General features: G+C 38.0%; 5 protein-coding genes and 1 pseudogene across 11 annotated transcripts; 3 read left to right on the forward strand and 3 right to left on the reverse strand.

The window, feature by feature from the left end:
* Window positions 1–3737: 3737 nt before the first annotated feature.
* Window positions 3738–7237, forward strand: LOC110797590 (uncharacterized). The gene is made up of 4 exons (XM_022002706.2): window positions 3738–4181; window positions 5332–5561; window positions 6181–6459; window positions 6689–7237. The coding sequence occupies exons 1-3, from the start codon at window positions 3788–3790 to the stop codon at window positions 6457–6459; spliced, it is 903 nt and encodes a 300-aa protein (XP_021858398.1). The 5' UTR covers window positions 3738–3787; the 3' UTR covers window positions 6689–7237.
* A 15080-nt stretch (window positions 7238–22317) lies between these two features.
* Window positions 22318–27344, reverse strand: LOC130465797 (zinc finger CCCH domain-containing protein 18-like). The gene is made up of 5 exons (XM_056834647.1): window positions 27102–27344; window positions 25445–25816; window positions 25071–25164; window positions 24923–24982; window positions 22318–22506 (listed from the first exon to the last, which is right to left on the reverse strand). The coding sequence occupies exons 1-3, from the start codon at window positions 27102–27104 to the stop codon at window positions 25147–25149; spliced, it is 393 nt and encodes a 130-aa protein (XP_056690625.1). The 5' UTR covers window positions 27105–27344; the 3' UTR covers window positions 22318–22506; window positions 24923–24982; window positions 25071–25146.
* Window positions 27345–39681: 12337 nt separating this feature from the next.
* Window positions 39682–62283, forward strand: LOC110797587 (uncharacterized). Of its 7 annotated transcripts, XM_056835241.1 has the most exons (9): window positions 39689–40046; window positions 40209–40239; window positions 40715–40815; window positions 42984–43034; window positions 44304–44400; window positions 60206–60328; window positions 61037–61174; window positions 61270–61461; window positions 61602–62283. In XM_056835241.1, exons 4-9 carry the CDS (start codon window positions 42991–42993, stop codon window positions 62070–62072), a joined length of 1065 nt encoding a protein of 354 aa, XP_056691219.1. In that variant the 5' UTR covers window positions 39689–40046; window positions 40209–40239; window positions 40715–40815; window positions 42984–42990; the 3' UTR covers window positions 62073–62283. The 7 variants fall into 7 exon arrangements, with proteins under 7 accessions (XP_056691220.1, XP_056691219.1, XP_056691221.1 ...); XM_056835242.1 differs by lacking the exon at window positions 40715–40815 and having other exon boundaries at window positions 39682–40046; XM_056835240.1 differs by having other exon boundaries at window positions 39702–40239.
* Window positions 57690–57789, forward strand: LOC130466545 (uncharacterized; annotated as a pseudogene).
* A 12499-nt stretch (window positions 62284–74782) lies between the features above and the next one.
* Window positions 74783–80538, reverse strand: LOC130463720 (uncharacterized). The gene is made up of 6 exons (XM_056832947.1): window positions 80392–80538; window positions 78751–79145; window positions 78530–78655; window positions 77810–77874; window positions 75967–76482; window positions 74783–75041 (listed from the first exon to the last, which is right to left on the reverse strand). The coding sequence occupies exons 1-5, from the start codon at window positions 80536–80538 to the stop codon at window positions 76319–76321; spliced, it is 897 nt and encodes a 298-aa protein (XP_056688925.1). The 3' UTR covers window positions 74783–75041; window positions 75967–76318.
* A 665-nt stretch (window positions 80539–81203) lies between these two features.
* LOC110797591 (trafficking protein particle complex II-specific subunit 130 homolog) lies at window positions 81204–116247 on the reverse strand. Its single transcript, XM_022002707.2, has 21 exons — window positions 116010–116247; window positions 114523–114752; window positions 110319–110500; window positions 108569–108752; window positions 108260–108350; window positions 106497–106657; window positions 104021–104110; window positions 103769–103930; window positions 103399–103460; window positions 103206–103296; window positions 101929–102092; window positions 101570–101777; window positions 98507–99052; window positions 98213–98425; window positions 97709–98084; window positions 97431–97521; window positions 97278–97362; window positions 90085–90274; window positions 83068–83363; window positions 81863–81953; window positions 81204–81742 (listed from the first exon to the last, which is right to left on the reverse strand). Exons 1-21 carry the CDS (start codon window positions 116071–116073, stop codon window positions 81567–81569), a joined length of 3753 nt encoding a protein of 1250 aa, XP_021858399.1. The 5' UTR covers window positions 116074–116247; the 3' UTR covers window positions 81204–81566.
* Window positions 116248–144179: the final 27932 nt, after the last annotated feature.

The raw sequence follows: 144179 nt of genomic DNA on the forward strand, positions 1-144179 counted from the left end.
CTTAATTAATACTTCGTGCTTCGTATAACATTGTTGTAATTCAGTAAATTAAAAATACTCGTAGAAACGTATATCAATAGCTTATTAATTAGAAATAGAATGATAAAATAAATCGATGACGATTTGAAAGCTGAATTCGAACCAAAACGAGACCTAACTGAAATGAACCTGGTACTGAATTTTTCCCGACTTGAATATTTTCGAACTGAAAGACCCGATTCAAAGTCTACCCGACCCGAGTTCGACCCGACAAAACCCGTTTAGAACCCGACACGGTTTCACCTGGTCCGTTATACCCGACCCGAAATTGACCCGAATCCGACATCAATTGACCTGAAATTGACCCGAGCTGAATAGACCCGACCCAAACCCGATTTGGTCCCGGAAGCTGTTGGCCTGAATTTGACCCGAACCCGATAGACCCGAACTGTCATGGGCCAACCCATAATCCATCCGGTGACCCCATTTGAAACCTATAGGTTTATAAGGATATAAATGGTACTTTGTCATTTTATAATGGATGATTTAAGTTTATACGGAGTATTATGTTGGCGAAAAATAGGTGTGTTGTTATTCGACGCCCGCGTACGTTAAAATTGCCCGCATTTTTAACCTGAAAGGCCACATTTACCCTTATAAAAATATTACCCCTTCATTTTTTTTCACCACATATCTCACCCCTTCCCCTCTCCCTCCGGCAGGATGTTCTATCTTCCCGGCGGAAGCCATAACTTCAGACGAACTTTTTTTTACAATTTTGTTGTAAAACCCCTTCACTCCTTTGACTACAACCAATTATCGACGAAAAACGCAAGTACACTAACATTTCTCGCCGGAACATAATCCTACAACGTGACCAACAGCCCCTTCATCGACGGAGGTTGATAATTTCTCGACGGAAAATTATGAGTTCATTGCAAATTGAAACAAAAAAAACATAATAAAACAGAAATTTTTTTAAAAAAAAATTCGAAACCTGCTCTTTGAAATCCCGCGCACAGCCTTTGCAGGGAAAGTCATGGACGCCGCGCACAGGCTATGCGCCGGCGACACAGAGCTCGTGTACCAGATCTGCACGGTTGTCATGTCGCTAGCGCACAACATATGCGCGGCGGCCATGACTTCCCCCGCAAAGGCTGTGCGCAGCCTCCCCAAATTCAAAAAAGATATAAAAATAAAAATAAATTCAAATTCATACCTTCAGGCAGAATGAAACATAAAGGGGAGGAGCAGTGAGGGAGGCCGAGCAGTGAGGGAAGGGAAGATGGTAGATTATAGACATAGAAATCTGAATTAGATATCATTTGAATTAAATCATTCAGCTTCAACCAAGTCAAAAGAATGAAGAATGGTTTATTTATAAATCAGTTTTCAGATTTGTATGTTTAAACAGATCATAAGATCTTAACTTTTGCCGGCTCATTTTGTCGATCGGGGTCAAGACTCGCGAGGTTCAAGCATGTAAGTTTCTAAAGTGATCTACAAAGTATATGTTGGAGTCATGTCCCGGTTAAAGAAACGGTGCTCAATGCCGTGAATTAAGAATTCGCAGAGATTGAATCATCTCTAGCATCTGCAAAGATTTTCTAGATGCCCAGAGTTTTTATGGGTGGCCGGAGTTCTTAACAGAGAGGGGATGGGTGGTCGGAGTTCTTAACAAAGGGGGGAGCATAGGTGACTAGGTGAGGAAGGGTGAAGAGGGAGGGGTGAATTTGTTTGTAAAGGCTAAACTCATACTTTAACGTAATAAATGAGGGTGTTTTTAGCTAATGAGGCTGACGTTTAAAAACCCCCGAAAATAGCGTCACATGCACTTTACAACACATTTGGTATTCGTATTCTCGTGGTAGTACATTTCCTCCTTTTGAAGGTAGACCTGTACCATCCTCGTTAGGGTGTGTTTATCTCTCCAATTGAAGGTGGACTTTGTACAATCTTGTTCTTTTGTTTCTTTATTATTTTTATGATATTAGTAGTCCCATTTCTCAACAATTGCTTTCTTACTTCAACATCTCTTTGCGCCAATATCCTCTTCTAATTATTTAATGTCAATCAATTTATATTTCTCCTTATTATTCTATATGTTTTTGAGACTATCTTATATGTTGGGTTACTTTTGGACCATTATTATTTTTCCATAAAATGATTCAAATTTGAGAACAAAAAACAAAATAATACTGTATAAGGGACACATGTAGTCGTAGATGAAATATATTGGCTAATGAAAATCCGGTTTGAATTTTGTCTATATACGTTTGTACATTAAGCAAATCTTGAATACTTCACTGTCTAATCTTGGAAGGAGATGTGATGTAAGACTTTTGTGAGTCTTGTGCATTAATGTGATGCAAGATTATCAAGAGTCTTGAAGTTGGTTTTGAAAATACAAACCCATTCAAACACTCTTGCTAGTTCTTGATAAATCACACTAATTGGCAAGAAGATAAAAAAAGTGGCATGCAATTATTTTATCAATCAATGACATAATGACAGTCATCTTACATTTTTAACATTTTCATTCTTTAGGAGCTGAGCTTAAGAGAGTACTCCGTATTAAGTGAGTCTATATATAAAGCACAAAGTAAAGATTGTTTCATATACATCTGATTAATGAAAAAAGTAGGTAAAAGTTTATGGAAATTGATGTGGCATAGTTTAAGTATGGTACTAAGTACGAGGGATAGATTCGCCCTTAGTAGATATGGAATAAAAAAAAAAGTCTGGTGTTGATCGGGGCCACTAACCAAAATTATTCTAATGTGTTTTTTGGTGCGAAAAAGTCATACGAGCAAAAAAAATTACAAATGAAAGGAGAAAGATTCGAATTGGAGATTTATTATCACACACAAATCCTCAATCTTTGTCATAACCTCATCGCTAATTTACGCTTTGTATTGATGGGAAAATTTAATGCCAGAAACCCTTTTCTTTCTCGGAAAATAAAGAGGAATTTACTAGTAGTCAAAGTCAACTAATTACCTTTAAGCATTAATAAGGACTTTTTATTGTTTCATTCTTTGGGTAGATAGTCTCGTTAATTTAAACTTTAAGCTATCGCACATGATGCAAACAACATAGATAAGTACCGACTATATTTTTGTATTGTTAATTTTTGTTTATAAGTAAGCAGAATACATTAGGAGAAAATTGATTCCAAGATTCGAGAAAAGATGCGATCTATTACATCATGTAAGAGTTGATAACTTAATATACCGAATACATAATGAAAAACATGTCCTACATTTGGTATTCGATCTGTTATATTTTGTGTGCGACGACTTTTTAATTTCGAACTTAGTGTGAACAAACAATTTTAATGGCATCGTCGTGGTCATCATCTTATTTACAATGGTTGTACAATAAATATTGTACACCGGATTAAAAGTTGACTAAAAATGCTTAAAAGTTAATGTCATATATGTAAAAGTTATCTTTTTTTTAGTGATAAATTTTTTCATTTTAATAAAACTTATTTCTTCAAAATCACTAATAATGTATAAAATTAATCATTTAACCCTTTAAAATGTTTATATATCAACTTTTTATTTTTACTAATATAAACGTTAATCAAAACTAAGTTAAAGTTACAAAAAAAAAGGTAAAAGTTATATTGGTGTACAATAAATAATTTATTGTACACATTGTGCGCGAACAAGACCTTTTAATTTTTTATTATTATTATTTTAACAATTCACGCCAAACAACCCCCCTCTGTCTCTCTCTTCAATCTTTCCTATTTAAACCACAAAACCCCTCAATCTATCCAATACAACTTTTCCAAACAACAATGGCGGAAATTGAGAACAAACCCCAAAACTCAATCTCTCAGCAATGGCGGAAAAATCCAGAGTTGGAAGGCAAAGTAGTGATGGTTACTGGAGCATCATCAGGTCTCGGGAGAGAATTCTGCCTTGATCTCGCCAAATCTGGTTGCAAAATCATTGCCGCTGCTCGCCGCATTGATCGCCTCCAATCTCTTTGCGATCATATCAATTCTCTCTCCTCTTCTTCATCTTCTTCTTCTTCCTCCGTGAGTGATGGTGGTAACGGTGGTGGTGTGAGAGCGGTGGCGGTTGAGCTTGATGTTACTGCCGACGGAAAGTCGATTGATGCGTCGGTTCATAAGGCTTGGGAGGCTTTTGGTTGTATTAATGCTCTTATTAACAACGCCGGCATTCGCGGTAATCTTCTCTCTCCTTACTCTCTCGCTTAGTCTCTTACAAAAATGATTTGAGCTTGTCGAGGCCATTAAGCATTGTTTATTGGTTGGTTCAAGTGAAGAGTTGATCTAACTGATGAAATTATTGCGTCGTAATATTGTTGAATCTGTGTGCTTATATGAAGTTTGATGTATGATGTAATGTGCTTATTGTGGATTAACATGTACTCCGTTGTTGTTACTCGTAGTTAAGTAGTTGGAGTTGTACAACTTTAAGTGTGTGAGGTTTTTGTATGATCCTATGTTCCTCTATGCATTAAAAGATCAATAATTATAGGTTTCTGTCTTTCTGGTCATCTTGAGCCTGTATAGCATTCTTTTACTTATCTCGTTGATGAACTGTCTTGTTTATATCATTATGGGCATGTTTGGTATAACTTTAGGAAAGGAAATGGAAAGGAAATAAATAAGAAGGGGAAGGGTAATGTTAACTACTATCATTATAAGTTGTTTATATACCTTAGACAAAGAATCATTTGTAACAAGTAGGGATTCCTGAGAGTAATAATTTTGTTACCATGGGGTTGAGAGAGATAACAAATGGTGGTAATGGTTACACTTAGGGCATGCTTGGATTGAGGGTAATGTATTAAAGGGGTAATAAAAGTCAAACTAAGGTAATTGAAGGTGATGATGAGGGGATGAAGTGGTGGCAAAGGGAACAAGCTAGTGTTGGCAAGAAGAAAATAAAAGGGAATGGGGAACAAATACTCTCATCATGGGGGGAATAGTTACCCACCATCCCACTAGGGTGATTATTACCCTCATTTCGGGGGTAATTACTTCCTCCCTTCCTCCCTTCTTCTCACAACACCACCACTACCACAACTTCTCATCACAATACCACCACACCACCCTCCTTGCAACCACCTCAATTCACCTTCATTGTCCTTTTATTATGGTGGTTTGACTTTTATTACCCCATAATCCATTACACCCAATCCAAGCGTGCCCTTAGGAAAGAAATTGTGTTACCACACCTCTTATATCAAACATTAGGTAATGAAAATAGTTACTTGATTCCATATGACAAGAAGAAATATGTTTGTGTCAGATGTCACTATGTTTAAAAGGCTTCATGGATGATAATCAATTTTTAATTTGTGTTGTAGGTAATGTGAAAACTTCATTAGATGTGTCTGAGGAAGAATGGGATAACACCTTCAAAACTAATTTGACGGGAGCCTGGTTAGTTTCGAAGTCCGTATGTATTCGCATGCGTGATGCAAAGATAGGAGGGTCAATTATCAATATATCTTCAATTGCCGGTCTCAACAGAGGCCATTTACCTGGCTCCGCCGCCTACTCTGCATCAAAGACAGGCCTAAATACATTGACCAAGGTATTGGTATTTTACATGAGCCAGTGAGCCACCTAATGATATTACCAGACAATTGATGCTTATATGCTAGTGTCCTTCTAACTACTTTCAAATAGGATTGCCCCAATATTGGATTCTAAATAATATTGATATCTTGTTCAATTTATGGAAACATAGAACATAAAAGCATTTACCTTGAGTATCCATGACCATTGTTAGATTGTATATTTAACTGGGAATCATTTATTGCTCAGAAAATTTAGACTAGGAGGTTGGTCACTGATAAATAAGTTCTTGTCACAGGTATATTGTGCGAATTTTTATTAAGTATTTCAGAAATGATTATCCTTTTTGAGCACTGAGTGTAATGGTGATGCAAGCAGTCATAACCTCGATAAAATGTTTTAAGTTTTATGTTAGATAGACACTTCTCCTCCACACAACACCTTACAGAAGAATCAGCAGTAGTGAGCTGAAGTCACTCAGAGTAATTTGTAGGATATCAACAAGAAAAATTAATCGTTGAGGACAAGGGATTATTTTTTGGGTGGCGGGGGGAGATTAACAAGAAAAATTAATCGTTGAGGACAAGGGGTTATTTTTTTTACGTGTGATTATCTAATGATGTGTGATGTTGCAGATGATGGCCCTGGAATTGGGTATGTATAAGATTCGAATTAACTCAATATCACCTGGACTATTCAAATCAGAGATCACTGAGAATCTTATGGAAAAGGACTGGCTTAACAAGGTTTCCATGAAAACCGTTCCTCTGCAGACATTTGGCACATCTGATCCAGCCTTAACATCTCTTGTCCGATACTTGATCTATGACTCCTCAGAGTACGTAACAGGCAATATGTTCATCGTAGATGCTGGTGCCACTCTACCTGGTGTCCCTATTTTTTCTTCCCTCTAGGTATGTCCTTGAAATTTGAGAATTTGTGCAGTATATCTGTTACTAGGCTGACTTTACATGGTATAAACAAGTTTTGCTGTCAAATTGTAATGTTGTTCAACTGAAAAGTTCCATCCTAAGATTGAAAAGCAAAACACTTTACGGCTCTGTTTGATTGGTCTGAAAATAGAATTTATCTAACCTCAATTTTTTTAAATTTTGGATAAAATGAATTAATTTTTGGTGGCAGTACCCCAGAGGCGTTAGCTCTCAAAGAAGGTGTTTACTGTTTAGGATGCAAGCCGGCTTTCTTAATATCAACAAGCTGGTCATCGAAGGAGAAAACAGCGTGTCGATAAATTTATCAAGCATACATGGAATCCCTTGGAAGATTGTTAATATCATCATGATCAATGCAATGCTGACCTTACTAAGATGGATTGCCACAAATTCATCCGTTGTTTTCAAGGTGGTGGCAAAATAGATTACTCGCGTTTCATGGCATCATTGTCCCTCCTCATTTGGTCAAGTGGTTCAATCACTCGAGTGTGGCTAGCCTAGTTTTCTCTCGTGACAAATGGAGAAGATAATTTTGATCACCATTGTATTTTCTTGTATTGTACTCGTATGTTGTTTCACCATGACACCATGACACCATGGAATTAGAATGGGAGATTTTAGGGGTACTTGTATATGTTACTAGGGCATGTTTGTACAGAGTATTTCGCAGGTCATGTTTTGTGTTGCACCCAACGTTTATAACTATTGAGAAATTAATTTGTCCCAGTGTTTGGTATTATTCTCAGTCTCATTAATCGTGTGATGGAGATCGAGTTTATGAGTTATCAAAAGAGTGCTATTTGAATTCTTCGTTGTTGATAATAATACTAGTAGGGTGAAAGTGCTATTTTAACAAAATAAAAATCTGCGTATGTGCGTGGCTATTTTTGTTCGCGCTTTATATAATCTAACAATAAATTACGATTAGTGAAATTTTCACTCAAGCATAAGCACTGAATATACGTACGTATTCTTTACGTTGTTCTTGTTTGGAATATTGATTACATATGCATTATAAAAGAAGTGGAAGAAGGGCATAGATTGCCAATGAGGTCAGCTTAACAATCAAATGCCACTTAAATCCAATTAACACCACCAATTTTCATTCAACGTAATATCAAGTTAACCTCTTTGAAAGACGTAATCTAAAACATCCTTATAATTAGAGGTGAGCAGAAATATTGGGTATCCAGTCTCAGACCCGGAATCGCAAAGGATTCGGCGGGTTTGGAGCTAGAGCCAGTACCGGCGGGATCGGTTCCAGTTCCAAATTTTAGGAACCGTTCATAACCTGTTTCGGTTCCGTATCTAGATATTTAGGACCCGGTACCTAGTGGGTACCCATTGGTATTCGGTTTCGGGACCAAGTACCCAGTGGGGCCGGTTCTGAGACCAGGTACCCGATATCAAACGAACACATGTAGTTCAATAAGTATGATAATTAATGGTTATTTTCGGGTTAAGAAGTCTAGAAAAAAGCAACTTAAAAATTGTCAAGCTAATAGTTTATTAGAAAAAAGCAGAAATATATATTCATCTTTAACTTAATTGTTAATTAAAGTAAGCTTTGAAAAAGTGAAGGCTAACCGGATACCCGGTACCAGAATCGGTTCCACTGGTTCGTACTGGTTCCAAACGTTTTGGACCATGTTTGACCGATTTTGGGACCGGTTTCCAAAATTGGAAATCGGGCCTGATCGGTTCTAGTACCGGTTCCTTAGGTTTTGACTGATTACCTGATCCCGCTCACCCCTACTTATAATAATAAAAAAGGGAAAAGGAGGGATCAAATAACGATACATATAAATGTTATCTACTTAGCCCAATCTATTAGTAGAAAATTGACATGTTCCTTGGCAACTTGAAACCTTAATTGAACATTGTCCTCCAAAAAAATGCCTCCAATACAGCCGAATCTATTAGTAGAAAATTGGCATGTTCATTTACAAGTGGTGCACTATTGTATACTGTAGTAAAAGTTAACTCAAAATATTTAAAAGTTATCCCGATATGTAAAAGTTATCTACTTTTAATGATAAAAAATTTCAATTACTCTTTCAAAGTCACTATAATGTACTTCCTCCGTTTCTGAAAGTTCTTTACGCTTTGGAATACGTGTCCAAAATATGAAAACTTTGACCGTAAATTCTCACTATTATATACATCAAAACGTTACATGTAATATCTTGTTAGATCGGTCTCGGTATGTATTTTCAGAATATCAACTTTTTATAATTTTTCCACATACGAAATAAGATATATTAGCAGTTACATATTGCATTGGAGTCCGTGCAAATAGTAACTGTAAAGAACTTTTTGAAACGGAGGTAGTATATAAAGATAACCATTTAACCCTTTAAAATGTTTATTCATCAACTTTTTTTTCATAATACAAAATTAATAAAAATTGGGTAAAAGTTATCACGATGTACAATAAATTTATTATACATCTTGACCGTGCAATACCGTTTGAACCATGATTGAACATTGTCTACAAATGATGCACATTTCTACGCATTGATAGCCGATATTTGAATCACCACCGGAAAAACAAAAAATGTTTGCAGGGCAACATCATACTTAGCTCATGATATTATGCGCATGCACAATACTTATTGTGTACCAACATGAAAATATATCATGATATTATGGACATGTACAATATAAAGAGAAGACTATCCTAATAACTTTTGTGTATCTTCCCTTTTCAAAAAAAAAAAAAAAAAAAAAACTTATTGTGTACCAACATGAAAATTATCATGATATTATGGACATGCACAACACTTATTGTGTACCAAAATTATGCACATTGCATGATGATTTTTTATAACAATATAAATTATGATAATGAACATGAAAATATGTTCTTTTACCCATGAGTTGTTATTCTTTTGATGCACACTGAGTATTGTAATCACGTGTTCATATTTCGTTTTATAAATAGAATAGTATAGATAGATGAGGGAATCTTTAACTTAACTAAAGTAGCATGTAGTTTCACAAAACTATTAACTTAAACATCAGATGTCTATTTTACTCGATCTAACCAAATAACATACGAATAGGGATGTCAATGAGCTGATACGTCAGTCAACAACTCGTAAAGAAGCTCGATCAAAATTCGTTCTATAGTAAATAAACGAGTCCAAATAAAATTTTGAAGCTCATTTTGTTAGGTTATGATACATATGAGTAAACATAAATCATGCGGAAAAACCATAATGTCAGGAAACATATTATTTACACATAATCATTTAGCATAATTCAGATGCATACACTTTGTAGCGTGCCCTCCCTAGCTGCGCCCGGACCGAACAAGAACAAGTCTTTAGGACTCCAAGTGTCGTCCCTCCGTAGATAGTCCACAGCACGTCCGGATCCGCCTTAAGCTTGACCAACTAGAATCGCCCTTAAGGTTACTAGGAATTTCGGCTATTTGGGTTGCAAGTGTTTGGCTGATTTTTGCTTGAAAATCTTACCTTTTAAATACTTCAAATCTCGATGTAAATATGTGACCCTAGGCACCTATTTATAAAGTTTATGGAAAGGAATTATAATCCTACTAGGATATGGATTTATTAATTAGAATCCTATTAGAACTCTAAATAATAAATTTAATCTTTTAGGATTAGGATTTAATCAATGCACGAATTCCGATAGGATTAGGATTCGTTACGAACACGAGCGTCGCACGACCACGAGGGAAGCACGCACCGCAGGCCTTGCGGCCCACACGCATGAGCGCTGCCTCGCAGCCCACGAGCACGCTCAGCGCGCGCGCCAGCAGCCTTGCTGGGCCTGGCCTTGCGCTGGGCCTGGCGAGGCTTGTGGCCTTCGTGTTGGGCGCTCGGCTTGCTGGGCGTGGGCCTGGCTTCGTGCTGGGCCTTCGTCTAGCAAGCCTTGTCCGATGCTAATTCGTACGATGCGCTTCCGATTAAATTCCCGGTTCGGGAATTCATTTCCGATACGAACAATATTTAATATTTCCGATTCCGGAATTAATTTTCGTTTCGAACAAATATTTAATATTTCCGTTTCCGGAATTATTTTCCGATTCCGATAATATTTCCGATTCTGACAATATTTCCGTTTCCGGCAATATTTCCGATTCCGGCAATATTTCCATTTCCGATAATATTTTCCGATACGTACCATGTTTCCGTTTCCGGCAACATCTACGACTTGGATAATATTTATATTTCCGATACGATCCATATTTCCGTTTCCGGCAATATCATCGTTTCTAGAGTATTCATTTCTTGCTTGTGACGATCTCAGCTCCCACTGAAACCAAGATCCGTCGATTCCGAATATCCATAGATGGAGTATTTAATTCCATTAAATACTTGATCCGTTTACGTACTATTTGTGTGATCCTACGGGTTCAGTCAAGAGTAAGCTGTGGATTAATATAATTAATTCCACTTGAACTGAAGCGACCTCTAGCTAGGCATTCAGCTCACTTGATCTCACTGAATTATTAACTTGTTAATTAATACTGAACCGCATTTATTAGACTTAATATTATTATATGCATACTTGGACCAAGGGCACTATTTCCTTCAGTCTCCCACTTGTGCTTAGGGACAAGTGTGCATTACCTAATTCCTTTGTCACTCGATGCTTGCTCTTGAACATAAGGTAAGAGTTGTCATCCTTATTATGTCCAGAGGTGTTTCTCGGTTTCAGAGTTCAACTGATCAAATAAACAGATAATCATAGCCTATGATTCATCCGAGCACGGCCATGCATTTTACAGTTTCTAGCTCTCCGAGTGGCCTTGTACAACTTTTAAGCATCTCATCCCGATTTATGGGAGGACAATCCCAATCTTGCGATCTTGAGATTAGACTTCGTTTGATAGGTGATTACCTGAGCGTTGCCTTTATAGCCTCCTTTTACGGTGCGACGGTTGGTCAACGTCAAAGTAACCAGTTCTCAAACAAGTAATCTCAAATCACTCAGGTATTGAGGATTTAGTGTCTAGTAACTTTAATGAAATTTACTTATGACAGATTTTCATCTCTTACAGTAAAGTTTCATAGGTCTGTCCGATACTAGTCTTCCCAAAGTAAGTATCTATGCAAATGATTATGACATTGCCATGTCCACATAGTTCAAGAAACAGAACTACTAGTCATCTTGCATTCTAGTCGTCTAACGTTTTCTATGCGTCCAATTTTATAGAAAACTCCGACCAGGGACCATTTTCAACTTTTGACATTCAAGTTCACTTGATAGACATTTCTTAGTCACATGACTGGTCCTGACAGTCTATCTTGAATATTTCGTTAAATTGAAGGGACTCATCATTTAATAAACCACAAATTAAATGGAAAATGAATTCTCTTCATTTATTGTGAATGATTAACCAATAACGTTTTACAAAGTATTAAACTCCAAAACTTTAAAACATCAAACAAGGACATCAAAGCCATTCTCCAATATGCTTGATTCCCATAGCTGCAGTGTGCGAGTTGTGCTTCGCCCGCGGCAGAGGTTTAGTCAATGGATCTAATATGTTGTCATCAGTTCCAATCTTGCTTATCTCGACTTCTTTTCTTTCAACGAACTCTCGTAGAAGGTGAAATCTACGAAGTACATGCTTGACTCTTTGGTGGTGTCTAGGCTCCTTTGTCTGTGCAATAGCTCCGTTATTATCACAATACAGGGCTATTGGTCCTTTAATGGAGGGGACTACACCAAGTTCACCTATGAACTTCCTTAGCCATATAGCTTCCTTTGCTGCTTCATGTGCAGCAATGTACTCCGCTTCAGTTGTAGAATCCACAATGGTGCTTTGCTTAGCACTTTTTCAGCTTACTGCACCTCCGTTGAGGCAGAAGACAAACCCAGATTGTGATCTGAAATCATCTTTGTCGGTTTGGAAACTTGCGTCCGTATAGCCTTTAACAATTAATTCATCATCTCCACCATAGACCAGGAAGTCATCTTTGTGCCTTTTCAGGTACTTCAGAATATTCTTGGCAGCAGTCCAATGTGCCTCTCCTGGGTCTGACTGGTATCTGCTCGTAGCACTGAGTGCGTACGCAACATCCGGGCGTGTACATATCATAGCATACATTATTGAACCAATCAATGATGCATATGGAATCCCATTCATTCGTCTACGCTCATCGAGTGTTTTTGGGCACTGAGTCTTGCTTAGAGTCATTCCATGAGACATGGGTAGGTAGCCTCGCTTGGAGTCTGCCATCTTGAACCTATCAAGCACCTTATTGATATAAGTGCTTTGACTAAGTCCAATCATCCTTTTAGATCTATCTCTGTAAATCTTGATGCCCAATATGTACTGTGCTTCCCCTAGATCCTTCATCGAAAAACATTTCCCAAGCCAAATCTTGACAGAGTTCAACATAGGAATGTCATTTCCGATAAGTAATATGTCGTCGACATATAATACTAGAAAAGCAATTTTTCTCCCACTAACCTTCTTGTATACACAAGATTCGTCTGCGTTCTTGATGAAACCAAAGTCACTGACTGCTTCATCAAAACGTATATTCCAGCTCCTGGATGCCTGCTTCAATCCGTAGATTGATTTCTTTAGCTTGCATACCTTTTTAGCATTCTTTGGATCCGCAAAACCCTCAGGCTGTGTCATAAACACAGTTTCTGTTAAAACGCCGTTTAAGAAAGTGGTTTTGACATCCATCTGCCATATTTCGTAATCGTAATATGCAACGATTGCTAACATTATCCGAATAGACTTTAGCATTGCAACTGGTGAAAAGGTTTCATCGTAATCCACACCGTGGACTTGCCTGTAACCTTTTGCAACCAATCTAGCTTTGAAAACTTCTCGTTTCCCATCCTTGTCCTTTTTCAGTTTGAAAACCCATTTGCTTCCAATGGCTTGGTAGCCATCTGGAAAATCGACCAAATCCCATACTTGGTTTTCAGACATGGAGTCTAATTCAGATTGCATGGCTTCTTGCCATTGCTTGGAGCTAGGGCTCGTCATAGCTTGCTTGTAAGTCGCAGGTTCATCACTTTCAAGTAATAGAACATCATAGCTCTCGTTCGTCAAAATACCTAAGTACCTTTCCGGTTGAGATCTATATCTCTGCGATCTACGCGGGGTTACATCTCTAGATTGTCCATGATTCTCACCAGAAACTTCTAAAGATCTCTGAGTTTCATCCTGAATGTCATCTTGAGCATTCTCTAGAGTTTGTTGTTCGACTCGAATTTCTTCGAGGTCTACTTTTCTCCCACTTGTCATTTTGGAAATGTGATTCTTTTCCAAAAAGATACCATCTCGAGCAACAAACACCTTGTTCTCAGATGTATTGTAGAAGTAATACCCCTTTGTTTCCTTTGGATAGCCCACAAGGATACATTTGTCAGATTTTGGATGAAGTTTGTCTGAAATTAATCGTTTGACGTATACTTCACATCCCCAAATCTTAAGAAAAGACACTTTTGGAGGCTTTCCAAACCATAACTCATATGGAGTCTTTTCAACAGCTTTAGACGGAGCTCTATTTATAGTGAGTGCGGCTGTATTTAGTGCATGTCCCCAAAATTCTATTGGAAGTTTGGCCTGACCCATCATTGATCTAACCATGTCTAGCAAGGTTCTGTTCCTCCGTTCCGACATACCATTCCATTGTTGTGTTCCAGGAGGAGTCAATTCTGATATAATTCCACATTCTTTCAGATGGTCATCAAATTCATAGCTCAGCTATTCACCGCCTCTATCAGACCGCAGTGCCTTAATCTTCTTGCCTAATTGATTCTCTACTTCACTCTGAAATTCCTTGAATTTGTCAAAGGATTCAGACTTATGCTTCATTAGGTAGACATAACCATATCTACTGAAGTCATCAGTGAAAGTGATAAAGTAGCTGAAACCACCCCTAGCATTTGTACTCATTGGTCCACATACATCTGTATGGAATAAACCCAATAGTTCAGTTGCTCTTTCTCCAACTTTAGAGAAAGGTTGCTTTGTCATTTTGCCAAGTAAACATGATTCGCACTTATCATAATCCTCTAAGTCAAATGGTTCTAGAATTCCTTCCTTTTGAAGTCTTTCCATGCGTTTCAAGTTAATATGGCCTAATCGACAATGCCACAGATAGGTGAGATCTGAATCATCATTTTTGGCCTTTTTGGTATTTATGTTATAAACTTGTTTGTCGTGATCTAATAAATAAAGTCCATTGACTAATCTAGCAGATCCATAAAACATCTCTTTAAAATAAAACGAACAACTATTGTCTTTTATTAAAAAGGAAAATCCCTTATCATCTAAGCAAGAAACAGAAATGATGTTTTTAGTAAGACTTGGAACATGGAAACACTCTTCCAGTTCCAAAACTAGCCCAGAGGGCAACGACAAATAATAAGTTCCTACAGCTAATGCAGCAATCCGTGCTCCATTTCCCACTCATAGGTCGACTTCACCCTTGCTTAACTTTCTACTTCTTCTTAGTCCCTGTGAATTGGAACATAAGTGTGAGCCACAACCTGTATCTAATACCCAAGAAGTTGAATTAGCAAGTATACAGTCTATAACGAAAATACCTGAAGATGGAACGACTGTTCCGTTCTTCTGATCTTCCTTTAGCTTCAAGCAATCTCTCTTCCAATGCCCTTTCTTCTTGCAATAGAAGCATTCGGATTCAGAAGTGGGTTGACTGACCTTCCTCTTTTCAGACTTGGCGCCAGTTTGCTTAGTTGGGCTGGCCTTGTTGCCACCTTTCTTAGCATTCCTCTTCTTTCCAGATTTCTTGAACTTGCCCCCACGCACCATAAGCACATCTTGCTTATCACTTTTGAGCGTCTTTTCAGCGGTCTTCAGCATACTGTGAAGCTCAGTGAGCGTTTTGTCCAGACTATTCATACTGTAGTTCAGCTTGAACTGATCATACCCGTTATGAAGAGAATGGAGGATGGTGTCTACAGCCATTTCCTGAGAGAACTGCTGATCCAGCCGACTCATATTCTCAATGAGTCCAATCATTTTGAGAACATGTGGACTTACGGGCTCGCCTTTCTTAAAGCTTGGTCTCAAGAATTTGCCTATGAGTCTCGAATCTTCCGACCCGAGCCAGATCTTGGAACATGTTCTTTAACTCACTGATGATCGTGAAAGCATCTGAGTTGATGAACGTTTTCTGTAGATCTGCACTCATGGTTGCAAGCATTAGACATTTCACATCCTTGTTGGCATCAATCCAACGATTGAGGGCTGCGTGAGTGACCCCTTCGCCTGAGGGCTGCCTGAGTGAAAATTAATTAAATTTACTCGAACTGAAAATCTCAAATTAAAATTTAAAACGCGACAATCGTAACACGACGAGCACTTGGGCTTCCGTCGAGTGTTCATGTATCAATACGCAAGCAGGCCACACGCAACGCAGCAGTGCAGGCCACGCTGCGCGCGCCCGCTCGCTCGTCGCGCCTGCTTGCCTCGCGTCTGCTTGCTTGTTGGGCGTGGTAGCGCGCGATGTGGCGCAGCACGCTTGCTACCCACACGCGTCTGCCCGATGGCTTGCGCCTTGGCCCTTCGCCCTTGCCCATTCGCCCATATGCGCACAGCACTCGACACAGGGCAGCGTGCTGCCTTGTGCTCGTGTGCCATGGCTCTTGCTCGTTGCATCGTACCGCATGGGCGACGAGCTCCCTTGCTCGTCGTCGCATGCCTGCACTATACAACACCCCTTAAGGGTAACACGTAGCGTCCATTGCTTTGTGCGTGCAAGTTTTATGAGCGAATTGCATAAAAATTAAAACTTTTATTTCCAAAATTAAAGACAAATTAATAAATCATATTAATTTCATAATTTTAGGGCGAAAAATCGAAAATTTATTAATCAATTAATATCCGATTAACATGGATTCAAATCTAGGTCATAAAAATTAAAAAATTAACATAAATTAACAATTTTTATGGTGGATTTTAATCATTGGCACCTAATTAAATTATTAATTAATCATGAAAATCAAATCAATTCTAAATTATTCGAATTTCAACAAATTAATCATAATTACAAATTACATTGTATAATTAACAAGTCTAGGCATTCATAATTGTTAAACATATACAGTAGGTCAATCAAAAACTCAAGATTTATCAACAAGAATCGCAAATACTTAATTTAACATCTTAAATTTACAAACTTTTGCGTTCGAAAAACCAAAACCTCCGAAAAGTCATAGTTAGGCTTCGAATTTGGGAATTCTGGGTTCGGCCGAAAAAGACTAGTTTTTTTCAAAATTTTAGAATGCCTTTTACATGCGGAATTGACACAAAAATCACTCGATTTGGATGAGTAACGAAGAAACTGCCGAAAAACTGCGTACATATAATTAAATAAACGCAATTTGCAATTAATTACGAAAATTTTAATCACCCCTTTAATTCTTTGCAAATTTGTAAAATTTAACCATGTTCATGCAATTTAGATTATGAAAATAATAACAGGCTCGTGATACCACTGTTAGGTTATGATACATATGAGTAAACATAAATCATGCGGAAAAACCATAATGCCAGGAAACATATTATTAACACATAATCATTTAGCATAATTCAGATGCATACACTTTGTAGCGTACCCTCCCTAGCTGTGCCCGAACCGAACAAGAACAAGTCTTTAGGACTCCAAGTGTCGTCCCTCCGTAGATAGTCCACAGCACGTCCGGATCCGCCTTAAGCTTGACCAACTAGAATCGCCCTTAAGGTTACTAGGAATTTCGGCTATTTGGGTTGCAAGTGTTTGGCTGATTTTTGCTTGAAAATCTTACCTTTTGAATACTTCAAATCTCGATGTAAATATGTGACCCTAGGCACCTATTTATAGAGTTTATGGAAAGGAATTATAATTCTACTAGGATATGGATTTATTAATTAGAATCCTATTAGAACTCTAAATAATAAATTTAATCTTTTAGGATTAGGATTTAATCAATGCACGAATTCCGATAGGATTAGGATTCGTTACGAACACGAGCGTCGCACGACCACGAGGGAAGCACGCACCGCGCAAGCCTTGCGCCCCACACGCATGAGCGCTGCCTCGCAGCCCACGAGCACGCTCAGCGCGCGCGCCAGCAGCCTTACTGGGCCTGGCCTTGCGCTGGGCCTGACAAGGCTTGTGGCCTTCGTGTTGGGCGCTCGGCTTGCTGGGCGTGGGCCTGGCTTCGTGCTAGGCCTTCGTCTAGCAAGCCTCGTCCGATGCTAATTCGTACGATGCGCTTCCGATTAAATTCCCGGTTCCGGAATTCATTTCCGATACGAACAATTTTTAATATTTCCGATTCCGGAATTAATTTTCGTTTCGAACAAATATTTAATATTTCCGTTTCCGGAATTATTTTTCGATTCCGATAATATTTCCGATTCTGACAATATTTCCGTTTCCGGCATTATTTCCGATTCCGGCAATATTTCCATTTCCGATAATATTTTCCGATAGGTACCATGTTTCCGTTTCCGGCAACATCTACGACTTGGATAATATTTATATTTCCGATACGATCCATATTTCCGTTTCCGGCAATATCATCGTTTCCGGAGTATTCATTTCTTGCTTGTGACGATCTCAGCTCCCACTGAAACCAAGATCCGTCGATTCCGAATATCCATAGATGGGGTATTTAATTCCATTAAATACTTGATCCGTTTACGTACTATTTGTGTGACCCTACGGGTTTAGTCAAGAGTAAGCTGTGGATTAATATAATTAATTCCACTTGAACTGAAGCGGCCTCTAGCTAGGCATTCAGCTCACTTGATCTCACTGGATTATTAACTTGTTAATTAATACTGAACCGCATTTATTAGACTTAATATTATATGCATACTTGGACCAAGGGTACTATTTCCTTCACATTTAATAAATGATACTAGATTTATTAAAAAAAACGAATGATACTAGCTCGAACCATTTGATATTCGGCTTGTTTAGGCTCGCGAACAACTCGTTCATGTTTGTTTATAAGCATGTCCGTGTTCATTTATAAGCTAATTTAAAGCTCTTTCAAGTTCAAATTTCAAGTTAGAACTATGTTGCAATTATTTTTGTTAGTCTTCGATTTTTAGAATATTTTTATTTTACGAGATTATAAAATAGTATTAGTAATTATACTATGCAAAAAGATTATTTGAATTGGTTAATTACTTTCCAAAAATTTAAAATAATATGTTCGTTTATTAATATGTTCGTTTAAATTTGACCTTGCTCGTTTATCAAGGCTCATTTGTGAAAAACTCGTTTATATTGATATAGCTCAGCTCGGCTCGAGTTTGAATTTAAACGAGCTACTCGTGAGCTTAGCTCGAACAATGAAAAACTTAACGAGTCAAGCTCGAACAAGGGAAATGAAGCTCGGCTCGAGCTCGAGCTCTGAAATTTCTTATCAAGGCTAGCTCAAACAGGCAAATACTCAACTCGTCTCGCCTCGTTGACATCCCTACATATAAAGTAGATCTTTTAAACTAGAGATATGATGTTACATTTTAATTCCCAATCACTCTCGTAATATTTTCTCATCCAATTCTCTATATACTATCTGATGTGGCCTAAACTAAAAGGTGACATATGGCCTTCTTATGATAGCCCGAAAGGCAGGCCCAACTCAGAAAGGCACCCTAAGCCCTAGAAGGCATCCTCTAAACCCACACATGTCCTGATGTGGCCTTGGTGTATCACCACAATGGACCATAAGACCTGCGTGGCCAACTCAAGCCTACCCCAAAAATCATATAAGCCCAGGGTTCATATCCTGGTCCAAATCTCATTACCTGGGCCCAGGAGGTTCACTTGATTGGTAAAATCCTAAGTTATCCCTGATTAAAACCCAAACTTAAGGGGTCCATCAGGTTTAATCAAACCTCCTACTATTGGACACATGTCCCAATCTCAGAAAGCATCCAATCTTACAGCCAGGGTTTAGGGATCAATTCCCAATAAACCCTAGCCCTATAAATATTTCAGATCCCTAGGTAAAAGGGGCATTCAATTCATTCCGACCTACCTTAAACTATCTTTGCTCTGCCTTCTCTCTACAAATTATTTCTCTCTCTAGCCAATACTTACGGCATCGGAGGGAATATGCCTACGAGAATATTCTTGTTTTGCAGGTTGCTGGAAGATCGTGCCAGCGCATACTTGATACCTCCGAGAAATGCGTGACACGTAATCACCACAAAAGATCCCACAACATTCGGCGCCGTCTGTGGGGAGGTATAGTATCATGGCTGAACCGCAATCTGAAGGTGAAGAGTACAATGGTGAATCCGGGGAGCGACGGCCCCGAGAAAGAAGTCAACACCATATAGAGCAGAGGCGGATTTTCTAGGGGGGCCATCTGGGGCCTGGCCCCCCATAAGCCCAAAACCTTTAGCATATTAAAGTCCAAAGCCCAATATTCTTTTAACCCAAAAATGAGCATCTCAGCATCTTCTGTCGTCCAAGTTCCATCTTGTATTCTTTTGACTTCTCTAACTCTAACAAATCTGATTTTCGTCGGGTCCCACTCCAACTTTTTTAATTATATGTGGGGATGTGCTGACGTGTTGTGCCTTTGTGCAGTCAATAAGATTTTTATTTTGTTATTCTTTTATACTCCCTCCGTCCCTTAATACTCGCACCGCTTTCCTTTTCGGGCCGTCCCTTAATACTACCGCTTCTATAAATGGAAATTTATACCAATATTATATCATTTCTCACACTTACTTACTAACCCCACATACACCCTTATTCCCTACAAAAAATAATTTAAAAATTCACACCCCCACTCACTACTCCCCACCTCTTACACATTTCCCACTAACTATATTAAAAAAAATACACCACTATCAACTAACACCCATTCAATTAATAAGTCAATTCAAATGTCTTAAACTCCGCACCGGTCAAACCGGTGCGAGTATTAAGGGACGGAGGGAGTAATTTGTTAAGTGTTGTTAGTACTCCTTATTTATTTATTTATTTATTCGTAACAAGATTATACTTGTGCTAAAACATAAGAATGGAAGATGTATAATTTGTGGACAACATTCGTACTTAGTATTTAAAGAAGTTATTGGGAAAATACTTAGGATGGAGTGTGTAGAAATTGAGTGAAAATTATTAGATGTACCCGGGTGTACCGTGCACTTAAGGGTATTTTTATGCTTAATGGTGATTCCTACCACATTTATTAGTAGAAAATGTGAGAGTGCACCTGAGTGCATGTAATATGCTCCAAAAATTAAGGATTTAAGGTTCTTAGGGTTGTAATTAAAGAAAAATGATATTCTTATTTATATGCGGAGTACACAATTCGAAGATTTTAGTATAAACTTTATACTAACGGTTTCAATTATTGTAAGAACAACCGGTATTATTTTAATGATCTTCTTAAGCATGATATAGTGACGTTAATTTTTTTAACAGGGGATAATTTTCTTTAGTAGAATACATACGATAAATTTGAAAATAATATTCTTATGGTATTACTCATTTTTTCTAAAAAAAATCTACTTATGGAGTATTATCTAGTTATTTATGTTATATCATTAACGTTTTCAAATGTCGTTGGCCCCCCCAAAAAAGTTGTTGAAGATTCGCCACTGATATAGAGGAAGCAAATCGAGTCGCCAATGCTGGAAGCACACCGCGCCCAGTCCAGGAGGCCGAGGTAATTGTTGAGGAGGAACTGGACGTCGAGGCGCCTCCACCAGGCGGCCATCTAAGTACCAGCGTCAGGGATGTCGTGTTGGATGAAAATTTGGACATGCCCATCTCGGTAGGATCGCAGCTTGAAATCCTAGCAGGGTTCCAACAACAAATGAATCAAACTTTCCGACAGTAGATGAGCACCACGTTGCAGGATGAAATACGGAGGAACATGCTGATATATAACACTGAAAGGACGGCCCCGCAAAGGCCTCTCAGCCTAGGCGTCAATCGAATAAACAGAATTCCGTTCAGATCTAATGTCTGGAGAGCAGGAGAAAGTTCCCGTCCCCAAGCTAGCCGGGGAGCCAGTCCTTTGGCAGAACGCTCAGAGATTGACTGCGGCCATCAAGCTCTTCCGCCTCGGCGTGAGCAGGCAACCCGGAAACCTTCCCGAGTAAATCCACCGGCCATTCTACGGCCACCCTCAAGACGACAAGAGCACTATGAAGCCGAATCTGAATTATCTGACACTGGATCCACTCCGGTTATGGAAGACCCTCCATTCTACCCCTCCACTCGAGGACAAACTCAGATGACACCAAACAGAGTGAGCATGCGTCCTCGTATGGTCTCAAGCCGCCGTGAACCAACTTATCATATCCAACCACTAGTAGAAAAAACCCTTATTGCAGCGGGCTTTTAGACCCCTGTTGCAGCGTACATCGTATGCTGCAACTGGGGGGCCTGCAACAAGTCTGAACTTGTTGCAGCGTACAATGTTCGCTGCTAAAAGGTGTTTTTTGCAGCGTACATATGTATGTACGCTGCAACAAGTGCCAAAAAATTGGCAAAAATTTGGACTTGTTGCAGCGTACATATATATGTACGCTGCAAAAGACTCAACTTTTTGCAGCGTACATTTATTTGTACGCTGCAACAAGTCTGAATTTTTGCGAAATTTTTTTCCCTTGTTGCAGCGTACAATATATATGTACGCTGCAACAAAGCACTTTTGGCGGGAAAATTCTAATTTTGTTTAGGGATACCTAGAGTGCCTTGCACCAAATATAGAAACCTGTCAAAACAATAATAGAATAACGCAACCTGTATAACAAATATAAAAACAACAACTGGAGTTTTGTATACTATATATCCCAAAACCAAGTTAAGTGCACATATTACATTTAAATATATGTTCCAATTTCAACATAAACATACATTTTAATATAAAATTTATTCTATAACAACTAAACCAACTCGATCAAGCGCGCTAAAGCCAATAATAAATACTTGCTGGTAAAAAACTTAGCCCATTGCTCACGAACCACATCAAATTCCTCGCATAAGGCGCAATCCTCGGAGTGTAGACCTTTACAAAAACAGAAATTTAATTTAAACATTAGATTAAATACAAATTAAATATCACATTTTAACATTCAAGAAACTAATGACAATATCCTAATAGTCTAAAATGAGTCCTTAGGTTCTTTAGTTCAAAGTTAGGAGCGAAAATGTCATTTTAGCCTAAATATGACCTATAATGACCCAATGAGCCTATAGGTGCATAAATAGATTGGAACGAGTCTTAGATCGTTAAAATTATGCATATTAAACATGTAATAAGTTTTAAATGAGTCCTTAGGTTCTTTATTTTAAAGTTGGGAGCGAAAATGCCTTATTTTAGCCTAGATATGACCTATAACGATCAAACAAGCATTAAATGGGTATAAGTAGATTAGAATAAGTCCTAGAAACTCAAAACTAAGCTTATTAATCATATAATAATTTAAAAATGAGTCCTTAGGTTCTTAAGTTCAAAGTTGGGAACGAAAATGTCATTTTAGCCTAAATATGACCTAAAACGACACAATGAGCCTTAAATGGGCATAAATGGATTGGAATGAGTCCTAGAAAGTTAAAACTAGAATATAAAACATTTAGTAGGTTTAAAATGAGTCCTTAGGTTCTTTAGTTCATAGTTGGGAGCGAAAATGTCATTTTAGCCTAAATATGACCTACAACGACCTAATGAGCCTTAAAGGTGCATAAATAGGTTGGAACGAGTCTTATAAAGTTAAAATTATGCATATTAAACATGTATTAAGTTTAAAATGAGTGCTTAGGTTCTTTATTTTAAAGTTGGGAGCGAAAATGCCTTATTTTAGCTTAAATATGACCTATAACGATCAAACAAGCATTAAATGGGTATAAGTAGATTAGAATAAGTCCTAGAAACTCAAAACTAAGCTTATTAATCATATAATAATTTAAAAATGAGTCCTTAGGTTCTTAAGTTCAAAGTTGGGAGCAAAAATGTCATTTTAACCTAAATATGACCTAAAACGACACAATGAGCCTTAAATGGGCATAAATGGATTGGAATGAGTCCTAGAAAGTTAAAACTAGAATATAAAACATTTAGTAGGTTTAAAATGAGTCCTTAGGTTCTTTAGTTCATAGTTGGGAGCGAAAATGTCATTTTAGCCTAAATATGACCTACAACGACCTAATGAGCCTTAAAGGTGCATAAATAGATTGGAACGAGTCTTATAAAGTTAAAATTATGCATATTAAACATGTATTAAGTTTAAAATGAGTGCTTAGGTTCTTTATTTTAAAGTTAGGAGCGAAAATGCCTCATTTTTGCCTAAATATGACCTATAACTATCAAACAAGCATTAAATGTGCATAAATAGATTAGAATAAGTCTTAGAAACTTAAAACTAAGCATATTAATCATATAATAAGTTTAAAATGAGTCATTAGGTTCTTAAGTTCAAAGTTGGGAGCGAAAATGGCACTTTAGCCTAAATATGACCTATAACGACACAATGAGCCTTAAATATGCGTAAATGGATTGGAATGAGTTCTAGAAAGTCAAAACTAAGCATATAAAACATTTAGTAAGTTTAAAATGAGTCCTTAGGTTCGTTAGTGACATTTTGCCTATATATGACCTATAACGGAAAAAGAAGTCTCGAATGTGCAGAGATAGATTGGAACGAGTGTTGGAAATTTAAAACTAATCATATTAATCATGTAATAAGTTTGAAATGAATCCTTAGGTTATCTAGTTATGAATTGGGAGCGAAAATGACTTATTTTAGCCTAACTATGACCTATAACGACCAAAGTCTCAAATGTGCATACATAGATTAGAATGAGTTTTATAAAGTTAATATTATGCATATTAATCATGTAATAAGAATAAAATGAGTCATTAGGTTCGTTAGTTCAAAGTTGGGAGCGAAAAATGTCATTTTAGCCTAATTATGACCTATAATGGCCAAACAAGTCTCAAATGTGCATAAATAGATTGGATTGAGTCTTGGAAAGTTAAAGCTAATCATATAAATCATGTAGTAAGTTTGAAATGAGTTCTTAGGTTCATTAGTTCAAAGTTGGGAGCGAAAATGTCATTTTAGCCTAAATATGACCTATATAGCCAAACAAGTCTCAAATGTACATAAATAGATTGGATTGAGTCTTGGAAAGTTACAACTAATCATATGCCTATTTCCACCCAAATCCAAGAACAACCTATGCCTATTTCCAAAAAAGAAAAAGGGAGGGAAAGAAAAAGAAAGATAATACAAGAGCATGTTAAAGACCAAAAAATAAAAACAAGTAGAAACTTAGCCGATTTTCATATTAGCTTTATGACTTATTTTTTCCCCACATGGAATCCTTCTTCAGCTAATTCCATTAATTAATTAAATGAGAAAACAAATTAAATAATTAACCAACACCAAAGTACATGCAAGAAACAAAATTAGATGTCTTACTTTTTTCCTCAACCGGCTTTTCCTTGCTGCCTCACAGTTCTGAGCAAGCCTTCGTAGAGTCTATAATAATAAATCTTTAAAGATGTTACAAAAATGAAGCTACAAGATGTCAAATAGCATGAAAAGAGAAGAGTGAACAACTTCTAACCTTATGATCAGTCTCCTTCGATCTGTCACTCGAATGATAATGACATTGCTTCTGCCCTATCCCCACTAGCTTGAACTCAGGGGTCTACATTTTGCTAAAGCAGAACAATAATACTACTTTAAGTTTCAAACCACTGATAGGGTTTCCTTCCACTTCGAGGAAGAACAAACAGATAAAAACCATCTTGCCAAAGAATGACAGCACCTCCTACAAGGCATCTTATTTAAATACTCTGCCATTACCTATATATAGCTATAATAAGACAAGCAAGTACAAAACAACAAATACAGACCTACAAAGTATTGAGTAACTATAATGTTGTGGTGGTGGGGAGTATAACAACAGGGGCCAGCTTTAGATTACAAGGAACTCACCATCATCTTCTCTGACGTTGGATTGAGGAAAGAAACTCTAGCGGAAGAAGAACCATCCAACTGAACAATTTGACCATTATACCAACGCCCATCGGTGTGGCGGAATCTACATTTTGATCCAATAAAATAACTTGGGTCTCCCAATATTTCTGCCTCAACATTAGTAGAATCTAATGGTTCTACCTCTAAGTCTTCGCACGGAAGTTGGGAACCACCCAACTTTGCTGGATTTATAAGCTCGACCGCAGCGTCTTTATGGGAATATATAGAGTCCTGCACAGCTGAATCAACTTCACGTAACAGCCGGGCACGTTTTAGGTGAAAAAGTCCTTCCTCTGCATCTTTAATTGAAGAAACAAGCTCGTCTTGGACCTGCATCAACATACAGCAATGTGTTGATTCAAGAAACCAGCCAAATGAGCATGCATATACAATTTCACTTCTGCTATCCCTTTTTGTATAAACAAGAAAAAAAGTTGGAGAGGAAGCTGATATGCTGAATAAAGCAAGAAACTGGACACTCGCATCTTTATCAGTATTTATCACTCTATGAGAACAACTGCTATCACGAAGAACATTACAGAAAAACACAGATATCCTACGAAGAACATTACAAAAAGGTAACAAGTACGGAGTAAAAAATACATTGATCACCGACATATCAAAATGTTCCTTAAGGCCTGAGATTAGACCTGAACTCCTGGTGGTTTATTTCCTGAAAACAAAGGCTAGAAGAATAAAATAACACATGGCACCTGCCTCCTTTCACCCTATTATTCACCACAGAACCGTGCTAGAAGGGTGATTGTTGTTTTCTTAATCTCTCATAAATTATTCTCCAAATATCCATTCCCAAGCTCAAACCTCTCAAAAACCTGAGCCTTTGGAACCTAAAAACGTCAAATCAATTGTAGAACAAGTACAAAAAACCCACAAGAAATCAACCAACCAACACCGTAAAATTACACAATGACATTCCTTAGGTTTTCTGCTAAAAAATCACTTCATAAGCTTGAAGCTTGACACCAATTAATCTACAGAGTAACGGAATGCAATTGAAAACACAACGAAAGCTAATGTGAGCTAATTGGTATTCACAAAACCCATTTGTCTCCAGATTAATGTTGCATAATGAGCATAGTTTATGACAAAACAAACAAAATTCTAGGTTAATCCCAAAAAAAAAAAACAAGAAAAAGGGTCATCTAACATCTATTGCAAACAAATGTTCAAGGGTAATCCCCAAATAACCAATATAGTCATATTTACAGACCATAAATTATTAGCAAGATGGATTTTAGCTTAATTAGAGCGTCAAACATGCGATTCAACATGATGAATTGAAGCAAATTTATAAAAATAGAAGCAGAAATCGATCATATTAGGAATACCCTAAATTAAACCTAATAATAAAACATAATGGTAATTAAATTGAAGGATAGAGAAAAGGATTACACTAAGAAGCTCAGAGCTTTTTCCCTTAAACGAAAATCAAAACGAAAATCAAAACGAAAATCAAAAACGAAAATCAAAACGAAAATCAAAACGAAAATCAAAAACGAAAATCAAAAACAATAATCAAAACGAAAATCAAAAACTAAAATTGAACCCTAATCTGAAAACGAAAATAAAAAACAAAAATAAAAATTGAACACACCATAGCAAAACCACCGGAACCACGACGCCGAGCAACCACCGGAACCACGACGCGACGGGGAAATGCTGAACCCCCGGCCGACCAAGAATATAACCTTTCAGTGACAGGCCGCGCGAGAATTGAACGGGATGGGGGAGATGAGGCTAGAACACCACACACCGGCGAAGACAGCGACGCAGGGCTGAGCAACGCTTGGGTTCGACGGCGACGTAGGGCTGAGTTCGACGGCGACGCAGGGCTGAGTTCGACGTCTGAGTTCGACGGTTTGTTTGGATATTTGTTTAAGGGAAAAAGCTTGGAGCAGAGAAAGAACAACGTACGTTTGAGCCCGCTCGTTTGAGCGCGGTTTGTTGCATAGGAAAGTAAATTTTTTTGAAACGCGGACTTGTTGCAGCGGGCAATAACATGTACGCTGCAATAAAGTCGGGTTGTTGCTGCGGGCTTTTATTTTGTACGCTGCAACAAACACATTTGCTGCGAACAACTAAAATGTACGCTGCGATAACCCTTTAAAGGGTTTGACCCGCGTTGACCGACTGGTTGTTGAAGCGTATTTATACATGTACGCTGCAACAAGGGGGCTGCAACAGGGGTTTTTTCTACTAGTGAACAAGGACTGAATAACTTGACGTTGAGGCACATGAGCACTCCCTTCTGTGAGGCCATAATGAACGCTCCGAAAGAGCCTAAAATCAAAACTCCTACCATTGAAGCTTATGACGGTACTACAGACCCAGACATGCACCTAGTTGCATACCGTCACCACATGTATGTTCAAGGAACCAATGAAGCCACTTGGTGCAAATACTTCCCAGCTACCCTTAAAGGAGTAGCGTACAAATGGTTCGAACGGCTGCCCCCGGGATCAATTGCTTCCTTCAACGAGATGCAAACCTTGTTTTCCACCAGGTACATGGCATATAAGGAAGAAAGGAAAACAAGCATGCACTTGGGACGCATTCAACAAGGGAAAGATGAGTCTTTACGAAGCTATGTTAACCGTTTCAATCTGGAAGCCGGACAAATCCCAGATCTACCTGATGGCGTCTCCTTCGATAATTTTATCAGAGGTTTGAAGAAGGGATCATTCAAGTTTGACTTAGTTAAAAAAAAGTGTGCGAACGATGGTAGAAGTCTTGGACGAGGCTGAGGCCTTTATTCATGCAACAGAGATATGCAATGCGTCCAAAGATGGAAAGGCTGGAGAGGCAACAGACTCCTCGGGGGAAAAAAGAAAATGAACAGGAAAGTCCCACGAGTTAATGGTACTTGGGCTCTTTCGAAAGAGCATGATACCAATTCTCCCGGACAAAAGAGAGGACGACCGCAAGAGAGAGAATATTTTGAATACAATACAGACCTTCTCACAATCTTAGTGGACGTAGGGACCCGGTTCGACCTTGAACGGCCCTTTCCAATGAAGTCTCCTGCTGAGAGTCGAGATCCTAAGTTGTATTGCCAGTTCCACAAAGATATAGGTCATGACACCAAGGATTGCAGAAGCCTAAAGAGAGCCCTGGATAGCCTAGCTTCCAAGGGGCACCCGAAGAACTATCTCCAAAGAAGCACCCACGGCATGGGAAAAACCAGTACAAGAAAAACAAGTCACCTGTCTCAGCTACAGAAGGAAATCAAAGCAAAGGGGGATTTGTAGCCGTCATATTAGGAGGACCAGCTGCTGGAGGACCCACCTTGAAGGGACAGAAAGATTATGCCCGCCGTCTAGGTCAAGTAATGTTATCAGGGAAGTCACTAGTGGATCCATTCCCTCGGATAGAAATATGTGAATCAGATGGAGGACGTGTAGCCACTCCGCATGACGACCCTCTTGTGGTCGAGATCAAAATCTCCAACATGAGAGTAAAGCACATCTTGATAGATACATGAAGTTCATCTGATATAATGAGCATGGAGTGCCTAAGTCGTCTAGCTCACGACCCTAAGACCATCGAGAGCATCCACCACCCTATCATCGGCTTTGGAGGAAGCATCATACACCCGGTAGGCGTCATCACCTTACCAGTACGGATAGGAGGACGTAATGATGGACGAAAGATGGGTGTGGACTTCCTAATCGTCAAAGACTTGACGACTTACAATGTCATTTTGGGACGTCCCACTCTGAACAAGATAAAAGCAGTGGTCGTCACCCATCTCATGCTCCTGAAGTATGTGTCTGACGACGGAGCAATCGGGACTATACATGGAGATCAACAACAAGCAAGAGACTACTACCTCACAACTCTTAACCCGTTAGCATGGAGGAAAGACCCGGCCGGGATCAAAGGCAAGAGAAAGTATGAAGAAGAGCCACCAACAGCTAGCAAGAGTATCCCAATTAAGGTAGAGAAAGTGGCTAAGGAATAGAATTTCAATAGACTATTCAGAGTATTTTATGTAAGAGCCTACAAAACGGCCTAAAAAATTATGTAAGAGCCAACAAAACGGCCTATAATGTGCGCCTACAAAACGGCCAATCTACTTCTACTTCTTAGCTAAATGTGAACTCTATGATAATTTTCTTCCTATCAAAACTCACTCTCATTGTCATTACGGCCTAACAAGCCACACATCGCACAAAGAACTCAAAATCATGATATAAAGACGTAAAACGCAAATAATTGACACAATATTGACGCCTCCACATTTGATGGCGTCACAAATGACTAATCGGACGATGGCCTGAGAAGTGGCCTAGATTAATTAGCCAAAATAAGACGTAAAAACGCAAAAAATTGACTTAATAAAAGTAGTCGTTCAATATTGACGCCTTCTCATTTGATGGGGTCACAAAAGACTAATCGGTTGACGGCCTGAGGAGTGGCCTAGATTAGCGCCCCAAATTAGGCTGATCACCTAAAACACTGGGGTAACCGTCCAAATTGGGAAAAGAAAACTAGTTCCTGAAAAAGTCAGTACAAAACTGAGATGGAATAAAAACATACGTGCACAGAAGGCACATACATTCATACATGCGCACAAGACGTAACAAACCCAAATGAAAGAATGCCCGAAGGCATCAATGTTATTACAAGCGCCTACGGCGCCACAGAAACCAACAGTAAAAAAAAAAGCAGCTTAAGGACAAGGGGTCATCGAGCTACCATCCTGGACGTCTTGATCTTCTGGGGAGTTCACCTCCTCTTCCTCCATGTCCTCATCTTCCCCGTAACTAACAAACTCGGGAGGATCGAGCCCAAGGCGCTGAGCGGCCAAGACGACCATCTGGTACGAGATCCGGCGTCTAAACCAGGAAAAGTCTTTCCCGTCCATCGCCTGATCCCAGGCCCGCCGAGCACTCTCCAGAATGGCCTCCTCACCAAGCTTGAAGGAACAGGCGGCCTCTCCCCGAATAGCTTCAACCTCAGCTTGGGTGGCCTTGAGCTTCTTCTCTAAGGCGTCCACCTTGGTAGAGAAGTTGGTAACTCGCTCCGAGGCGGTATCATACCCGGTCCTAAGAGCAGTCAGCTTCTCCTCATGCTCCATCAGCTTCTTCTCATAGTTCTGGGCATCCTCCTCAGCCTTTTTGAGAACAGCAGTCTCAGACCTGATAGCTAAATCCGCGTCCTCATTAATCATTTTTTCCATATTCTCGGCGTACTTTTCGTGATTCTCGATTCGGTCCTTGTGGTTCAACATCTCTTGGTGCATGTCGAAGCGGTACTGTCTGCCCTCGGCACATCGGATAAAGAGTTGTCAAAAATCAGAACAGGCTTAAGTCACCTCAAAACATTGAAAAAGAGCTAAAAAGAGGTTGTAAAAAACAATTAATAAAATACTCACATCAAGCACAAGGGACTGCATGGCTCCGAAGAACCCTTCGTCAATCCCAGGAAGAGAGTTCACATCCTCCTTGGGAATAGCCGCGTAGACGGTGGAAAGGATTTTGTCCTTTTCCTCCGAGCTAAAAACCACCAGATGGAGGAATTTGCGCTACCTCGGCCCGCTTCATTCGCTCGAAGATACCACATGGGCCAACATGTAAACATCAATCAAAATAATAAATTACAAAGTTAACAAGTCGTCCTAGCTATTACGGAGTTTACCGGTTGACAAAGCAGGCGGGGGCATCGACGCGTCCCCAGCAGGAGAAGGGTCCCTGGACTCCCTGCTCACCTTCTCCCTAAACGATGATGCAGCAGCATAGTCAGCAGCACGGCCGATATCCGCAGCCGCCTCAGCAGAAGCCTCCTTAGCCACTAAACCACCCTCATCGGCCACTAGGGGAGACGTCTTCTTTGGTACAAGAGGAAGGTCTTCCACTTGTGGAACAGAAACCCCCACTCCCCCAGCCGGAGTAGCCGACGGCTTCGTCACGGGGGTCACTGCAGCATCGGCACTGCTCAGCTTCTTGAAGAAGGGACGCTTAGGTTTTGGGGTTGCCGACGAAGGGGCAGGACGTTTCCCCGTAACCGATGAAGTAGGCCCCTGAAAACGAAGAGATCAAAAGCCAGCATAAACCCCAAAAACTTTAGAATGCGTCCAAATAAATAGAGAGTACCTTAGGGAGGTCACCAGAAGCCGCCTCATCTGACTTCTTTGAGGATTCCTTCCTCTTTGCTCTACGGCTTTGAGAATGTCGTCTGTATACACCTGGGACAACCATATAGGCACCTCCATCAATCCCTTGTCTTCTGGGGACAAACGATCCATAGCAGAGTCTACACAAACTAAGGAGATTAGTGAAGAACAAGAAAAACAACGTTATTAACAAAAACAAATTAACATAATACTACCTCTACGTAAATAAAGGCAAAGACCAACGGCCGCAAGGAAGACCATATTGGTGAACTGTCCCACGTGGGGAAGCCAACTGTTAGGTACCCATGCGTGACTCTTTGCAGATAGCCGATACATCTCGGCCTGAAACAAAGGCTTTACAAGCCTCCATTCCCTCGAAAGGCGAGGATAGGTGTCAGTCCTGGACAAGAAGTGCGGCCTGTAATTCCAGCGAGAAAGACGCTCTGAGAGGGAAAAATCCTCCATTCGTATAATGGACCACTTGGTTCTCCACCATACCCAGCTGGATGACTTACCTACTACCGTCTTATAACCCCGTCGACTATACAGGGTAAACCACCCCTGGGGAGAACGAGAAGAAGGAGCAATATCTACGAGTCTAATGAAAGAAGGAAAGGAAGGGGTGACGTCATTAATGCACATTTGGCAATATAACCAAAAACATTTTCCCAAGAATTAGGGGTCAGCTGGGCCAAGCCTATGTCAAAACCATCCAGAACGTCCATTACAAAAGGGTGTAAGGGAAATCGAAGGCCTAGTCGGAAGGCGGCCGTATAGACAGCAACTTCTCCCGAAGAAAGACTGTCTACAGTACTATGAGGACGAGGGCACTTAAAGCTAAAACCACGAGGCAAGAGCAAGAAACGCTCAAAATCACGTCCTTGCTCCATTAGGTACCTCAACCATTTCCTACTTGGGAGGATGTCAGAAGGAAACAAGTCCACATCCACTTTTCCACGAACCAAGGGAGGAAGATTCTTGGCAAATTCCTCGTCCGAAGAACTGGAAGAATCGTCCTCGAAATTCTCACATGGGACACGAGGACGGCAAGCCACACTCTTTCTTCTCCTTGAAGAACGAGCCGCCCTGGTACCCCTGTCTCCTGAAGGATGTGAGGAACTAACTCCTCCCCTATTTCCATGGGACGGGTCCGAAAAGGGAGCCATGTTGTCCCTCTCTCGGGGTGCTGCCCATACACTCACATTGGCCGTCTGTTTAATATGTACCATGCCGCTCTGCATAATGAACCGGACATCCGACTTAAGAAAGGAAGAAAAGGCAAAAAGCGAAGATGCCGTCCAGATACAAGAGGAGTGCGGCGATTGACAAGACGTCTCCCCAAGAAATAGAAGCACCAAAAGAACTTTAAATATATAAACAAATGGAAAAACAGAAAACTAACAGGAACACGTACCAGTAAGTAATCAAACAGCTGAACTCTCAGTCAAAATCGTCCAAACTCCAAGAACAATGGATGAAGAATCCAAAAAATCCAAGAACACCCAAGGCTTCCACAAGAAAATCCTCGAAAGAAAAATTACGTTTTCTCTCTCTAAAAATCTCTTTGAAATCACAAAAGAGAAATGAGAGGAAAATAAACGATTTGTGGAGGTTTTAAAGGGAGAACAAGATCCTGAAAGCAACCACACGTGGCACACAACCATGTCTAGAAGAATGCCCCACAAGGGTAAGGGGCACCCTCCTTGAGGGGCAAATGATGTGGCCTAAACTAAAAGGTGACATATGGCCTTCTTATGATAGCCCGAAAGGCAGGCCCAACTCAGAAAGGCACCCTCATCCCTAGAAGGCATCCTCTAAACCCACACATGTCCTGATGTGGCCTTGGTGTATCACCAGAATGGGCCATAAGACCTGCGTGGCCAACTCAAGCCTACCCTGAAAATCATATAAGCCCATGGTTCATATCCTGGTCCAAATCTCATTACCTAGGCCCAGGAGGTTCACTTGCTTGGTAAATTCCCAAGTAATCCCTGATTAAAACCCAAACTTATAGGGTCCATCAAGTCTAATCAAACCTCCTACTATTGGACACATGTACCTATCTAAGAAAGCATCCAATCTTACAGCCAGGGTTTAGGGATCAATTCCCAAGAAACCCTAGCCTTATAAATAGTTCAGATCCCTAGGTAAAAGGGGGCATTCAATTCATTCCCACCTACCTTAAACTATCTTTGCTCTGCCTTCTCTCTACAAATTATTTCTCTCTCTAGCCAATACTTACTTGTTTTGCAGGTTGCAGGAAGATCGTGCCAGCGCATACTTGATACCTCCGAGAAACGCGTGACACGTCATCACCACAAAAGTTCCCACAACACTATAATTTATTCTTCTGTCCCTTTTTGTTCTTTACATATTTCATTTAGGGTGTTTTATTTTGTTATTTACATTGAGATTATTTCTTTTACATAGCCATATGTGTACTTTGCTTAAATTGGTTCAAAAAATAAATAAAGCAATCTTATTGGTTGTTAATGAGTTAGTGGATTGAAGTCTTATTTGTTTAATTTTTTTAAATAAAGAAATAAAAGTTATTTTCATCTTATCCAAAAAACACAATAAATGAATTTTGGATGAAGTGAATGCTAGGTTATGAACAATATAATTCATGCGGAAAATGTTAGGTTTTGACAAATATAAAACATATAGTTCATGCGGAAAAACCATAAAGCCATGAATACAAATTAATTGTCACATAGTCAATTAGCATAATTTAGGATACATACATGTGACGCGTGCCTTCCCTAGCTGCTCCCGGACCGAACAAGAACAAGTTTAGGACTCCAAATGTCGCCCCTCCGTAGATAGTCCACATCACGTTCGGATCCGCCTTAGATTCAATAAACTGAATATTATCTAAGGTATTATGTTTATTCGAAAGCTTAGTTATTAGTTTTAGGCAATTTATTAAATATGTTCTTAAACTTAAACTATATGAATACTTATTGATTGTGGTGTATAAATTGTGATTATGAATCACCTATTTATAGGGAGAAAATATCGGACTTAGATTTCCACTAGGATTCAATTAACTAATTCTTTCAGAATTCTAGTTAAATTAATCCATTAGAATTTAAGGTTTAATAAAACACAAAACATTTAATTCTTGTGGAATTAGGAAAACGATTGATCGAGCAATCCTAAACGACCAAGGATTCGTAGCATTGCACACACACACACACACACACGCAGACCACGAGAGGCGTTGTGCGCGGCTCGGCCCAAGGCAGGCGCTGGCAGCACGCGGCCCATCCTTGGGCGCTGCTGCTGGGCCTAGCCTTGCGTGCTTGCGGCTGGGCCTGCCTAGCTCGCTGCTTGCTGTGCTTGCGGGCTTCGCTAGGCGCGGGCCTGGCTTCGTGCTGGGCCTTGCGTCTAGCAAGCTCGTCCGACGATCGTTTCGTACGTCGCGCTTCCGATTCGTTTTCCGATTCCGGAATTCATTACCGATTCGAACAATGTTTAATATTTCCGAATCCGGAATTTATTTTCGATTCGAACAAATATTTAATATTTCCGATTCCGGTAATATTTCCGTTTCCGGAAATATTTCCGATTCCGGCAATATTTCTATTTCCAATAATATTTTCCGATACGTACCATGTTTCCGTTTCCGGCAACATCTACGACTTGGATAATATTTATATTTCCGTTATGATCCATATTTCCGTTTTCGGCAACATCATCATTTCCGGAGTATTCATATTTTGCCTTTTGACGATTTCAGCTCCCACTGGAACCGAGATCCGTCGATTCCGAATATCCATAAATAGAGTATTTAATTCACTTAAATACTTGATCCGTTCACGTACTATTTGTGTGACCCTACGGGTTCAGTTAAGAGTAAGCCGTGGATTAATATTATTAATTCCACTCGAACTGAAGCGGCCTCTAGCTAGGCATTCAGCTCACTTGATCTCACTGAATTATTAACTTGTATAATTAATTAATACTGAACCGCATTTATTAGACTTAGCATTGAATGCATACTTGGACCAAGGGCATTCTTTCCTTCAGAAAAACCATAAAGCCAGAATCCAAATTAATTGCCACATAATGAATTAGCATAATTTAGTATACACACTATGTGATGCGCGCCTTCCCTAGATGCTCCCGAACCGAACAAGAACAAGTACATAGCTCCAAATGTTGCCCCTCCACAACACGTTCGGATCTGCCTTACGTTCAACCAACTAGGATATATTCTAAGGTTTTTATGCACTCGGGAACTCACTATAAGTGATAGGCAATAATACTGAATTTATTGAATTCAAGTTGTGATTATGATATAAATTTATGATCATGGATCACCTATTTATGGGGGAATAGAGTAGTCATATCCTACTAGGATTAGATTTACTAAAACCCTTAGAATTAGGATTTAAGTTAATCTCAAATACTTAGTCTTTTAAAAACATCCAAATACGTAAGTATTAGGATTATAATAAAGTTCTAAACCAAGTAGGATAGCGAAAACGGTTAGTTTGTGGCCCAAGCTACTTCCCGCGCAAGTAGACTTGGCGCCCAAGCCCATGAGCCATGCGGGTAGCAACCTTGGAGCACAAAGCTTGCCTTGCTGCCTTGGCTCGCAAGGCATGCCTTGCTGCCTTCCTTGCCGCCCAAGCCCACACGCGCATGCCTCGCTGGGCCTTGCGCTGGCCTGTCGAGCCTTGCGGGCTTGCTCGTCAAGCGATGGGCTGGCTCGCTTGTCGGCTTGTCGCTCATCGGGCTTTAGATTCGTTTTTCGATCCCGGAATTTATTTCGGATTCGAACAATATTTACGTTTCCGATAATATTTCCGATTCGGACAATATTTTCCGATTCCGACAATATTTATATTTCTGTTAATATTTTCCGAAACGAAACATATTTCCATTTCCGGTAATATCTTCGACTTCGATAATATTTATATTTCCGTCATGAACCATATTTCCGTTTTCGGCAATATCTTCATTTCCGGCAAATATTCATTCTTTGCCTTTTGATGATTTTAGCTCCCACTGGAACCAATATGCATCATTTTCGAATGTCCATAATTAGAGTATTTACTTAATAATATATTCACCTAAATACTTGATCCGTTCACGTACTATTTGTGTGACCCTATGGGTTTAGTCAAGAGTAAGTTGTTGCATTAATATTATTAATTCCACTTGAACTGAAACGGCCTCTAGTTAGGCATTCAGATCCCTTGATCTCACTGAATAATTAAATTCTTTAATTAATATTGAACCGCATTTATTAGACTTAGCATTAAATGCAAACTTGGACGAAGGGCGTTATTTCCTTCACTGAAAACATGAATAATGAATACGGAGTAATGAATAGTGAATGTAGTATTTTGTGTTTTTTTAAATGAAGGAAAAAAAAAATCTTTATCCTCGTTAATTTATACTATATATTAAAAGGCGTTCATAAGGAAGTATACGTGACACTTGATACCCTACTTATGAGTTGTTCGCTCCATGTAATCTTCATATACATGAACCTTGAGTTTATTCAATAAATCTTTTACCACTACGCTAATTACATGTTTCATGTTATTATAGGAAAACAAATAATATAAAAGTGAATGTGAATGTTATTAATGTAGTAACCCGAGACATCGCCCTTGCCTAAAAACTAGTTATACGTTAAATCGCATGCATGATACCAAACGTAAAGAACAAAAACAAAAGGGACAGACGGAGTAGTTAAAATTTTCATGTTTGTTTTCATATGTTCCTTCTGTGTTTTTTAGGAGCCACAATTATCTCTTTCGACTGTATTTTTTTAGGTGTCACAATTCCATTTTTGTTAACTTTTACACCAACTCCCCAATTGTTTATTATTCTCAAAAAAGCTTATTTACAAATGGTGTACAATAAATATTGTAGATCGGAGTAAAAATTAATTCAAAATGCTTAAAAGTTACCTTTACATGTAAAAGTTATCTATTTTTTATTTATAAAAATTTTCATTTTAATCTTCAAATCACTAATAATATATACTGTCGTATAAAATTAATCATTTAACCATTTAAAATGTTTATCTATCAATTTTTTTTATAATGTAAAAGTTAATAAAAAAATATTAAATGTTACGAAAACCAGGTAAATGTTACAAAAAAAATTGGATAAAAATTATCTTGGTGTACTATAAATTTTCACAAAATCTTGTTTAAAATGGGTGTACAATAAATTATTGTACACCAAGCCCATATTAGGCAACCCGAAATTTATGGCACGTGTGAAGTGAGTAATTATTTTTTTTTCCTTTCTTTCGAATTGGGGGAAGTAGGTCAGTCATTTCTTCTTCTCTCTTCTAACTGTTTCCCTGTTCTCTCTCCTCTCTCTCTCTTCTGCTATTTCTTGTGCATCTTCTTCGCGATTTCAACCGGAATTTCTTCGCGACTTGTTCTGCAATTTCTTCGCGATTTGGCTACATTTACCTTGACTGTTCATCAATGTTAGTTTTTTACCTATTTTCTTTATTTTTTTCGTATTTTGATAATTAGGTTCTTTTATTTTAGTTGTTCTACTTGAATTATTCTTCGAATTATGTTGAGATTGTGTTTTTATTTGTTTGTGTTGTTTCGAATTTGTTTTGTGTGTTTTGATTTAGGTTTTTATCGATTATTGCTGTTTTTAGGTTTCAACGATCGTTTGTTTTTGCTGCGATTTTGTTCCTTTGCACAGATAGCTTCTTAGAATATTTTTTCAATTTTGTGCTTTAATTTCTGTTATATAAAAATGTTAAAGTTTATAAATCTGTTAATAAGTTAAGGTTATTCACCTAATAGTGAAGAACATTGTATTCAAAGTTGCAAGCATGTTGAATCCTTAAATCTGTATCCTTTAGGTTTTGAATGTTCATATCTTCCTAAGAAATACTTGCTGTTGGTTTAGTAGAAGCCAAGACTCAGTTAGAGAGTCTAACTTAACTTCATTTCATTTAACTTAACTTTAACTGTGTATAACTTGACTTTAATTGGTAGTAGTCTAACTTTCACGTTTTTACCTTTCTTCAACTAAATTGAGTCTTTCAGTCTGTTTTATTTCACTGTTGTACTTTGTTGTGTTAAAGTTATAGTTTTATATAATAAAGTTATGGAAATTGCCATAAAAGTTAAGACAGTTTTCAATCATTTAAGACTTAACTTTTTCTATTAATATCTTAACTTTAACAGCTAAATCTATTACTTTTATATTTCCAAATTTTTATCTAAGTTAGTTTAAATTTTGCAGTGATTATTGACATCATTGAATCATGCCGAGAACTAAAACTGCTAATAAGAAGGAGATTTTACAAGAAGATGAGGAAATATAATATCCAGATTCAGATAATATTGAATATGATGATGATGATGACGATGTTCCTTATGAAGATGATGAGGAAGTTAATACTGATGAGGACGAGGACGAGGATGTTAATGCTGATTTGGATGATGAGGCTGAAGAGACTAATGTTAAACCGACAGGCAAAGGGAAGAAGAAGTCGGGAGTCATGGAGAAGAAAGTAATGGTCAAGTGTGAGTTGGTTGAAATAAAAGCCAAAGGGAAGAAGGCAAGGATTAAGGCTGAGGTGGATGCTGATGTTCCTGTTGATTCTAATAATGATGTCCAGATGTGAGTTTTCCAATTTGTTTTATTTCTCAAATTGACCTTTTCTGTGTAAAGTTGTATTTGTGTGCCTTAAAGTTATTGAAATGATATAAAGTTAATGTAATAGCCCTGATTTTTAAGCAGCTCTTAATTTATTGTTGAATATAATGACCGTCTTAAGCTCGCTCTTAAAAGTTATTTTCTGAAAACTAAATCGAGATTTAATTGTTTTGGGGTTTCATTGTTAGTGGGAAATTTAAATTTTATTATTATTGATAATTTTATTTTTTTTGTTTTTCTTTCCCAAATAGCTAATTATTAAACTAATTTGACAAGGATTTTATTTAAATGATTAAAATCAAATTATTTACAAGTAAGCTTGAAAAAAAATAATTTGGATTTTAATTGAACTTTGTTAACCAAGCTAGGGTCAATATTATTCTTTTGTTTGCCATGTGTTTTCCCAAGGGGATGCCAAATGCCTACCTTATTTCTTAGTTGTCATTTATTCCAAAGAAAGAAAAAAAGAAACCAGGAGATCAATCCCCTCTCCTTCACTTTCATTCTCTCTCCTTACCCGACCTCTTACCTTCCCTTCACCGTCGTTCTCTCTCTCCTTTGTCGATGCTGTCACTGCCTCACCGCCGGAGTCCACCGCCAAACCTACTTGTTGATGTTGCTTAGTTGTTCATTGTTTTGCGGTTGTGGTTGTAGCTCTGCTCTCATCCTCTCTTGTCTTTGCTCTTCCTCTCTCGGCTGCTGTCCGTATCTCCACCACCAACGGTGGTCGCGAGTCCACCATCAATAATACTTCGTTTCTAATTGGTAATCTCTCTAACCCATTCCATTAATCAATTAAATTGGGTAAATTAAAAACCCCAAATTGAGCAAACCCTAACTTATTTTAATTGGTCTCTTTCCTCTTGTTCGGCGCACCACCTCCTCCGTTGTTGGTGCCCTGCTTCATCTCTCCTTTGCTCGACGAAGCTCGGTGGCTCGAGCCACCGGTGATTTGAAGGTAATCTCATTGTTGTTGTTCCTCTTCCTTCCCAAACTCTTATGAGAATTATCCTAGCTTGATTCTAGCCTGATTCTAGCCCATCTATTTCAAGTTAGGCTTTATTCAATTGTAAGCCTCTGGAATTTAATTATAATTGTTATTGGGTTACTACTTTGATAATGTATAGAAGATTTCAGTAAATTAGTTAAGTCACTTCGATTATGTAATTGAGCAATTCCAAGTTATTGTTTTGTTTTGTAAAATAATATACTAAATAATAATATATTTAAGATTTTATGGTTTGATTATATTGATTTAGTAGTTAAAAAAAAAAAAAACATTAATAGGCTACTGCCGAATTCAGCATCCCATCCGATTTTATTAAGTTTCCTGGAATTTTACTTAAGATTTTCTTTCCAAGGAATTTAAATTCAGTTTTCCTTTTAAATCAATGCGAATACATAGCTTATTGATTGTGCCTTTATTTGTCAAGATGAATCACTGGAAGTCCACTAGGGAGATAGAATGGTGAAGTATAACTTGAGTTTGTTGATCGAGTGTATAACTCTTGGAAATTTTGTGCGGAGATTGAAGGTACACATTGTCCAACCATCTTCAATGTTGAAATTATAATTTGTTTTTATTTAATATGAACATGTATATATGTATGGATTTTTGAATTGTGCCTTACAAGTTGAATTGTGCTTTCCAAAATTTAAATCGTTCTTTGGAAATGAATTATAATGCTTTTAAGAATCTTGGTTTGATTAAATGAATGTTGATGGCATTTTCTAAATTCAAGAGAGAAATAGTTTAAGTTTGAAATATTTAGAAGAGAGCTAAGAATGTTGGTTCTAGGTATTGAACCAATCGAGAGTACTTTGGGTTGAATAAAGGAAATAGATAACGTCAAGGTAAAATATGAAGTACACAAATGAATTAAATTGTTTAAGAAGAGGTATGGAAATAAGAGGAATAGAAATGAGGATGCCAATGGTAATTCAAGTGGATTCGAACTCAAGAAGTCATGAGGTTGCATCGAGTATTAATATGAGTCATTGTCTATTGCATGTTAATAATGAAGAAATCACAAGGTTAGAACTAAGGGGACTAAACTATATTGAGTATGTAACTGAAAAACATATTTTAACTTATCTTGTAAAGGAGATATTTCTTGTAGAAGATATTTCATAATTTATTTAGTAAAACCACTTTTATTTTGAGTTTTCTAAAAGTCAAACGTATACTTTAAATCGTGAGTTACAAACTAGGAATAGCTTTAAATGTCGAAAAAGGTCTTTAAAGAGCATATATATTTGAATAACGGTAATTGAAATATATTTTAGCGTGAACATGTTTTTCCTAAATCTTTAACGTAGTGGAGTTTTCTAAACACACATGTGTTTCTTAAATTTACTATTTATGGATCTTAAACTAGTTTTGAACAACGTTAAAGTATTTTTAATTAACTTAAGAGTTGAAACTATTATACTAAAATGTTTTCCATTTGTTCGAGTTCTTAAAATGACAATAGTTGCAAATAAAGAAATATTTAACAAGTTTTAAAAGGAGTTATTATAAAGAGTAAACGAAGTACTTAAAAATTAATAATCAAGTTTTCGTGTTTTATAACTTATGAGTTTGAAATATAGGTAGTAGACTTTCTATAAAAAATTAAAGTTCTATGAATATTAATGTTTATTTGAAGCAATTAAGTTACATGTAATTATTTATTAAATACATTTCAGGCACACTAAGCTATTAAATAATGAATTCAGATTCGAGGAAAGGATGCCCTATTGATAGCCTTGGGATCTTAAAGGAGTATCACTCATTAGCATTCAATTATTAAACAATGGTCTAGAGTATAGCCAAGGATAAGGATTGATTCTAAGTTAAAAAGGGATTAGTTGAGAGGAGTGTTCAAATTCTAATTAGATCATTACAGTTTGATTAAGTGTAAGAGAAAGTCTTGAGATTGATATTTAATTGGGTTGAGGATTTATTCTGAGAAATTAATTGAGTTGAGATATGATGAGAATGAAGCTAATACATGAGTATGGGAATGCGAATGATATTTTGAGAATGAAATTGCATAAATTGGTAATAAAATGCTTAAGTAGGGGAAAGTAGCCGTGTATGTGTTGCATAATGCTCACATGCGTCGGTGATGAAAAACATTTAAAGCGAGTGCTACAATCGTAGACTCGTAGTTCGGCGGGATAGACCCGTTAAAGCGGCTTGGCCGTAAAGCAAGTGCTACAAAAGTAGACCCGTAGTTCGGCGGGATAGACCCGTTAAAGCGGCTTGGCCGTAAAGCGAGTGCTACAAAGTAGACTCGTAGAGGCGGGATAGACCCATAATTAGGTACATGTCCCAGTTAAGTCTTTCAAGCGTATGCTTATCAGGAGGGTGACGACCCCCACCAAATAGAGACAATTGGTTGAATAACCCCTCTCTGTTCGTGTTCACTTTCCCCAACAGTAAGCTAATATGTTGCGATTGTGTAAGCTATTATGTTTTCGCAACGAGTTATAAATTTCTTATGAATGTCTATAAATTTCATGAAATCGATTTGAATGAAACGTTTTATCAAGTTATGTTTTCCAATTGAGTTCGATAAGCGAAGTTGCTTTTCAAAGCAAAACATAAAAACTAAAACTAAAATCAATTTGAGCCACCTATCAAATGCATTTTAGGTTGGATATGTGTACTCAGATTTCCGCTGATTTTGTTTAATGAACCTGTCCTGGTGGGGGCAGAGTTAAAATGTTTTGCAGGCAGCGAGAATCAAGTCTCAGTTCAGGTTCAAGGTGCGTAGAGTCCTCCAGAGGCCTTATATGTTTCAAGGCGGGCATATAGATTCTCTAAGTGTATTTAAGTCCTTCCTAATTATTAATGGGTTGTATTATTTGTTTCTAGAGTTTTTTTTTCTTTTGGTTATTGTTTATGGATTATATATTCTTGTTGAGTTGGTGTCACTCTAATGATGTTTTGGGAAATGTTATATGCTGGAATGATGTAATAGCAGGTGAAAGAAAATCTGACGTAATTTCCTAAACAATATTTTAGGTCGTCCATATTTAGGGGAAGTGCTGCTGAAATTTTTAATAACTAATTAAGTTTAAAGGTCTTAGAGATGAGCTAAACTGTGATTAAATTTTTTGAAGTTTTTTTGAAGAGTTAAGGTTTGTTTAGCAGAGTTTAAAGTTGTAATTACGTTGAGTTTGTTTAAATTAAGACTAAGTGTGTTTAGAAAGCAGCTCGTTAAGGGCGGGCTGTTACAGTTAAGGATTCTGAAGTTAAAGTTGAGATTTTTGAAGTTAAAGTTAAGAAATTTAAAGTTAAAGTTAAGAATTTTAAAGTTAAAGTTAAGAATCCTAAAGTTAAAGTTTATGATTTTGAAATTAAAGTTAAGGATTCTAAATTAAAAGTTTAGGATTCTAAATTTAAAGTTAAGATTTCTAAATTTAAAGTTAAGGATTCTGAACTTAAAGTTAAGGATTTTGAAGTTTTAAGGACTCTGAACTTAAAGTTGAGGATTTTGAAGTTAAAGTTAAGGATTTTGTAGTTAAAGTTAAGGATTTTGTAGTTAAAGTTAAGAATTTTGAAGTTAAAGTTAAGAATTTTGAAGTTAAAGTTAAGAATTTTAAAGTTAAATTTAAGGATCCTAAAGTTAAAGTTTATGATTTTGAAATTAAAGTTAAGGATTCTAAATTAAAAGTTTAGGATTCTAAAGTTAAAGTTAATATTTCTAAATTTAAAGTTAAGGATTCTGAACTTAAAGTTAAGGATTTTGAAGTTAAAGTAAAGGACTCTAAACTTAAAGTTGAGGATTTTGAAGTTAAAGTTAAGGATTTTGAAGTTAAAGTTAAGGATTTTGACTTTTTTCACCTAACTTTACCTGCTAAAAGACAACTTTTTCCTTTTAAATATTAAAGTTGTACTTATGTAGGTTAAAGTTATGGTATTTTTTGTAAATATTAAGAAATTCTTCCATCATCTGAAACCTAACTTTTACTGTTAATAACCAAACTTTAGCTGCTAAAAGTCTAACTTTTACCTGTTTAACTTTTTTTCAGCTTGGAAGGGGGTTGCAGTACTTCAAACATGACTACCCAGTGTAGACCAACTGCTTTGTCAGCTGTCATGCAAAAATTCAATTCAAATCAAATTAAGGTTGTTTCGGAAATTGGATTCAGTTGGTTGTTATCTTTACCTACGCAAACTTCTAAGTTAGATACAACATTATTTCCCTGGTTGATTGATCATTTTGATCCTGTTAGTTGGTTGTTTAAAATAGAAGCTGGAAAGGAATTCATATTTAGTCCATGTGATGTGCATGATGTGTTTCTTCTCCCATTACATTCTGACAACACTATTGTAGATAGCAGCACTAGGGTTAAGGATGTAGGTTTGAAAAATCAGTGGAGATATTACTTTCAAGTTAAAAAAATGCAACCATTCCACTGCGTCTGTTGGAGATTAAGATGGGTGAATTAGAGGATGGTGGAGAAATGTTCAAGCGAATATTTGTGATGTTTGCATTCTCTGTTTTCTTAGCTCCTATAGCTAATAGGACTTCTGATTTGGGTTTAGTTAAAGTTCTTGAGGATGTAGATGAAATAAAGAATCTTGATTAGTGTAATGGTGTGGATATGTCCATGAGAGACTTTGTCGAGCTATTAGGAAGTATAAAACTTCAGGCTGCCAGGGTAATGTTGGAGGTTGTTTATGGGTTTTACAAGTTGTCTATTTTCATCGCCTTCAATTTAGGGGCATTGCAGAGAGTTGTAGTCTTCCGTTGATGAAGCATTGGTCTGGTACCAAAATTCACGAAAGGCTTGTTTTGGAAAAGGATTCAGCTTGCTTTGGCAGTGGTATATTAAATACTGTGACCTACCCTATTTGTCAAAAGTTGGGTTTTGAAGAAGGTTTTGCCAAATTTGTGGTAGGAATGATGCTGCCGATGATGATGAGAACCATATACGGTTCATCATTCCTGATGGTCAATTGTCAAATTCAGTAATTCAATCAATTGCAACTGATGTAAGTTTCTTCTCAACATTTTTATAGTTATTTTATATTTGATTAAATTTTTTATTGTAGTTTGGAAGTTTGTTGTTAAAGTTAAGGATTCTAAAGTTAAAGGTCTTAAAGTTAAAGGTAAAGATTCTAAAGTTAAACTTAAGGATTATGTATTTAAAGTTAAGGACTTTGATGTTAAAGTTGAGGATTTTGAAGTTAAAGTTAAGGATCCTAAAGTTAAAGTTAAGTATTTTAAAGTTAAAGTTAAGGATTTTAAATTTAAATTTGAGGATTCTAAAGTTAAAGTTAAGGATTCTAAATTTAAGTTAAGGATTCTGAACTTCAAGTTTAGGATTCTAAAGTTAAAGTTAAGGTTTCTAAAGTTAAAGTTAAGGTTTCAGTAGTTAATGGCAAGGTTTCAGTAGTCTAACTTTTAATTCCAAAAGTCTTAACTTTTAATTCCAAAAGTCTAACTTTTAATTCAAAAAGTCTAATTTTTCCTGAATGTTGAAGGAAATGCATGCGGAGTTTTTGAGAATGAAGAGGAACTTGGAAATTGTTTCAAATTTTCATTTGAAACAACTTGAAGCTAAATCAGCACTGAGGCGCCGTTCATCTTCATTGTTGCCGGATGATGATTTGGATCCGAGGTATTACGCCATGATGCAAGAATTGGCTGAGATGGCACTTTCAGTTCAGTCTATGCCAGGAGGTTTGGAGAATATAGCTTGTGATGGAAAACCTTCTGCTATACCTCGAGATGTTAGTCCAAATGAAAAGATTCAAGAAGTTCTTCATGAAATTAATGTCAACGAAATCGCTAACGAGACTGCTGTACAGTGTGAAGAACCTCGTATTGTTGATGCCATCACTGATCCAACTCAGCAGACCAATGCAGGTGCAACTTTACTATATTTCAGTTTACTATATATTGAAAAGTTAGAAATATCCAAAAAAAACTTTAACCTTTTTAGATTAAATGATAAGAAACCATTTATTCTATTACAGGCACAACTCTGGAGGTTGATGTACAACCAAACTTATCTGAGCAGCCGGTTGCACCTCTTCCAAGTGTTCAACCTCTTCCAAGTGTTGAACCTCTTCCAAATGCTGACCCTCTTCCAAGTGCTGACCCTCTTCCAAGTGATGAAACTGCTTCAAAAGAATTAAAATTTTACGATCCAACTGTCGGTTATCATTCCATTATACACTCTTCTTTCTGTAATGGCAAGGCTAAAGTTGGAATTCCATGTGGTAAGGTTTACACTAAACCATTCCATGTCGGACATTTCATGCGTTTTTACAAGAGGAACATGAGTTGTATCAAGAACTTTAACTTAATAAAGCTTAACTTTGATTTTTTTTTTTTTTGGGGGAAATTTTGGTCTGGTTTGTGACAGGCTTAAGTCGTATCACCTAATCAAAAATAAACCTAAGTCCACTAGCTAGGTAGCAAGGGAAGTCAGGATCGAATCCACAGGGAAACAGTGTTCTTTCTACTGTTAATCAACTAAACTAGACTATTGGGAAACAGGAATTGGTTGGTTTGTATGCTAAGACTACGAACGATAATTAAACGATTAAGAATTCAGGAATTAAAGAATCTAGGGCATAGGTTCACCAACAAATAACAATCCAGGACGATAAACAATCACAATAATCAACAAAGTAATTAATTAGACTAGCATGCTCTCTCGAATCGATACTAATCATAGACTTGGAATTAACGGGCTCTCGCTACGTATTAACTCTAATTCCACCTATTGACACAAGCCTAAACATCAAATTGCATCTCTCGAATCTTAACTTGATGTTGCATGACTATCACAATTAAACCTGCGCAAATCTAATTGTATAGTAGAATAAACCAATCAATAGGAATCAATTACAATGCCAACAATCGCAATCATTCAATCATCCCTTCATATTATTCATGGATCCCCAAACCCTAGAAAATAGATTACTCAAGCATATTAACAATAACCAAAGCAATTAACATAATCGAAAGCATTATTAAAGCAAGACGATTGATCAAAATAAGAAACAATACCTAATTGAAGAACAAAGGAAATTGAAAGCTTGAATTTTTATTGAAAATTAAACTAAGTGTTTTGCATAAGTTTAGAGAGAAAATTAAGCTAAGAGAGATAAAACTAAGGGTTCAATCCTAGAATTCAAGGTGGCAACTAAAATAAAGAAGCTTAGTATTTATAGTTTGCCCAAAATAATAAAAGAAAATCGGAAAACAAAGCGCGAAAAACCGCCCAGGGTTGTCGTCGCCCGGTCGGGCAGACATCCGCCTGCCGGGCGACCAGCTCGAAACCCGCCCGTCGGGCGCAGGTCTGCCCACCGGGCGGAGAGAGACTCTCTACAATCTTCGGCACGCGCCCGGTCGGGCAGCTTCCGCCCGCCGGGCGAGGAGAAATATCTTGCAACCTTCACTCTGATGGGCGCCCGGTGACCACCGGGCAGAACTCCGCCCGTCGGGCGCCTGTTGACTGCGGCATCTTCTGCTTGCTCGCCTGGTGGGCGAAAGGAGATCAACCGGGCAAAAGGCTAAATGAACCATCCTTTATCCGTAACACCGAGTCTAACTTTCGGGGCTCAACCATAAGCATCTAAGGCTCCCGCAAGTCGACGATAGTCGTCCCGAACTCCCTCGGGATCGCGTAGTGGCCTAAATCATCATGAAAAGGGTCTAAAAAGACCAATTTCTCACTAAGTAGTCCTGAAACTCAAGGCACACTCAAAAACACAGATTAGTACTAAAAACGGCTCCTAAGAGCTCATTTGACGCATAAAAGTACTAAGGGACGGGGGTAAAAACACTATATAAAACACACATATCAAATTCCCCCAAGCTAAACCTTTGCTTGTCCCTAAGCAAAGAGCATCAATGAGACATAAACGATTAACTCACCCCAAAATCTATGCAAAAGGATGGACGATAAAAAAAGTCAAATCAAGGCAAGCATATATCATGATCGAAATCTCTAGTCCCCACAGTTACACATCAGCCGGTACAAAGTTCAAGCAAGGCTCACAAGACATACGTTCAAGCAAGGCAAGCAAATATCATGATCGAAATCTCTAGTCCTCTCGTTATGTGGCGGGCTAAGCAAACCAATTGTTGCCCGTTCACTCACCTTCCCATTATGAACATGCATACTATCAAATGAGTAGTAGCCCCTCCCAACTCACAACACTAGTGTCTTTGAAGGTTCTCCTGAACACTCAACCTACACCGGAGTCGACTCGGAATGCGCATATGCTCTTTGGCCCTTGATAAACGACTATTTTCAACCTATTGTTATACACACATTGCACGATGCTCAAAAAGGTCATTATATAGGCTTGTAATGTTGGTCGGGTATAAACAAGGGGTAAGGAATATTCTGGATATGTGAGAGTGTAAGGTCTAGCTTGGGGAGCAAAAACAACCAACCAATATATCGAAATCATCTCCGGAAACCATAACTCATCAATAACCAAAATAACACCATAAGAGAGGAAGTAACCAACAAATTTCGAAGTATGAACCAACTTCTACCCTTTTCCTTGCTTTTCTAATACTACAAAATGAATGACATATATATATTTTTTTTGAAATGTATATAACGACGAAAATAAATAACTAGATATGTACAAACCCTAATACCGATAACCACACACTTTAGGTGCCAACTAATGATTACACCTCTTTCCTTGCTAACTTCTCGAGTACACAGAAATACAACCTTGAGTAACCTAGGCCTTTAAAGCCAACCATCTCAACAAAACGAACCGATACTAACAAATGATAGTTCCCCCAAGCTAGACTCGGGATAAGTAACCAACGGGGATAATAAGGGCTATTTTGTGGAGTTACATGAAAGAAATGGTCAAGGCTAAACATGGGAAAGAAAAAGCAGGAACAGATGTATTTAAGATCGTCTGAAAGCCTCCTAAAGAATGGCCTTTCATCATGCTCAAAGTGCAAGTGTGTTAAGCATACTAATAGTCGAAAACCAAAAACTCAGATCAATGCAACACCAGGAATTAAGCACTCTGAAAAATCAAGGCTCAAAATCTCACAGCTAACCACAATCCAGCATTATACATATGAAAAGTGGGACAAAGTTGGCCTTTGAAATGAGTCAATATAACTGTAGTTCATACATCAAAAAGTCAATCCATGATGCTCACCTGTCTTATCAACTTGAATCATCAAAATACATTTTCGAACCAAAGGGGCATAAGGAGTTAATTGTCTAAATCTCATTGATCAGAACGTATATTTGTATTTTCTATTTTTTTTTAGCGATAAACTAATCTACTCCCTCCGTCTCGGAATACTCGATCCGATTTGACCGGCACAGAGTTTAAGGGACTTGAATTGACTTATTTAATTTAATAGGTAGTAGTTGATAGTGGGGTATTATTTTAATGTAGTTAGTGGGAGATGGGTTCAGAGGTGGGGTTGGGAGAGAGTAGGGGTTGAATGTTTAATTATTTTTTGTATAGAGTAGGGGGTAAGTGGGTTAATAGGGGTGGAGTGAGAAATAATATGATATTGTTAGAATATTTTCATTTTTAGAAACAGGTCAAGTATTAAGGGACGACCCGATAAGGAAAACAGGTCAAGTATTCCGGGACGGAGGGAGTAGAAAGCAATAAACACACAAAACACACCAAATTAAATAAGAAAACATGAAATGAAAAGAAAACATACCTAATATGTACAGGTAATATGAACCCCCCCCCCCCCCCCCATCCCAAACCAAATCAGACAATGTCCTCATTGGCTCAAGGGGTACCGAACCACCCTCATCATCAACAGCATCACTGATGGCCTTGGCCATCATCATCAGCATGTGGGTGTAAAGGTGCCCCTAGCGCCCGGGACTCCATAGCCCTCCGCCGGGTAACCAAACCATGAAGGATGTTTGGCCTCCTGAGGCACGACACCCTCTCGAGCAAAGTGGTCATATATGGGGAACATGGCCCTCTGGTGATCACTCTCAAAGTGATCGAAGCGAATCTCCAACCTATCCATACGCTCCTCCAATGACCCTTGCTCCCCCTGTGGAGCCGGACTACCTCTCTGTCTTGCCTCCCTCTCTCTGCGCCCACCCCTAGAGAAGTAGGTACGAGGCGCGGCCTCGGGCTGTGGTTGGGGCTGGGGCTCAGGTAGTGGTGGCGCCTGCTCACCTACATACATGTAATGGGACTGACCCCTCTCAAAACGGGTGAGCCCTGAAGTGTCTGGTAGAGTAAAAAGGGCGTTCCTCTGGAACATCCATAACATCTGACCAGGAAGAAGTGCCCCGTACTCAGAGTGTACCCTGTAAAGACTCCCAAAATACTCTATGTCCAACAGATTGTTACCCCGGACTGCAGCATGGTCCCTCTCAGCAAAGTGTGCCACCGCTATGGCAATGTGGGTGACCAAACCCCCTAGAGCAATATCGGTCAAGTAGCGGTGGGTGGCAGTAGTAAGCAGCTGACTGGCTAAATGATGGGCCAAAGTCATCCTATAACCATCATCACCATCCAACAAGTACCCCCAAGCACCTCCAGCTCCGTGCTTCTCACATTCTCCTTTTGGTCCCTCCCAAAAATTGTAAATGCCATGAACCGGAACCAAACAAAAGGGACGGAGTGTTGCACGCTAGAGGCGTGCAAATGTTGCATGATATTGGGATTGAACTCCCCAGTCAACTTCCCCCACACAGTACTATTATTATGCCCCTCCCCGGGGAACCTATTGGGCTCAACAGACAAACCAAATATCGCACCAAAATCTTTAATAGGCATATCAAAACTTGTATTCAGCAATCGAAAAGACACTCTAGTGACATCCTTGTATCCATTCTTTTTGACATTAAAGGAGCTCAGAAATTCAAGAGTAAGATTTCTAAATGTCAATCTAACCATAGAAAACATATGCTTCATGCCGACCCCATAAAATAATTTCTTGACATCCCTCTCAATACCCATATCATTTAAAGTTTTTTGGCATATAAATCGAGTAGGGACTACCTTACGAAGCTTGAGGTGTGCAAGGCGAGCTTGTTGCTCCTCACTAACAAGAACCATGTCCGGGAAAGCCGGATCCGGTGCAAACTTAGGTGGTGGTGGTGCACGGCTTGTGGAAGCCTCCTCTTGCCTCCTAGATGCTCCCATGCAAGTCCTCTTTGGCCTAGAACCCATAGTTGAGGATTTTTGAATATTTGAGGTTTTTGGTGGAATTTAGGTTTTTTGTGGTGAGTAAGGTTGAAAATTGTTTAGTGGAGGTTGAAGAGGATGTTACGAGGATGAATTTGGTATGTGGATTGATGAATTTGGGTGAGAGATGAGGGAGATATGGAGCTTTGAAGATCTTAGGGTTTGGGGTTTAATGGTGGGTGAGAGAGAATGAAGGAGATGATTGAGAGGAAAAGTGAAGGAGAGAAAAGGGAGTCCCGTGTTTTGTTTCGTGTTTTCTCCTCACGCCCGCCGGGACAGTGCCCGCCCGGCGGGCCTGCAGCTCGTAGGCTGCCCGACGGGCACAGGTCCGCCCGTCGGGCGATGGGCGGCATTTTGCTTCCAATCCACACGCGCCCGGTCGGGCTGCCTTCGCCCGACCACCACCGGGCGGATAACGATTATGCCGCTTCTCATTTCCTCAACTCCGTATCAAACCGCCCGTCGGGCGCCTGGCTGCCCGTCGGGCGAAAAGAGACAGTTCCCTTTTTCTTCAACACGCGCCCGGTCGGGCGACTTTCGCCCGACGGGCCATTTGCGAACTTGCTCCTTACGATGTTTTCTAATGTTTCGCACTTGGGAGCTAACACCTGTACATCATCAAACACCCAAAAGGGTAAAAATACCCTCTCCTCACCTCTCTAATGTAAAGAATAAACTATAAAACACACAAAATTAAACTATACTATCGAAAGCAATAAAGTACGGGTTGCCTCCCGCAAAGCGCTGGTTTATTTCTAGGTCCCGCTCGACCTCGTTACCAATATGCAGTTTATGGGGCGGAGGGATTGAGGTGATGAACCTCAACCACTCCTACAGTAGCCCCATCATGGTACAACTTCAGACGTTCCCCGTTGACTTTGAATCGCTCACCATGAGTGTTCTCTACTTCAACTGACCCAAACTTGCTTACCATAGTCACGGTGAACGGCCCAGACCATCTAGACTTAAGTTTTCCAGGAAACAACTTAAGCCTAGAGTTGAATAGTAGAACCTTGTCACACACCGCGAACTCTCTATGCAGAATGTGATTGTCGTGCCACCACTTAGTCTTTTCTTTGTAAATCCGAGCACTATCATAAGCTTGTAATCGGAATTCATCTAGCTCATTCAATTGAAGTAACCGCTTCTCACCGGCTAACTTTGCATCCATGTTGAGTTGTTTGATTGCCCAATAAGCCTTGTACTCCATTTCTACTGGTAAATGACACGCCTTGCCATACACCAACCGATACGGGGAGGTACCAATGGGTGTCTTAAAGGCGGTTCTAAATGCCCACAGAGTATCATCCAGCTTATCGCTCCAATCCTTCCTAGATTTTACCACCACTTTCTCAAGGATAGATTTGATCTCCCTATTGGAGAACTCACCTTGCCCACTCGTCTGAGGGTGGTAGTCTAGCCCAGTGCGGTGATAAACTCTGTACTTGTGCAGGAGCGCATCCAGATTCTTCTCATGGAAGTGCGACCCTCCATCACTAATCAAAGCTCGCGGAACTCCGAATCTAGGGAAAATGACTTTCTTGAACAGAGAAATGACCGTCTTAGCATCATTAGTAGGCGAGGCAACGGATTCACCCATTTCGACACATAATCTACAGCAACAAGGATATACAGATTACCCTTGGACGATGGGATGGTCCCATGTAGTCAATTCCCCACAAATCAAAAACCTCAACCTCAAGAATCCCGTTCTGTGGCATCTCATACCTTCTCGAAATAGTGTCGGCCCTCTGGCACGCATCACAGGACATAATGAAAGCCTGTGCATCCTTGAACATAGTAGGCCAGTAAAAACCACACTGTGACAACTTAGCATTAGTCTTGGACGGTCCATGGTGACCACCATAAGGTGAAGAATGACACCTACTGATAATACCTTGGACTTCCCAATCTAGAACACATCGCTTGTACAACCCTTCCGCAGTCTCACGAAACAAATAAGAGTCATCCCAAAAGTAGAACCGAACATCATGTAGGAACTTCTTCTGTTGATATGTTAGATCGGCCGGAAGAATACCCCCTACAATGTAGTTTGCAAAATCTGCGAACCATGGTGACTGACTGACAAGTGCAAGTAAGTGATCATCCGGGAATGAATCATCGATCGGTGTACACTTAACCATCATCATATCTCAATCTAGACAAGTGATCTGCAACTACATTCTCAGCCCCTTTCTTATCGCGAATCTCCAAATCAAACTCCTGTAGCAGTACTATCCATCGAATAAGCCTAGGCTTGGCTTCCTTCTTTGAGAGGAGATACTTAAGAGCCGCATGGTCAGTATAGACTATCACCTTGGACCCAATCAGATAAGTGCGAAATTTATCCTATGCATAGACTATGGCTAGAAGCTCCTTCTCAATAGTAGTATAATTAACTTGAGCATCATCTAAAGTCTTACTTGCATAGTAGATGGCATGCAAGACCTTTTCCTTTCTCTGACTCAAAACTTCCCCAACTGCGTAATCACTTGCATCACACATTATCTCGAACGGAAGATCCCATTCGGGAGAACGAATGATAGGAGCAAAAATCAGTGCCTGTTTAATCCTGTCAAAAGCCTCAAGACAAGCATCAGTAAATACAAACGGGGCATCCTTGAGGAGGAGCTGGGTCAGTGGTTTAACAATTTTATAAAAATCCTTGATAAAGCGGTGATAAAACCCCGCATGACCAAGAAAACTTCTAACACCCCTCACATTAACTGGAGGGGGCAATTGTTCAATCACTTGGACCTTAGCTCGGTCCACCTGAATGCCCTTATCAGATATTAGATGCCCCAAGACCACCCCTTCAGTAACCATGAAATGACACTTTTCCCAATTTAGGACTAGATTACACTCTTCACATCTTTTCAACACTTTAGTCAGATTTAGCAAACAAGAATCAAAAGAAGTACCATAGACACTAAAATCATCAATAAACACTTCCATGATAGACTCAATAAACTCATAAAAGATGCTCATCATGCAACGTTGGAAAGTAGCAGGTACATTACACAAACCAAAGGGCATCCTACAATATGCAAAGGTACCATAGGGACAGGTGAAGGTGGTCTTTTCCTGGTCGTCTGGATGTATGGGAATTGAAAGAAACTAGAATAACCATCCAGATAACAGAAAAACTTGTGACAGGCTAGCCTTTCTAACGTTTTATCAATAAAGGGAAGGGGAAAATGGTCTTTTTTAGTAGCCACATTTAGACGCCTATAATCAATGCACATGCGTCAACCTGTGACTACCCTAGTTGGTATCAACTCATTTTTCTCATTTCTAACCACAGTTGTCCCTCCTTTCTTAGGCACTACCTAAACAGGACTCACCCACTTAGAATCAGACACATCATAGACAATACCCGCATCAAGCAATTTCATAACTTCAGCTTTCACAACATCTTGCATGACGGGGTTCAAACGACGTTGGGGTTGAATGCATGGTTTGTGATTTTCATCTAGATGTATCCTATACATGCAAAAGTCAGGGCTAATACCCTTTAAATCATCAATACTGTACCTGATGTGGGCTTGAATATCTCCACCACAAGGCCCAAAGAGGCTACAATGACCAATACCGGCCAGCTGGGCCCAAACCTTGGCACCTAAACGAAATAAGAGCACAACTCCATTTTGGAAAGCCCAACCTCTCTATGAAGACAGGTCCAATTTGTAAAAGGCTCATCATTGTGGGCCAAATGAAACGTGTCCTAAATCCCCAAGGGGCACGCATCCCACAGCTAGGGTTGAGGGATCAATTCCCAAGAAACCCTAGCCCTATAAATAGCTCAGATCCAAAGGTAAGGGGCAATCAATTCATTCCCACCAACCTAAGAACTATCTTTGCTCTGCCTTCTCTCTACAAATTACTTATCTCTCTAGCTTATACTTACTTAAGCATCAGAGGGAATATTTCTACGGGAATATTCTTGTTTTACAGGTTGCCAGAAGTTCGTGCCAGGTCATACTTGATACCTCTGAGGAACGCGTGCCACGCCAGCACCGTAAAAGATCCCACAACAGTACCCAATGGCCTTTTTGTGCTTTTTCAACACAGTAAGAAGTTGGGACAACTGGTCTGCATCAAGTGCAGTACTAACGATTACAGGGCAAAGTTGTTCATCATCCAAAAATGCATATTTAAGGTTAGCATGAAGAGGCTTAAGTTCGGGTTTCTTTACCTCTTTAACAGGACAAACCTGCCGAACTAACCTCTTCAATTTGGTGCTCTCTGGTTCAGACCCTCCACCATCAAGAGAAAACTCTAGAGCATCCACTTCAGCACTCCAAGAACTGCTATCACATGCAAAAGATTCACAACAAAACACTGCCTCCAAAGGATCCCTTTCGAGAACTTGGGAGACGTTATCACGCATAATAAAATCAACCACATCAATTCGATAGCATTGTTCTTCCTCTAGCATGGGACTCTTTAAGGCACTATTCAGATTAAAAGTCACCTTATCATCCCCAACAGACAAAGTCAATTTCCCACTTTTAACATCAATGACCGCCCCCGCCGTGTGAAGGAAGGGTCTACCTAAGATAATGAGAATTTGAGAGTCCTCTTGCATGTATTTACCCTTAGGTAGACCTACTTCACACGGTATACCCTTCCTTAGGTAGACCCTTCCTTGTGTGACGGAAGGGTCTACCTAAGATAATGAGAATATATACCACAAAGTCATAGGTATATAGAATTTACCTACTCTAACAGGGACGTCCACTAAAACACATAAGGGGTATTTGACAGAACGGTCGGCCATTTGCAGAGTGATATTAGTAACCTTAAGCTCACCCATATTCAGTTTAGTGCAGACAGACAAGGGCATAACAGACACACTAGCACCTAAATCACATAAAGCTTTATCAATAAACACAGTGCCAATGTTACATGGGATGGAAAAACTCCCGGGGTCTTTAAGTTTAGGTGGAGACTTATTTTGCAAATAGGAACTACATTCCTCAGTAAAAGCTACAGTCTCTACCTCACAAAAAGCACGTTTCCTGGTCAAAATATCTTTCATGAATTTAGCATATGCAGGAACCTGTAAAATTAATTCAGTAAAAGGAACCATTACCTGCAAGTTTTTGACCACTTCCAAGAATTTTCCAAACTGCTTGTCTAGCTTATTCTTGAGTTGCTGGTTTGGGAAAGGGAGTACAATAGGTGGGGTACTTGAATATCTGTCCCCTTCTTAACCTCAGTTGTAGCCTCATTTTCACTGACTACCTTTTCAGCTTCCTTACCATCCATGACTATCTCTGGGACTTCCTCACTTACCAGACCACTAGCAGACACCCCAGAATCAACCTCAACTAGCATAGAAGGACCATCATAACCCCTACCACTCCTCACTAAAATAGCATTTGCAGTTTCCCTATTTACAGGCTGTGAAGGAAGTTGGCCGGGGGACCTCCCTGCAATTGTAGTAGCATCTATACCAACTGTGTATCAATGCTTTGTTGTGAGCAGTAAGAGCATCGATTTTCGCATCCTTTTCACTTAGAGATTTTTGCATTTGTAGCATCATATTTCTCATCTCTACTAGCATAGGGTCAGACTGTGTGGCTTGAGGTTGTGGTGGTGGAGGTGATGTGTGTTTTCTAGGGAACCCAGGTGGTCCACTAGACTGTTCATTGTAGTTGTTCCGTGGTTTGTAGGATTGTTATTGTGGGGGTTGGTATGGTTGTTGTGGTGGTGGATGTTGGACTTGATGAGGGTTCTGGATATTGTTGCTCCTGTAGGATAGTAGAGGGTTGTTTTTGTAGCCCTCATTGTAAGAGTTGGGGAATGGGTTATTTTGTTTGTAGGACTGGAATGTGTTACATTGTTCAATAGAGCTCCTACATTCCTGTGCATAATGACCAGACATTCCACAACTTTCACAGACAGTAGCGGATTGGGCACTCATTGCAGCTACACTAACAGGTTGGGCAGATTGAGCATTTGCTGCTTGCATATTATCAAACTTATAATGTAAAGCAGTCAATTGGGCAGTTAATTGTTCTATGGAATTCAAATCATGCTTACCACCCTTGTTAGCTAGGCCTCTAGGATTCCCATACTGGGCATTATGAATTGCCATCTCCTCAATCACCTCCATGGCTCTAGATACCTCAAGTTGCATGAATCTCCCCAATGCAGTTGAATCCAAAATAAGTCTAGACTCATTACCCAGACCATTATAAAACTGCTGAATCAAAAACCAGTCATCCAAACCATGGTGCGGGCACTCTCTCTGCAAGTCCTTGAATCTCTCCCAGACCTCGAACAAACTCTCATCTGCTTGTTGAGAAATAGAAATTATCTGACCCCTCAGACGAGTTGTCTTCTCAGGTGGGAAATATTTAACATAGAATGCAAGGGCCAAGGACTCCCAATTAGTGATTTTCATAGCCGCCCGATTCAACCCGTTGATCCACAAGTTTGCTTTCCCACTCAGAGAGAACGGGAAAAGTATCTCCATAGTCTGCTCCGGAGTCAATCCCTTTTGCTTGATGGTGGAAAAGTATTGGATGAAGGACTGAATGTGAAGATTCGGTTCTTCACCTGATCCCCACCGTACTGGCGTCTCTCAATCAAGTTAATCAATGCAGGCTCAATCTTGAAGGTCTCAGCTGCAATAGAAGGCATGATTGCCTTTGGTAGCACAGACAGACTTGGCTTAGAATAGTCTGTAAGCCGTGGGGCAGGTGGCGGTGGAGTTTCGTCACCCATCTCTATCTCTGAAACTGAATCTGTATCTGAAGGAAAAAGATTGCCAATATTATTATCAGAATCAGAGTAATTCCCACACTGTGCAATGAAAGTTCTTCGTCTACGAAAGGTTCTTTCGGGCTCAGGATCAAATGGAGTAAGATTACTAGTACCTACAGTCCTGGGCATAGACAAAGAAACTACAAAAACAATGTGAGATCCGGTCTCAAGGAACGTGGGTTCCTTGAGTAGTAACAAACAATAATCTAGAATAAACAATCAACAACAGAAAATAAAACCGTTTCCCCGGCAACGGCGCCAAAATTTGACAGGCTTAAGTCGTATCACCTAATCAAAAATAAACTTAAGTCCACTAGCTAGGTAGCAAGGGAAGTCAGGATCGAATCCACAGGGAAACAGTGTTCTTTCTACTATTAATCAACTAAACTAGACTATTGGGAAACAGGAATTGGTTGGCTTGTATGCTAAGACTACGAACGATAATTAAACGATTAAGAATAGGAATTAAAGCATCTAGGGAATAGGTACACCAACAAATAACAATCCAGGACGATAAACAATCACAATAATCAACAAAGTAATTAATTAGACTAGCATGCTCTCTCGAATCGATACTAATCATAGACTTAGAATTAACGGGCTCTCGCTACGTATTAACTCTAATTCCACCTATTGACACAAGCCTAAACATCAAATTGCATCTCTCGAATCTTAACTTGATATTGCATGACTATCACAATTAAACCTGCGCAAATCTAATTGTATAGTAGAATAAACCAATCAATAGGAATCAATTACAATGCCAACAATTGCAATCATTCAATCATCCCTTCATATTATTCATGGATCCCCAAACCCTAGAAAATAGATTACTCAAGCATATTAACAACAACCAAATCAATTAACATAATTGAAAGCATTATTAAAGCAAGACGATTAATCAAAATAAGAAACAATACCTAATTGAAGAACATAGGAAATTGAAAGCTTGAATTTTTATTGAAAATTAAACTAAGTGTTTTGCATAAGTTTAGAGAGAAAATTAAGCTAAGAGAGATAAAACTAAGGGTTCAATCCTAGAATTCAAGGTGGCAACTAAAATAAAGAAGCTTAGTATTTATAGTTTGCCCAAAATAATAAAAGAAAACCGGAAAACAAAGCGCGAAAAACCGCCCAGGGTTGTCGTCGCCCTGTCGGGCAGACATCCACCCGCCGGGCGACCAGCTCAAACCTGCCCGTCGGGCGCAGGTCTGCCCGCCGGGCGGATAGAGACTCTCTAACAATCTTCGGCACGCACACGTTCGGGCAGCTTCCGCCCACCGGGTGAGGAGAAATATCTTACAACCTTCACTCTGATGGGCGCCCGGTGACCACCGGGCAGAACTCCGCCCGTCGGGCGCCTGCTGACTGCGGCATCTTCTGCTTGCTCGCCCGGTGGGCGAAAGGAGATCAACCGGGCGAAAGGCTAAATGAACCATCCTTTGTCCGTAACACCGAGTCTAACTTCCGGGGCTCAACCATAAGCATCTAAGGCTCCCGCAAGTCGACGATAATCGTCCCGAACTCCCTCGGGATCGCGTAGTGGCCTAAATCATCATGAAATGGGTCTAAAAAGACCAATTTCTCACTAAGTAGTCCTGAAACTCAAGGCACACTAAAAAACAGAGATTAGTACTTAAAACGGCTCCTAAGAGCTCATTTGACGCATAAAAGTACTAAGGGACGGGGGTAAAAACACTATATAAAACACACATATCAGTTTGATCCAGTACATATGATACAAAAAAAGGATATGTTGTCACTTGCTGAAGATCAAGAGATCTATCTGTCTATTATTGAGTGTTGGGCGTTAATGATAAATGCAAATGAAATGCTAAATGCCTCACCGCCTTCAAAATTTTGTTTTGGTGTCCGCTAAAGTGTGAGTTTCTTAAATTGTGTAGTAGTTTAGTAAAAGTTAAGGTATTTTTAGGAAATGTTTATGTTGTACTAATTTGTTTGTTTTCTCTTGTAGGAAATTCTGGAACTTCTTTGGCAAGATTTAACTAACACGGCTGCTATGGATCAGCTTCTGGTTTGTTGGAAAGAGTGGAGTGATGTTCACTACTCTGGCTTTGACATCACCTGTGTTGATCTGGTCAGTTATTACTTGTGCATCACCTCAAAATTTTATTAAAGATTTTTAAGTTAAAGTTAAGGATTATAAAGTTAAAGTTTAGGCATCTGTAGTTAAAGTTTAGGATTCTGAATTTAAAGTTAAGTTTTCTGAAAAAGTTAGGATTCTAAAGTTAAAGTTAAGTTTTCTGAAGTTAAATTTTAGGATAATTGAGTTAAAGTTGAGGATTTTAAAGTCAAAGTTGAGGGTTCTAAAGTTAAAGTTAAGGTTTCTGAAGTAAAAGTTTACGATTCTGTAGTTAAAGTTTAGGCATCTAAAGTTAAAGTTTTGGATTCTGAATTTAAAGTTAAGTTTTCTGAAGTTAAAGTTTAACATTTTAAAGTTAAAGTTAAGGTTTCTGAAGTTAAAGTTTAGGATAATTGAGTTAAAGTTGAGGATTTTAGAGTTAAAGTTGAGGGTTCTAAAGTTAAAGTTAAGGTTTCTGAAGTAAAAGTTTAGGATTCTGTAGTTAAAGTTTAGGCATCTAAAGTTGAAGTTTTGGATTCTGAACTTATAGTTAAGGTTTCTGAAGTTAAAGTTTAAGATTTTAAAGTTAAAGTTTAGGCATCTGAGTTAAAGTTTAGGAATCCGAAGTTAAAGTTAAGGTATCCAAAGTTAAAGTTTACTTTCAGTAGTCTAAGTTTTGTTTTTGTGTATCTATTAACATCACAATATATTTTGTTTTTTTAGGTTTTTGTTCCTTTTTTTCGAGAACGCCAATTTTTCCTATTTGTGTTGAATTTGAAAATCAAAACAATGCAACACGTGGACAATCTTGTGTATGATGAAGCTCAAATCATTGACTTGGAATTTTTTTCAACAACTCTGGTAATTACTTCTAGTTAATTTAAGAATGTCGAATTACCGATTCAACTTACTTTTTTCTGTTACAAACCAATAAATGTGTTTAATTTTGTTTTCAGTGTGATCTCCTGGGTAGTTTCCTTGATGAGAGAGGCCATAATCATGAAGATGATACTGGAACGTTCCCCATGGAGGAGGTTGAGTTCGATTGGAAGACTCTGAAAGGTTCTGACCTTGATTGTGAAATTTATACGATGATAAGTATGTTGACATTTGAAGAAATCAAATGTAGTTGTCCTGATTTGAAAGAGGTTAGATTTTTTCGAATCATAACTTTTATGTCAAAATTCCTAACTTTTACTGCAATTAGCTTAACTTTTATAAGCCTTATTTATTGTGAAACTTTAAAACGATGGTGATAATGTTATTCCTTTTTTTTCAAACAATACAGCCCCGTAAAAGGATTGTTATGCGTGCCGAAATATGTGCCACACTTTTGTTATCAGACATGAATGACAAACGGGCAGAAGTTCTCAATAATGTTGCTGATTTCAATTCCAAACGAGCAATAGTCATTCCAGATGTGTTAAGCAGGAGGAAGAAAAAATTGGCAGACGATAAGAAAGCTGAGAAGTTGAAGAAAGAAGCTGCTAAAAAGGAGAAGGAACTTGAAAAGAAAGCCAAGGAGAAAGATCAAGCAGAGGAGAATGCCAATGAGAACAAGCAACCAGAGGACACTGTCAAAGAGAAACATCAACTGGAGCTGAATGACAATGCGGCAGAGGGCAACAAACAACCGTTGAAGACTTTTGTTTCAAGAAAACATCTGAAAAGGAATGTACCAGATGCATCTGACCTTGTAGAACCACCAGAGAAGAAGAAAATTCTTCACAAACGGACGGCAAAGAAACCTACAGCGTGAAATTTTAATATTAGGTTAACTTTAAGTACAATAATCTTAACTTTTACATTTTCACAAAAAATATTTCTCTAGAGTATAATGCCTTTTTTGTGTATGTATGGCATATAATATTGGTTTTTGGTGATGTTCAGTAGAACTTAGAAATATGTATTTAAAGTTGTTGATTCTATGCTTAAAGTTAAGAATATCATAATTAAAGTTAGCCCTGTTATTGTTATAGTTAAAAAAATTTAATATTAGTTTATCTAACTTTTATTACAAAAAGGTTAACTTTAAGTACAAAACTCTCAACTTTAAGTATAATATTGGTTTTTGGTATATTACTTCAACTCTTCATTGTACATTAAGTATCCATGTCGGACCCTCGACCCTCTAACATGGGTTCAAACTTGAAACTTCATTTTCAATTTAAATCCTGGGATATTTTCAAAATTTAGCCAGTTTGGACACTTGGACACGTACATGTGTCCGACACTAGTACTCCAGTAAGTCCAAGTAATATGGGTTTTTGGTGATTAAAGTTAGAAAAATCACAATTAAAGTTAGCTCCTTTGTTGTTATAGTTGAGAAAATTTTATATTAGTCTACCAAACTTTTATTACAACGAGATTAACTTTAAGTAAAAAACTTTCAACTTTAAGTATAATATTGGCTTTTGGTATATTACTCCAACTCTTCATTTTACATCAAGTATCCGTTTCTTCAGATCCCCGACACTCCGAAATGGGTTCAGACACTCTCAAACTTCATTTTCGACTTAAATCCAAGAAAAATTTCACAATTTAACTAGGTCGGACACTTGGACACGTACCCGAGTCAGTCCACTGTAACATGGGTTTTTGGTGACATTTAGTAAAAGTTAGGTAACATATTAAAAGTTGTCAATTTTATGCTAAAAATTACGCAAATATAACCCAACTATTACTGTATCAAGCCTGACTTTTAGTATATAAATCTCAACTTTTACATTTTTAAACAAAAGACAGATTAAAAGATATATACACTTGAGGTAAAAATCATACTTAACTAAATTTTAATGCATATATTCAAACTTTCAATGTTAAAAACAAACTTTAACTAAGTTCTCAAGTCTAGTCAACTTTAACTTCAGAATCCTAAACTTTAACTTCAGAAACCTTGACTTTAACTTTAATGAAAATTTAAATTCTATCTTTTATAAGAAACTTTAAAAGAATCAAAATAATCTCAAATTTGGAGTTATTGTTCCAAAGTCTGCTGTTGGAGGCGATGCAGTTTTTCCCTTCTTCTTTTTGACAAGCGGTCTTCGTGGTCTTTTGTTCCTTCCTTTTGTTGTGCAACGTTCAGGATCCAACACCATAGGAGGTTCGGTTGCTGTGTTTGTTGCAGGTTCAGAACTTGTTGTTGCTTGTTGTACACTTGTATCACTTGTTGTTGTTGCATGAGTACTTGTTGAGTAGTGAGGTTTTAATGATTATAAACAAATGATGATTATCTAATTAACATGTGTGCTAAGATGTGCATAGGAAGAACAAGCTATGATTAAACCAAGAGACAAGGGACATGAGCAATGATAAGCTATTGTTGACGAGAGCGGAGATGGCTACGTTATACATGTTGTTTATATGTAAATTAGCATTTACATTGGTAAACTTCATGTGGTAAGTAAAGTGACAAAGGAGGAACGAAATGATACTTTATATGGTCCAGCAGAAACAACAAGAAAGAGATCAGAAACAGTTTAACAGAGTTCCTAGTTGTCTGACTGTTCCTGTTCCCAGTCACCTGTACGAGATACGCATGCGTGCATCAATAGAGTTTAGGAGTGCATATAGTTCTTTCATATTTGCATCCTAATATGTTCGTTATGTGCATGTGTAATTAAGAGTCCATATTGGGATAAGTTGTTTATTAGACTTAGGACTTTGCATTAGTTTAGGTCTCTTATAATATCCTATCATAAGTACATATAGTTGTGTGTGATTAGGACTCTTCATATAGTTATATATGCATTAGGAGTCTTCTAGGAATGCATATAATAGCTGGTCTCATTTATCATATATTATGGTGCATTGTAGACGATGTAGGAGTCTAAGAGTTTTAGTTTGCATAAGCATGTTAGGAAAGATTAAATGTTTAGAGTTTAAGCTTTTATAATTAGTATTATGCATAATATAGGACTGTCTAGATTCAATGTATTTTAGGTGTTTGAGTCACATAATACTTGCCGTAAATATTAAGTTCATATTAGGATATGAATAGTATTTATCCACTAGTATATTATATTCCATATTATCCTATGTGTATTTTAGTTAAGCAAATATTATAATATATGATTTATGCATATTTATCATACTTGACTCAATATCTAACGTGGTTTATTATGCATGCAAATAAATGATAAATGACGTGTGTAGGTAAGACTTTGAAGAAGACCCAAAGACTTACAGGAAGAACGAGGATTCAAGAGTTAGAGAATCCAAGAGAAGAGGAACTTGGACTCGAGGAGAATTAAGAGTACAAGTACAGAGAAAGAGAAGAGAAGAAAATCTAGTAGCATTAGTGTGCTTAATAGATTTGTTTTAGAAACTGAAAGTTCGGAGCTGGTGGAACAACGTACGTGGAACAGTGTCAATGACGAGGGTACTGGTCCTAGTCTGCACGTAGTATATAGGATTGCATGAGTATAGTATTTAGATCACGTTACCTTAGAGTTTGTGTCCTAATAGAAGTCTAAACATAATAATACTAAGTCATGTACTAAGGAGTTTTAGTATAGTTAGGATTATGTGTTTGATAGTAATTAGGATTGCATTAGTTAATGGTTAAATAATGTTTATCTTATTTAAGAGTCATGATAGGAAAGGAGTGTCGTTTAGATAGAGTTTTCATTAATATATCTACTGCATAAAGAGTTATTATTCGATCATATGTTTGTTAGAGTCTTAGGATAAAAGTCTATCATGATAGAGTTCTATTAGGTCTAGGATTCCTAAATAAAAGATAAACATAAAATATATCTTCTAGGGTTAATAGATAACATGCATCACTATATATACTGCATTCATAAGTCTAGGAAAATTGTCTGACTTAGTGGTGTTACGTGCTTAAGTTAAATCTACATTATAACCCACGTCAGTACCGTCAGTTCCTGTTCTACATACGTAGTTCCTGCTCTAGCAGAATTCCAGATTCTATTTGTTATTCTATCTTTTATACTTGAGAGTTGGGAAGGGGTTTGAGTGAACCTTGTAATTGAGAGAATCAGCTTAGAGTCAAGCTGAAGAGTTGAGAGAGAAGATCTCTAGAGAGATCATTGAGAAGGAACGGTTGAGGGACTGTTCCTAAGGGAGTTGAGTTTAGGGAACTGTGATTTTCCTAATTAGTAAAAGGGTTTAAGTCCCTACGGGGCCGTGGTTTTTCCTCTCTATTAGGGTAGAGAGGTTTCCACGCTAAAATCTCTCTTGCAATCTCTTAATGTTTTTAATTCCGCGAAAAAGTAGATCTAACATCTACAAACACTAATTCACCCCCCCTCTTGTGTTGTTCATCTAAACTAACAATTGGTATCAGAGCTGGTGCTCTATATTTTACGGGTAATTCTGATGAGTGATCCGGGAAAAGATGAACAATGTTATGAAAGAAACAGTTCCGACAATTCTGCTGTTCCTGATGGACGAAAAGGAGGATAGCACGTATTTGATGATGATGATTAACACAAAGATTGAAGAAAAATAATTAGAGGTAAATTTTCAATCTTTATGATATTATTTATGTTCGCTCTTAATTGTTAAATATTATGAACATCATACGTTATATATTATTGGCCATATGTGTGTTCATTCTGTAACGCAGAAATAGAAATCAACGATTGATTGTGAGCAACCTTGAATTAACCATGTTCATTTACAAGTTTTCAATAGGGCTTTGCTTTAAATTTAAAATAGTTCTTGCGGTTTTGAAGAGGAACAAAGTGGTCTTATTTGTTGCACAATTCCAGCAAAATTAAAATTTTCTACTAGTCTTGTCGATATTAAAAATATTTCTATTTTTCCAAAAGGTTTGAAATATAATTTTATTATCTTGAATCTGAAAAGTTTGATTTTTAAATAGATTTTAAAAATTGCAAAGAATTTGTTTCATAAATATTTTACCAGGAACATGTGTGCAACAAGACTTGTTAAAAGCAATATTGATTTGAGATATCAAAAATTGTTTTTGCAAATTGTCGAAAAGGTCATGTAACTTGAATTGAACCACGTGACCATGAACACCAAAATTATTGAGATGGAACTGAGATTCGTTGTTCCTTGTGTTGTTTTCGGTAAAACAATTTTTGGTTCCAAAAGAGTTTTGAAATCTGTGTTTAAAAATTATTGAACTTCTTCATAATGCAAATAAAAAGGAAAAATCAGATTTTCAAAATAAAATTTTCAAAATCTGAATTTACTAGGAACAACCTATATATCGTTTATGGAACAAGTCATATCAATTTCAAAACAGGTTTTACGAATCAAAATAAGTTTCTTATTGGTGAAGTGTTGAACACATGTAGGTAGCTTATATGGAAATTTCCGACTTTAAGTTTTCAATTGACTTTGATGGAACTCAGACATGTTCCTACAACTGTTTCTAGTAAAGATGACCTTATCTATTTTTAGAATTTGAAATCCGACTTTAACTGTTTTAAATACGATTTTTATGTGTCTTCAATGGAAGAGAAGGTTTTCAAATCATTTCAAAAAATTATCAATCTTCATCTCACTAGAAACAGTACATGGAACAAATCTGGAGGAACTGATTGTTCCTACTTATGGGAACTGAATTATTTAGGCACTGTTATTTTAATATTCTCAAATAGTATGCCTAAAGTCAAGAAGGTTATGCATTATGAACTATTTACTTATTTAGTACCATATGAATGCATAATTAATCTTGTTAGTATTAGTAGTATAGTAGAACATATTTGAAAAAAAAAAGGGGCACATATGACTACTCCTACTAACAAGAAGGGACTCAAGCAAATTTGGGTACCCAAGACCAAGAACTGATCTATTTTGCAGGCCATATGTGAGAAAAGACAATATAAAGCTCATGATAAAAATGTTATTCATGCACATATTTGAAGACATATAAGTGCGTTCTCACGAAAAGCCTTTAAAAGAGGTTCTAGAAGAGAAGTTGTATTACAGGTTTATATCATTATGCAAGAGATCTATAACGAAGAAATGAACAGCTAACGAATCACACAAAGAACAAAGGAAAGATGGTATATCCCTTAAGGTCCGTTGAAATATTAGGAACAGGCGCAGTAGGAACTGGATAAGAAAACAGTAAAAAGTCAAATTCAATTCCTCCACAACAAATCAGTTCCTTGTAATCAAGATGGATGAAGACAACGAACAAACTCATATGGATTAAATTGAAGTTTCAAAGACTACGTTAAGGAGACTGAGTTATGAGTAATATGAAGAAGGGAGTTTAATCAAAATCCTTATTTACTTTGTGTGATTTACTTTGTTTCTTTTATTTCTTATATTATTAACTTCACTTTGTATTTGGTCAGTTGTGCAAATTAACGATAAGGTTTTGAAGGTCTATTCTTGAAGTAAATGAAATTGAAGTGTAAAAATATGTTCCACGTATCAAGGAAACAGAGACCAAGATTTGAAGGAACGACTGAAGTACCTAAGAATACAGGAACGAAAAACAACTTATCCATGAGAAGGCTTTGACGCCGACGCATAAGTTCCTGGTCCAACTCATGAGGAACTCAATTTCACAAATATAACAGAAGTTCGGGAACAACTCTCTTAGTGAATATACAACAAGGAACATCAACAAGGTGTACTGTTGTAAGAGACTATCAAAAGGGAGTATCCACGTCTTGAATTTTCTGTATATTTATTTCTATGCTTTAATATATATTTATTTCTTGAAGACTAACCTACTAACTTTATAATTGCACAAAAGATTACACTTGTGTCTTAATTTTAGATTACATCATTGTGAGCGAAAACAAAGATGCTTTACTGGTTAATAAAGACCCCAAACTGGCCAATGCAACTTATTCCTCAGATCTACGAGAGACAAACCAAGATGAAGAAGCATGGTCAAGCATAAAGACCAAAGGAAATAGAACGAGTTCCTGTTCAGATGAAAGAGGAACAGGGAACAGGGAGCAGTTGAGACGAACCATTCAGCATCTCTTAGAGCGTTCCAGCAAAAGAAGAAAAGAACGCGAACAAGATCTCAACAATTAAAAGGTGTCACAAGGAGCAACTGGAGTACATGTGAAACTAACACTTAATGAAACTCGTAAGCAAGCCATCAATGATCAAACCATATCCAATGTTTTCAAGCAAGTTTGGACCATGTGAGGTATAACACTCTTACTCATATTAATGATGTGTCAAATTGCATGAATATCGCACCATTTATTTTAAGCAACTTTCTAAATGCTATTTCATGTGAATAAATGCTTTTGATGCTATCACCAAGTAGTAAAGGAACAAGACTTGTTGAAACTAACATGAGCATAAAGTACTCTTTTCCCAAATGAACTTTTCGTTTAGGGCCCTTGTACACTTTTCAATTGAAGTAAATCATGCACGCCTATAAGTCAATGTGTCACACTCAATTCTCATGTTTTAAAAGACATATTCACTTGCCCAAAATTATTAGAGGACTCGTTGAGAAATTTGGATGTTGTCCCAATACAAAATTCCTAAGTTGCCAAAGGAACAATGAAAGAAACGTTGAAGGAACAAGGCAGTAGTGTTCCTGAAATATTGCACTTCTTTTTAAATCTTTTAGAGGGAACAAACTTTCAATACCAATATCATTCCCCAAGTCAGGTTTGTGTTTTCGTGATTGGGTTGAGCCTACCCAGGCCGAGCCATTAGCATAATTCTACAATCTTATGATTGTGGGTGTGTGCTAAGTTCAATCATACTCTACAATCCTGATCTTGTCTTTCTCCATATCATCTTTCAATAATTTTGAATGTTCTTTCCTTATCTCATATCATATGTGTACTCTACCACTTCACATTCTCACTACCCTTGAACTCCAAAAATATATTCTTCTTTCCTATGGTTCGACGATGCATGAAGAGTAATAATTATGAATATGTTTTGAGAGGGAAGTCAAAGATGAAGTAGAAGCAGCGGGTTATTATTTATCAATAAAAGCTTTGAAGGGAAATCACCATATGATGTACGTATCACATAGAAATTTACTAGGTATCATATGGAACTTCACTTCTACAAGGTTCCGCATGAAAGAAGATGGTAAGGAACTCAGGGGGAATAAGGTAGGGAACATTGAACATGATTTTGATATTCGATGGTGGAACTTATATTTAATGGTAAGTCCTTTCTATATTATTATATGATCTTATACTCTAGGAAAACTCAAAATTTTGTAATGACGCCTTTGTTTCAAAAAAAAAAAAAATCAAAAAAAAAATCAAAAAAAAAAAATCATAAAAAAAAAAAATCAAAAAATTGAAGCAAAGGTGATCAATTCTTGTACTTTATTATTTTCTCCTAGAATTCAATTATTATGAAGAATATCAATGAGTTACAGAAATTTAAACTCATACACTCGTTGAGCAGTAAAGGAACAGACGGTTCTAGGACCAGGAACAGGAAAAGGAAGCAACACTAATGTTAGTTCCTGTTCCACTAAACTTGGTAAGTTGAACAGCCACTGCAGGCACTGATTTCAGCAGTCAGTCCACGTTTCACTATGATGTCAGTTCCTTATGGAAGATTGGTGATATATGGGAACTTGGTACGATAAGGTGCTACATACAAAGAGATGGAGGTGTGTTGGGTTTGGTTTCATATTCATTAAAAAGCTCTAATGATTGTTGAGGACCTCATTTAAAAGAAGAAACCACAAACACATCATCTACCCTTGGTTCCCTCTACTTGATTATTCACCAAGCCTTTTCTTCACACCATTTCTACTTAATTCTCGCCCTTGGCAATTAACAATGAAACCATTTTCTTCTAACCATTTTTTGATATTATTTGTCAAGTTACTTCATTGCTTCTAACATTGGGTCTTTGGATTGTGAATTGGAATTATGTAGCAACAACATCCTTAGTTCAAAATTGGAAACTCGAGGACTTTTGTGACAAACAAGTGTCTAACCTATCAGGTGGTGTGTGTGACATATAAACTCAGGGTGTGTATGGTTAACCTAAAAAGATTGTGTGCAAAGTAACCCTTTTCGATAATGCCAAAAGGGGGAAGAGTATGTATGATGCTTATTGTTTGATATAATACAATCTAAATCCTTATCTATATGGTGTTTATTAGTATTTCTCTTACTATGTCATTATACTTGTTCATAAGTTGTTGGTTTACAAAATGATATAATACAATCTAAATCCTTATCTATATGGTGTTTATTAGTATTGCTCTTACTATATCATTATACTTGTTCATAAGTTGTTGGTTTACAAAATTAAGGGGGAATAAGTGTAATCGATTTATTGCTTAAATTGTGATAAGCATCATTAGTTTGTCATCATCAAAAAGGGGGAAATTGTTGAGTAGTGAGGTTTTGATGATTATAAACAAATGATGATTATCTAATTAACATGTGTGCTAAGATGTGCATAGGAAGAACAAGCTATGATTAAACCAAGAGACAAGGGACATGAGCAATGATAAGCTATTGTTGACGAGAGCGGAGATGGCTACGTTATACATGTTGTTTATATGTAAATTAGCATTTACATTGGTAAACTTCATGTGGTAAGTAAAGTGACAAAGGAGGAACGAAATGATACTTTATATGGTCCAGCAGAAACAACAAGAAAGAGATCAGAAACAGTTTAACAGAGTTCCTAGTTGTCTGACTGTTCCTGTTCCCAGTCACCTGTACGAGATACGCATGCGTGCATCAATAGAGTTTAGGAGTGCATATAGTTCTTTCATATTTGCATCCTAATATGTTCGTTATATGCATGTGTAATTAAGAGTCCATATTGGGATAAGTTGTTTATTAGACTTAGGACTTTGCATTAGTTTAGGTCTCTTATAATATCCTATCATAAGTACATATAGTTGTCTGTGATTAGGACTCTTCATATAGTTATATATGCATTAGGAGTCTTCTAGGAATGCATATCATAGCTGGTCTCATTTATCATATATTATGGTGCACTGTAGACGATGTAGGAGTCTAAGAGTTTTAGTTTGCATAAGCATGTTAGGAAAGATTAAATGTTTAGAGTTTAAGCTTTTATAATTAGTATTATGCATAATATAGGACTGTCTAGATTCAATGTATTTTAGGTGTTTGAGTCACATAATACTTGCCGTAAATATTAAGTTCATATTAGGATAGGAATAGTATTTATCCACTAGTATATTATATTCCATATTATCCTATGTGTATTTTAGTTAAGCAAATATTATAATATATGATTTATGCATATTTATCATACTTGACTCAATATCTAACGTGGTTTATTATGCATGCAAATAAATGATAAATGACGTGTGTAGGTAAGACTTTGAAGAAGACCCAAAGACTTACAGGAAGAACGAGGATTCAAGAGTTAGAGAATCCAAGAGAAGAGGAACTTGGACTCGAGGAGAATTAAGAGTACAAGTACAGAGAAAGAGAAGAGAAGAAAATCTAGTAGCATTAGTGTGCTTAATAGATTTGTTTTAGAAACTGAAAGTTCGGAGCTGGTGGAACAACGTACGTGGAACAGTGTCAATGACGAGGGTACTGGTCCTAGTCTGCACGTAGTATATAGGATTGCATGAGTATAGTATTTAGATCACGTTACCTTAGAGTTTGTGTCCTAATAGAAGTCTAAACATAATAATACTAAGTCATGTACTAAGGAGTTTTAGTATAGTTAGGATTATGTGTTTGATAGTAATTAGGATTGCATTAGTTAATGGTTAAATAATGTTTATCTTATTTAAGAGTCATGATAGGAAAGGAGTGTCGTTTAGATAGAGTTTTCATTAATATATCTACTGCATAAAGAGTTATTATTCGATCATATGTTTGTTAGAGTCTTAGGATAAAAGTCTATCATGATAGAGTTCTATTAGGTCTAGGATTCCTAAATAAAAGATAAACATAAAATATATCTTCTAGGGTTAATAGATAACATGCATCACTATATATACTGCATTCATAAGTCTAGGAAAATTGTCTGACTTAGTGGTGTTACGTGCTTAAGTTAAATCTACATTATAACCCACGTCAGTACCGTCAGTTCCTGCTCCAGCAGAATTCCAGATTCTATTTGTTATTCTATCTTTTATACTTGAGAGTTGGGAAGGGGTTTGAGTGAACCTTGTAATTGAGATAATCAGCTTAGAGTCAAGCTGAAGAGTTGAGAGAGAAGATCTCTAGAGAGATCATTGAGAAGGAACGGTTGAGGGACTGTTCCTAAGGGAGTTGAGTTTAGGGAACTGTGATTTTCCTAATTAGTAAAAGGGTTTAAGTCCCTACGGGGCCGTGGTTTTTCCTCTCTATTAGGGTAGAGAGGTTTCCACGCTAAAATCTCTCTTGCAATCTCTTAATGTTTTTAATTCCGCGAAAAAGTAGATCCAACATCTACAAACACTAATTCACCCCCCCTCTTGTGTTGTTCATCTAAACTAACAGTACCTATAAACATTTAACATATTGTATTATAAGTTTTACTTATAAAACCCAAACGTTTACATATAAAACCCAAACTTTTACATATTTTCCTTTTTAAGCTAATGTGAGTTCCAATTTGTTTTTATTTCACACATTATAGTTTTTTTGGTTTAAAGTTGTAGTTCTGTAAGTTAAAGTTATGAAATTTGTTCTAAAGTTAAGACAGACTTTTGTCATCTCCAACCTAACTTTAACAATTAATATCTTAACTTATACCAAAAAAACCATTCACTTTTACCTGCTGGTGCTGAGTTTGTTTCGTGTGTTGCTGTTGCACTTGTTTCAGGTGCTGCTGTTGCACTTGTTTCTGTGGTTGAAGCATCTTCAGTATTTGAAAGATTTAATGATGCTAGAAGTTCATCAACCAGAGACACACTAGCGGCATAACCATCCTCCATAAGGGTTCTTATCTCCTCATTTGACTGGCTTTTCAAGATAAGGTTGTAGTATTTCCTAGCCATGGTTTGGCGCCAAGGTGTGTACTACACTTCTTCCGGCTTTTCATTTTCTAATTTGTTCCAAACCGATGACTTGGAAGATTTTGTCCACCTCTTTTTGATGTACTGTTCTGGAATCCGGTTAACCGAATGAAGGTGCAATATCCTAATGCAGTGGTAGCACAACCATCCCGAAGCTTCAAAGTTTTTACACGTACATGATACTGTCTGGCTCTCGTGGATGTATGTTACTCTCTGTGCAGACCAAGGTTCCTCATCAATGGACACATCATAGAACTCAGTATTACCTGCATTAGTAGTATTATTTTTTAAAGTTAGGAAAATCAATATAAAAGTTATCCCTGGTGTACTTAAAGTTATGAAACTTAATTTTTCAGGGTATATAACTTTTAAAACAAAAAACCTAACTTTAACTTCAGAATTCTAAACTTTAACTTCAGACGCCTAAACTTTAACTTCAGAATCCAAAATTTTAAAATAAAAAACCTTACTTTAACTTTTTTGCCCTAAAATATTAATTTTAGCTTCTTATATTCTGTAAGGTGGAAAGTTAGAAAAATATGTATAAAAGTTAGCCCTGGTGAAGTAAAAGTTAATAAACTTTATATTTCAGTTTACCAAACTTTTAATAAAAAAGGCCTAACTTTTACAACAAAAAGACTAACTTTATAGTTTTTCAAAATTGGAAACTTGAACTTCTAATATTTACCTTGTTTCCAAATTAATTTTGCTGTCGTTGCAATTGAATATCCAAATTCCTCCTCAAAGTTTCTGAATAGTGACAATGTGTAAACTTCTGATGCATGTTTTAGCAATCCAGATAGTGGTAAAGCCGAGGATGCAACCGATTTACTACAAGAGAATTCAGCTTGCTTTTCTGTACTTCTTCAACACTGTATTGTTCCTTTGAACAACCTATAGAAATCAGTTAAACTTGATGTTCTGTTTGCTCTAAATCTGATGGCGTGATTGGTGCTTTCACTTCGTTGTGAAGACAAAATCTCAGCTGAAAAGAAATCTTTGCTTAGGGCAGGGCACCATTTTTCTCTCAAATTGTATACATTTGTAAACCACTCTTCCCCTATCAGCTCATATTGTTGCAGCATTGATCTCCAATTGGTTTCAAATTCAACTACTATGACACACTTATACAAGCAATAGTTGAATGTCTTCTTAAAGGTTGGATCTCGTTTCAATGCCCCAAATCTGGTAATAGCATTCTGATGCAAATGCCATACACATAATCTGTGCCTTGAATCTGGAAAGACCTGCCTATACAATCTAATCTTAAAAGTTGAGATTTTTGAAGTGAAAGTTAAGAATTTTGAAGTTAAAGTTAAGAATTTTAAAGTTAAAGTTAAGGATCCTAAAGTTAAAGTTAAGGATCCTTAAGTTAAAGCTAAGGATTCTAAAGTTAAAGTTAAGATTTCCAAATTTAAAGTTAAGGATTCTGAACTTAAAGTTAAGGATTTTGAAGTTAAAGTTAAAGACTGTGAACTTAAAGTTGAGGATTTTGAAGTTAAAGTTAAGGACTCTGAAAAGGTCTTTACCAGTTTAACTAACTTTTGGTAATTCCATAGTCTTCCATCATCATAGAGTCCCTCCAAAACAAACTCCTCAATTTGCCTTTTTCATCCAATCTAAATCTAAAAAAGAAGTTTGGGTCACCTTCAAGCTCTAAATACATTATGTCAGTTACTGCTTGTGCATCACCTCCTTCTATTTGCTTCATTCTTAACCTCGTGCAGTAATTTAGATGGTCTTTCTTCGAGTGTCCTAAATTTTCTTCACCTCCAGCTTCAATTGCCATGTAGTTAAAAGAAGCCGTGGATGACAGACCTGTCAGTTGAGCATAACAGAATGTAAATAAAATAATAGTTTAGGCAAAAGGTTTTATTTAACTTTACTCAACTTTTACTTCTTCAGACTTTTAGTACAAAAAGGCTAACTTTAACTTTTAAAACTTTACTTGTCAATAACTTAACTTTAACACCTTATAGTTAACTAGTTGTTGGATCGTGCGCTAGCGCGCACAATCCCCCAATGTATACAAATTTAGTTTACAGAAATGTTACGTAAAAGGCTAACATTTACAAATTTACGTTAAATGCTATAAAAACAATGTTAAAGTTCGATTTGCATGTAATTAATAATATGAAATCATTCATACGGTTACAATATTTGTGTCATTGACAATGTAGCATTCCACAAGCAACATTGATAGGAAAGACGAGAATAGGGCGGAAGAAATCTAGGTTAGAAAGAGTGATGCGAGAAATTCGGTGGAATGAGTTATCGGGTTCCCAAGAAAAGGAAGAAAGAAAAGGCAAAATAGGAAAAAAAAAAAAAAAAAAAAAGGAGACACATGGTAGTTATATGACCAAGGGTATAATTGTCCTCATACTATTGATAAGAATAAGACAAAAACAAAATTAAGGCACAAAATGGGGGCATAAGGGTAAGTGGACTATTGGGTGAGTAGTAATAAAAGTTCAAGGCTTTATAAGTGTTAGGATTTCTGTGTTAAAGTTGATGTTATGTAGGTTAAAGTTAAGGAAATTGTTGTCAAAGTTAAAGACAGTCTTCATTCTACTCTAACCTAACTTTTACTTTTAAAAGCTTAACTTTAACTGAGATGAGTGTGACTTTTATATTTCCAACTTTTTTCATCTTAGAAGGTGATTGCACTAACACAAGGATGAGTATCAAAACAATAACTTTTACACAGAATATAAAAGTTTAACTATCAAAATGTGACTATTACCAGATTTTTTGCATAGTTTCAATTGCCTCCCCCTTCTCTTCCGTTATTTTCCTTTCAGATCTATGCAAGTAGTGCCATTGACTTCTAGTTAAATCATGGTTGTGCATTATCACGTGATTAACAACCTCATATCTGCCTTCAGAATTCATTTTCACTCTCAAGCAAGCCCTACATCGAGTTCTCGTGATTGGAACTTGCCTTGGTTTTCTCTCTTTTTTGGGCACTACAGGAACGACTGTTTGCACTTTTTTCTTTTTGTTCTTTCCAATGTTTGTTACTCCTGCTGCTGAACAAAGATATGTCTTTTCAAGCACGATTGTTGTCCCAACTTTGAATCTCGTGTTTCCTTTCCTTATGGAAAATCCAACCGCACTAGCATGTTTTTTCGTAAACCTAGAAGTTCCTCCACTGTTTCGGCAGTGTATCCCATCAGCGTTCCAACAATATCTTGATCCGGTTCTGTTATTGCAATTACTAAATGTAACACCCCGACAATTCTCTCTCTTCTGAAATAACCTTTTAATATAAGACGTAGAGAATTATCAAGGCATTATCGCCCGTGTGAAAACGTAACGGCTTATTCAGAATTTTGCAGCGGAAAACATAAAACTAACTTTAGGTTTTTAAATAATCGATTACAGATTTAGTCCCAAAAATCAACCAACGAAAATAAGGAAATATAAATAGTACGACAAGTTTAAAGTCCAATTAAACAAACCCAAGTCAACTTAGCAAATCAAAACTAAATACAAGCTCTCTATTCCCGATCCCAATGATGCAACATCTTCAAACCTACAGATGGACAATGCTTATTGATCCTTAGAGACTGCTCACCAAAGATTGGGTCATCACAGGATCAATAAGGCATAGCCATGATCAATATGCACAAGCAAAAGCACGTAATCAGCAAAGCTGAGTACTACATACCAAATCAATAATAATCCTAACATGATTCTATTAAACGAACAACCCTAACATGATTCTGATGAACATAAACAAGGGCAGACAAAACATGATAGTTTGACGACCATACTTGGCCAGACTAGACTAGGCTAGACTAGACTTTTAGCAATAATATCATTTTAGTTGAAATAGACAATGGACCGAGTTGTCCGTCCAACAGTCTTCACTAAGGAAGACGAGGTACGGGCGCGACTCCGTAACCTCAGAGACCTGCGATATCGAGGAACATTTGAATAAAAATAGAAACACGGTGATCAATCCGGTCCCAGAAAAGGCCATGGGCTACCACCATGAACCCCAACTCCTGTTTGTCCGTCACTTTAGACGTGCACGGTCTAAAGCTATTGCTACTCAGTTTCACTTTACATGATTTACAAATTGAGACTTTGTTATGACTCAACAATCACATAAGGCATGCAATCTACATTGGTTCACAACTGTTTTTATCTTGGAATTAAGTAAGTGATCACAAAGGCATCAATCAAGACTCATTCCAATTTATCCAACCTTTCCTTTAACCATGATCAACCCCTGTATATGGGTATAAAGTTTCAACTTACTAAACAAGGTCCACCGCCCTCATAAAGTAGTGAAAAGCTAAAAAGGGAACAACAACCAACATATATAGAATAATCTAGCGTTCCCAACCAACATGTTTGTATCAATCATCCATACTAACATGTTACAATTCTCATTATGCCATATAAGTTCAATATGTCCGTCCAACAGTATTAAACATGTAATTTCAACACAACCAAGTTCGTCAATAATATCAACATAACCAAGTTCAACAACAATCTCAACACAACCAAGTTCACCAACAAATTCAACATGGTTTCAACAATTAGCACACATTCCAAGCACACAGGTATGTACGTACCTTGTGTAAACAAACTGATAGGCCACTTTAACACTTTCAAAAGTCGCCTAAAGAGAATTCTCCGCCTAAAACAACCAACAAATAATCCCAATCAATTTCTAATCATTGACAACCATAATAAAGCATTCTAAATGCATCCTAAGCATATCTAGAACCTTCCCCAATATCAAAACTTAAACATTCGATTTCCTAGCATCATAATTATTGAACTAGTCATTGAAATTCGTTGAAAACTTTTTGCAAACATCGTACTTTAAATTTTCAGCAATATAAATTCATTTAAAAGCTTCACCAAGGTCAATCTACGTTCCTAGTATCTCAAAACAACAAATTCAATAATCCATACTCAACCTACCATGATTTATAATCATAAAAACCTTGAATTTCATACTTTAAACAATCAAAATTAATATTTCAAAATAATTTGATAATATGAAAATTAATAACTTTATTATATAATTTGCATAATCTGAAATTTATAATTTAAATCACAAAACCCATAACTTTAATTCAAGAAAACATAATTCAAATTAATAAATCATGAATAAGCCCTAACTTAATTTTTAATTAACCAAAACTGAAATTAATTGGTTTATAATAACAACACCCAAATCTGAAAATCATATTCAACAATAAAAATTATAAATTTGATTCAAGAACATCACTTAAATTAACAAACTTTAATTAAAATAATTAGTTACTTAGGGTTTAAGATATAACCAAGAATAAGGAGAGGAGGAGAGAGACTGTCGGCGAGCAGGGGCACGGCAGCGGCGGCGCAGGCTGGGCGGCGACGCGGGGGCTGGCGAGCAAGGTGGTCGTGAGAGCTGGTGGTCAGCGACGTGGCTGTTGGCTCGGGCAACAAAACAACGAGTGAGAAAGAGAGTCACGCAAAAGGAGAACGAAAGAGAAAGAAAGAAGGAGAAGGGGAGAGAGGTTACCGGCGGCGTGGAGGAGGAAGGGTGGTCGTGGATGGCCGCGGTGGCGGCTGGGCACAGAGAAGGTGGTCGCGTTCGGTGGTCGAACGGTGGGGGTTGTTGCTGGTGACCAGAGAGGAAGAAACGAAGAGGAAGGGAGGATTGATGGGCGGCGCAGCGTGGATTCCTTGACGATGCAGCGACTGCGGTGGTGCGGCGGCTGCGAGGTGGTTGATGCGCTGGTGGCCGATGGTTAAGCAGCAAGCAAAGGTGAAGGAAGCAGGGTTTGGAGGTTTTTCTAATTCACGTGAAGAAGAAAGAATAAGGAGGGTTTGGAAGCTTTGATTTTTTTTTTCACGTGAATGTTGAAAGGGTAGGAATATTATGGGCTTATTTACTTTGGGTTTTACCAAGTTGGGCTAAGATTAGAATTGAGCTTTAATGTTTGAATCCAAAACCGATTAGGATTGTTTTTCCAAATTCAATTGAACGTGTTTTCGTAATTCGAATTCTTTTCAACATAAAATTCTAAAATTATTCTTGATTGCACAAACCGTTAAAATATTTAGAATATATTTAAATAAAATTAAATATACATTAAATATATAATAAAGTTCAAAAATCGTTAAATATTTAGAACGTACTTAAAATAAAATAAATATACGTTAACTATATATTTATTATATAAAACTCATAAATTCTATTTAAATATAAATAATATACGTTAAAATATATTAATAAAATTTATAAATTTAAGGGGGATTACACTAAAAATCAGCAGAAATTTTTATCATTAAACCCTAACTTTTACGCATAATACTATAACTTTTATTAAAACAAGGCCAACTTTTACTAAAACAAGTCTAACTTCTACGCATAGAACTTTAACTTTTACTAAAACAAGCCTAACTTTTACGCATAAAACTATAACTTTTACTAAAATAAGGGTAACTTTTACTAAAATAAGTCTAACTTTTATGGATAAAACTATAACTTTTACTAAAACAAGCCTTATATCTATTTAAACAAAGCTAACTTTTATGCATCAAACTATAACTTTTATGCATAAAACCACAACTGTAAATTCTTTATTAAATCATGTTAAAAATCTAAGCAAATATTCTAAACTTTACAATTTACATACTTAACTTTTACTCAAAAACCTCAACTTTAACTCTGATATATGTAACTTTTTCAAACACCAATATTTCAGCTAAACTAACACATTTACATAACTTTTACAAGAATATCTCTAACTTTTACATTCATAACTATAACTTTAACTTTGAACGTATAATTAATTTTTTCAATGCATAATTATTCATAACTTTAGAATCAGAAACAAGGCTAACTTTTTTGCACCAAACTATAACTTTTACGCATCAAAGTATAACTTTTATGCATAACTATAACTTTACATTTCACACACTTAAGTTTTACTCTGAAAACCTCAACTTTAACTTTGATATCTGTAACTTTTTCAAACACCAATATTTCAACCAAACTAACACATTTACATAACTTTTACAAGAATATCTCTAACTTTTACATTCATAACCATAACTTTAACTTCAAACATGTAATTAATTTTTCTAATGCATAATTATTCATATCTTCAGAATCAGAAATAATATGATGTTCTTCAGCTTCGATTTTGTTAGTTGCCTCTTCTTCTTCACGTTCTTGTGCCAAAGCATTGTTTTCTATACAATTGTTGAGAACGTCCTCCATTGTTGCATCTTGAATATCAGGTTCAACCGAAACTTGAATTCTTTGAGTTGATTGAATCACACTTAGAATTAGGTTTTCCATTAGATATCGATTTCTCACAATTTTGATCTCTTGCGATGTTAGAGGTTTCGATCTCTCAGATGTCACTCGCAATTTCACAATTTCGATCTCCTTTCTGCGTTCTTCTTCCTTGTCTTCAGTTTCGATTTCAATTTCGATCGTTTTTTTTTCTTTCTCTCTCCTATTTCTGCGTTCTTCTTCCTTCTCTTCTCCTTCTGCGTTTTTTTTCTCTCTCCTCTTTCTGCGAGTTGTTTCTGCATTTTTTTTTCTTTCTTCTTTCTGCGAGATATTGCTTTCTGTGCAATATTTTTTTTATTTGCGTGCAACTGTTCACACGTGCCAAAACTTGGTGCACATTAATATTAATGTGCACTTGTTGCACCCAAGACTTATTGATAAATTTTTTGTATACCTTGTGCGTGCAAAACCTTTGTATTATTTTTTACTTTCATATGAGGCCACTTAAATCATAAATAATTCCTTTTTTTTTGATAACTTTTACCCGCCACTTGTTTTTTTATATTTATTTATTATCAATTACTTCACTTGCATTGTTATTATATCAAATTCAACTATTCTTTCTTAGTAGTTGTGCCGATCAACATGTGACTAAAAAAATTAGGGTGTGTGTGTGTGTGTGTTTTTAACCAAAAATACGCCTATCAGAATTCAAAGCACCCCCAACATAAATCACAAATAGACTTGATTTGCACTAGTAATACATACGTAGTACTCCGCAAGTAACAATAAATACATGTACGGAAATAAATCCTCTTGTACGAAATGACCTTGCCTTCAATATTTGTGTGAACTTTGAATGAAGATTTATGAAAACGGAGGGAGGAGGTACAAAAATGTTCCCTCATTTCTATATTGTGGTGGTAATTACAGATTATACAGACTCGATACACAAAATGGTGATAAATTTGTAGTGCCTAATGACCACCAGTGCAGCTATGGAAGAATTACAAACTACTTGTATTACTTTCTACTGACTCAAAACTACAAAAAACAATCACTGGTACAAAAGATAACCACCCTTGGAATAATTACACTGGTATACAGTATGAGGAGCTTAGAACAGGAGGCACAACACAGACCAAGTGTGGCGCAGGAGGATTACTGCTAATATTTGCCTCATCAATATTTGGTAACCCAAGATGAGGAGGGCGTACGTATCCAGCCACCAAGGGTATACACAAGATTGAGATAACAATTCTTGAGCCTGCGTAGGTTACAAGACCACGTAAATTCCTAAATTTTTTTAAAAAGAAAAACAAAAAAGCAGCTTTCAATTATATTGTGTTCAGTTAAGCATTGAATTTTAACTTTTGGTTACCATTACCTTGCTTAGTGGAGAGAGAAATATGCCCGCGCTTTCTGCCAGCAATCATCCAGTTCTCTGAATTTGCATCAACTTCATATAATACCTCCTCCTGCAGTAAACAAGAATGATCAGCAACAGCTACTATGCAAACAGAACCGCGGATAAAATAATTGACATCCTCCAGGTTGCACAAGTTTCAGTAACATGAATGGGGTGAAGACGAGCAAACAACCACAATTGCACTATCAATTACAAAAGCCGTTTACAGTCAGCTAAATAGCTAATGTGAGAAAATGTGTCTAGGTATATCTAAAATGGAGGAGAGTCAAGCAACTTACAACTCCAAGAGAGGTGTCATCGCAAACCAATTGACAATAACAGCTACTCCATACTGTGGTTATTTACTCTGTTCTTCTCCAACATGGGACAACTCGCATGTGCTTAAACATATAAGGTCTCAACACTCCTCACATGTAAGTTCCTCATAAAAGTTGAGCAAACTACTAAGGTATATAACAATCCTCATTAGGACTAGACATCCAATACCAGCTAGATTCTCAGTCAACAGCATTATTAAAGGACCAAGATATAAAACAAGCCAACCTATACTTTGACACCATGTGATTGGCCTGGGTCATCCACATTTGCAAGTCTAGGTGAGGTTCCGTCCCAAAACAAAATAAAAAAATGGAGTGATATTCTAGACTCGAAGACCGTTATTTTATTTCTTTTTCTCCAATATGAGACAGCTTACATTGTATATAAGCATAGATAGGGCCTCAAATACGTAGGATTACAGTAGTACTTGGCTATGTAACTCCGACTCTTCATTTTACCTCAAGTACCCATGTCGGATCCTCGACACTCCGACATGGGTATGGACACTCCGACACTTCATTTTCGACTTAAATCCTGGAAATTTTTCACAATATAGCCGAGTCGGACACTTGGAAAATTGGTACTTGGTAAATATCTGGACTAAGGATGTATTACACCTTAATTTACCACTACTGTGATTATTTAGTAAAGACTAGCTCTTGATACACGCAATGCATGCTCAAAACTGTAGTTTATATGCAATAATTAATGTTTCAACACTAGAAAAATACATTTTAACAATTTAAATGTCAATAGTGGTATTATCGATATTTTAAGTGGACACCAAAATCCTCAAAAGTACCTTTATATAATAATAGAGATATAACTAAGCACTTAATACTCACGTTGTTCTGAGGAACCATTTCCCCTGCATCCTTTAACCTTTCGATCCTCCAATTCACAGTAACAAGCTGGCCAACCCTAAGACCATCTGATGGAAATGGGAGAAAGCCAACTGCCAGGCATGGGTCCAGGACAGGTCTTTGTAGGACAAGAGCACTCTTAAAGATCAAATCCTGCTTCACAGTCTCACTCACAGAAGATTCAATTACGACAGGCATGTGCGCTCCCATGGTTCTATCTCCGTTTATTCTATAACTAATATTAAGTACACTTTCTGCACCAGATGCCAAAGCTTCACCTGCAGTAGGAGGAAAGAACAAACAGTAAGCACACGAAATAACAAAACGTAGCAGTCAACTGTAAAGTTATGGTTAGTAAAGTATAAATAAATCCTAAACCATGTTTGCATATACTGGTCTCCTAAGACTCCAATGCAATCAGAAAAAACGAAGGTGGGGCTATCCGTCACCGAAACATGATTCCATATGCCGATGTACATTTTTTAATGAGTAACAAAGAAATGTATTAAAAAGATACCAAGGTGGTCTCAGAGTGTCAGGTGTAACCTCAATACGAAGAGACGCCTAATGGAAAATTACATTAACTTGAGCTATCATAAAGCAGTTTATCTGTGAACGACGAGTATAACTTAGAACCTAATACTAGATTATTGAATTATACGATAAATCCATTCTGCAACGAGTGGGAAATTCGCTTGGTAGGTTGATTAAAATTGATGTCAGGACTGTGGAAAAAGACAGAGTAAAATTTGCTAGACTTCTCATTCAAGTGAATACAGCAACACCGTTACCAAGCATAATATGGATCGGCTCGATTAAGCAACAAATTGTGGCTCAAGATGCGTCGAAGTTCTGTAAGGGATGTAAGAATTATGGTCATTTAACAGAGGATTGTTCGAAATTGGAAAAAAAATCAGCCAGTAAGGCCACTGCTACCGGAATTGCAGGTGACCTCGTGGAGGGAGAGTGGATTCCGGTGGCCGGAAAAAAAGGACCAGGTAACCCTTCATATGGGCCTAATACCAAACCCGGTAAAAAATGGGTAGTGAAACCGTCCATACCAGGAACTATAGAGCGGGAAACTGTTACTATTGAAAACCCTAGAAAGAGATCCCCATCAACCCAGATTATAACACGTGTCTCTGATCCTAGCCATCATCCTTCTTGCCATGTGTCATCAAACCCCCTTTCCCCGTCTGATTTAGGGTTACCCCCACTTTTGTTAGCCTTAACCCAGAAAAATCGAGAGCACTCAACCCCCATTGCCTTAAAAAACTCGTTTGACCTCCTCTCACCGGAAACTTCCAATCATGGTGTCGAACGACGAAACCTACAACCCAGATCCACCCTCCGACTTCTGTCTCCAATCGCAAACCCCAAGCCCCTCTCGTTCTTTATCCCCTTATCCCATTCCCAGCCAGCCCATCTCCCCCGTGGACGCCACCATCTCCCCAAACTCTGGTTTTTACCAGGGAAACTCGAGTGTCCGAATTCGATCTCCCAACAGTGGGAATTTCAGACCTGAATTCAAACAAGATCCAGTTTATGCTAGATACACCAACTCCCGATCAGATTGTGATAGTGCCAGCCAAGGTGATTCGGGAGATGATTATGAACCCGACAGCGGTGCAGGAGTGTTGGAAAGATCTGAAGATGCTCTCCAATCAGGGAGATCTCTTTCCTGCCCACCTGCCGGACATCTCGGACATGGCTTTCCTCGGACATGGCTTTCTTCCCGGAGCCGATTCGAGTACTATTTTTCTGGAATTTGATCAAACTCGCGGAAGAGAACTCTCTAGATGTTATTCCAGAGGAATTCGCAAATGTTTTGGACCCCCCACCGGTGCTTCCTCGCCGGCTACAGGTGATTATAATGGAATACTCTGCAATTATGGTAAAGACTATCAGCTGGTCAAACACACTGAAGTTAGTTCAAGCTCGCAGAAGGGAACGCCAAGTCATTCTACGAGTCAAGTGGGAACAAGAAGGAGCTCCCGAACTCGGAAGGCAAATAGAAATGTTCTTGGAGCCGAGGCACTGTTTTCTGTTCGATCCGATAAAAGGAGTGGAAAGAGATTATCTAAGGCCAGAGGGGGAAGGTCTCGAGCCTTTTCCGTTCCCCCCAACTCCTCCTAATATGTCTGTTCTTTACTGGAATGCGAGAGGCATTGCCCGTGTCTCCTTTAAGAGAAATATTAGCCTCCTTATCCAACAACACCAGCCTCATATGCTAGTAATTTCCGAATTAAGGGTGAGCCGAGCCAATACTGAGGTTATTGTCAGCAAATTGCCGTATGATGAATGGATGATGGTTGACCCGGTCGGTCTCTCTGGTGGGATAGTAGTTGTTTGGCGTTCGAATTTTGTGAGTTTTAAACCCATTCGTACTACTACTCAGGGAATCCATGGGATAATTCAGGTACGATCCTCTCTCAAATTATTTTTTATTTCTCATGTGTATGCTAGTACTAAATTTCGAATTAGGAAATCGTTGTGGTCTGAATTCCAGAGGTTAGCTGATATTATGGATTTGCCTTGGGTGGCTTTGGGTGATTTTAATGAAGTTTGCTTCCCTCACGAAAAATTTGGGGGGAGGCCGATAAAAATGAACCGTGCAAATGCTTTCTTGTCTTGTATGTTTGATTGTGGTCTGATTGATATGGGTTATTCGGGTCAAAAGTATACCTGGACAAACAAAAGAAAAGTTGGTCCCATCCTGGAAAGGCTGGATAGATCTTGGTCGACTGTTGAATGGATGGAAATGTTCCCTTCTGCTTATCTTAAAGTTCTCCCCTGCTTAACTTCTGATCACTGCCCCATTTTGTTAAAATTGTGTAACCCTGATAATGCCCAAAGAAAAAAGCCTTTCCGCTTCGAACCTATGTGGTGTCTGGATTTAAATTTTGAGAACCTTTTATCTAAGGAATGGGCTAGTTCTGGAAAATTGTTTGTAGAAAAGTTAAATGATCTTTCTGTTGTTTTGCAAAATTGGAATAAGAACACTTTTGGGAATGTTTTTAAAAAGAAAGCTAGGATCCTTTCTAGGATTGAGGGCATTCAAAAATCTCAAGGTGTAAATGGTTTTTCAACTTTTTTATTTGATCTTGAGTCTTCCCTCCAAGAGGAACTCCTCTTGATTCTTCATCATGAAGAGTTGCTCTGGATGATGAAAGCTAGAGATAGTTGGTTGGTGGAAGGGGATAGGAATACTACTTATTTCCATAAATCCGTGGTTGTGAGAAGGAAAAAGAATAGAATTATTTCCTTGACTACGGAAGTTGGGGAGGTGATTTCTGAGCCTAAGTTGTTATCTGACCATATTAGAGGGTATTTCAAGAACCTCTTCACCACTTCTTTCTCTCACTCTCTGCGCAACTGGTTGTCTTTCCCCCTAGATAAGCTCCCCATGGGTCTGCCTGTCTCTATTTGTGGGATCCCTTTGGAATGTGAAATCTGGAAAGCTCTCTCGATGTTGGGCTCTTTTAAAGCCCCTGGCCCTGATGGATATCACCCCTTTTTTTACAAAAAGTTCTGGGATACCATCAAGGGTGATTTAACCCAATTTGTCCAATCTGTGTTTCATTCTAATTGTATTCCCCATGTTATTAATGAATCGGTTATTGCCCTTATTCCTAAAAAAGAGGACCCCTCTTCCATCACCCAATTTCGCCCATTTTCGCCAAACCAAAATAGCTTTCTTCCGGGAAGGGGTACCGAGACCAATGTGATTATTGCAAATGAGATCCTTCATGCCATGTGTTCTAGAAAGGGAAAAAGGGGTGGTTTGTGCTCAAATTAGATCTAGAAAAGGCTTATGATAAGTTAGAGTGGAGTTTTATTAGAAGCTCTTTGCTGAGGTATGGTCTTGATGTGCTTTCTGTTAACCTCATTATGAGTTGTATCTCCTCGGTCTCCTCCTCAGTTTTGATAAATGGTGTCCCTTCTGATTCTTTCTCCCCCACTAGAGGTATTCGTCAAGGTGATCCCCTTTCCCCCTACATTTTCATTATTTGTATGGAGGTCCTCTCTTTGATGATTCATGAGGCGGTTAAAAAGCTTTGTTGGTCCCCCTTTTCAATGGGTAGGAAAAATGTTCCCATCTCCCATCTTTTGTTTGCGGATGATATTTTGTTATTTGGGGAAACTTCAAAGGGGAACATGTTAACTCTCAAATACATTCTGGACTCCTTCTGTGAAATGTCTGGCCTGTCCATTAGCATAGCCAAGAGTAGAGTTCTGTTTTCTAAGAATACCATTTTGAGTGATAGGTCAAGTTTCTGTGTTACTTTGGGGATTTAAGAGGCAAATGATATAAACCCATACCTAGGCTTTCCTATTTCAGGAACTAGACCATCAAAAGCTTCGGTCCAACTCATCATGCATAAAAACACAAGTAAGCTTGACTCGTGGAAGGCTAAATTTCTCTCAAGAGCGGGGAGACTGTGTCTAATTTCTGCTACACTCAACACGGTTCCAAACTACTACATGCAATGTCTCCTTTTACCCGAGTCTATCCTCAAGTCGGTTAATAGTTGTTTAGCAAAGTTTTTGTGGGAAAAGGACCAGGATAAGAGAGGTGTTCACTTGCTTAGTTGGGAAAAAATTTCAAAGCCAAAAGAGGATGGGGGTCTAGGAATTAGGAGTGTTAGGTCTCTTAATAAAGCCTACATTCTTAAGCTTTGGTGGAGAATGCTCCATCAAGAGGAGAACCTTGTTGTCCGTGTTTTAAAAGATAAATACACTAAGTCTAACAGCATGCTCAAGGCTTTTGCCTACGGTTCCCATTTGTGGAAAGCTATGGGGAAGATGTGGGGTGTTTTTAAGTCTAATGTCTCGTGGGGTATAGGTAAGGGGGACTGTGTGAACTTGTGGTATGACAAGTGGGTTGGGGGAGCTTCTCTCCGTAGTCTGATCCAAGGCCCGTTATTAGAGGAGGAAAGTCATATGTATGTGAGCCATTGCATCCAAAACGGGAAGTGGGATTTTAACTTTCTCTCCTTTTCTCTTCCTCAGGATGTGGTTCAGGTTTGTAGTGTTGTTCCCCTTCACCAACTAGCTGCTATAGATGATTTTGTGTTCTCAGATTTTATCTCAAATGAAAAATTCTGTTTTAAAAAAGCAATGGCTGCTGTGCAAAATATTTCTCTTTCTTCAGATTGCTCTTGGAAATGGATTTGGAAAACGGATACTCTTCCCAAAATTAGATTTTTTATTTGGCTTGCCTTTCATGATAGACTACCTCACAAGTGTACGTTGTTTGTGAGGCATCTTAGCCCGTCTAATATTTGTGCTTGTTGTAATGAGGCCCCCGAGGACACTATCCATGTTCTTAGGGATTGTCATCAAGCTAAAGAAATCTGGCACCACTTTGGGGTTGATGACTCATTCTTTACCCCACCCCTTAAGCTCTGGCTGCATTCAAACCTCACTTTTAGCCCTCCACAGGCAGCTACCCACATTGCCCTACCTTGGAGAACTCTCTTTCCTTCGATCATCTGGTCAATATGGAAGAGGAGAAACTCCTTGGTCTTTACCCAAACACAAAACTCTTCGGTTAGGTGCACCTCGGAAGCCCAAGCTCTCGCTTGGGAACACCATACTTCCAAGCCTTGTAGCCTACCCTCCTCCCCTCTCACTACTACCAACCTCCCTCTTTGGAAACCACCACCATTTGGATGGCTGAAAGTTAATTGTGATACCTCATTTATAAATGTTGAATCAGATGCTAGTATTGCGGGGCTCGCTAGAAATGCTAAGGGGGAGTGGGTTCTGGGTTTTCAGCAGAAATGCTGTGCCCAAACAGCCCTCATGGGGGAATTGCGTGCCATTTTGGTCACTTTGCAGGTTATCAAGGAGCAAGGATGGACTAGGGTTATTGTTAACTCAGATTCGCTAAAGGCAGTAAACAAAATTGTGATACGAGAGACCACAAGAGATGCTAATTTCATTATTGTGCAACAATGCAGGGATCTCCTTACGGAGATGCAGGATATCGAGTTGAAATTTGAAGCCAGGGGAACCAATCAAGTTGCGGATAGAATGGCAAGGATGTGTAGAACTGATGTTATTGCTAATTATAATTTATGTATTATTGAGCAAGCTCCAGAGTTTGTTCTGGATCTTTTGATGGAGGAAATGCCTCCATGAACTCCTATGTGTTCTGTATCTTTTAAACATTTAATCTAATGTTCCAAGCTTGCATCAAAAAAAAAAAAAACCTCAAAAAAGGAACTTGTAACCTTGTTGAGGGGAAACTACATCCTCTGTTGGTTTCTTTCTATCCAAGCGCACCATCAAATGGCCAACGAAACCATCTTGCACACTTCAGCAAGCCTAACAGTCTTCATCCTTATTTTCAAACCTATTCACATTATTTACAGAACAAGGCTGAACCCAACTCATGCCAAACCGACAGACTACTAATTATGCCAAAGAACTGAAGGACAGGAGAGTTAAAGATGATTGAAAGACTCTTTCTCCTTGGGACACAAACTACAATGAATTTCTCTTAATTTTAACTTTGATAATCTCAACAATCCCTTAAAGTGCAGATTCAGGCTTCTTGACCAACAGAACTCCTTACTAAATTGTATCCACCAAGAAAACGTTTGGCAAGTAACTATAGGCCCAAAGTTCGAGTTATGACTCTTTCATCCCCTCCATTTCTTCATCCTCTCTCCCCGATGTGACCAAAAGTATACTCGGGTAGGTGGATGTCAACCAGTCACCGAGTCACCTTCGTCTATTTGTTCAAACCTGTATGCCCTTTTCCCTTTGACAGAAAAGAGGGAATCCAAATATTAGCCTTTCGTAACTACTTCCACCTACCCTTTGAAAATAGACACATCGGAAAATCCGAACAAGTGGACAGAAGGCACCATTAAAGACTTGAAGTTTTAAACTCAAGCCCATCAATCTAATTATCTAAATTCATAATTAGTAGTGCAACAATTAACAAATCAGGCATTACTATCAATATCAAATACAAAATCATATTACCTCCAATATTCATGGAACCAAAGCATATACTGAATAGCATGCTAGCTTTTGAAGCAGGAGAAACAGTGAGAGGAAATAAAGCCGAAGCTGGCCGCCCATCATTCTGACAGTTGTGGACGAATCCATCTTGAAGATCCAGCCAAGCATCATGAACGCTCAAAGTAGCCTTAACTTGTGAGTGGAGAGTAACCTGGATAGATGCAAAAGCAATGTAAAATATTTGACTATCTGTCACATAAATTAAACAAAGCATAGTAAGACGAAATGTACTACTGGTTATATAAAATTTAAAATACTAAAATGGAATATGAAAGTTCTGCTTCATTCACTGGGAAAAAAATAAAGTCTCCCATCAACTTAAACTCAACAATGATAATCTAACAACAGTCCTCACTATCATGGCCAAGTTCGATCAGGCCTGTGATTGCCAAATTTTAGTCCTTTTTCGTGTATAAGTTGGAAGAATAAATAGAAAGAAGGATTTGCCCAAATCCTGTAAAGCAAAAGAACAGATACTCCTTCTCTTTCAAAATCTAACAGCATCTTATTTATTATGCTACCAGTGTGTCTTTTAATCAACATTACTGAAGTAAAACTATTATCATTGATTTCACTATCACTATAAGCAAAATGTACTTGGATATAGAGAGAATACACCACCCCCTCCGTACCTGAAGGCCCTTCCATGTTACGAAGCACAACCAACTTGGCAAAAGCATTGTACTAAGAACATAAACCAGTAAGAGTCAACAAGAACAGAGATTACGAGACACCTAGACTTAGGTCCTGCAATGACCATAACCAGTTGCTATGCTTTCCATAAATTAATCACAAAAAGTAAAAGGCCCTTACTTTTTAAAACTGATCCTTCTTAGGAACAAAAAGATAACGGAGTTTATACTCTTTCCCACAATCAGTCTCAAAGAACTCCTTAAACACCTTATATGATTTCCTTTAAAAGAAAAACCACCATTCATTAAAACCCAGTAATGAAGTTATCAGGACCAAGTTTTTTCCCTCATACCAAAAACTGCTTCCATCTGTTACTCAATTCAAACCTTTAATTATCGAATAGTCTTCTACATTATCCATAAACAAGTCCTGTTAGAATTTAGAATTTTCGAAAGCAAGAGCCTGCTGGCGGCTGGCCCCTCAAAACCTAAAATTTCTTGTCCTTCTCACTTCTACATATACCTACATCGTTGTCATAAATTCACTACCTTAAAATACATATTCAGCTCAGCGCCCAACTCTCTAGCCTTCATCTTATTCTCCAACTCCGTCAAATTTCTCCAAGGTCTTCCACTGTGCATTCCTTCTCCGAAAGCCCGCCAACATCATCTAAGCTTATTAAAAAACATTTATGTTCATTTCCGATGGAGCCAAAGATTCATTTGTTCTTTTGGCTGTGGGATGTAATGGACTAAATCAAAATGGCTCTTAAAACCTCTTCGCTTCCTTTCCATGAAGTAGAAGATGGTCGTCCCGTTGTCGTCCCGTTATCGCTTTTGGGTCAATTGGAAACAACCTCTCTGCAACAGCAGGGGTAAGGTTGCGTCACCCGACCCCCCTTACCCTGCTTCTTGCGGGAGCCTCTTTGAGGCATTGGGGTAATATAATGAATGATAATGGATAATAGAGGAAATATGCAATGGCACTAATAACTTGCATAGTTAAATTTCCTCTATTATACTTTTAAATTTCATTTTACTAATTTCTAAGTCTTTATAGGTCTTCTAAGTGGTAGTGGAGCCTCAAAGGAGAATATAGTGTAATTTCATAATCAATACTCCCTCGGTCTCATTTAACTTGCCCCATTTGACCAATTTCTGTGAGAGCTTTTTGGTCGAAGTGGAGCAAATAAAATGAGACAGAGGGAGTAATATATTTGTCTAGATAGTAGAAGTATAAGGTGCATATTTTGTAATGCATCAGGTATAGGGGAAGGGGCACTTTAGGTAATGCAAATCAGTTTCGCTTGGGCAAGGAGGGGGGGGGGGGGATTGAGTTTGTTAGAGGCAAAGGAACTCAAAAGGCTACATATAGATTATAGAGTTTATCAGCCAGAGAGGAGATAAGCAGAAATTTGTCGAGTGTTATGAAATATTTTTTGTTGAGGGAGTGTCCAGCCAATCGAATGTCTGGGATTGCAGCCCCAATTTGATGATAATCATTTTGGTGGTGGGGGGGGGGGGGTGTTGAAGGAAGATTTCACGAATTGAAGACCAATGCAGAGAACAGGAATTTTCCAGAATCTACAGATGTCTTTTTAGTTAAAAACATTCCAAATGCCTTTTTATGTTATATTTCGATATCTAATTAAGGTTCCAATGGAAAGGTAATCAAAGTCCAGAATGTATTCGCATTACAGATGTCTTTTTAGTTAAAAACAACCGAAATGCCTTTTTATGTTATATTTCCATATCTAATTAAGGTTCCAATTGAAAGGTAATCAAAGTCCAGAATGTATTCGCTTTACATACAGGAGACTATTTATACTTCCATCATGATCAACGGAAATAGAAGGAAAAATTGCTTTAAGTTACTACTGTGAGTAGTCTGTAACCATTTTTCTCTATTCTTTTAAAACATTATTCAACTTTGAAAACCTCATTAACATTTATAGAAAAGCTGACTATTTAACTAAACATTTTTACAGGGAAAGAAAAAATGCCCCAAGCCAATAGGCCGAAACCCAAATTCCCTCACAGCCTCACTCTCGTGATCTGCAAAGACACTACCTTCACCGGCTAGAGTACCTTTTGTCCCTTTCCTACTGCTGCCACTGAAAAACTCTGAACTCCAGGTTATCCAGCTCCATCAAGGAAACCTTCCCCTCTTCTAGACTCACCAACCACTTCATTTCCTCCTTCTGACTTAACAACCATAAAGGATGGAACTGACACTTCCCCAAGAGGTTCTCTGGTGAACCCCTCCCCTCCTCCTCACCACCGCTGCCTCCCTTCCCTGTCGGGTTTTTCCTGCGATGGGGAGTTCAGCTTGTTCGCAGGTACATTCCTTGCATCAGGGAGCTGTGAACAACTTGTATGTATCTTCCAAAGTAAAATGAGATTGAAGAAGACTGTCAAGACAAAAGAAAAGAATTCCAAGAAACAAGAGCTGATTGTATTATATTCCCTTTCAAATCTCCTTCCTTCCCCTCACCCTCTCACTCTCTTCACCAGGATTATTCTAATCTCCCTTTCCTACATTTTTCTCAGATGGTAGAGTTACTTAAATTTCGAGAACTCAATGAGTTGGTAAGTTATACATCAAATTATCACAATTTAACAACCATAACCAAACCATCCCCACCCAAATCCACCACCCAACCAAAAGGAAAAAAAATCATCTGGCCATCGCATAAAATCAATCAAAGAACAATATCAGGTTAGCAATGTAGTATGCAGTGCCCTGCTTAGGAGCATATGAGCTAGGGTTTTTGGTTGAAGGCGACGATGAAAAAGGTGATGTTGATGATGGTTATGGTGGTGATGAGAACTAGGAGAAAAGGGAAGGGTGAAAGCAGAGAGGGAATCCATGAGAGAGAGGGGCTGACAGGGAGTTTGTGGGGTAATATTTTTTTGATAAAACAGAAAATAAGATTGAGGTGATTGCAACAAGCCCAGTAGGCAGTCACAGCCCAACAACAACAAATGAAGCAGCAGCTGCATACAACGGTCACAAGAAGCCACGTGACATTCTCACTTACATCAGGCGGCAGAAGAAGACAAAATAGTGCAGAATATCCTCATAGGGACTGGTGTATAAAGGGGAGGGAATATTGGGTGTAGGGCATCTGATTTTTGTGTATTGTGCAGTTATTGCATTTGGGAGAGAGGTGAGCTCTCGAATTCTCACTAAGCTACTAACCTTTCCATATTAATACAAAAGCAGCCCAACTTCCTCTGTTAGCTAGTTTCCGTAATTGCTGTGGTGAATGTTGTGTGTGATTTGTGGTTTTCAAGTGAATCAACCATTGGCTTGTTCCAGTGATAGTTAAGCAAGAACAATAGTCGATTGCATTTGGGGAGATTTAATCACCAAATAGAGCGATCACAGGCTTCAAAATGGCAGGAGCGCTGGACACTCCCTAAACAAACCTAACAAAATAGAGCTTCTCATCAATATTCATCATGCCTTCTTTTTCCCAAAACTCCTTTATTTATAGACTAACTAACTACCCTCTTCTTGTAGCTCAAGTCACCTACAACTGAATTAATACTAACACTCCCTAGATTTCCCTTCCCCTATACGGGCTATACCGGCCCGCCAAACTTCCACCCTGTCCTCAACGTACCGTAATCAGCACTTGATTCCAAAACACAAACCCTGCTCTAACACTACTTAAAGCTCCTCTTTGTTTAATTCTTTTGTTGCAGCTGCTGTGGCCTTGAGAAGTGTAGCTACAGTGAAAGGGTGCTGGTTGTTGTAAAGAAAAAAATTCACGGAGTGGAGGTTTGTTTTGGCGCTTTGAGTTTTTTTTGTTATGAAAGTGGGATGGGTGGATCTTGAAAGAGGGTGGAGTGACTGGATAATTTTGGGTTGAAAATTGGGTTGGGAAACTGGGTCTACACTAGAGTGGGTGAAGTCAGACATGGGTTCGGAATAAGGGTTGAGAAGGCCTGGTTTGAAAATTGGTAGTGTGGAAGTGGACCTTGAATAATACATTGAGGAGTTCGCTCAGAGCTTTGTTTCTACAGCCAGCAATGGAACAGAGAATGGAGAACAAATTCAGAAGAAGCTTTGAGAATCATAAAGAAAATCTGGAGAATATATTGGATGAAGCCTTCTCTCGGAAACAAGAGTTAAATCTGTTAAGAGAGGAGCCAAAGATTCGAGGCCAACCAAATTGGCGACGAGATTTAAACAGCCACCATTTCCGTGGATAAGGTTATGGTGTCCTCAACTGACCCGGGGAAAAGGAAGGAGGCAGAAATTGGATCGAAGTTTTATTTTATTTTGTTAGCTCTACTTAGGGAGTGTTCAGCCACTTTGAAGCCTGGGATAGCCGATTTGCATGCTCTATTTGGTGATTTAATCGCATCGAATGCAATCGACTACTATGTTGCACGGAGACGGGTTGGGGGACCAAAAACGACAAATTCAAAATTCACTGAAACAGATACGGGTACGGAAAAAATAAAAAGCAATTTGCACAAAATAAAAAACAGGGGAGAGGGGTAATAGTAACAATAATAAATTATAATACTTCAATAAGTTACTAATTATAGACTTATAGTATTAATTAGATTGTGCTCCATAAAAAACCAAACAATAGAGTTTTAAGAAGTTAAGAGAGAGAGTCATACTCCCCCAACGTCCCCAAGTTCCCCTGTCCCATAAGGTGCGGGTACGGGAAACGGTTACCCACTGCCTTCCCTGTGCAACATAGATCAACAATCGCTCTTCCTAAATTTTCTTCTTGATGTTAATTTAAGCATTTCAATATCATTTTTCTACTTCATAACTTTAAAAATGGCTTTGAATTTTTTTTAAAGCAGAAAGTCGGAAACAATATAACACCGTCAACTTTTCCAGTCCCCTTAGGAGGCTTTTGGTATAGGGTACTCAAGAAAGGGAAAGAGAACAAGGGTAATTCCCTTTGTTGTTGTTTTTATGCATTTTGAACCATTCCCTTTACTCCCCGAGTCCCCTCCGTTACCTCAAAGTCCTTTTCTCTCATTCCCCACAGGCCCACACCCCTATGGTATTTGCATTCCCTTCCTAACCCACCACCACATCTACCATGAGCACCCCGCTACCGCCGCCCACACAACCTTCCCACCAGCACCATCACCATAACCAGCACCTTCGTCGCTGCCCTACAACCACCACGAAACCACCCTCTACCCACCTAAAACCACCCCTATCCACCTGAAACCACCACAAAACCACCCCTATACACCTGAAACCACCACAAAACCATCCTTTATTCACCGAAACCCACCTTCCAAACCTAAATTACCCTTCACAACCACCCAAAAGCACCCACTCTCAATCCTACCACCTACCATGAAATTACCCCCACTCCCCTTGAAAAAATTCCCCATCAGAAAAACCCACCCCCATACATTTAAAAACAACACCACCACCCCAAATTACCACAAGAAAATTTACAGCCCAAAAATTAGGAGGGAGAATGAAAAATACCTTCTTATCCATAATTATGGTTTTAGATGACCAACTTAGGCCATGAAACTCTATATTTGGAGCTATATAGGCGAATGTGACCTTTAAAGCCTCAAAACCTATCGTCAACTGTGGTGGTGAGACATAAGAGAAGGATGAGAGAGACAGAGGGGCGACGACCGCAAAAACCTAGAGTGTGCGGATCACACGGAGCGGGGAGGGAGAGGAGGCGTCGGCTCAAGTAGCGAGCGGAGGGCCAACGACGGGCGGCGGCGACACTGTATGGAAGAGGGAGTTTATGGTAGAGAAGTAGTGAGGGGAGGCGAAGATCTAAAATGTCACCAAACAACACCATATATCAAAGGCTTTCTTTTTTTCCTTTTCCCTCCTAGCCCCTTTCTTGATTTCATTCCCTTTACCCAATTTGAACCAAAAGCCCCCTTGATGAAGTTTTCAAAGTTAAGGGGGTTACCTTTGGTGTCCGGAAGGGGGGTTTTGATGTGAGGGTTATATCTTAAAAAGGACTACGGTATGGGGTAATAAGTCTAACTTATAAATGGAAAATTTCCTCCTTTTTCTGTGGCCAGTGTAATCTTGGCCTAGTTGCTAAGACTCGATATGTAAGGTATCAAGTTTATATCTCCTCTTTCACTATAAAACACCCTATCGAAACACAGGCGTGAAGTCATTCCGCGGCCCAAAATGGAATATTCTTTCTAACCTCAAAACATATAAGCACAACTGGAATATTATTTCCTTGGAATTTAACTCAGATAACAAGTAAGGCTTTTTCAAATTATAGCACTACGTTCGCAGAAAGTCAATTTATAAAAGCTTAATAACAAATTCTTTATTTGTGGCTTTAAAATGTTTCAAGTTTTATAATTACAAAGGTTAAAATTACCACGTTGCTAAAGTTAACAGCAGATTATTTGAAACCATGTAAAAGAGTTGCACTTTTTAGCAACCACCTTTTTCAACAATTCATGAAAAGGGCAATTCAACTTTGAGAGGCACATACTTGAAGTTGTCTAAAAATAGTTAGAACCAACAGTAAATACCTGGAGAAGCAAAGTACCATCGTTGCATTTGTCAATGACACGTGTGCTCACATGAAAGGGGTCAGTAAAATGGACAGCCAGAGTCCTACATATAACAATTTCATGTTTTAGTCAAGTCTCATATCACAAAATGATGCAAGATCTACAAAGTACCTATCAAATGTTTGGTTCTGGGATATTCCGAATTCAAGTTTTAGAGCCATGGTCCTCATCATATCCACAATGCTCAGTCTCTGAGATGCCGCTGAACAATTTTTTGAAGGAAAGAATAAGGCATAAACAACAGAAATTAGTAAGAGAAAATACGTTGTTCAACTTTCTGGCGCCACACTACAATATGCTACTTTTATTTGGGGTGGAAGGGCGAGAATAGAAGTTAAAAAGGTGCAGGGATACTTCACCACATTATAAAATATAATTGAACATCATACCTCTGGTAATTCCATCACTTACAGCACGAACTGGAATCCACAAGACAGAAGTTAGATCACTTGCCCAATCAGGCAACTGAATCTTGCCATCCTGCAGTTTTAACTGTGTAACTTCTTTGATAAGCGATGACGGAGAATTATGTTTCCCAGAGTCTCCCATGTCAGCTATATTTTTATGAGCAGCTGTGTATCTATCCATCTCAATAACATGAGACTCTTCAACTTCTAACCCTGGACCAGTGTCAATGTGCAAGACGCCCCCTTTAAGAGGGTAATCAATTGGTCTTACTATTATTCCAACCCACTGTACTTCATTAATTAACAGAGGTGATGAAACAGCGGGAGTAAGATCGACCAAAGCTCTGGGTTTGAATACCTACATGATAAAGATCTCATCAGATAGCTCAAATATATCGATGATCAGATGCAAGCCAATAGTCAGCCGAGGATAGGAGCATGAAGCAGAAATATCTTGAGATCCATATTAACTGGGAATGTGTATACCTTTAAGATGGGTCTAGTTGGCTTCTCATAACTCATGAAATCATCACTGTCTGCAGGAGCACCTTTGGAGAAACTATGAGATCTAAACCTCAAGTGCCCTATCTGACCTGTAAGGACTCCTAGGACATATGAACCTGGTTTTTGTGGTGGTAGTGTAAGTGTTATAGTATTCCTTCCAGGCTTCAACATTGTCTCGGCGGAAATACTTGTAGCCTAAAAATCATAAACTGTCAAGTGAATCGTTCACTAGATAAGACAAATATTGCTTCTACAAGAAGAGTTGACCAAGCATACCTTAGCACCTTCATCGGCATTGTGGGTTTCCATCAGAGTAAGATTTAGTGACTCAAGGGTTATGTCATCTGGAAAGCCACTCCACAGGGTCACCGACAAAGTACCAGGATCACCATCACATAGCTGCAATGGTCGCCCAGGATTTCCAGAAAACGTGATTAAAGATGACACATCTAATGGCACTGGGTGCTTCATTTCACTGTGTGCAAGGGAAATGACTTCCGCCTGAAAAGCCTGCCTTTCTTTGGTTGAGAAGAGGTTTTTATCCAGAGATAATAGCCTTACACAAGATTGCAAATAGCCAGCTTCATCATTGAGCATCTTCTGACACTCAGCTAAATTTGGAAGTACTTCAGCCAAAAGGTCTTGCCAACCTTCACCAGCATATAGAGCACAAACCTTCTCGTATGAATTTGCGGCAAGGTCATAATTTCCATGTTTATGGCACACAGCAGCAATTTCACCGTCAAGAACAACTCCATGTCTTCTCCACCAAGAAAGATGGTAATTTTCAGCAGCTCCCTTCGTTAGTTCCAAATACTTTTGCTAACATGAATTAAATTAAGGACGAATTTGTACCCAATAGTTAGATAAAGACCAATAAATAATACTGCAGAATTATGTACACTGCATTTTGCAATAAGTGTAAGGGAAGGGCATAATAGGTAGTGAGTAATATTAGGTAGAAGACAAATGAGGTAGGTGTAGTAGAACGGTTATAAATAAGGGAACATTAGGTATGAGAGGTATGTTGAGAAGTTATTAAAGCTTAGGCTTTGGAGAATGGAGAGTGGTAACCTCAAGTCACTAAATCTGGAAATTGGTGGCCTCAAGTCACTACTTTTGTATCCCATTTCGTGTTCGCTCATCTATCAATCAGATTATTGCATATTCTGCCATTAATTTTCTGCACAAAATTATTAGTTTTTTACATTTCTTCTGGAAAATACTCCCTACATCTATATTTGACTGTCTCAACCCTCAAGTGACTCTAATTAGCCAAAATTAGAGTCACTTTTAAAATACTAGATGCAGATTATCATGAACACAAAAACGCACTGGTTTTCATGAAAATGTAATTAAAAGCAAAAGCAACCAATTAGCAAAGGTACCATGTGAAAAAGATGGCATATGCTTGACTGGATGAACTAAAAACGCCTGGATTGGGGTGAGATCTGCGGATCTCCATGTGCCCCATTAAGAAAGTAATTATTATTGTGATTTGAATCCATGACCTATTGTTATTATTTAGATTTATGCATACAACAATCACAATTACACCAAGAGTTCTGATATATATAAGAATTGCGATATACAATATATTAAAGGCTGTGCTCTAATTAGACAAAATTAGTCATTTTCAAAAAGGGGCTACTAGGGCTATTTCCGAGTGCCAAAATTTTCCACATTCTAAATTTAGAAGTTTGGGATGAGGCTTTGATATTGTTGTCGTTGTTTAGTTTTAGAACTGTTCTGGGGGGGAAGAACAAGACTGATATTTAGGACATGTGTTTGCAACGCAAGGGTATCATAGTGGCTCCTTTTATGAATGGCATTCAATGCAACAGGTATACCTTGAGGAGGAAATCACCAATTATTTTCCTACCAAAGAAATGTATGGCCATCAAATCCCTAAAACCAAAAGCCCCCCTGTTTTTCAGGTCCATGGATTAAGTTGTTCAAAGTAGGATGGTCTCTCTTTTATTCGTGCAACAAAGACAAGTCTTTCATAATTTGCTCCAATTTTTCGCAAGAGCTTAAGAAATCCTATAGAGAGCTTCATCTTTTATCTTCCTCTATATTCAGTTTAATCTCATTATATTAGCAGCACTGCACAGTGGTCAAAGGCTCGGAGCAACAGATGGAACCTCAGGAAGACCAAGGTTCAGAGTTCAATTAAGGAGGGGGAAGAAGGTGGGTGGGCCAGATTAAATATTGTCCTGCAACAGGGAATTGTTGTACATAATATTACGTTGTTTACATAAAGAATCTACGAGTGTGGTACAAATTCATGTGTGCTTGTAAACTGTGTAAAATATAGCAATCATTACTAGTAACGACTTTCTTCTTCCTTGAGAGGGTCACCGTGGCAGTCCCTAAACAATACACCATCCACTACCACCAACTCAGTAGTTAGCACTCCCCAACCTATTGACCCCCTTAACAAGAACTATTAGAAATGTTATCACCGCCTTTGGGCTTTGGACGTTTTGTATATTTTTCCAGATACAACACTATCTGTCGGTAATTGTCTCGGGGCATTCTTAAATCTGAAAAGAGCTCAGAGTCCTCCACTCCAACTCCTGATAAAATACTTTCTGATTTCTGACAAAAAAGATTTCCCAAAAGTTCCCATCTCGAATACTCTGGGATCCACAAAATCCTAATTCCAAATCTAGAGCTTTTCCATGATGAATTCAGCTCCTTGTAATGTCATATGCTTGCCAATTTTGCACCTCATATCCCCACAAGTTGGAAACTCCAGACCATTTATTAATAGGAAGATATCAGTCACTGAGACGTGGAATTACTCACTTTAAATGGTTAATATAACTCTTATACATTCTTGTTTGCCTCACCCACTTCTCTGCCAAAACTCAAAAGCTTCATTATCCAAAAATATTCCCAAAAAGCACTTATATTCTCAATTTTCTAGTTTACCAGTCAATGGAAGTTATCACCTAAAATAGAAGTACATACTCCCACATCCTCTAATTTTCAAATCCTAATTTTATACATCCCAAAATGTTTATCCACTTTTAAATAATGTCATTTTTTAATAAGTTTCCAAATTACTTTTGATCTTATGAGATCGTGCTGAATAAAATCTTTTGTAGAGACATATATAAATGAGAACCAAAGATTAATACAGGTAATTTGCCAACTCTAAGTTTTGTTAAAGGAATTACAGCATTATAGCGATTCAGTTCATAACTTCATACCACTACAAGACATGGTATTTTGCTATCTTGAGTAACCAGATAGATCTAATAATCTAAACCAAAAATAGCTAAAATGATGTAGAATATCCCTAAAAATGATGTGGAGCATGTATTAAAATACCTCAAAATCCTCTATAGACGATAGACATTTCCATAGCTCGGGATCAGAAATTGTTTTTCGTAAAGCATGCTCTGCAGCGACATGGATTTCTGCCAGCCTCATTGGTCGGTCAACAGACCCTTCAAGGTTTCCTGGAGTAGAATAATTCCGTATCATGGATGGCGAAGGTGCTTTGTTAGGAGGATTTGCGCCTGCTGAAACATCTAAGCTGTAGATATGCGTTAGAGATTTTACTTAGAAAACAAGAAAGCCAAAACAACTCAGCAGAAAGATAAGAACATGAACTACTTTAAAGTTTAAACTGTACAAATAAGGTAACAACCAAGATAGACACAATTAAATTGCATTCATTTACCCACCTTTCGCTCAAATTAAACTGTGCGTCGAACATTTCAAACATATTTCCAGCAGATAGAGAAGCCCTCCTTCTATTCGCTTCACGGAGAAGAACACAGGGCTCAATAGGCAATAGCTTCTTCTGAATACCAAAGTGCTTCACTTTTGGAACTGATTGGAGAATCATCTAGACACACGAGAAAAAGTCAATATTCTTTTCAACTCTATCCCAAGATTCCCTAAAAATAACAAAGAAGTCCTTCAGGAGAGTATTTCCTTTCAAAAAAGACCAAGAGTTTCACCCACTTAGAGCAACTCCAATGGTTGCATTTAGGGACTTGCTTGCAATTTCCAAAACTTTCAAGCAAATAGCTTAACCATTGGAGCAATTTTGTTAAATTAGCTAGACAAAGCAAATTAGCTCTACCAAGCTAATTAGCTTAGAAAAAAATAACCTATTTTTCTTAATTATTAGAAATGTAAACGTAAATAGAATACAAAATTAAAAAATTAAAAAATTAAAACAAAATTCAAGCTACTGGCTAACCATTGGAGCATGTTGTTGCTAGAAAATGTTGTTGCTTGAAAAATCTATGTGGCATACCAAGCTACAATGATATTAACTAACCATTAAAGAATCTCTTAATAAGATTCAGAATGAATATAAATAATAAGAAGAAAAAAAACGTTTCAGAAAACAAAAAAGACAGCAATCAAGCATACAAAGCAACAGCAATCATTGTTTTCCCTTTCTACACTAGGTGTTTGGTTTACTTATTTAATGGTCCCTTTCCCACTTTTGATGAATTGGTTCATCACAAATCTATTGATTCTGATTCCCACACCCCCTTGGGATCTGACATCCCAAGTTTTAGTTTTGTCAGAAAACAACGAACTCCACTCACAACCAAGCACAAACTTAAAGGGTAGCAAGAGATAAAAAATCGTAAGACTAAAGAATCTATAAACAAAAACAAGAAACAGAATCGATGCTTCAAATAAGAGTTTTACTCTCCGAACACAAAAGTTTCAAGAAAGATAAATTGAAAGTTACGTGTGAAGTTGTGAATAAGGCATGCTCATGCCCTCCAATAAAAGACAAAGGAACCAGCTTTTTCCCTCTGATCATTATTATTATCTTAATTATTGTAAATCAACAAGGCCATCTTTAGGTCCCAAAAAGAGTAAACCGTAGAATTGCAGAAGCTCTTTGCACAAATTAAAGCTCACGAATATACACAAACACACACTTATAAGTTTTAAATGACTCAATAGTCAATAGTAGCAACAGAATTAGTACCTTTTCTTTTTCAAGAACTTCCGAAGAAGCATCAGGTGGAACCAAAGGCCAAACTGCTGGTTTGGGCCACGGCAGCATGCTGAGGGAAGCACTGTTCAGTGACAACCGAACTAAGTTAAGCAACAGAAAAATGTTAAAGGCACAATACCGCCTAGAAATAATTCCATGCATCTCTAAATATATAGAAACTTACCTATTTGCAGCAGTTCTTTCAATATCTGTTCCATATCCTATTAAGTACGCAAGCCTCATAAACTGCCATGATTACATACCCATATGAGACAAAGAAGAAATTTTCTGGGAAGGATGAATTGATCCACAGCATACATAGATCACGCACAGGCATATATCCGAGCAAGTGTATAAGCAAACGAAAATTTATAAAAAATAAAGAAAGAAAGAAAGAAAAATCTAACATACTATACACAGGTGATGTCATAAGGTAACTCTTTGTTGAAAAAAAGAAATTTAACCCTCAACCAAAATTACAAAGATCAACGCTGATTGAACCCCAACAATTTCCCTGATCAATAAGCATACCAACAGGATTTTAGAAAATCTACCTTGACCCTGCACAATGAAAAGAGATCACCCTGTAGTCGGTAGAACTCCTTTTCTACATCAGGGGCTACTAGTCCATCAGTGTAGTTCGCAGCAGTGGCATTGAGCAAAGCCAAGCAAGCAGTTATTACCCAAACTTCACGCAAACAGAATGGCAATATGCTCTGAAAATTATAAAAAAGGGTCAATAAAAGCAACGAGAACAAAATAAGACTTGCATGAAAGCTTAACAATAAACTAGCAGAAATTTATACCTCATAGAGTGCTAGTGCCTTTGAGAAACTTATGACAAATGAATAGCCCCTAGATGCTACCTCAAAAGGACGACTTAGCTTGAAGAGAAGCTGCAAACGTCAGCGTAAACCTCTATGAATAACTTTGACAATGAGAAAAGAAAAAAAAAATTAAAGCCAGAGATTGGGTCCTGTGTATAAACAATTTCGAAGATTTTTGACAAAATACAACCCCCGTTATATGGATGATGCCACTCAACTTTGCAGTTGCATGTGTTTCAAAAATGCTACCACTCACATTTTCTAACAGAACGACTCGTGGGATAGCCCAAGCGAAGGGCCACGAGACAACAATTATACAACACTAAATGTAGAGAGGTCTAACACCAACTTCTGAAGATTATCCTCTCTAACACAACACCCAAAAAGCGTTGACATGTGAATCTCCAGAGAGCCTGCTCTCTCATTACTGGCACAAATGGTGCTTTTAAGAATTTTTCTGCTGGGGTCAGGGGAGATACAAATTTTATTTTCTGATACTATTAGAATACAACTTGTCTTTTTGTACACTTGTCTTCGAAATATATAATTTTTTTTCTTATGGGGAAAAAAGAAAAATTCACCAGGCATATGTAGAAAAAATGACAAGAGACGTCCCCAATCAGTCAATTGGCCAAACTTTGGTGTCAGGGAGACTGAAAGAACAACGAATCAAGAATACTCAAATTCGCGAGCTCTTGCAATTCACAATACTAGGAGTTACTATGTCCTATTAAAAAGAATAAAAGATTTCTGCAAACATTTAATGGTTCACTAAAAAACCAAGCATGTTACTCCGCTTAGAAAAGCAATAACTGCAGTCATCAAAAGCTGTATCTTTGTCGGTCAACAGACATTTAATGATTCACTTACATCATACGAGGGAAGCATGATGGTAACTAACAATAGACAGAGATAAAGTCACTTCCTAACTTCAACTAGAGTTGGAATTTTGGGAAAAGGTCTTTTGTTCACAAAATTTATCAAAAACTATGAAAATGTATGATAATTTCTTAATATGAAGTATGACAAACTGATCAAAATGGGTTGTAATCGGGCTGGTTTTGTGTTCTTCTGTCTCTCGGTTACCTTAATTTTGTGTCGGTTTCATTTGTGCCACGTCATTTCAGAGAGTGCTAGTTCTAATTAAGCTTCTTATGGTGCTTTACTGCCCTTTATCTTAATCTTGTGAAAACGTAAAAACGGTCATGCTCATATAAGTGATGCTTGTGCTAAATATGAAGTCCACACAATACTTACATGAGTAACACCAAGACTAAGGAATTCCATCTTGCTGAGATACCAAGAACTTACCAATTTACCAACAAAATACACTGTATAAACAGGAAAAAGGAAAGCTCTAGGCATGTTCTTTCACATCACTCTCCACTCTCCAGTATTCATCATTAATGTGGGAGTCCCCTTAACCTCGGCGCATCGCTGTGGAGCCCCCGATCCCCACCTTGTAGAGCCAAAGGATGCAATGAATGCAAATTCTGTTCATCTAAGTGTTCCTTCACATCTCTCTTAAATGTTACAAAGCACTATCACCATCACATGGCCTCCCTAATTTGATGCAACCAACAGAGACAGACGAAACTATATGGGGGAGGCACCAAAGTGACAATACGTAAAAGACAAACCGAATGAGGGATAATATCTCATTGATTGGATTATCTACAACAAGAAGTTGATAACAGATATAAAAACATGAGATCTTAGAAGATTTGGGCAAAGCTTCGAAAATATGAAGGATACTCATTGTGAAAGGGTAAGACGAGGCTTTAAAACAACAAGTGACCAAAGGCTGCCCATAGTATGTATTTCTACTAATTGCATTTGTGTATATCTTTCAATGCCCAAGACTTCTTAGCAAATAAGTTACATCTTTCTTCCTTCTTTAATATGTATTAAACATACAGAGACGCTTTTAGGCAAAAATAACCCCTCTCACAGTAGATTTGCTAAATTCTATGCAGTAGAGCTGCTAGGAGCAAAACAAATTAACATAAGAGCATCCTATTCGAAACAATGAAGGCAGGAGAGAAAAGGATGCAAAATAAAATACAGTTGCCTGCAGGATCAATCAGACCAAGAGAACCTAAACACTCTCAACCGCGCATAGAGTAGCTTGCTAGACAAACAAGCTTCAATGAAGTCCAGCACTAGAGGTCTAGATAGAAGCATCAAGCCATCAACTTATATGATAAACAAAAAAACAAAAAGTCAAAATAAGTACTGGATAATTGAAAGTCGCTTTGATCGAGAAAATTAAACCTAGCACTTAGCGAAGGGTTCTAAAACAAAGTCTCTATGTTACATAAACTATCCAGCCAAGGTATGCGTGTCAAAAGTATTAGGCCTGGCTCCAACATTTGGCACTTTTTTGTTTAAGTTTCCAGGTGTTGAGCCCATTGTAACACTGTCCTATAACATAGTAAATAAACCACTTTCATACCTTTGCTTGACATGCAAAAAGATACTGACGAAACTCAAACTCTCTGAAAGAATCATCTTGAACAATTTGTGCCAGTGGTTTAATTTCAGGATTTAGCAATGCAGCTTGATCATCACCTTGGTCCATTCCACCAAACTCCTTCCTCTTTCCACTAATATTTACTGCATAAAGTTAGGGTTAACAACTTAACATAGTGTTTTATTTATAAAAATATAATTCTTTTTCCTAAAACAAGGAAGGAGTTCTGTTTGCACAAGAATGCATACAAAAGGTAAAGCTTCACCATACACAAGCAATAGTAATACAATTGAACAATAGAACCTTCTACCCCTGACATAACATCCTCGAAAGATACTGTAAGAATAACACAGAGAAGAAGCTGAAAAATGCTCCAAATATACGGGACCAAAATAATCTTTAGCGTAAACCTATGATGCACGGAAACGTGGTTTTTTGGCAGCTGGGCGTTTCCAAAACGTTTCGAAACGTGGAAATGGAAAATGCTGGGGAAACGCTTTATTTGGAAATAACAGACGTTTCCTTCTTAAAATCCCCAAATTCCCAATGTTAGCATTTATTATAACCTAGGTTCTCTGTTTCTCTCAATATCTCTGCTATTCCTTCTTCCTCTGGTTCAGTGATCCTCCCTTTGGTTTCACTCTTCACCGTAGATAGTGGTCGTCGGTGCCGTCGTCGAGGTAAGGTCGTAGGATTTTCTGTCCGATTTGTTAATATTGTAGTATTGTACTGTATGAATTAAGTAGTTAAATACCTAATTATCTAAACACCCCTTAATTTATATGAAATGAGTTAATTTATATGAAATGAGTTAATTTATATGAAATGAGTTAATTTATACAAAAATGAGATTCATTTATATGAAAAATGGGTTGGTTTGGTGCACAATTGTGCTCAATAGTTCAAATTATACGAAATTGTGTCACTAATTAATTGTATACGAAACTGAATCACTAAATGGGTTTATTTGAGTCAGTTTAATTTTACACCGTTTGGATATTTGATTATTTGATATTGTTTTATAAGTGTATGGACACTTGGACAGTAGCTAATATTAAGATTTGTGTCAATGGTTTAATTATCAAAGGCTTGAATTGTAGGTGTTATGGGCTTGCACTCCAAGTGTTCGATAAAATGCCCAACTGAAATTCCTTTAATTTATGCATTTTTATTAGTAATTATTTAAATTGCCGTTTCCCCGTATCTTATAATTTTGGAAATTGCCGTTTCCCCGTTTCACCGTATCCGTTTCCGTTTCACGTTTCCTTGCAACCTAGGCGTAAACTAACAAAAATCCAGAGGCCAGGCTAAAAAAATCATCCTAAAGCTGAAGCAGTCATCTTCTTGATCCACTTATCCTATTCATACAACATCGCCCTTCGCCCCTTCCCCATGTAGAGCTTCCCAAAGAAAGGGAGCTTGTCGTAAAATATACTCAGGAAAAAGAAAGAACTATTATCCTAAAATTCATCCAAATTCCTTATTGAAGTTATCATTTATGAAAATTAACAAGATTATTAAGCTGCAACAATATAGTTTAGGATATGAAAAGAATACTGAAACTTCAAGATCTACTCTCAAGGTCAAGTTTAACTATTCAAAATTCAGATACCTATTGCCAAACCTATAAACTGTAGTTTATGTTAAGCTAGATAAAATGAAAAGGTTCTCACTTCTCAACAACCAAAAGAGTGTCTAATTCATGGGCGAAGCCAACCACATAAAGTAGGCAACAAACAAATTACCTGTTTCCATATAACAAAGTTCTAGCTCATCATACTCCCGTAACGAATCTTCATGAAGATGAGCCATCTCAAACATAAAAGCCAAGCTTTCCTAAAGAAAATAATACAATTTCAGGTTAAAAAAAGGAACAAGTAATAAAGTTACGGACGCCAAAAAATATTAAAATATTCATTCTGTCTCAAGAAACAACTAAACATGCGGGGGTACCATAAAGAAAAAGCCTCAGAAACAAGTAAAAGTTATAGCGAATACAAGCATCTCTCAACAGCTGCTTCTAGAAGATATAATAAAGATAGATTGATCAAAACCTTCAATATGAAGAAGTTACAAAAGTTCCAGATTGGCATAAAACGTTGCTCGCTCAGCTTCCTAATCTCTTCCTCATAAAATTGAACTCGCCTATCCAGTGTATTCCGAATACACTCCATGATCTTGGAATCAAAGTCCTCCCAAAAATTAGCTTCTGGTCCATATACATCTAATTTGCAGCACCTGAGGAAGAAATTCCCAACATTAAACAAGATTAAGCAAATTTCCAACAGAAATCAAATCCAAGACATGTCGTTTCTCGATTCTCGCAGTTGCAGCTCTAGTAGGTGTCATTTTGGTGAGACGTATAACGTGTTCCATTAAAGTTACGCCACATTTCTACTTTCGTAGGTTGAATCAAACATGTCTTAGACCAGAATAAAATGTATAAAACCATACTCAGAGGAGAAAGGGAATGGATCCTCCATAATGAGACAATCGACTCTAAGAACATTGGAATAGATCATACTAAATCCGTAGGATATAATCCACCACCACTGGTGACCTAACAGAAACTGCCAATCCTGTATACTTCTTCCTTCCACTTTTAGACAAGTGACAACCCCCAGCTTGAATAGCCAAAAAGTCCCAATTAAATAAACATCACATTTGTAGATGATTCTGATACACTTGACAGTTGACAGGAAATATTACCTGGCTAAAGGTAAGGAGGTCCCCATTCTTAGAAGTCGATGTAGCATGCAGCCTTAGATATACGCCTTCAGATATCTAAGACTGCAAGTAACATCATCAACAATAAAGAATATATGCATGACCACAACAAGACGATATATCCCAAGTTCCCAACCAAAAACAATTTGATTTTCCAAAAGAACACTTGGTTAATACTCATTGGTGACTGCTATAGTGCTATGAAATCAATCAGCACTTAGTGAAAAGCATTACCCATCAACAAATACCCTGATGATCTAGAGATACACCACGAGTTTAAACATCGAATTCTCTCAATGTTCCTTTTTGTTGGTTACAATTACTGTAGCAGATAAACCAAGAAGATAGGAGAGAGTGTGGCAAATGGGGGATGTGTAAGAAAAAGAACGAGAGAGTGAGTTATAAGTGGTAATTATGTAAGAAAAAGTAGGAAAGTGTTGTAAATGGTTTTTACTTTTGCTTATTTTTGCTGAAACTTGTTTTAATAAGGTGAGGAGAACAGCCTAAACAGGTTAATTATCTACCATGGTGGCTCATCATATCACAAGCCAATACAGCCACCTTCCAATTTAAATTGCATTTCATTATTGTTGGAAAAGAGTAGTTGTAAGTTTATAACTTTGTAAGATACACTCCGATAGTTCAGGAAAACAGCAAATTAAGTGTTGAAGCTCTCGCATCAGGACTGATCATGCAGTCTTGCTACATGCTAGTGCAACTCCAGAAGGATACATCTGCTTGTATAAGTACTCATTATCGAAGGTTATGAGACTCTGCCAAATATACATCACAGAAGAAGAAACAACTCAATACCTCAAACATATCCTAAACTCTATAAGTTAAGGTCATTCTATGCTTCCACGTTCCACTACAAACAAGTAATCTTGGAATTGTTGTTATTTGTTTTTTGGTTAATAACTTAATATATTCGGCCATACAGCTCATTTCAAATGATGTACAACTGCACCGTATTTTGATATTTTAGGTCACACAAGCTTAAAGAATGACATAAATTTATTTATGTAGATTATAGAAGCATAATGCAGGAAACACAGATCCTTGCTACTGAAAAGTTACCTTTCTCTCTTCTTTGAGCTGAATTCCACTTCCACCTTGGCATATACCTTTCTCGCCATCTTGGTAGCCTGATCATTGCTGGGGTGCGCTCTATTCACAAACACAATGAACCACTCCTTCTCATCATTTTGAACTAGCAATTTCACTCGAGGTTTGACAATGGACTTGAACTCATCAAGATCCTTCAGATCAAGAGAATTGGAGCAAGTAAACACAAAGTAAAGAAGAACTGCAACCAAATAATAAGAACAAGGCTAAACAAGAACATTCATCATGCTTGTAAACAACTCTTAACTATACACCTTAATAGTACTCCCTTCGATTTTTCCTTCATTCTACTCACTTGCCTTTAAATCAATACCAATATTACCATACAATTTTTGGAGAGAGAAAAGGTAAGTTGTGATAGTGACATGCTGGCATAAAGTAGTGTACGTGAGTGTAAAGTGGTGGCCTGGTGGGATTATTGTCTAAAAATAGTAAGTTAAAAGTGTGTGGATTATAAAAAAAATTAAAAATACTTTCAGAAACTATTTTACACAAGAAACATAATTCAAATTAGCAAAGAAATAAAACTTAAACGATGATCACAAGAAACGGAAGCAACACAGGTTACTCCATCCCTAAACAAGTCACCAAATGATGTGGCTCCAGAAAAAAAATGTGTAATTTCTAATCAAATAAACCAAACAATAGGGATGGAGAGCCTTCATTTTTTTCTTAACAAACTTAATGTAAAACATAATAGTCACATTCTTCTTATTTTTTCTTCAGACAAGTCCTGGATCTTTGATCCAACCACCGCAAATCCTACACCCGCAACCCACAACCCCCCTTACAACTACCCGGAAACACCACCACCAGCCACCATCTACCCCTAACCAACCGTACCCACTTACCTAGAGAGCACTAAAGACGACCCAAGATTAGAATTGTCACTTTAAATGGTGAAAATCAACCATAAAGCTCTAGATCTAGAGCTTTGGTGGAGTTTAACCACTTAGAGTCTCCTTGAAGAGCGGTGTTGCGGCATCAGAATTGCATGCGGTGGTGTAGCGGCAGCAATAGGAGTAGTCGGCGTTGGGCTGAGGAGTAGCTTGCAGCGGTAGATATTGAACCGGGGGGAGGGATGGAAAGATTTGAAATGGATTGGTTTTGAAAGTTAATGAGGTGGCCAGAAGGAATATGAGGGAACTTCTCGTTGATCTGCTAAGTGCTAACCAATACCAATCTCATATAACGGAATTTGAAACCTTTATTCTTGTCTAACTAAACAGTATGGGTAATTTGAGGCCTTGGGGGGATTTCATTTCTTTCTTTTTCTTTCTCTTCTCCATTCCTTCCTTTCTTTTTTATGAACCAAACATCCCCTTACTTTCAATCCTAATCTAGTGATAGTATTTCTATGTATTTAGATCTTTTCTATATTTCCTTTAAGATAAAACCCATGATTTTAATTCTTAGTCTGTGGACCAAAACCCAACCTAATATACACTTTTGGCAAAATAATACAGTATACCCCATTTCTATAATACCAACTCATCAAAATGAAAGTACATTTTGTTTTGACCCTGTTTGAAATGAGAAATGACACAGCAAATTATCAGATTTGGGATGGAGCGACATGAGGTATGACTATCCTTAACCATGATGCTTCACAAGAATTTTTACACCTGCTCCTGGAAATTTATCTTTCTGTTTTCTTCAATTTTCAATCCTCTAGTGACGTACAGTTTTCTTCAATTTTCAATCCTCTAGTGACGTACAGTTTTCTTCAATTTTCAATCCTCTAGGGGGTGGTAACTGGTAAGCGTATTCGCTACTGGGAGGTAGTTTGGTACGGAGATCCCCTATCCACGGCTATTCTGTCTATCTTTTATCGCATGGTGCATCGTGTCTACATTTTATTGTGGCTGTGCATGAGATCCGCATTTCAGATGACCAACCCATGATCAAGAATTGCAGGAGCTTGATTCTATGTGTGACCACTCAGTTTAACGGATGTGGTAGATTATAGGAGACTCTTCTGGGGTTTTTTCATGCAAATATTTCCTATCTTGATAGAATAAAGCTCCTAAATACTCTGCTTTTCCATAGCAAATTTCATTTGGAAGGCCAAGGTTCCTCTTAACAAGAGAGCTTCTGTTTGAACACTATCTTTAGGACCAGATTAATACAAATGATATGCTTCAAAAACAAAGGTTGGGGTATGCTATACCTCTTATGTAATTATAATAATACTATATCAATTTACATTTTAGTATCTAAAAGAATTGTTCAAAAATTTATTGCTACACCAGAAAAGTATGTGCTCCAACTAGGGCCCTGTTTGGTAACTAGAGGCTAACGTTTAGCTGTTTGCATGAGCAGTTAGTTGTTTACCTTTTTGTTTAGCAGATTTGACTGTGGACTGGACTAGTTGTTTGTATAAATATGTTTGGTAATACTTAGATGATTGTTAAAAGCTTGTAGTTATTTGTTTGTGTAAAATGACATTTATGATTTTATGGACATTGATTTTTTGTAGCATTAACCTTTTTTTTCTTCTACTGTTTAAGATAAAATTTAATGGTGAGTGTCTAATTTACAAACACACCGGAGTATGAATTTGGAAAAAAGGAAAATTTTAAGTAGTACATGATGTGTAGTGTAGCTGGTTGTGTCCATATTCCCGGGGATTTACAACTTAGAGCATTACTATCAAAATAAAGAGAAAGAAAAAAGAAAATCATAAAATAATAAAAACTCCAAACCAAGGATCAGTGCTCCCTTAGTCCCTCTCCCTCACTGCACCCAATTTGGGTTTGAATGTAAAAAAAATCATCTCCATCTTCAAGCTGGTCATCAATTTTTTAGAGGTAATGTTGAGCTTTAATTCATCATCCAACTTTCTATCTCCATCTTCAATGCTCTGTTTACCAATTTTTTAGAGGTAATGTTGAGCATTAATTCAACATCCAACTTTCTATCTCCATCTTCAATGCTCTGTTTACCATTTTTTTGAGGTAATTCTCACCCTCTTTGTCTCAATGGAAATCAATTAGTAACCTAAGCTCACGAACCACGATTAAACTTGTATTGAAGCAAATTTACAAAAATAGAAAATAAAGAAAAATTATAAAATCAGATTAATTTGTCTGCAAAAAACTAATACTACGTATGAAGTACAACGAAGATAAAGGAAAACCAAAATAGATCTATTAATGGAGGGTAGAGGGAAGGAGGGTGAAGATGGGGGCAAATTCGACTTTTTAACTCTTCATTTCAATCCTCCTTTAAAAACGCTGCTCCCAGCAACTTTTTTGGAATTGGAGGATTGAGTCCAATCTACTTTTCCAATCCTCTTTTTACCAAACACCACTATTAGAGGTTTTGACTAGTCAAACCTCTAATAATGGTCCAAACCTCTAATTTGTCCTCAAAACTCTCTCTACCAAACAGGGCCTAAAAGAACTTTGCCCGTTGTTCGGGGTTTTAAGGGGGCATGGAAACGTATAAGAAACCTTTGAAATGGAATATACAAGGAACTGGAGTTCCTTTCAAAAGGTTAAGATCTTTGACGCAAGAAGATCAAGTTGATATGTGTCACCGTAACTTGGTTTTCCAGCCTCCGATTGTTTTAAAACATTGAATCGGGCTCTAGTCCAACGGTCCTACCTATACCGAACAGAGCATATCGAGCCAGATCTTCAATTGAAACCTGCTTGACATAATTATTTCTTTATAAAACTTTTGGTACTTAGATTCTTAGAGATGCTCTTACAGTTCCTAATAAGATAGCTTCTCATATCACAACATAAAACTTCATCCAAATTATATCCTGTTTGTTGAGTTTGTTCCACTCAAAATAATGTAATTAGTTTGCAACTAAGAGGTTTGATGTTGTTAGACGTGAACAGTTTCTATACGCATATTAAGAATATGCATATTAGAAGGGTGCAGAACATTTTGACTCTTAATCATTAAGAAACTGGAAGTAGTATAAGTACGTCAAAAAGTCGAAAACTTTCTGATTCAAGAAGGATATGTCTCAGTTTTAGAACAGTCAAGGGGTCATGAAAGGAGATACTTTGAGGGGTGCTTAATTTAAATTGAAAAACTACACAAGAAGAAATCCTCATAGAAAACAAATGAGAAAGACTAGTGAAAATTGAATTGGAGTAAGAAGAAGATTACAAAGGGATAGAAGATTCAACTTTTTTACCTCACATGTAACAAAAACCACGGTAGCATATGGCTCCCGGAACCAAAATAGTGACTGCTCCTGCGGAAAGCGGCTGCGAAGCCTTGAATCTGTGGTCAAAATATATTCAGCTGGCAATTTCTCTAGAAATACAGGATTTCGAGTCTTGTTATTTAGACAAGCCCTCTTAAATGGCAGCCGCTCCTCGAACAAGTTTTTGACAGTCGGCCACAAATCACTCACGTCTTCCACTGGAATAAAGTTGTAAGTGCATCAGCAAAGGTTTTTGACAAATAACAAATGTAACTACAGTATAAAGACATAAGAAAAACGAGAGTAACAAGAATAAATATATCTTCGCACAGAAATCAAACAGCGATGATAGCAAAAACCTTGTTTTTATTTTCCCGTGGTAACTAGGCCTCAAACATTGGTAACAAGTAATGTCTTCAAGGCTGAAGCAATGGCATGGTATTTACTACAAGCATCTACGGATCTACCTCTATATAACATAACACCTTTTCCTTTAATGGCCAATATTTGCTGACTTTTTTTTCTCTATGGATAAAAGTACGCTAACTTGGACTATACGTTTCTCAAAAATCGTGTTAGTCAAAATGCGAGAATAATACGTAGTATTTCTATCTACGTTAACTTAAAAAGTATTTAGTAAGATCAACTTTTCTTTGTTTTAATATAACAAAGGAATACAGTAATAGAAGTTGATGATGCTCAAAGTTAACAGGGTTTGATAAATTCAAATATAGCCTTGTTATTACTTTTGGTTTTTGTTTTCGACATATCAGATAACAACAGTCATAATTTCCATCGTCCCCCATATTTATATTCAACTCTCCCTTAAATCACCCCTCCCAAAAAGGTAAAGCTTTCCCAGAACTTAAGCATTAACAATGTGGGCTCCAGTCGAACCTCACACGTCAACTATGGAAATCCTCTTTGCCCACCTCGTGCATTCTAAAACTCATGGTGTGATCTATGTATACAAAAAATCCTCCACATTCCACTAACAGCAACCACATCGAGGATGATGTACGATTTCCTACATACCTTGAAGGAGGGAATCCTAGTAAGTGAACTCCAACTTTTAATAGAGTCCAAAATCAGTTCCTTGGAAATTTCGTATGTGCAGGATTGATACCTTTACCCTCCAATTACTGGCGCGTCGATTATTCCATCAAATCAGCATACTTGTCAATTCACCATATACTCTCCATTTCCAACATTTTAGATTAAATCAAATCATACATTATCCCAATAAATTGTTTTCAATCTCATTCCATCCTAGAACTAAGTACTGCAATAACTGCATTTTCTTAATAATCTTACGAAATTGCATCAACATAAATCAAACAGCGAACAGATTTCACGACATCGGATCATTAATCACTGAAAAGATCAAATCAAATAATAACAGATGACATTCAAATGCTAATTTCGGAATTGAGCAATATATAGCGAGTAATGTAATTTACGGAGAGAGAAAGTACCGGCAATGACGAGGTGATCGCAAGAGCTTTTGATAGCTTGAAACTGTGCTAAGTAATTCGCCATGATTGATCCGAAGAAGAAGAAACCATGCGCTGGTCGCGCAAGATTTGTTCGGGGAGAAGATAGAAATCGGTGGTTGATTGCGGTGTTTGCTGGCTTGCTGCGGTATAGTGTCTATAGACTATACTATGTCGCAGCCACCGGTCATTACTCCCTCCATCCTAAAATATATTGTACCAATTTCTTTTTTAATCTGTTCATTTGAGTTTGATCCCATATGGTTTACAATCTTACCTAGTCAATATCTAGTCTAGTCTAGTCTAGTCTAATATTTAAAAAGGAAGAACCTGATTTATTAGATGACATGTGTCATCTCATCTTTCCTCTATTAACACCATGGTCTATTAGATGACATGTGTCATCCTATCTTTCCTCTATTAATTTGTTCTTTTTTTTCAATTTTTCCTTTGTTGTTTGTTTCACCATCTAATTTGTATATTTTTCAACTTTCAACCCACTGAAATACAATCCCTTAACAAAATTAGCACTTTAAATGATCGCTTAACAACTACTCTTTTTGTACGGGTATTAAAATTAGCACGGGTATTAAAACTAGTTTTTTTTTAAAAAGGCCGATCTACAATGATATATTATGTGGCGGCTCAAAAGAGGAAGGTTATCTGCACTTGTTCTTTTATTTTAGTTACCCTTGTTGATGTTATTAGTTTTTTTATTTTAAACTTAAATGGTAGAGCAATGTACAATATTATACATGGTATGGGTTCAAGCCACACATAGCCTACTGCCTACTACACTTGTGTATTGGTATATTCTCACAATCTAGTTTTAATACCCGTGTTAATTTTAATACCCGTACAAAAAGAGTAGTTGTTAAGCGATCATTTAAAGTGCTAATTTTGTTAAGGGATTGTATTTTTTTTTTAGGGTTGAAAGTTGAAAAAATATACAAATTAGATGGTGAAACAAACAACAAAGGAAAAATTGAAAAAAAAAAAAAGAACAAATTAATAGAGGAAAGATAGGATGACACATGTCATCTAATAGACCATGGTGTTAATAGAGGAAAGATGAGATGACACATGTCATCTAATAAATCAGGGTCTTAAAACTAGTTTTTTTTTTAAAAGGCCGATCTACAATGATATATTATGTGGCGGCTCAAAAGAGGAAGGTTATCTGCACTTGTTCTTTTATTTTAGTTACCCTTGTTGATGTTATTAGTTTTTTTATTTTAAACTTAAATGGTAGAGCATTGTACAATATTATACATGGTATGGGTTCAAGCCACACATAGCCTAGTACCTACTACACTTGTGTATTGGTATATTCTCACAATCTCATTGTTGGTGTTGTATTAGTCATAGTTATAACTTGTAAAAAACATATCTCGCTTGATCAGGGTCACTTCATTGTTTATTGTTAGGGTCACATTTTTTTCATTAATTAGGGTCATATTCATCCTTCAGTAAAGTAACTTTAGTCCTCGAATAAGGTCACTTATATCTTTGGTCGGGCTCATTTATATCTTTGGTCTAGATCACTTTTTACCTTGAGTGAGTTCTATTTTTCACTTTTTACACACTAGGTTGGATGAACAATAAAATACTATAAATCGGGGGCACACAAAATTTTTCTATCATTTATAGGTCATCACATGTCTCCTCTCGCATTATATTATTTATTATATTATTTAAATTAGCGAACAAAACAAAACTACTAATCACTTGCTTTTCTTTTGCCTTCTATCTTAATAAAGTGAAAAATGTGGTATGGAGCAATATTTTAGGGACGAAGAGAGTACATTTCCATTCACCTAAATACACACCGAGTTGTAGATAAGTTTTCTTATTTTATTTCTGTATATAGATTATGATATAATTTGAGAGAATAGTATCCAATTATTGTGTGCCCTTCCAGTAATTTTTTAAATAATTCGGTCCACAATAATTTTATTGTGGACCAAGGGCGAAAGGGGAAGCTTCGCCGAAAAAATAGAGGTTGGCATGAACTTGTGAGTCTAACAAAACATTTCTCTTTCTTAATTTTATTTTTTCCTCGTTCAGTTCTTCTCTACTCTTGCTTCTCTCGATCTCGTGGTCGAACTTTGTTCACTTTTTTGTGATTGAATTCTTCGATTGATTGTCATTGAACTCTTCGATCTATATTTCGATTAAATTCTCCTCTCAATTTCATGCTATGGCAATTGTTTTTTTCTTTGGGTTGCTTTCATCGGGCTTTGTCTATAATTTCTGGCAATTTCTCTTGGATTGCTAAAGATTATTTTATACTAGTCTCAATTGAATGTGAAATTGACCTTTTTGCTCAAATTTATCACTTTTTCAATAGCTTTCTAGTGATTTCGGTCTGAAGATTTATTAAAGTGAGCTATTTATTCATTTGAAGGTCGCATCATTGGATATTTGATCAATAGTACTTTTCAGAACTATAACTTTCCTCCAAAAAGTTCTGATAACCTCTATAATTATTATAAATTAGTAGTTGATTTAATTTTCGAAGAGATTTAATTTTCATGTTAGATTCTAAATTTCTTTAGGAAAATTTTAGTTTAATTTTAATAATTTTTGCGACGTAAGTTGTTTAATATGTGTTACGGAGATAGAAGTTGCAGTAGCTGAAGTTCTTCTGCTTGTGTTTGATTTTACTGTAATTTTGTATATGATTTTTCTCAATTTTAATTTATAGGTATTCAATTTTAATGTGCTTATTTTGATTCAATTTTAATTTATATGTATTCAATTTTAGTTTCAACACTATTTTTGTTTGTTGTGATTTTCCATGATTATCAGGTTCATTAATATCATTATGCAAAAAAGGTTACTAAGCTAAAATTTTAGTTACTATATGTAAAATTATTTGATTGTAAGGTATCTTTTTCATAGGGGTTACTAGGACTCAATTACAGTTCCTATATCTCAAATTTAATTTTTTTTTTTCAATTTAAAGATACTTATTCGATCAACCGAAAGGGCCACTATAATAGATTGATGCATGTGCTTTACTTGTTCAGAACCTAATCCCTTTTAATCATCTTTGGTTTCTTATTTAGCTTAATTTTCTGATTAGTAATACATTTTGTTGATAAACTCTGTTCAATCTTAAGTATTAACGTGTAATTCTTACCTAAAGAAGAAAAAAAATAAGAAACAATTGGACAATGTGTTGGATGAATCCGAATAATGATGATCATAGTGAAGGATATCAGCAAGGGTCACTATATTTGTAAAAGGGTAACTATATGTTACAATACGGGTAACTATATGTTACTTCTTGTAAATAATTGATTTTTCTAGGGTTTTGATCACTTAACCTTATATGTTGCTTCCCTCGCATATGTTATTAGCAGGAAAGTTTGTTGTCATTTTAGGAATTTTGGATCATATTCCATGCTTTGGGAAGTATTTCGTACTAGTTACAAAGTGATTACTGTATAAGGTATATAGTAAAATAAAATGTAAGCTGATTTGTGTCCCTATGTAAGTTAATATGATCTGATTTAAGTTGATAAGGTTATATGGTGTTCCTAATTAGCTTGTTGGAATCACTATTATCTGAAAAGGCTGGATGAGGCTTCCGTGCGAGAATTTATTGCTTGCCCTTCTCATTTTTATCACATGGACCAGGTTAGTCAAGGACTTGAGGGAGCCTTTTGTTTTTGGGGCTTGCTATTGAAGGAAATAATGCCCTTGGTCCAAGTATGCATTCAATGCTAAGTCTATAAAATGCGGTTCAGTATTAATTGATTAAACAAGTTAATAATTCAGTGAGATCAAGTGAGTTGTATGCCTAGCTAGAGGTCGCTTCAGTTCAAGTGGAATTAATAATATTAATCCACAACTTACTTTTGACTGAACCCGTAAGGTCACACAAATAGTACGTGAACGGATCAAGTATTTGAGTGAATATATTATTCATTAAATACTTTATTTATGAACATTCGGAAACGACGGATCTCGGTTCCAGTGGGAGCTGAAATCGTCAAAAGGCAAAATATAGAATGCTCCGGAAATGATGATATTGCCGGAAACGGAAATATGGATCATGACGGAAATATAAATATTATCCAAGTCGTAGATGTTGCCGGAAACGGAAACATGGCTCATATCGGAAAATATTATCGGAAATAGAAATATTGCCGGAATTGGAAATATTGCCGGAAACGGAAATATTGCCGGAATCGGAAATAAATTCTGGAATCGGAAATATTAAATATTTGTTCGAATCGGAAATAAATTCCGGAATCGGAAATTAAATATTTGTTCGAATCGGAAAAAAATTCCGGAATCGGAAAACAAATCGGAAGCGCGACATGCGAGCGCTCGACGAACAAGCTTGCAAGACGCAAGGCCTAGCGCAAGCGCCAGGCCCAACGCCAAGCAAGCCCGCGCACGGAGCAGCGAGCAAAGGGCCGAGCAGCAGCACCCAACAAGTGGGCCGCGTGCTGCTTGCTGCCAACGCCCAACGCACATGGGCCGAGCAAAGCAGCATCGTCCACTGGTGGGCTGCGGGCTGTGGGCTGCGGGTTGCGTGCTACACGACCAAAGCAACGTGGGCTCAAGGCCACACGTGCAAATCCTTGGCTGGATAGGATTGCTTGCTTGTCAAGTAATCGTGTTTTCCTAATTCTACTCTAATTAGATGTTTTAGTTAAATCTGAAATACTTAGTATTTTATTAAACCTAAAAGTCTAATGTTATTAATTAACTAGAATCCTAATGGATTTAGTTAATCGATTCCTAGTAGAATTCAAACTCCTTTATTTCCACCCTATAAATATGTGGTTCATGATCACAATTTATAATGCAATTCAATATACTATTCTAACTTATTAGATTCAAGAGAGAATTTAATACTTGCCTATTATTATTATAAGTTTCCCGAGTGCGCATAAAACCTTAGATAATATTTTAGTTAATTGAATCTGAGGCGGATCCGAACTTACTGTGGACTATCTATGGAGGGGCGACATTTGGAGTCCTATCGGGAGCAGCTAGACGGTGGTGGGGTGTTGCGTTGGTGGGGCTGTGAGCAAGGACAGAGAAAAGAAACAGGGGAGGGGCAGGGGTGTACGTGTGGAGGAGGAGAGGAAGCAGGGAGGTACGGTGGTCAACGGTGGGTGGTCTGGTGGTGGTCGAATGGTTGGGGTGGTGTTAATGGTGGTGAACGGCGGTGGATACAGTGGTTGTTGGTGGTGGTTGCTCAAATCAGAGAACATGAAAAGGAGAGAAACTGGTTTTTGGTTTTGGTTTTTGATGTTGAATTTCCTGAAATGGAAATGAAATTTGTATATAGGAAGAGTGAAGAACAAGGAGAGGTGCTTGGGGTCCAAGTATCTGAATTTGGCCTGAATTGAGGGAAGGAAGGAAGTCTTGACTTCTGCTTTGTATGTGGAGAGCAAGGGAAGAGGAGAAGTAAGAAAATTTCTTCACTCATTTGCAAGTGGAGAGCAAGCAGAAAAAGAGAAAAGGGGATTTTGGCTCTTTTAAGGGCAATTTCGTAATTTCACATTATTTGGCCAAAAATTCAGAAATTGTTGCTATTTTTGAAACTTACTAAAAATAGAAATGTTTAACTAAAATAATTATTTATTAAAATATCGTTAACGTAAAATAAATAAATTTTCATTTATAAATTTATCGTTTAAAATAAATCGTAAAAACGATTAAAATAACGAAATTCGATTATTCGTAATTATTTAAAACGAAATCAAGCTAATAAATATTTTTAATTTTAATAAATCACGTTTAAAAATTTCGGGGTATTACATCCTTACCCCCTTAGAAAAAGTTTCGTCCTCGAAACTGGAGCCTAGTCGAACTTACCATTCTTAGAATCATACAAGTCATATTTAATCGTTCTATTCGTCATTCATTAATCGAAAACATACATGTCATAACCAATCATTTGATCTCACGCATAAGCATGGTTGATACATTACATATTCATAGAAAACGTAGTGATTCGTATATCATATCGTTCTTAGGAACCTATTTGAAGATATTTCGCTTTCATTTTGCTATTGAATCTCTTTACTGCATGAATCATGTCGTTGACTTTTATTACTCGATTCGTTTTGATTCCGATCTTCGATCTTTTCTTCTACGTTAAATAACTTTGTTGACTACGTTCGTTGCAGGGGTTCGAGTCCAATCATGCGGCTAGGAATACATCGTTAGACATATGACTTTGTTACTTATCCTTTACATTCTAAGTCGACAAACCTCGGATTTTGCGGATAATGCTAAGCCATCGAGAGTGCCTTTATCCGAAACAATCTAGCTCCCAAAAACTTAGTTCAGATTACCTGGTTCTATAGGCATGTCATATGTTGATTCTCTAATCTCAATCCCATTGCATTCTTCAATCATTCATAATTCTTTTCGAATTTCTAACATACACCGATATCATCAACCTTATTGACAATTAATTCCTGATAACTTATTTTGGTAGAATTCCTCAATTTTCATGTGTCAACTCAGATGGGTCTTTTATCATAACTCATGTTGGGTTCATAACATTTCTGTTTAACTTCCTAGCTTCCTAAATATAGGCATATTAATCATCTTTTAGTCCTTCATCATGTGTTTCTTTGATTTCACTTCAAAACAATGGTATTCAACATCTTCTCTCCTAATTCCAATTCTTTCAACGATGGAGGGCTCATCCCAAATTACGTTACTCGATCCTTGAACATGGCCTGGTTGAGATTTCTACTATACTCAAAATATACGGTAGATACTCTACCATAGATTAGCCTAGGTTGTTCACTCTAGATTACCATTTTATAGCCTTCTGATGTGGCCTAAAACAAACGCCACCTAAGCTAAACCATAATGACCCAATAAAGGACCTTCCAGAAGGCCTTTAGGCCCTCTTACTCTGAAGGGACCCATATTCACTGATTATAAAAAAAGCCCAACGCACTTAATAAGCCCGCGAGACTCAACTCCAGCCCCAGTATTTACGCAAGACACGTGTTATGATCTTAAGAAACTGTCCGATTAAAGCAGGATCAGCTCCCAAAAAACCCTAACCCTATAAATAGGGTTCAAATCCCAAGGAAAAGGGGCAATCAATTCATTCCTACCAACCTAAAACTATCTTTGCTCTGCCTTCTCTCTACAAATTACTTATCTCTCTAGCTTATACTTACTTAAGCATCGGAGGGAATATTCCTACGGGAATATTCTTGTTTTGCAGGTTGCCAGAAGTTCGTGTCAGGTCATACTTGATACCTCCGAGGAACGCGTGCCACGTCAGCACCATAAAAGATCCCACAACATTTGGCGCCGTCTATGGGGAGGTACAGTGTCATGGCTGAACTACACTCTGACAGAGAGTACACTGGTGAAGGAGAAGAGATACAGCCCCTCGAAAGGAGCCAACGGCACATAGAAGAAGCCAATCGAATCGCAAATGCAGGAAACACACCGCGACGGGTGCAGGAGGTTGAGGTGGTTGTAGAAGAAGAACCAATGACCGAGGCGTCTCCGCCAGGCGGCCATCTAAGTCCCAGTGTCCGAGACGCCGTGCTAGATGAGAATCTAGATTTGCCGGTCTCGGTAGGCTCTCTACGCGAGATCTTAGCAGGATTCCAACAGCAAATGAATCAGACCTGTCGACAACAGATGAGCACTACATTGCAAGATGAAATTCGGAAAAATATGATAATCTACAGCGCTGAGAGGACGGCTCCACAGAGACCCCTCAGCCTAGGCGTCAATCGGATAAGCAGAATGCCACTGAGATCCAACGTATGGAGGGCTGGAGAAGGTTCTCGTCCATAAGCAAGCAGGGGAGTCAGCCCTGTGCCTGAGCACTCGGGAAACGCCCGCGACCCCCCTACTTTCTTACCTCGAAGGGACCCGGTCATACGACCCTCGTCTAGGGGAAGCCCACCAGCCGTCTTACGGCCTGCCTCAAGGCGTCAAGAACATTATGAAGCTGAATCTGAACTATCAGACACCGGGTTCACTCCTGTGATGGAAGACCCGCCATTTTACCCCACTACACGTGGACAGACCCAGATGACGCCCAACAGAGTAAGCATGCGCTCCCGCCTGCTATCCAACCGCCGTGAACCAACTTATCATATCCAGCAAGGGTTTAACAATCTAACGTTAAGGCACATGAGTACCCCCTTCTCTGATGAGATCATGAACGCCCCGAAGGAACCCAAGGTGAAAACTCCTACAATTGAAGCCTATGACGGGACCACCGATCCTGATATGAACCTTGTCGCATACCGCCATCACATGTATGTTCAAGGAACCAATGAAGCCACTTGGTGCAAATACTTCCCAGCCACGCTTAAAGGAGTAGCGTCTAAATGGTTTGAACGACTACCCCCAGGGTCAATTGCCTCTTTCAACGAACTACAAACTTTGTTCTCTACAAGGTTCATGGCACACAAGGAAGAAAGGAAAACAAGCATGCATTTGGGACGGATCCAACAGGGGAAAGATGAGTCCCTAAGAAGCTACGTGAAGCGTTTCAACCTAGAGGCTGGACAGATCCCAGACTTGCCTGATGGCGTCTCCTTTGATAATTTTATCAGGGGATTGAAGAAGGGATCCTTTAAGTTTGATCTGGTTAAGAAGAGTGTAAGGACTATGGCCGAAGTCCTGGACGAGGCTGAAGCATTTATCCATGCAACAGAAATATGCAGCGCGTCAAAGGAAGGAAGGATTGGAGAAACAATAGACTCCTCCGGAAAGAAAGATAAAGTGGACCGAAAAGCCCCACGAGTGAATGGCACATGGGCCCTCTCAAAAGAGCATGATACCAACTCTCCTGGGCACAAGAGAGAACGTCCGCAGGAAAGGGAATATTTTGAGTATAACACAGATCTCCTCACCATACTAAAAGACGTTGGGACAAGGTTTGACCTTGACCGACCTTTCCCCATGAAATCTCCTGCTGAGAGTCGAGATCCCAAATTATATTGCCAGTTCCATGAAGACATAGGACATGAAACTAAGAATTGCAGAAGCTTGAAAAGGGCTTTAGATGGCCTAGCCTCCAAAGGACACCTCAAGAACTACTTACAGAAGAATGCTCATGGCTTTGGAAAAAATCAATACAAAAAGAACAAGTCACATGCCTCACCTACCAAGGGACAGCACAACGACGGAGGATTTGTAGCCGTCATATCTGGAGGATCGGCCGCTGGAGGACCCACCATGAGAGGACAGAAGGATTATGCTCGCCGCCTAGGAAAAGTACTGATGTTAGAAAAATCACCCATGGATCCATTCCCACGGATAGAGATATGTGAGTCAGATGGTGGACAGATAGCCACTCTGCATGATGATCCCCTTGTGGTTGAATTCAAGATATCTAACATGAGGGTCAAACGCATTCTAATAGACACGGGAAGCTCGTCCGACATAATGAGTCTAGAATATCTCAATCGCCTAGCGCATGACCCCAAAACCATCGAAAGAATTCACTATCCCATCATTGGCTTCGGAGGGAGCATCATTCACCCTGTGGGCGTCATCACTCTGCCGGTTCGAATTGGGGATAGGAAAAATGGACGAAAGATGGAGGTGGACTTCCTAATTGTTAGAGACTTGACTGCATACAATGTCATCTTGGGACGACCCACCTTGAACAAGATTAAAGCTGTAGTCGTCACCCATCTGATGCTTTTGAAGTTTGTGTGCAATGATGGAGTGATAGGCACCATACATGGAGATCAACAACAGGCTAGGGACTGTTATCTGACGACCCTCAACCCGTCAGCATGGAAGCAAGATTCTGCCGAAGTCAGAGGCAAACGAAAGCATGAAGATGAACCTCAAGTCGCCAAAGAAACTAAACCCGTCCAAATAGACACGGTCAAGATTGAAGAAAGTGGCTAAAAATAGAATATCATTAGGTTAACTATTGTACTCAGAGCCTACAAAACGGTCTAGCTATTGTACTCAGAGCCTACAAAACGGCCTAGCTATTGTACTCAGAGCCTACAAAACGGCCTAGCTATTGTACTAGAGCCCACAAAACGGCCTGTAAATGCCCGCCTAAGACGCGGTGAATTTAGCGTGCAATTTAGTAAATGAATATTTTCTTATCTGACGAATACAAGTCCCAGTTAAACCCTTTAAAAAAAACACCAAGGGGTGAAGAAACTCACAAGAAAATAATCCCTAAATAGTGGCGTCAATACCTACTAAATAAACAATACCCAGTGCTAATAAACACAAAAGGTTCAGACATCCAACATGACTCCTTCTCTTCGGAAGGCTCCCAAAAAAGAGAGAAAGAAGACTCAACAAGAGCAAACACTCAGACATGAGACCTCCTCCTTGGATGGTGTCTAAAAAGACTAGTCGATTGACGACATGAGAAGTGGCCTAGATTAGCGCCTCAAATTAGGCTGATCACCTAAAACACTGAGGTTCCCGTCCATCAAATGGACCCAAAAAGAATTCCCAAGAAATCAGTAAAGAACTGAAATGGAATTAAAATAAAATAAGTGCACGAAGGAACAAAATGTTTATACATAACGCTCAAGGCGCAAACAAACCAAATCAAATAAATGCCAAAAGGCACCAAAGTTATTATTAACGCCCACGGCGTCATTCAAACCAACCACATAAAAAGCTGCTCAAGGATGAGGGGCGATAAAACTCCCGTCCTGGACGTCTTGGCCTTCAGGTGAGTTCACCTCGTCCTCCTCCATTTCCTCCTCCCCGTCACTAACAAACTCAGGGGGATCTAAGCCTAGGCGTCTAGCCGTCGAAACGGCCATCTGGTAGGAGATACGACGTTTGAACCAGGAAAAGTCTTTCCCATCCATAGACCGATCCCACGCCCTTTGGGCACTCTCCAAGATGGACTCCTCGCCCAACTTGAAAGAGCTCGCAGCCTCCTTGCGCACGGCTACAATCTTCCCCTGCATGGCCTTGAGCTGACCCTCAAGGACGTTCACCTTGGAAGAGAAATTAGTCACCCGCTCCGAGACGGAGGAGTACTCCTTTCTCAGCGCGGCCAGCCTCTCCTCATGCTCCAGCAATTTCTTTTCATAATTCTGGGCGTCCTCCTCAGCCTTCCTCAGAGCTTCCGTTTCGGACTTCATCTTCTTGTCCGCGTCCAAATTGATCAATTCTGGCTGTCTTCTCAGCATACTGCTCATGATTCTCAATCTGGTCCTTGTGCTTGAGCATCTCATTATGCATATCAAAGCGGTAGTTCCTACTCTCGGCACAGCGGATGAAGAGCTGCCGAAGACGAAATAGAGTTAAAAAAAAGTATATATAATAAATAAAGAGAACCAGGGGTAAGTGTCTCACATCAAGGACGAGGGACTGGATGGACCCAAAGAACCCCACGTCATTCCCGGGGAGTGACCTCACATACTCCTCAGGAATGGCCGCATACACGTCCGAAAGGATCTTATCCTTCGCCTCCGAGCTAAAACCGTCAGAAGGGGGGATGCTCGCCACCTCGGCCCGCCGCATCCGCTTGAACATCTCAACTGAACCAAACGTCAAGTTATCAAACATCATGCAAATACCGACTTGACACAACAGATTAAAAGTATAGAAACACTAACCAATTGGCGAAGCTGCAGGAGGCATGGAGGCATTATCAGTAGAAGGAGCCTCAGCTTCCTTGCCTTTACCCTTGTCCTCCTTGGACGAGGTGGTGGCGTCAGCAGCCTCAGCCTGTTCAGCTGCTACTTCGTCAGCAGCCGCTCCGACAGCGGAATCCCCTTCGGTGTCCACCTGGGGAGAGACCTCCTTTTGCTCAAGTGGAGGAATGGACGCCTGGTTAAGAAGAACCTCTCCCCAGCTAGGGGAGCAGACGGTTTTCGTACCGACGGCTTTGCTGCAGCATCGGCCGTACCCATCTTCTTAAAGAAGGGCCGTTTTGGCTTAGGAACCTCCGTCGAAGATGCAGGACGCTTCCTCGTAGCTGACGAAGTGGGCTCCTAAAAAAATGTAAGAAGTCAACGACCAAATCGAAGTCAGATAAGAATACAAAGGCATAGTTAAAAAAAAAAAAAACCTTGGCGGCGTCACCAGAGGCACCCTCGCCGGACTTCTTGGAGGAGTCTTTTTTCTTGGCCTCCACGGCCTTGAGAATGTCCTCAGTGTATACCTCGGACAGCCAAGCGGGTACGTCCACTACGCCCTTGTCTTCGGAGGATAGACGATCCATGGCAGAATCTACAAAGCCAAGGGTTAGTAGAAGAAAAAGAAGAGCGATGTTGAGTGAAAATCTATGGAAAACTACCTCTACTCAAATAGGAACAAAGACCAACGGCCGAGAGAAAGACTATATTGGTGAACTGGCCTACATGGGGAAGCCAAGCATTAGGCACCCAGGCATGGCTCTTTGACGATAGCCGATACATCTCGGTCGGGAACAAGGGTTTTACTAGTCCCCATTCCCTTGACGAAAGGCGAGGGAAGGCGTCATCTTTAGATAAATAGCGGGGCCGACGGTTCCACCTAGAAAAACGCCTTGAAAGAGAGAGGTCTTCCATTCGAACAATAGACCACTTCTTCCTCCAACAAACCCAACTAGAGGTCTTACCCACCACCGTCTTATATCCCCGACGGCTGTAAAGGGTGAACCATCCCTGGGGAGAACGAGAGGAAGGGGCAATACCTACAAGACGAAGGAAAGCAGGAAAGGAAGGGGTGATGCCGCTCAAAGCGCATTTGGCAATAAATCCAAAAACGTTTGCCCAAGAGTTAGGCGTCAATTGAGCAAGGCCAATATCATACCCCTCCAAGACGTCCATCACAAAGGGATGCAAAGGAAATCTAAGACCCAATCTAAAGGCAGCAGTATAGACAGCTACCTCTCCCTGAGAGAGTTGGTCCACGGAATCATGGGGTCGAGGGCTCCTAAGACTAAAACCTGGGGGCAGAAGCAGAAAACGCTCAAAGTCACGTCCCTGCTCCCTCAAGTACCTCAGCCATTTCATGCTGGGAAAGATGTCAGAAGGAAACAAATTGACATCCTCCTTCCCCAGGACCATAGGAGGAAGGTTTTTTGCAAACTCCTCGTCCGAAGAGCTAGAGGAGTCATCTTCAAAATCCTTGCGTGGAACACGGGGACGGCAAGCCACATTCTTCCTTCTTCTAGGAGAATGTGCCGTTCTTATGGCCCCGTCTCCTGTATTAAGAGAGGAACGGACTCCACTCCTACTTCCTTGGGACGGGTTCGAAAAAGGAACCCTATCGTCCCCCTCTCGCGGTGCAGCCCATGCACGGACGTTGGCTGTTTGTCTAATTCGAGCCATGCCGTCCTGCATAAGGAATAGGACGTCTGACTTTAGCAAAAGAAAGAAAGAGATGGGCATCATAACCCCCTGGACGCCTCCACAGGACACTATAAACGATAAAAGAGAGGGGGCCCATAAGCATGCAGAAAACAAGAGTTTTGATAGAAAACTTACCAGAAAATGATCAAACTGATGAGAAGTCTTGACAAATCTTCTAAATCCTCAAGAACACTGAACAAAGAATCCAAGAACACTCAAACGCAAACACAACCAGGTCTTTGGCAAAACGAAATTCGCTTTCTCTCTCTAAAGAATATTGCTCTGAAGTAACAAAGGAAAAATGAAAGAAGTTCTGAAGGTTTTAAAGGAAAAACTGAGCTCTGAAAAGTCCTCACACGTGGCACGAACCCAGGACAAGCAGCCTACTCCACATGGGCAAGGGGCATCCTCCTTGAGGGGCAAATAATGTGGCCTAAAACAAACGCAACCAAGGTTAACCATAATGGCCCAATAAAGGACCTTCCAGAAGGCCTTTAGGCCCTCTTACTCTGAAGGGACCCATCTTCACTGATTATAAAAAAAGCCCAACGCACTAAATAAGCCCGCGAGACTGAACTCCAGCCCCAGTTATTTACGCAAGACACGTGTCATGATCTTAAGAAACTGTCCGATTAAAGCGGGATCAGCTCCCAAAAAACCCTAACCCTATAAATAGGGTTCAAATCCCAAGGAAAAGGGGCAATCAATTCATTCCTACCAACCTAAAACTATCTTTGCTCTGCCTTCTCTCTACAAATTACTTATCTCTCTAGCTTATATTTACTTAAGCATCGGAGGGAATATTCCTACGGGAATATTCTTGTTTTGCAGGTCACCAGAAGTTCGTGCCAGGTCATACTTGATACCTCCGAGGAACGCGTGCCATGTCAGCACCGTAAAAGATCCCACAACACCTTCGAACTACTCTCTTGCCAACTTGACATATTTCAATACATCATAAACTCCTGTATTTTCCTCAAATTTGTTCCATAGGGTTCTCCATGATTCTTAAACTATCCATAGGTAAGTTTACTAAATGTATCAAAGCATGGGTCTGAGTTGTGATTCACCAAGATCTCACATACAATTGATAATCCCAAAATAATTCCAGCTAACTTTATGATATTTGGTTTACAACCTCTAGTATCTCTATTATATAAGCCAACTCCTGAGGGCTTTTTTGTAAATTAACTTTTCGTGTCCCCCATTAAAATTACAAAAACACCCTTCAATGTTTAACAATGTACACCAGACCCCACCTCTGAATTAAACCCCAGGCTCCCTTCAACGCGCTCTCTCTCCTGACTCTATCGCCCTTTCTTCGTTCATCTCTCCCGTTCTCTCTCCTCTCACATTTCAATTTTTTGAAATGTCTGCTCCTCAGATCTCTCCCATTAACCTATCCACGGCACAATCATCGGAGAGTTTACCGACATCTTAGGGAGCGCCTTACAGATCTTTTCTAAACCTTTGTTCGCTGGAGCGGCGGAGAGGAGAGAGGCGAGGATGACAACGAAGTCGGCGGCCACCGTATTCTCCACAGCTTCCTTAGCGCAGCCACCGTATTTTCTTTTCTATTTCCATCAGAAGTTCAGATCTGAAGGTAAAATCTTCCCTCATTTCCTTTATTATTTTCATGTAATTATATATTTGTTGTAATATGTTTTCTTCAATTTGTTTATGTGAAATTCCACCATGATTAGGCGTAATTCTTCTAATTCTTCACTATTGCATTACAATTTATTGGGTTTTGAATTAGGGTTTTTTTCCCCTTCCTTTCGATTTCGAATTTGTTGAATTAGGGTTTTTTTGCCCTCCCTTTTGATTTCGAATTTGTTGAATTAGGGATTTTTCGCCCTCCCTTTAGATTTCGAATTTGTTGAATTAGGGTTTTTTCCCCTCCCTTTTGATTTCGAATTTGTTAAATTCTGATTCTTGACGTGATTTTGAAATGGGTTTTGGGTTTTGTTGAGTTTGTCGGATTTGTTTCTGTTGTTGCAACACCAATTTTACAATCTAGGGATTTTAATTGCTATTTTTTTTCGCTTTTTGCAATTTTAATTACTAATTGAAAGCATATTTATAACGATGTTTTGCTTTTGATTAGGTTTTAGAAATCTGATTTGGATTCCTAATAAGTTCTGCTAAATCTGATTTGGATTTCAAAATCGATTTTTTTTTTACAATGTATGATTGAATATTGATTTTTTGGTGATTCAATTTGATTGGTGGTTTTGTTAGGCGAATGCGTTTGTGGAAGGTGTGACACAAAATCGGCGTCAAATCGATGAACTGGAGAGATCTTTCTGCATTGATGGTGGTGATTTGACGACTGATGGAGTTCCTATTGATTTTTATCTTATTAGGTGGGATTTTAGAAGGATCTGTATTTTACTACGCATTCAGATCTTTGTTTAGTGAATTTGATTAGTTTTTTGTATTTCTTTTTGCAGATTTGTCAAAGGATTAAGCTATATATCCGACTATGTCGCCTTTGAAGGAGATTGTTGATGGTATTCATAGTTTTGTGGCTAAGGTTGAAGATGACCTCAAGGTAAAAGTTTCAATCTTTGTATTGATTATTTTTGTCTTTATTTTAAGGTTGTTTTTGTTACCAAGGATTTGACTTTAGGGGTTATTATGCTATGATTTGTAATCAGCATCTTTGTGAATGCATAAAAACATGTTTAACTTAAATTTTAGGTCTGAGAACACATTGATCGTTGTTGAAGTACTAGCTTTTGTGTTGTTGTCATCCTGCTACAAGTACTAGAGTGTGTAAAAAATGGAGTATAACTACGGCTTTTCAATATAACATCAAATTGGGTTGGATTCTGGTCGGATCAAAGATTTGCCTTCTCTACACTTAACTAAGCCGAAAGAAACGATAGATAGGAAACCAATGAAATCAGTTGCTTAAGAGATCAACTAATTACTACACCTTCCAATCAGTCCTGCATCCAGATTGGTGGAAGTTAATATAACAGAGATTGTTCGTAATTTTGTAAACCAAGGGTCTCCCAAAAACCCGCCATTTGACAATCTAACATTCTTATATTAGGTCAATAATCCACATTACCTTCAGCTGAGGAAAATAATATTGCATAAAATAATTATGCAAAAACCCTAACTCTTCTTTGTTTACTTACATTTAGTATATCCATTAGAGTTATCCGGCTCTGTGAAATTTTCGGCCCTTTAGGGGTTCTCTTTTCTTTTAAATTTTTGGCTCTGTGAAACTTAGAATTCGTGTATATTTAATGTGTTCTCTAATCTATTTGAAATTTCAGGTATCCACGGAAGCTTTTTCGCCCCTAGCTATGGAAGAACTGCATATCTAGGGTTCCAGTGAACCAACTCTGCAACTCCAACTTCCTCTCTCCTAAAACCTCACTCTCTCTCCTCAACAATGGCACGAACGAAGCACACCGCTAAGAATTCCACCGGATGAAAAGCCCGACCGTTTCCCTTTCTTTGAGATTGTGTAAGTGTATTTTTCATAATCAATTTCAATTGCCATTTTCAGAATACTTGCTGCTTTTAACATCTGGCTTTGATGGCTGTTTAACAACATTTAAATTGACATCTTTCTCCAAGCTTTGCATGCCTTCATTGACATCCTGGCAAGACCTCTCTGAGGTAGAATAAATGGTTTATGATTTCTGAAATTAATGGTTTGCTGATTTTATGTAATCTGATTCTGCTCTTTGTATGCAACTTTAAGGATGCATGAAATCTACATAAACCCCCTTTGGGTTTGCTCTTTTCTGAATTGTATTTTTGTTTGAGAATTTGATTCATCTACTGTATTCAAAGTTCTTTAGAGTTAAACATTTGATTGATTAGGCTACAGTTCTTAGTTTTTTTTTTTTCATGTTTTATCAATTGACTAGGGTTTCCGATAAATCTCAAATTTTTTTCGTAAGGTTTTTGTGATTTTTTGTTTTGAAATTTGACGTTTTTGCTCAAAATTGTTTTAAGTTTAGAACCGGTGAATCTCGGGGATTTGGTTATATTAGTGAATTAAGCTTATATATATTTGCTTATATTATTGGATTTGCTTAAATTGATGTGATGTGTGTTGATATTGTAAAAAATGGGGAAGGTTTCAAGCAGTTTGGTAACGTTGGGGCTGGATTTAAGAGACTAATGATTGTAGGAGACATAGCCAGGAGAGTAAACCCGATGGTGGGATGAGTGTTTTGGTGAGTATGAAATACTTAGTGAAGTGCTTGCACTGCCATTTTAACTCCGCCTTAATTATCGTGCTCTCTATGGTGTTGTTCTTTGACTGTGGACTGTGGTTACCAGTTCTTCGTCTCTGGGTTGAGACAGAAGTGATAAAGCTCTCGGCTTCCATAATAGGATTTTAGTTCTTGATCTTGAGTGCCTCTTTCAACCTTTTTGGCAGCTTTGGTTATTATGTAAGTCTGCTTAATTTGACTCATTGTGCATGCTTATGCCTACTGTCTTGAGCTGCTTAATTTGATTCATTGTGCATGCTTATGTCTACTATCTAATCCTTCAATCTTCAAACTTACATTAATGGAGGTATACATTAATACAACAGCTCTATATCATGTTCCAACTGTTTGAAGCTTTTTGAATAGTTGTACTATCAAATAGCAGGAAATTTGGCAATTGATTGATTGGCGTAATTGATTTTTGTATTGGGTCATTTTACTAGAGGATGAAGGAAATAATGCCCTTGGTCCAAGTATGCATTCAATGTTAAGTCTAATAAATGCGGTTCAGTATTAATTAACAAGTTAATAATTCAGTGAGATCAAGTGAGCTGAATGCCTAGCTAGAGGCCGCTTCAGTTCAAGTGGAATTAATGATATTAATCCACAGCTTACTCTTGACTGAACCCGTAGGGTCACACAAATAGTATGTAAACGGATCAAGTATTTAATGGCATTAAATACTCCATCTATGGATATTCGGAATCGACGGATCTTGGTTTCAGTGGGAGCTGAGATCGTCACAGGCAAGAAATGAACACTCCGGAAACGATGATATTGCCAGAAACGGAAATATGGATCGTATCGGAAATATAAATATTATCCAAGTCGTAGATGTTGCCGGAAACGGAAACATGGTACGTATCGGAAAATATTATCGGAAATGGAAATATTGCCGGAATCGGAAATATTGCCGGAAACGAAATATTGTCAGAATCGGAAATATTATCGGAATCGGAAAATAATTCCGGAAACGGAAATATTAAATATTTGTTCGAAACGGAAATTGATTCCGGAATCGGAAATATTGAATATTGTTCGTATCGGAAATGAATTCCGGAATCGGGAAATTAATCGGAAGCGTATCGTACGAATTAGCATCGGACGAGGCCTGCCAGACGAAGGCCCAGCACGAAGCCGGGCCATCGCCCAGCAAGCCAGCGCGCCACAAACGCACCAGCCAAGGCTGCGCCAGGCCCACCGCAAGGCAGGCCCAGCGCGCGCCAAGGCTACGGCAGCGTGTGGGCTTGCGGCAGTGGGCTGCGAGCTCGCGGGCTGCGCGCGCGCGCATGGCGCCCCTCGTGGGCTGCTGTGCGTGCGTGTGTGTTTGTGTGCTACTCGAATCCTAAAGCTACCGGGATTTGTCATATGATTAAATCTAATCCTAAAAGATTTAGTTTATTTAATTAGAGTCCTAGTAGGATTATAATTAAATAAATTAGTATCCTAATAGGATTCCAAATCCTTTTCCATAACTCTATAAATAGGTGCCTAGGGTCACATATTTACATCGAGCATTCAAGTATTCAAAGTGAGTTTTTGAGAGCAAAATTCAGTCATACAATTGCCTATAAAGTGCCGAAAATTCTAAGTACCTTAAGGGCGATTCTAGTTGGTCAATCTTAAGGCGGATCCGGACGTGCTGTGGACTATCTACGGAGGGACGACACTTGGAGTCCTAAAGACTTGTTCTTGTTCGGTTCGGGCGCAGCTAGGGAGGGCACGCAACAAAGAGTATGCATCTAAACTATGCTAAATGATTATGTGTAAATAATATGTTTTCCTGGCTTTAAGGTTTTTCCGCATGATTTATGAATTTTCATATGTATCATAACCTAACAGTGGTATCAGAGCCTCTTATTATTTTCATAATCTAAAATTGCATGAACATGGTTAAATATTATAAATTTGCAAGAATTAAAAGGGGTGATTAATTTTCGTAATTGTTAATTAATTGAAAATTGCGTTTATTTAACTATACGTACGCAGTTTTTCGGCAGTTTCTTCGTAACTCATCCAAATCGAGTGATTTTTGTGTCAATTCCGCATGTAAAAGGCATTCTAAAATTTTGACAAAAACAGTATTTTTCGGCCGAACCCAGAATTCTCAAATTCGAAGCCTGACTATGACTTTTCGGAGGTTTTAGTTTTTCGAATGCAAAATTTCGTAAATTTAAGATGTTAAATTAAATATTTGCGATTCTTGTTGATAAATCTTGAATTTTTGATTGACCTACTGTATATGTTTAACAAGTTTGAATGCCTAGCCTTGTTAATTATGCAATCTAATTTGTAATTATGATTAATTTGTTGAAAATTAGAATAATTTAGAATTAATTTGATTTTCATAATTAATTATAATTTAATTAGATACCTATGATTAAAATCCACCATAAAAATTGTAAATTTATGTTAAATTTTAAATTTTTATGACCTAGACTTGAATCCATGTTAATCGGAAATCAATTGAATAATAAATTTTCGATTTTTCGCCCTAAAATTATGAAATTAATATTATTTATTAATTTGTCATTAATTTTAAATATAAATTTTTTAAATTTTATGCGATTCGCTCATATAACTTGCACGCACAAAGCAATGGACGCTACGTGTTACCCTTAAGGGGTGTTGTATAGTGCGGGCATGTGACGACGAGCAAGGGAGCTCGTCGCCCATGCGGTACGAATGCAATGAGCAAGGCCATGGTGCACGAGCACAAGGCAGCAGCCCTGCCTTGTGTCGTGGGCTGTGTGCGATGGGCGAATGGGCGAGGGCGAGAGCAAGGCACGAGCAGTCGCGTGTGGGCAGCAAGCGAGCTGCGCCACAGCGCGCACTGCCTCGCGCAAGCATGCGGAGCCTCGCGCGCAGCGAGCGCTAGTGTGCGTGCGACGAGCGCTGCGCCCAGCGATGGCGTGCAGCGTGCTTGTTGCGACGTGCGACGAGCGCTGCGCCCAGCGATGGCGAGCAGCTTACTTGTTGCGACGTGCGACGAGCGCTGCGCCCAGCGATGGCGTGCAGCGTGCTTGTTGCGACGTGCGACGAGCGCTGCGCCCAGCGATGGCGAGCAGCTTACTTGTTGCGACGTGCGACGAGCGCTGCGCCCAGCGATGGGCTGCGGCAGCATGCTTGTTGCGTCGAGCGCTGGCGCGCGCAGCGAGCACCAGCTCGCGTGATGCCTTGCGATGGTGAGCAGCAGCGATGCGACGCAGCGCATGGGCTGCGTGCACATGGCCAGCGATGGCTGTGCGTGTGTGGCCCATGGGCGTGCGTTGCGTGGGATTGTTGCGTTGCGATTAGATCGTTTTGAAATTTTAATTTGAAATTTTCAGTTTACGTAATTTTAATTAAATTTTAAAATTAATAATTTAAATTATTTTCTTGGATTTTAATTTTGAATATTGTAATTATAATAAAATTTATTTATTCTAATTATTTTTACTAAAATTAAAATCATGAATTAATTTAAATACGACTGAAATTAAATTAAACCTTTTGGATTCAATTATAAATTTATATGAGCTTTAAATTTTAATTAAATTTGTATGTTTCCGGTTAGACTAGAAATACATTTTTATGTTTAAAATTAGTAAAGCATATGAATTTATTGGTTTAAGTGGGAGCCCTTTTTAGTCGTAAACTCTTGATTAGGTCTACAAATCCTTAAGGTTAAAACAACTTGATTAGAATTAATAAGGACTGAATAATTTGTAGATTATTGGTGCCCTTGATTAATTGCTGCAAATGTTTATGTGATGCATAATGTGTTTTAGTAACCAGCTATGTGGGCCATTCATGATAAAGAATGGGTGAATGGTATATATTGTATATGTACTGTTTTGCAGGTTATGAAGTGACTAGTATGGCCCAAATAGGATAGAAAATATGGTCTGCGTACCATTAATTTGAATGTAATTGGTCTAAAGTACCAAAGTTGTTTTTCAATTCAAATATGGTCTGCGTACCATCAAATAGTTGTAATTAGTTTTAATTATAGCTTATCCTATTTGAAGAAAATGGTGCCTCCCACGGAGATTTTCAAGACGGACTTTGAAGTTAAAGCTCCAAGATGAAGTCGGGCCATACTAGATCACATTTATCTTATGCATGTTTTAAGTTATTTATTGCTTTTAAATATGTCTTAAAATGCATGAGATCAAAGCTTGATTATGTTGCATGATTAAGGATTTTAGTTCACTTAAAATCTAACCAACATAGTAAGAGCCTTAAGTTCCAAACTTAAAAATTGAGTTAAAAGGTGCCATGCCAAAATATACACTTGCTTGGATATCCTTTACATCAATCTAGTAATAGTTTTCGCTCAGCGAGGTGTTACTTATTGGTCCTAAAGGGGCAAGGTACACAAATAATTGTGAGTACATGTTAGTTTTGGTGAAACTCAACGATATAAGTAAGGAGTCCTTTTATGTCGTGGCAAAATCGATAGGTTTACCTAATAAGTTCTTAGACGTACCTATCAACCAAGAATAGTTTCTAGACTATTAGCAAAAGGCTTTTGCTTACCTAAAATGTTTTAGAATTGAGTCGACAAACTATGCTTAATTCTTCAATGGTTTTAGGATCTTGGAATCATTTTATTCGCACCTGCCGGAACAATAAATTCGAATAAAATGCTAATAACTTGTTGAAATTGCATGATTACTTTAATTTTCAAGTTATTACTCATGATAAATGTTTAGACTTTGCATGCTTCAATGTATGTTTTAATTATTGTTTATAATTAAATATCTTGCACTGCAGTAAATCCTTTTAGAAAGGTAACAGTAAATTTCCTCGATTGGTAGTGAATCCAAGAACGATTCACGGAAATGAGAGAAAATGAGCAATTTAAAATGTACGTTTCTTTTAGCGACTTTTATGGTTGTTTTCGAATATCAAAATCGAATGGCAAACCAATTGGTGCTTGTGAATTCAAAATACAATGTAGTTTTGAGATCATAAAGCATTGAGTTTAAACGCTCAGCCTTACCAATGGTTAACAACCTAATATCTTTGTCCGTTTATTTCTCGAATGAGTCTAGTCCCTAGACATTCGAATAGATTGATGCTTAGAGAACTTTAGAAGCTTCTGGTAAGATCATCTAGTTGAAACAAAATATTCAACATAAATTAAATGGTAAGAACCTTGTTGGAGTGACATTGGACATGTCTAAACAAAGTATAAAAGTCAACACTAAATAATTCAATTCTTAAGACTATAAGAAAGGGTACAAGAAATAGGAAAAACAAGGAACAAGTGAAAGGAATTTTCAATTCCGTTTCTACCTACAAGTTTATGTTTAAAGAGAAGTGACCTAGCAATCAAACTTCCTTGGTATCATATACCGCTTGAGGTTCTTACTTCGGTAATAACTCAAACAATGGAAGCTAGGCTACACTAATGACCTACAAGTGGGAAATGAAGCATGGCAATGCTACATTAGTTGTAGGGTCATCTAGTTTGTTTTAAGTCCTTTCAAGGCTGGAACTAAATGGCTATTTTGTTCCATAATCAGCATACCTAAATTTCTGCTTCAAACACAGAAAGACTCACATTCAGAAGAACAAAAACAATGTTTGTTTGTTTGTTTATTTGAATGAAATGGTCAATTATAGGTTGAGTCAATATGCTTGATTAAAACAAACAACTCTTTAAAGAACTTTACTAGGTTCAAATCAACCCCTTGATTTGAGTTCCACTAATCTTTGGCATTGTTACTTAGACCATGTCAACAAGTTAACATTCAAAAGCTCTGTTTTGATGGGCTTTTGAAAGTTGATTGATTTCTAGATCATTCAAGACAAGCTAGTCTTACTTGTTGAAAGTAACAAAAGATATGAACTATTGTTAGAACGCCTAGACAATAGAGTTCAAAACTAAAGAAAGGTTTTATGACTTTATTATTTCACACAGATTTGAGTGAATATAGGTTTATTTACTCAATGTGATATAAGTTTGAATCTGTTTGGCTAGTTCAAAGATTCAGAAGTATAAATCCCACTTGGCAAGAAATCATAAAGATCTAGGTTAAGATCATGTTGATGATTACTTAAGTCAAGAATGATCATCAATGATTGTGTGTAGTAAAATTCACAATCTACTCCATAAGATATGGCATATCTAAGTTGGAATAATCGAAGTCGATTAGTAATTGATTCGATCAATGATGAATCATAAAGACTTTTCCTATAATTTCTAAAACAAAATGCTCAACTACCACCAACTAAACCAAATTCGTCAAAGCTATTGAAAAGTAATATCAGAATATCTTTTCAAATATATATATCTAGAGAGTTGCTAGACTCAGTGGGAGCTTAGTGTTTGTCATTCAACAAACTAAGGCCCAAGTATAGATATATGTTTCATTGTGATTTATTCAAATGAGACACAAGGGTATTGTTTCTACCACGAATTTTTGAGAACATAATGTTTGTTTGCTCAAAATAATATCCTTTTGGAGATTCGTTTCCAAAATGACAAGTGGGAGAAAATAGACCTCGAAAGTCTTCAAGGCGAACAACAAACATAAACGGACATTCCGGAGGCTTTTCGAAGTGCTTCAGAAAACCCGAACTTATTCTTTAAGGACTTTAGAAGTGGCTTTAAAGAATAGACTTCTCTTAGAAGACTTTACAAGTGCTTCAAGGAGAACAGAATATTCAAAGGACTTTCAAGTGGCTATTGATATTCTGTTGTTTGATGTTCTATACCCAAGTAGGCATAGAGTTCAAATCACTGAAACTATGAGATTCTTCTATAGTGAAGAAACATGGAGTTCAGGTCCCTGAAACTATGCAATTTTTCTATTAGATAGTGAAGAAACCTACAACTTGCAGTCAAACTATTATCATGTAGATTAATGAGTTTGTGACCTGTAAGAAAGCTATGACGAAACCCAGATTCCCTAAAATGGTTAGAGGCCATATATAGACTCAAATATTTTAAATGGTTAGAGGCCATAAAACATATTCAATGTTTTGATGACAAAATTGAAATTTTGTTGATTTGCAAGAATAGTTTCACACCTATTGGTTGCAAGTTTGTTTTAAGGATAAAAACCATCAAACATGAAATTGTGTTCACAACACAAAGCTAGATTAGTTGCTAAAAGGTTACAAGGAAATTCACGGTGTGGATTGTGTTGAAACCTCATGCATAATCGTAATGCTCAAGTCTATAATTCAAGCAATGATAGCAATTGGATGACAAAACGTATTCCTCAATCAAATGTTGGAATAAACTATGTACATGGTATGTCATAGGATTTGTGGATCCAAATAAATGCTTGAAAGAGAAAGCTAGCTTATAAAATCTAAGTACAGATTTAAGCAAGCAATTGGGAATTGGAATTATATTTTAATGAAGCTAATAAGTATTTTAGTTTTTCATAAAATATACATGATTCTTATAGATATATAAGAAGTTTAGTGGGAGTACATAAAACTTAATTGGTCCTATGTGTATCACACACATATCTCTCTATTGTGAAATAACATTCAAATGCTAAAACCTTAGGTTTGAAATTATTCATCAATGATGGACCAAGGCGAAACTTAGTACATACTGGGTATTAAGATCTATTTACAAAGATCTTATGATATTGTTTTAGATTAAGTAATGGCATTTACTAAATCAAACACGAAAGTCTCCATTGGAGATATTCGACCCATGTGAACAAATCTAAGTAAAGGATGTTTGAACTAAGTATAAGCATTTACTAAGTTAAACATCAAAGAGTCTAAATGAGATTCTTAACCTATATTATATGTCAAAGAATTTAGCTGAATTTAGTATCTACTGAAACTAGATAAGCTAAAGTTACATGAATAGAATTCAATTGGGAATTATTCTGCAAAAGAATTTATCATGTATGATATAATATGAGGATCGCCAAAAACGTATCGTATGACTTTAGGCATGACGAACATATACCAATCTCTATTGATCTAAGTGAAGATCAACTAGATTGAGATCAAGAATACTTATGGTACTTGAAAAGGTACATAGGAATAGTTCTTGATTCAAGGAAATAAAGATATGCTAAATTTTGATGCTACACGCATAAACACTGGCAAAGGATCAAGCAAGACCCTTTGGAGTTAACCATTGATAAGGACAAGCTATAGAGCATCGTGTTTTGAAATGGCAACATGGATTGGAGACCATGAGTTGTTGCGTGGGATATTAAAATATTAATTTCTATGTTTAAAGATACAGCTGGAAAGTCTTCCACATATCTGTGAACTGCTTGGATAAGCAAATCCAAACAAAGCATCACTAGCAACCTAAACAGTTGAAGTAAAAGTACTTATTGCCTAAGAAGCAATAAAATAGAGTTGTTTATATTAAAGAGTTCTTCATTGAACTTGGGTAGATCACATGTCAGTTGACTTAATAGTTCTTCATTGCAAAATGCGTAGGACCACTATTGTAGCAAGAAAGACTAGATCACAAGATAAACATACTCAAAAGATCTTATCATCATATCTCGAAAAACATTCGATGAAAAGGATGTTAATATTGGCAAAGCGTGATAACTAAACCTATGCAACAAGTGAGAAGCAACACTCACGATGTAGCACTGGAAATCAAGCATAGCTTTGAATTCCATGAAATGTTTTAAAGATGGGTTTGAGGCCCATGGTTGTAAAACATCGGGGTTGAACATTTATCATATATGAAATGTATTTTCATATTCCATTTAATCTTGGTTTAGTATTAAATGATGAGTCCCTTCAATTTGACGATATATTCAAGATAGACTTTCAGGACCAGTCCTGTGACTAAGAAATGTCTATCAAGTGAACTTGAATGTCAAAGGTTGAAAATGGTCCCTAGTCGGAGTTTTCTATAAAATTTGATGCATAGAAAACGTTAGACGACTAGAATGCAAGATGACTAGTAGTTCTGTTTCTTGAACTATGTGGACATGGCAATGTCATAATCATTTGCATAGATACTTACTTTGGGAAGACTAGTATCGGACAAGACCTATGAAACTTGAGATGAAAATCTGTCATAAGTAAATTTCATTAAAATTATTAGACACTAAATCCTCAATACCTGAGTGATTTGAGATTACTTGTTTGAGAACTTGTTGCTTTGACGTTGACCAACCGTCGCACCGTAAAAGGAGGCTATAAAGGCAACGCTCAGGTAATCACCTATCAAACGAAGTCTAATCTCAAGATCGCAAGATTGGGATTGTCCTCCCATAAATCGGGATGAGATGCTTAAAAGTTGTACAAGGCCACTCGGAGAGCTAGAAACTGTGAAATGCATGGCCGTGCTCGGATGAATCATAGGCTATGATTATCTGTTTATTTGATCAGTTGAACTCTGAAACCGAGAAACACCTCTAGACATAATAAGGATGACAACTCTTACCTTATGTTCAAGAGCAAGCATCGAGCGACAAAGGAATTAGGAAATGCACACTTGTCCCTAAGGACAAGTGGGAGACTGAAGGAAATAATGCCCTTGGTCCAAGTATGCATTCAATGTTAAGTCTAATAAATGCGGTTCAGTATTAATTAACAAGTTAATAATTCAGTGAGATCAAGTGAGCTGAATGCCTAGCTAGAGGCCGCTTCAGTTCAAGTGGAATTAATGATATTAATCCACAGCTTACTCTTGACTGAACCCGTAGGGTCACACAAATAGTACGTAAACGGATCAAGTATTTAATGGCATTAAATACTCCATCTATGGATATTCAGAATCGACGGTCTTTGTTTCAGTGGGAGCTGAGATCGTCACAGGCAAGAAATGAATACTCCGGAAACGATGATATTGCCGGAAACGGAAATATGGATCGTATCGGAAATATAAATATTATCCAAGTCGTAGATGTTGCCGGAAACGGAAACATGGTACGTATCGGAAAATATTATCGGAAATGGAAATATTGCCGGAATCGGAAATATTGCCTGAAACGAAATATTGTCAGAATCGGAAATATTATCGGAATCGGAAAATAATTCCGGAAACGGAAATATTAAATATTTGTTCGAAACGGAAATTGATTCCGGAATCGGAAATATTGAATATTGTTCGTATCGGAAATGAATTCCGGAATCGGGAAATTAATCGGAAGCGTATCGTACGAATTAGCATCGGACGAGGCCTGCCAGACGAAGGCCCAGCACGAAGCCGGGCCATCGCCCAGCAAGCCAGCGCGCCACAAACGCACCAGCCAAGGCTGCGCCAGGCCCACCGCAAGGCAGGCCCAGCGCGCGCCAAGGCTACGGCAGCGTGTGGGCTTGCGGCAGTGGGCTGCGAGCTCGCGGGCTGCGCGCGCGCATGGCGCCCCTCGTGGGCTGCTGTGCGTGCGTGTGTGTTTGTGTGCTACTCGAATCCTAAAGCTACCGGGATTTGTCATATGATTAAATCTAATCCTAAAAGATTTAGTTTATTTAATTAGAGTCCTAGTAGGATTATAATTAAATAAATTAGTATCCTAATAGGATTCCAAATCCTTTTCCATAACTCTATAAATAGGTGCCTAGGGTCACATATTTACATCGAGCATTCAAGTATTTAAAGTGAGTTTTTGAGAGCAAAATTCAGTCATACAATTGCCTATAAAGTGCCGAAAATTCTAAGT

This window comes from Spinacia oleracea, chromosome 1, assembly GCF_020520425.1.
Source record: "Spinacia oleracea cultivar Varoflay chromosome 1, BTI_SOV_V1, whole genome shotgun sequence".
Taxonomy (NCBI): Eukaryota; Viridiplantae; Streptophyta; class Magnoliopsida; order Caryophyllales; family Amaranthaceae; genus Spinacia; species Spinacia oleracea.

What these genes read in the sequence shown, in the direction of transcription:
- LOC110797590 (XM_022002706.2), top strand. Translation starts at nt 3,788, where the DNA reads ATGGCGGAAATTGAGAACAAACCCCAAAACTCAATCTCTCAGCAATGG. An exon ending in TAACAACGCCGGCATTCGCG is followed by an intron (nt 4,182 to 5,331) that starts GTAATCTTCTCT and finishes TTTGTGTTGTAG; the next exon opens with GTAATGTGAAAACTTCATTA. An exon ending in GCCTAAATACATTGACCAAG is followed by an intron (nt 5,562 to 6,180) that starts GTATTGGTATTT and finishes GTGATGTTGCAG; the next exon opens with ATGATGGCCCTGGAATTGGG.
- LOC110797587 (XM_056835242.1), top strand. Translation starts at nt 42,991, where the DNA reads ATGTTTTGCAGGCAGCGAGAATCAAGTCTCAGTTCAGGTTCAAG. An exon ending in TCAATTCAAATCAAATTAAG is followed by an intron (nt 44,401 to 60,205) that starts GTTGTTTCGGAA and finishes TTTCTCTTGTAG; the next exon opens with GAAATTCTGGAACTTCTTTG. An exon ending in GTTGTCCTGATTTGAAAGAG is followed by an intron (nt 61,462 to 61,601) that starts GTTAGATTTTTT and finishes CAAACAATACAG; the next exon opens with CCCCGTAAAAGGATTGTTAT.
- LOC130463720 (XM_056832947.1), bottom strand. Translation starts at nt 80,538, where the DNA reads ATGGAAAACCTAATTCTAAGTGTGATTCAATCAACTCAAAGAATTCAA. An exon ending in TCCTCCTCTCCTTATTCTTG is followed by an intron (nt 77,875 to 78,529) that starts GTTATATCTTAA and finishes TGGTTGTTTTAG; the next exon opens with GCGGAGAATTCTCTTTAGGC. An exon ending in TATCAGTTTGTTTACACAAG is followed by an intron (nt 76,483 to 77,809) that starts GTACGTACATAC and finishes TTATATTAAAAG; the next exon opens with GTTATTTCAGAAGAGAGAGA.
- LOC110797591 (XM_022002707.2), bottom strand. Translation starts at nt 116,073, where the DNA reads ATGGCGAATTACTTAGCACAGTTTCAAGCTATCAAAAGCTCTTGCGAT. An exon ending in TGGTTTTTGTTACATGTGAG is followed by an intron (nt 110,501 to 114,522) that starts GTAAAAAAGTTG and finishes CTTGATCTGAAG; the next exon opens with GATCTTGATGAGTTCAAGTC. An exon ending in GTAACTTCTTCATATTGAAG is followed by an intron (nt 108,351 to 108,568) that starts GTTTTGATCAAT and finishes TATTTTCTTTAG; the next exon opens with GAAAGCTTGGCTTTTATGTT.